Source organism: Alligator mississippiensis, chromosome 2 (genome assembly GCF_030867095.1).
Source record: "Alligator mississippiensis isolate rAllMis1 chromosome 2, rAllMis1, whole genome shotgun sequence".
NCBI classification, from domain to species: Eukaryota; Metazoa; Chordata; order Crocodylia; family Alligatoridae; genus Alligator; species Alligator mississippiensis.
Window position 1 is genome coordinate 300,301,924 of NC_081825.1, and position 136,767 is coordinate 300,438,690.

At 46.5% G+C, this 136,767-nt stretch overlaps 1 protein-coding gene across 2 annotated transcripts; it reads left to right on the plus strand.

Moving 5' to 3' along the window:
• The first annotated feature begins 18,155 nt into the window (after positions 1–18,155).
• DDHD1 (DDHD domain containing 1) lies at positions 18,156–110,789 on the plus strand. 2 transcript variants are annotated; one of them, XM_019495773.2, is made up of 13 exons: positions 18,156–18,721; positions 37,655–37,828; positions 45,098–45,199; positions 48,581–48,709; positions 50,845–50,992; positions 72,521–72,627; positions 72,942–73,048; positions 89,676–89,941; positions 93,239–93,320; positions 100,333–100,482; positions 104,967–105,219; positions 106,768–106,950; positions 109,768–110,789. In XM_019495773.2, the coding sequence occupies exons 1-13, from the start codon at positions 18,208–18,210 to the stop codon at positions 109,938–109,940; spliced, it is 2,388 nt and encodes a 795-aa protein (XP_019351318.2). In that variant the 5' UTR covers positions 18,156–18,207; the 3' UTR covers positions 109,941–110,789. The 2 variants fall into 2 exon arrangements, with proteins under 2 accessions (XP_019351318.2, XP_059579388.1); XM_059723405.1 differs by lacking the exon at positions 45,098–45,199.
• The last annotated feature ends 25,978 nt before the right edge of the window (positions 110,790–136,767 follow it).

Here is a 136,767-nt window from a genome sequence, read left to right on the forward strand (position 1 = left end):
GGGCGGGGTTAAGATTTTTGTTGAGGACTGTTTAGTGGTGGGGATCTGGGTTTCTTTATAAGCTGTAATCACCAGAGGCCCAGGAAAAGTGTGAGAGATGGTTAGGAGGCCACATTGCAGAGTGCCCTGCGTGCTGCCATTTTTTTCTGTTTTGTGGTTGTTGTTTTTTTCTGCAAGAAACGAACCTGAATGGAGAGGGTCTGAAGCTGCAGGCCTGAGGCCCAGATACAAGGGGGAGGCTAGAGAGCTATGGCCCAAGGAGGTGTGGCTGAAGCCAGGGCCAGTGTCAGGGACCCAAGGACTGAAGCAAGGATGGTCAGGAGATCCAGTAAACAGACACTAAGACTGACCCGCGATGCATGGGGGTGGCTGGAGGCCACAATTATTGCCCTTAGGTTGACTAGGGCCTGTAGGACAACAATTAGATACAGCAAGTCAGAGGGAGGTAGAGGAAGCACCAGAGCCTGTGCCTGGTCTGGGGACAGTACCACCAGGCTCGCTTTCAGACACCACGCAATTTTCTCAGATACTTTTTTACACCAAGGTGTGGCAGGCAAGTACTGAAGAGGAGAAAGCCATGAGAGGACTGGACAGTGCAGGACTAGCCTGATGCAAGGCCCCCGAGGCCAGCCTCCGGGTGGGTCCTATCCTACTAGGTCCCACCGCGAATGACTCCACCACTCTCAGTATTACTTGCTTTCTTCCTGTTCATGGCACACGTGCCGTCCATTCTGCAGACCCACTTTCCTCTAGCGCTGTGCTGAGACAGACCTAATGTGAGGACAGGCTGGTACAACCCACGTCGAATGCAGCATTTCTTCTGAGTGCTGGTTAGAGTCAACTTCTCATGCTTGTCAAACATTGTATTGTTTGCTGTTTAAGGCTGGCTCTTCACGTACATTTGTGCAGCATCCAGCCCACGGGGGTCTCTCGGAGTGATTATGCAATAAATAATAGGAACAAAGCTTGTGTAAGAGGAGAAAGGGCTTTGGAGAGAAACACATACCTTTACATCCAGCTTGGCTGGCTCGTTCTATAAAAAAGGTGTTAATGCAGCCACAGATTATTACCCCGGGTGACAAATTTTATCTGGGGATGCCTGCTTCAGAGCTGTGCAGAGGTCAGATTTTATTCTTATAATGGCACTCTCTAAAAAGAAAAAACCTAGGAATCTCAGCTCTATCAGTTTCTGTAGGGGTGGCAAAAAAAATGTCCTGCATGCAAAACAGGCAGTGGCATATATGATTGCTGAAGTGCTCCCATTCTTTGACCGTGTTGTTGTAAACTTTATTGCGTCCCAGGAAAAATAAAATCAGGTAGAACATTCATTTCCCCAGCTTTCCAGCAGGTGAACAAGGGCAGTGACCTGCATCATGCTGTTTCAAATCATCATCATCATCATCCCTTAATGTAAGTCCTTGATTTCAGAGATGGGCTGCACACCTACAAATCACAGCTTTCTGCTGGTGTTTTGGTGGCTCGGTGATGCTAAAAATCAGGCCCTACTTGTATGTAGGAAAAGATAAGCCTTGCCTTTAGCTGTGCAATCCTGGCTGATGCTGGGATGAATAAGGCAAGGAAGAGGGGAGGGAGGATGACTAGCAGTGATATGAGGATGATTTCACATCAGTGAGCTGTGCAAGTACAGTAGCTCCTCACACAACTAGCTGTTAACTGAAAATGTTTGGCAAGTGCCTGTATTTTTCAAACATCACTGGCTGCATCTATACCAACAGCTGAATGGGGTTAAGAAGCAGGTAGACTAACACCCACTGGCTAATGTACTTTAAACCCCTCCGGTCCCAGTTCAGGCAAGTCCACAGAATTCAGCATCAAATGCAGCACTCTTCTGCTGACTTATCCTAGCAGCTGGATATTTTCTCCAGCCTGTGACTGTAAATGGCTGAGAGCATCTCTAAAGCAAGAAATAGGACCTGGATCAGTCACTTTGGGGACAGCGCATACAGAGTTCTCTGAATCTTGGTACCTGATGCCAGATTTTCAAAAAGGTCCAGCTCCCACATACACAGCAAAGGCCAGATCCAAAGCTCTTTGTCATCAAAGGAGTGATTACTCTGGCTTAATGATTCCCATAGCAGGTTGAGCACTGAGCTCCCATGAAAATCCAGCCACCAGTATTATTAGGGAAGCTGTTGTGGGGTTGGGGGCTTTTGAAAGCAGGTCCTTTTCAATGCCTCAATGGGAAGTTCTTCAAGTCAGGGTTAGGGGTGCCCCCGAAAGTCTGGCCTGGAGATGATCTTGGCTACACCCATACATACATTGTACACATTGATTTCAGTGGAACTACTCTGTATTCCCATGTGCACAAAGGAGATCGGAGTCTCTGAGAAAGATCCGAGCTTAGGTCATGCCTAGTGTTAGGAGCAAAGTGGGATCAACACTGGTTTATACTGACATGCAGTGCAACCCGGAGCAGTACCCCATCGCTGCTGGTCTGTTATAACAGGGCTGTATCCCCGTATCATTGGTTACTCTCAACAAATCTGAGACATGGGAATAAAGAATTCTGCCTCTTGTATCTCACGGTACTGGCCAAATGTTTCTCTGTCCCCTAAGGTTTCACTTCATTCCCCTCTTTCCTCAGCTCAGATCAGAGACCAGATTCACCAGTCCGTCGTGCACTACCTCGGTGATGAAAGGCAGTCACCACAAAGGTCAGAACTAACCAGCTAATCTGTGTTTGCAACAGCTTTGCATTGGAGGAACTACACAAAGAGGCCAGGACGGTTTGCTGAATCCGGCTCATGGAAGATTTTCTGAAAGGAGAGGAAGGGCCTCAAAGGTGATCCTGCCCAACCTCTTCGCAAGTGCCTTTCTACTAAAGCTCCCTGCTAAGGAAAAGGAGCAGAAACAAGTTCAGGTATGTGTACAAGGCACAGTGCAGTGCTGACAGACACGCGCTGCCTTGGAAATAACTAGTGGGTATTATTGGCAGCAATCTAGCCATGTTAGCGGGGTTCTCCACCCCGGCTAATTGGCCCTGCTGTGAAGCCAGAGTGGAGCACTGCACTAATGAGGCTGAACTAATGAGGCTGCTATTACCTGAGAGCTCAGGTATTGCTTCACAGCGCTGCACCCTGCCTGGCAGGCCTGCCCCAGCGAGACTATAGCAGGGCTTTGCTCTGCGATTGGTTTTGTTCTGTGTATGTACAGTAGCTGGTAGCCGGGCATCCAGGGTCATGATTGGAGCTGCTGGATGCGACCACGATACAGTTAATAACTACCAGTGCTGCTCGGTGGCAGGGAAGGTGTTGTGCCCGTTTGTGAAGAACCCTGAGGGTGGAAACAGACGTCGCCTTTGTGCCACCATAGAAGTGCTTATATGGCAACACAAAGACCAAGCGAACAGGTGCCTGGGCTCCTTGTCAGGCCACAAATGGCCAAAATCTGTGGTTGCAGCAAAGGTGATTATAGCTTCTGCTGCTTTATTTGCTGTATGGTACAAAAGCGTGGGCAGTGTGGAGCTGGCCGTGCTCTCCAACTGCCCAAGGCAGGTGCTCCTGATCCTGTCTGCCCTGGGAACTCCTACAAAAGAAGCCATGGGCAGCATAGCCCATCTGCTCATAATTTTCCAGCAATTAGGCCTAATTTTCTGCATGCCAGTGTTATACCATTTATTTATACCTGTGATCAGGCCCCTCAAACCCCAGAAGTACCTCCCTGGCTTTCCCCTATTATAGAAACATACCTCAGCGATTCCCCAGGGCATCTCCCCTAAGTGGGGAAGGCCAGGGTGCTTTGGGGACTCTGTAATCGGGGAACACACTGCCTGTTGTCCCACAAGACTGCGCCCCCACTTGATGTGGGACAATGGGTGATGTGCATTTCACCGACTAAAGTGAATCAGTTGTAGCAGGACACAAGTGATCTGCTTCATTTGGTGACATCTCTTTATACCTTGAAAACTGCAGCCCTGTCAAGTCAGTCCCAAGGCCACTAGGACCATGGGGGCAGTTTAGATGCTGTGCATCACTGGTGATTGTTCAGGCAGAGGGACCTGGCAGTGCCCATCTCCTCTCCAGGTATGCATGGCCATTGGGTCGCAGGGATCTCATCCATCCTTTGACAGGCCTTGTTTTTAGTCCTGCTGGGTGTCCGCACACCCTCCTCACCCAGGCTAGCCCAGGTGGGGGTAGCAATTTAGTCGCCCACAACCCAACCATGGAACAGGCTGTACTAGTTGACATGATACCAAATAACAGACCAAAAGAGGCCTGGCCTGCCAGTGGGGCAGCCCTGACCCTGCCTTTTTAATGGCACTCCCAGGTGAAGCTAGAGAAACAACTCTGCCTTCCTTAGAGTGTGTTAGATTTGACTGTTTAGCTGAGTTAGCTTCCCCTGTAGCATACGAGAGCCCTGTGATTATTTGTGTTTCACAATCGATGTTCGGTTGAGTTTTCCCCAGGTGACCAAGTAGTCTCCTCTAGCCTGAGGTCAGGCCAGGCTGGAGAAAAGACCACGGAAAACCACTTCTCGCTGATAGAGGTCTTGGAAACAAAGATACGCCAGAGGCATCAAAGGTATTAAACACGAGGGGCATGGGTAAGTTGTGTAACTTGCATTGATGGCCTTGCTCTGCCACTGGCCTGCATTAAATGCATTGGGTGAAAGGCAAAGTAAGAGCTCAATGTGGTGCTTGTCCTTTGCTGAATATTGGGGCCATCAGTATTGATAATTTTCCAAGGGACAATTGGAAGGAAGAAGTAAGCAATCTGGCTGTCTACCTGCAAACTCCCCCAAGTGGTCCTGGCAACAAGCTAGAAGAAGAAGGCCTTTGCTCCAGGTGTGGGCATGCCAGCCACATCCTTGCCAGCCAGTATTTTTAATGCGCCTGCTCTTGCAAGGAGCCAAGTGCTCCCTCTTCCTGTTGATTCTGCAGAAAGCACTCAGCAATTTGCAGCATTTGGCTCTTACAACATGAGGAAAGAATCTATCAGCGTCCGTGACGTTTGGATAACTAATAGACAGCATGGTCTTACAAAGCATCCAGCTGATCCAAGCAAATAAGATCCTAACACTTTTGATTAAAATAGCTTGGATATGTTCGACCTTAGGGAAATTAGCTGCCTGAGTAATGCAATTCTCTTCCCAAAAAGAAGCGTTGTTCTGTTTATAGAGCCAGGGTTACAAGGTGGTTCCAGTTCCTCAATATTTATGTATGAAGCCCATTCATTCACATTGCAGATGAAGTGTTTGGACCATTGTTGGCAGTAGGAAAAAAAATCCCAGGGTTGCAAGCATTATAATTACTTAGTTACATTGTTTTGTACTTTTTTGAACTCCAATACATAAAAAACCTGAATCATAGCCTAGAAATAAGAGCTCTGCGTGAGACCCTGGTAAATTTTGGTTTGCTGTCACTAGACATATTAACAAAACTACTGTCTGGACTTTACCTCCTATAATCCAGTCACTAAATAATTGATCAGGGTGTCCTCACTCCATAGAAGCTAAATGAAATGAATAATGCAATGGCTGGCAAGCATTCATGGAGATGCAGTCCCACAGGTAATTTTATCTCCGGTGTGCGCTCTGGGAACATGAAGTTGGTGGGATGGGACAGGATTGTTTAGAATTGCTCTGAAACCCCATTGCTGTTACCATCTCCATATGCTCTGATGGCCCTGGGCACAGGCAAGATCGATGCTGACATTGGGCTCACGGTCGAGCGGGGAAATCTGGACTGACCTTCATGGTAGAGATGAATTACGAATGCTTGGGACGCTCTTGCTCTGGAAAGCAGGCATATTCCAGAAGAAGGCTCACGTGCCAGCTATTTAAACCCTTGGCAGCCTTTTATTAGTTGACGCTCAGTGGGCACAATCTAGCATTGTAACACAGCCAGTTTTGCAATACTTGAGTGTGTGTCAACTTACCCAATGCTCTGTAGGTCCAGGCATGCCGCCTGATCTAGGTGAAGGGTCTGCTCCACTTCATTTCCCTGCTCCTTGTCTAGGTGAAGGGTGGCATGGGAAAGGAGGAGCAGGCAGGGTAGGGGAACGGCTTGGGGGGGACATGCACCCCGCTTTCCATTTGTTCCCACATAATCCCTCAGTCTCTTTCTTGTGCAGCCACACTCATGGTGCAGGCCTTGTTCTTTAAATGGGACTCCAAGGACAGGTGCTGGCTGAAGAAGCCCTTTTACCATAACTTCATAGGTTGCCAACAAAAGGGATGGCTACTTTCAGAGCAAGGTTCATTTCCAGACCTCATCACAGACACCCTTTTGTGCCCTGGAGCCGGTCACTTATTATTCTGTGCCATAGAATCACAGAAAAAAAGGGGGTGGGAAGGGAGCTCAGGAGGTGACATCGAGTCCAACCCCCTGCTCCAAGCAGGACCAGCCCCAACATCATCCCAGCCTGGCTTCCACTCTGTAAAATGGGGTTGTTAATACTGCCATTCTCTTACCCTTTGATCTATTGAGCTTGTCTTTTCTTTAGTGACTGTGTCCTACTATATGTTTGCATGGCAGATTGCACGTGGTGGAATAATAGTGACGATGGTATCTCACCCATTATCCTACAGATGCGCAAAGGAGCTCTGCATTTTCTGATTTTTCTCAGTTATTTCCAGTATAGCCAACTGTGCAATTCCCAAAGAGGAAAAAAAAAAGCCTGCTTGAAGTAAATGAATACTGTCACGTGCGAATCAGGTTGTACGAGAGCAGTTTCATAGCTTAAAAAACACAATTAAATGCTATTAGCCTGTCACCTGTTACACTGACATCAATGCAGAATGAAATGTCAGTGAGATCCGACTCCCAAGACATGCTATATATAGCCGACTGTCTAAATACACTAAAGTAGGCGCTTTTGCTCATTCGCATCACCGTGAGATTAGAGAAGGAACAGGCCGCGTGTGAATAAACGTCATCTTCCTTTCATGACCGGGATCAAATCTGTAGAGGTGCTTCAGAAAAATAATATCAAGACAAGGGAAGCAAGCCAAATTATTCCCTGAACTAACAAAAAGCCCAAACTGATTTTTCTGATTGGCGTTAGCCCAAGGACCTCAAAATGCACGTTGTAGCCACAGCTGTCTCTCTCCTGTGAGATGAGGCTTGCTGGCAGCTAAGGTCACGGCTCTGACAGCTCTTTAGTCTCATGGAAGTTAATTTACCCCCTCACCACACGTGCTGTATATTGGGATGGGATCGTACTGTGCCGGTTTCCGACAAGACAGGCAGGTGCGAAAGGGTATTAAAACGGAGAGTGAAAGATGGAGGAAGGCCTGTCGTCGATGCTCTCAGAAGCTGAAGCATTTGACCACTCCCAAAGAAATGCTGGGGCTGGTGAGATGGCTTTGGACCACAGTTCATTTCCCTCGTCATGTCCCATCATTGAGCTGCTCTGGTCTCATTTCGCTGGGCTCTCATCACTCTCAGGCTGGCAGAACCATACGGACTCCGATCAGGTGAAAAGCCGACAGTGAGAAGGAGGAGGATGGTGGGGGGCAGAAAGAAACGCCAGCAAAGCAGGATCTCTTGATGATCAGACTGAGGTCCCTGCTGATCTTTTGTGGGTGGTGGTGTGGGAATGCAAGCATCCTCTCCAAAGTGCTGATGTTTGCAAGAAAAGTCAGTCTCTGGAGTGAAGCAGAGAAGCCTGTGGGCCTTTCCCCGGGAAATCCCTGGGGTCTATTGCAGAGAGGAAGAAGAGCAAAAATAGAAAATGCTGCATATGTTTCTGCTGCTGACTCTTATTTCCAGCCCGCTGCTTGTGAAATCTTCTGCCTTCTCAGCTCCCCCAAGGCAGGGCAAATGGGCAAACTTATGCTGTTCAGAGGCTGCTTCGAGGAGCCTCTGGCCATGGGCCACCAGCAATGTTGCTGGCTAAGCCAGACTTTTTTTCCCCCTCGTCTTTTAAACACAGGGGGCAAAAACAGAGATGGGAGAGAGATGGGCAAAGAGTAACAGGAGGGACCCCAGCCTCATCTTCTGAGTGGCTGCCAAAGCCAACAGAGGAAGCAGTCTCTTTCCTCTGGTCTACACAAGACATTGCTCCACGTAAGGACAATGGAAGTCCAGGGGTGTCAGGGAGGAAGCCAGAGATAACAGCCATAATAGTGAAGCTCATTCCTTTCTGTCCACATGTGCCCACCCATGGAAATGATCCTTCCTACCCAAAGTCTTTTCTTTTAAAGACTTCCAAAAAGAAGCCATGGGCAGCATAGCCCATCTGCTCATAATTTTCCAGCAATTAGGCCTAATTTTCTGCATGCCAGTGTTAGACCATTTATTTACAGTCCCATTCCTGTTTTCCTTATCAGTGGCAGTCCCAAATATTGGCCTGCCACATGTCTATCAGAGTAACAGCACAGAATGTGGTTCTGATTTTCACTTGCACCAAGGGAAGCTATTGGAAACCCCGGGTCTTAAGCTGATTTAAAATCGTTATAAAAAAAAAAAGGAGGAGGAGTGGGGAATGAGGCCTGTCATTTTACCATGCAAGTACATATGTTCATGTCATTAATCTTCACATTATTCACAGCATTACAACGCTGATGCTGACTTTAGATACATGTGTCTTAAAACTGAAATCTCCTTCCTAAGGTATAAATACTTTGTGAAATTCTGACTTATAAAACCCTTAAGAAGCACAAATTAGAAGAATCCTTTCAAAGGGAAAGACAGGGGGTCAAACCACAAAAATCTGCAGGCATTCATCACATCCATAAAATCTTGCACATATATTTACCCAACTTGAAAGGGCAGGAACCCATTTCCAAGGGCAGTAGATGTTTTGGGGACCATAACAAATACCTATGTATTTACAAATCCACCTGTGAAATCCTCCTTTAAAAAAATGGCTGTAAGATTGGATAATAAGCTTCTAAACTCGCATGAAGTTCACTTGGCATGAGAGGAAGCTAGCAACCCGGGATTTAAGTCATCCATAAGCTTTTGTCCGGACCTCTACACAGGGGCATATTTCAAGTGAGTGAATAATGGAAAATTTTAGCAGAGGTTTCCACCCCTTGCGAATGGAGGATGTGGCGCAGAAGCAGACCTGGGTTGGTTCTAGGCATAGCTGCAGGAAGTCATGTTCGGGGGAAAAGATATCATTGTGTCTTACCGCTCACACACATCCTATAAATGGTCCCTGCTTGGAAGGTACTTTGCATTTAATCCTCCATATAAAATGGAAAGGCCATGCTTCAAAATCAGAAGACTACACGCTGCTCCAGGGAGTGGGGAAGAAACCCATATGAGGGCTTTTAAAATATTCTTGGTGCTCAGATTTTCATTGCATCAGAGAGGGGAAGGAATTGGACCCGCAGGTTTCCAGTCAGCTGTCCACCTCTCTTAGCCTGTTCTGTATCTTATTAGTTAGAACTGCTTTACCTCCCAACCAACCTGTAAGACGGTGAATATTCTGGGCGCTGTGAGAGTTAATTAGTTTAACTGGCAGCAGCTTAAACTCTGCGACCCTTTCCTTGAGTTTTATTGCCACACACTTTATTACTTGGTGTAACAGCTCTCTGTCCTAAGGACAAAGGAGGATTCCCGCCTGACGCATACCCCATGCTGCACTTATGGACCAGAAGGCTTTTGGTCCCCTTTAGCCTTGCAAAACTAAAGTTCAATCCACTAACTAGACACAGCAGTACACGGAAGACATTTTAAAGGTAAGTTAGAGGAGAATTAAATAAATTCAGCAAGAAAGATAGGCTAAAGGAACCAGGGGTCTCAACAGAGAACAGAAGCTGTGTGCTCTGAAGCTCACAGGAATGGGAAGCTTTTGGAGGAAGTGTTTATAAGTTATTAACACGATGCGTTATATTTATAGCTGTGGTCGAATCTCGGTCCCTGGTGTCACCTGACCTACGGAGCAGCTCCAGGTAGACAAGAGAGCGGCGTGACCTTGTGCTGAATGCTATCACAGCATCTTGCAGACAAGGTTCCTTGGGTGAATTTGATATCTTTTATTAGACCAACCCAAATGATTGGAGAATAGTTATTAAGCAAGCTTTTGGGTTCAAAAACCCTTTGTCAGGCTAAGGAGGCTTCAGCAGTTGCTGTGTGCTCTTCCTGGATGGAATGAAATGAGACCAACACAGCTACAACCCAAACCCCTGCAATCACAGCATCTTTGCATTCACCCCCCTTGGCATTTTGAAATCTGCTGTAGGTACTCGGGAGATGCTCCGTTTTACCTAGTGAAAGCTTCTGATTGTCCCGTCACCTATAAAACTCTCCTGATATGCCAATGCCCGATAAAAACAATTAATCCCAATGTCACTGAAATACCGTTAACTCTTTCTAAGACATGGGTCTGAAAAAAAAGAAGTTAAAGTCTGACAGATTTATTGCTGTCAGAAATTTCCTCTAATTTCTAATCGAATTTCTTTTGCCTTTTCTCAATGCTTTGGACGCCCCACTCATCTGTGTATTTTGGCAGTGTAAAGCAGTGAGCAATCATAAAAAAAAGTAGGCTAGGATAGAGATAGCTTTATATATTTCACTTTGTTTCTTACTTCATTTTAATTGTTGGTTCTTTTTTACTTTCTTCATCCACCAAACTTTTAACTAGGAGGCCTGCTTTTACCAAGCCTATTTTTTATGTTTCTGAATTCAGGTCCTAATAAGGTCTGCCTAGGGCAGTGGTTTTCAATCTGAGGTCTGCGGATCTGGGAGGGTCTGCAGACTATGTCTAAGGGGTCCGTGAAAAATGATTATGATCAATTAAAAGTATGTGAATATACCCACTTACAATTCAAAGGGGTCTGGCACCTCCATTCAAAATTTCCAAAGGGGTCCACACCTCCATTTGAATTTTTTTAGGGGTTTACAAATGGAAAAAGGTTGAAAACCACTGGCTCAGGAGGTTGAATAAATCCTGCTCTGAATTTTGTTTTCTCTTTCTGAAGCAACTGTCCCTCCCTGATGATTAACAGCCATAAAAATGCAGCACCAAGCATTGCTTTGATTCATAGATTCATAGATGTTAGGGTCGGAAGTGACCTCAATAGATCATCGAGTCCGACCCCCTGCATAGGCAGGAAAGAGTGCTGGGTCTAGATGACCCCAGCTAGATGCCTATCTAACCTCCTCTTGAAGACCCCCAGGGTAGGGGAGAGCACCACCTCCCTTGGGAGCCCGTTCCACACCTTGGCTACTCGAACTGTGAAGAAGTTCTTCCTAATGTCCAGTCTAAATCTGCTCTCTGCTAGCTTGTGGCCATTTCTTGTAACCCCCGGGGGCGCCTTGGTGAATAAAACCTCACCAATTCCCTTCTGTGCCCCCGTGATGAACTTATAGACAGCCACAAGGTCGCCTCTCAACCTTCTCTTGCGGAGCCTGAAAAGGTCCAGGTGCCCCAGTCTCTCCTCGTAGGGCTTGGTCTGCAGGCCCTTAACCATACGAGTGGCCCTTCTCTGGACCCTCTCCAGGTTATCCACATCCCTCTTGAAGTGCGGCGCCCAGAATTGCACGCAGTACTCCAACTGCGGTCTGACCAGCACCCGATAGAGGGGAAGTATCACCTCCTTGGACCTATTCGTCATGCATCTGCTGATGCACGATAAAGTGCCATTGGCTTTTCTGATGGCTTTGTCATCCTCCCTTCGAGGAGGAGGGGAGGAGGTACTCCATCTCCAGATTACATCTACAAAGGAACAGAGGACTTGAAAGGGCCTATCAGGCTATTGAGGCCTGTCACCTGTATTTTCAGGAAGCCATTTCTCCAATGAGTCCTGGAAAGTGTGCACCCCAAACCCTCTCACACACCACAGCTACAAATCACCTTCTGGGAGCAAAAGAACCTACAATGTGCTGCAAGTAAAAACAGGAACACAAAGGCATCGTCCACATCCTGGCACTGCAGTGGGAGAGAGGTTAATATATGCCCAGATTGACATGTGCCCATATCTGCATGTCTCTCAGCAGTTCACCACTGTCAGGGATTCTTTCATCACTCAATGCTATAGAATCACAGAAAATGCAGGTAGGACGGGACCTCAGGAGGTCACATCTACTCCAACCACCTACTCAAAGCAGGACCAGCCCCAACTAGAGCATCCCCGCCAAGGCTTTGTCTAGCCAGGTCTTAAAAACCTCCAAGGATGGACTTTCCACCACCTCTTTGAGTAACCTATTCCAGTGTTTCACTGCCCTCCTGGTGAGAAAATTCTTCCTAATATCTAACCTAAACTTCCCTTGCTGCAACTGGAGCCCATTGCACCTTGTTCTATCATCTGCCACCACTGAGAACAGCCCAGCTCCATCCTCTTTCAAAACGCCCTTTGGATAGCTGAAGACTGCTATTAAGTCCCCTCTCAGTCTCCTCTTCTCTAAACTAAATAAGCCCAGTTCTTCAGTCTTTCCTCATAAGTCATGTCCCGCAGCCCCCAAACCATTTTTGTTGCTCTCCGCCGGACTCTCCAATTTGTTCACATCCTTTCTGTAGTGGGGGGCCCCAAACCAAACACATTACTCCAGATGTGGCCTCACCAGTGCTGAATACAGGGAAGAATCACTTCCCTTGACTTGCTGGCAGCACAAATACCAATGCAACCCAGGATGCCGTTAGCCTTCTTGGCACCAGGGGCACGCTCCTGGCTCCTATTCGGCTTCTTGTCCGCTGTCACTCCCAGGTCCTTTTCTGCAGAGCTGCTGGCCAGCCAGCCAGCCCCCAACCTGTACCGGTGCATGGGATTGTACCATCACAAGTGCAGGACTTTGCACTTGTCCTTGTTGAACCTCATGAGATTTCTTTTGGCCCAATCCTCCAATTGGTCTAGGTCTCTCTGAATCCTAGCCCTAGCATATCTATTACTTCCCCCAGCTTGGTGTCATCTGCAAACTTGCTGAGGGTGCACTCCATCCCATCTTCCAGGTTGCTGATGAAGAGATCAAACAAAGCCAGCCCCAGGATCGACCCCTGGGGCACTCCACTTGATACCGGTTGCCAACTAAACATCAAGCCATTGCCTACTACCCTCTGAGCCTGATGCTCCAGTCAGTTTCCTATCCAGCTTACTGTCTAGTCATTCAGCCCGTACTTCCTTAGCTTTCCTGGGACAATGTTGTGGGAGATTGTATCAAAAGCCTTGCTAAAATCAAGGTACACCACATCCACCAGTCTCCCCACATCCACAGAGTCAGTCATCTCACCGTAGAAGGCAATCTGGTTGGTCAGGCATGATTTGCCCTTGGTGAATCCATGCTGGCTGTTCCTAATCACCTTCTTCTCCAAGTGCTTAGAAATGGATTCCTTGAGGATCTGCTCCATGATTTTCCCAGGGACTGAGGTAAGGCTGACTGGTCTGTAGTTCCCTGGATCTTCCTTTTTCTTTTTATTGAATATGGGCATTATGTTGGCCCTTTCCCAATTGTCTGGGGCCTCTCCTGATCACCATTAGTTTTCAAAGACAATGGCCAATTGCTCTGCAATTACGTCAGGCAACTCCCTCCGCACCCTTGGGTGCATCCTATCCAGCCCCATGGACTTCTACACGTACAGCTTTTCTAAGTAGTCCCTAACCTGTTCTTTCACCACTGAGGACTGCCCTCCTCCTCCCCAAACTGTGCTGCCCGGTCCAGTAGTCTGGGAGCTGACCTTGCCTGTGAAGATCGAGGTAAAAAAGGCCTTGAGCACTTCAGCCTTTTCTGCATCCTCTGTCACTAGGTTGCCTCCCCCATTCAGTAGGGAACCCACCCTTTCCCTGACACTCCTCTTGCAGCGACATACTTGTAGAAACCCTTCTTGTTACCCTTCACATCCCTTGCTAGCTACAACTCCAACTGCGCTTTAGCCGTCCTGACTTCATCCCTGCATGCCCAAGCAATACTTTTATACTCCTCCCTAATCATTTGTCCAAGTTTCCACTTCTTGCAAGGTTCCTTTTTGTGATTTGGTTTACTGAAGAGTTTCCTGTTAAGGCAAGCTGGTCTTCTGCTACACTTCTAATCTTCCTGTGCATCTGGATGGTTTGTTCCTGCACTCTCAGTAAGGCTTCCTTAAAGTACATCCAGCTCTCCTGGACTCCTCTCCCGCTCAAACTGGCTTCCCAGGGGATCCTGCCCATGAGTTCCCTGAGTGAGTCAGTCTGCTTTTCTGAAGTCCAAGATCCTTACTCTGCTGCTCTTCATCCTTCCTTCCCTCAGGATCTTGAACTCTGTCATCTTGTGGTCACTGCTGCCCAAATTCCCATAAATATTTTAGGTAAATATTTACCTAAAAGGGTAAATATTTCTGTCAGGATTTATGACAATTTTTCCTTCTATATCTGTTCTGGGACAATAGCAAAACAGCACATACAAGCCCAACAAAACACTACATTGATGTACTGTGTATGAAATTATACTCATGACCCTTGATCGGCCCCTTTAGTATTTGTCCTTTAAATGATGAGAGAACCTGCGAACTACTCTGCTTTTTCTGCTTGCTCCAAGGAGGAAAAGAATTGCAGCCCCTATCTTTGAAAGAACATCTTTCCTCTAACAAAGGCCACACATGGCCTTGAAATCACTGTACCAAATGAATGAGAGCTCTGACAAAAAAAAAAATGCTAAGCTTCTCATATTTGCATGAGACTTTCTCAAGTGGGATAATTGTTAGCCCAATAAACCAGAATATGCAACCATCCCTTCTAAAACAGCTAAGCAGGTTAAAATTCCCCCTGCAGGGAATTTGTTCCGGTAAGCACAGATCTTGAAGCCCTTTTGGAGCTCTGCTTAATTTGATGAACAGTATTTGAGTGGTTTCCAATTAATAATACCCTCAATGCCTAAAAATGTATTTGGATGGCTGTGAAGTCCAAAAGAGAAGATTTGTTTGATAAATGCTTTCCATCACCTCTATTTGGAACAGAGTTGGATGATGCAGCCACGTCACATGAGGATGATGAAATACTTTCTTTTCAAACAGTGATGGAGGACGCTTAACAGTGTCCCTAACATCAAACATTTGCAAGCAGGCAGGTCTAGGCAACTCGCACTCAGTACTTTTAAGTGTTGGCTGTCAAGGCCAGTCATTTTATAAAACCTTGAAAACTCAGGGAAGTTTTACAGAGCAGAAAGCAAGCCAGGGTTGTGCCAGTATTTAAGAAGGGTAAATGATGTGACCCAAATAAGTACAGGCTGATATGTCTGACATCAGTTCATGGTTAGATATAATGGAATGGGTTCCATCAATTAATAGCAAATTAGAGAACAGAAATATAATTGCCAGGTGTGGTTTCTTGGGAAGAAGTCGTGTCAAACAAACTTGACATCGCTTTTTGACAAAATTACAGTTGTGGTTGATAAAAGTAACATGGCGTTGCAAACATTATGATTAAAAAAACCCAGCACTATACAAAATCAATAAGGCATGTGGCAAATAGATTAAAAAGAGCTAATAGATTTTGAAATGTTGTTTTAAGGGGAATCAGCAATGAATAAAGCATGTTTCTAACTGAGTCTTGCCAGTACTGGTTCCGGGCCCAATCCTATTTATTATCTGGAAAAAAAAAATGATTGTGTCCTGTACAAACTTTGGTTGAGACTTTCAAATCTAAGATTTAAAATTAAATTAATGGAAGCTGCATCTGTAAAACTCTGAGCTGAATCAGAAAGCAAAAGTTGTTGGGGTAGGAAATAATGATGAGGACAGACTGACGTAAAGCAACACAGAGGTTAAATGGGCTCACACAACAGGTAGCTAGCTGATTTTGCACGCTTAGTGCCATGGCACAAAGGCATCCTTGGATAAATAAATGGGGGAATGAGATGACAATTCCCTCTGCGTATTCCTTGGGGAATTGCTGGAATTCTGAATCCAGTTCTTAAGTCCAAATGGGGTGTTAAAAATTGGAGAAATGACTTGAGATCCTGCCATCTTTCATTATGCTTTTCCCCACTCTCTGATTCGTGATGCCTTCCAAGCTGTTTCTGGCATTTGAAAGAGTTTCCAATTTAGTTCCCAAGCTCGTGATCTCTTTTAAAAAGTCTCCCCAGTGCTTTCCTAAATGGACTTCCTCACCATCCATGTCTATACACCGACCCTTCTTCACCTGACCTCTAACCTTTTGTTTTGTCTTGATTATACCTTTTTGGAGCAGTGACTGTTTTCTTATTCTAAATGGCTCTGAGTAAATTTACAGCACAGTATCAGTGATATTGGTAATCACTACGTCTTTGTTTAAAAATGCAAGTGTATTTGTATGTTTATTGCTAAATAGGAATCTAAAAAGTCGCACGTTGTAGGTCCATTGTAGGTGCTTTGTTTCCTTTAATGAAGTGTTCATTTGGTTTCCCCAACCCAGCGACTAAGCATGGGTGCATCAAGTGGTCATGGCACCACTGTTTGATCTCACAGGTTTTCAGAAACTCGGATGTTTTAAGTGGGAAATCTTTTCTTTGTGGTCATGTTTTTAGCTCATAGACCAAGCTCTGGACTGGACTGTGCCCCTTGCACCAGAAGACACAAGGATAAAGGAAGTTATGCAGCATCACGTGAGCTTTGCCTGCAAGGGGCTGTCAGGGCTTCAACCTTGATGATGCAAGGATTGATCCTCTTCTTAATAGTCTTCCCATTTCCTGCCTGTTTTTTCCCCAGCAAGGCTCCCCTCCAATCCGCTCGAAGAAAACCATCTTTGTCTTGGAGTCCATGCAAGTCTTTGTTCTTGGGAAACTTGTCCCTGGACAAGCTAGTCTCTGAAATGAGCACAGCTGAAAGTCAGTGAAATCACTGCCCTCACTTCTATGGCCCAGCTGAATCACTAGCACGCAAAGGCTTTTCGTGTGGCATCTTTGTACAAATGAAGAAATAGCCATGAAAAGAAGTCAGAAAATAAAACTAACTTCATGAAAAAAATCAGCTTTATAGGATGCATGTAATTGTTTTTGTTGGTTTGAAATACCTAAAGACAAGAGAAGAGAGGGGAGTTTGCCTGGGGCTGGAGTAAAGAAGGATGAAACACTTGCCGAGTGAGACTTAAGAGTGAGCATCCTTGCGACTGAGGTCCTCAAAACAAAGCCTTCTCCCTCCATGCCCTGGCTCGGCAAAACCGACGACAGAACCGGGGCCAGCCTGTTGACTGGAAATGAAACAGAAATAACAACGAGGCCGCGGTCTTGTTGCTACTGCAATGGACTGGTAAAACAGTCTCGTGTCCTATTCCAGCCTTTTTGGCACTGGCTTCTTGCATGTAAAATGCTATAAAATGAGAATAATCCCATACTGTGTGGTACATAATTTCCAGGCATTATTCAATGAATTAGAGGACTTGTGTGCGGTGCGTTTTGGTATTATTTGTACAGTGACCCGGTTGAATTCATCTGGACACCTTAGAGGCCTGTAAAGAGCTCAGCCCCTTTCGGTGTTACACAAACACATCGTATCAGTAATAGCAATAATGCGACAATGCGAGGCTGGACTTTTGCCTCTTGGTGGGAAACAGCGTTCAACACCTCACGGCTGGAAATCGGAAGGGCGAGGGAGGAAGGCTGCATATTTCATTAACTCTTAATGGACTCTCCCTCGTTAAAACCCTTCTGCTGCAGGGTCCGGAGGGGAGCAGCTGGGGCACGGCCGGCTGGGCGTCACGCCGCGGGCAGGAGGAGGGGGACAGCACCCCCGCTCCGTGCGTCCCGACACGGCTCCCTGCTACAAGGCCCTCGCTGGGGGTCGCCCAGGTGCACCAGCACCCGCCCCAGGTGGGGAGGGGCCGCGGGCACTGGTGGCACCGGGTCTGGCTACCGGGGGGGCTCGCACCCCACTTGGGCTCTAGGGTGTGGGGGGCACGCACCGAGCCGGCCCACCTGTCAGGGCAGGGGAGGTCACACACTGCAGGTGCTGGGGAAACCTACCCCCCCCCCGAGATAGGACACACACACACACACACTCTCTCTGTCTCTCAGTAGAGGGGACACACACACACACGCACCCCGCTCCTCAGCGGAGTCACGCTGACCCCCCCCCCGCTGCAGTGAACGCACACACACACACACACACACACGCACGGACAGACCCCCCTCAGCAGTCACACGGACACCCCCCCCACGGCGCGCGTGGCCGGCACGCTCGGCTCCCCGCCCCGCCCCTCCCCCCGGCGCGGGGCGGGGCGGGGCTGGCTGCGGGCTGTGGGCGGGGCTGGCTGTGGGCGGGGCGGGGCGGGGCGGGGAGCCGGTGCGGTGCGGTGCCGTGAGGCGGGGCGGTGCCGGGCCGGGCCGGCCGGGCCGCATGTGTGTGCGGCGGGATGGAGGACCCGGAGCGGGAGCAGGCGCGGGCGCGGGTGGCCGGGCGCGGTGCGTGGGCGCTGGGCTACGAGCTGCTGTCGCCCGAGGAGCCGCCCGGCCTGGGCCTGGGCCTGAGCCTGGGCCCCGGCGGCTACGAGCGGAGCGCGGCGGCGGTGGAGGACGAGGCGGAGGCGGAGGAGCAGGCGGCGGCGGCGGGCGGCGGTCGCGGGTCGCGGGCGGAGCGGCGGCGGGCGCGGGGCGCGGCGGGCGGCGGCGGCGGCGAGGTGGTGCGGGAGCTGGGCCCCGAGGAGGTGCGCTGGTTCTTCCGCGAGGAGCGCAAGTGGAAACCCTTCATCGGCTACGACTCGCTGCGCCTCGAGCGGGCCTACCGCGCCCTGCCCGCCGCCAACGCCCCCGAGCCCGAGGCCGAGCCCGACCCCGACCCCGAGCCCGAGCCCGAGCCCGTCTGCGTGCGCGGCGGCCTCTACGAGGTGGACGTGCTCCGCGCCGACTGCTACCCGGTCTACTGGCACCGTGAGTCCGCCCGGCCTCCCCCACCGCCTGTGTGCACGGGGCGCATCCCCTCCCCTCCCCTCCCCTCCCCAGCGCAGGTCCCAGCTGCTTCCTCCCCTGGCCCAGGGAAGAGGAGGAGCGGGGTGGAGATGCCCCCTCGGCTGTGCTTCTTCCCCCCGGGGACTATCTGCCGAGCCGCAGGGCACAGGCGGGGGTCGCAGGGAGGAGGCTGTGGAAATGCCCCGACGCTTCCTTGCGCTAGGCCGCAAAGCAGGTCCCCCTTCCCCCTCCCTCCCTGGCCACCTTGACACAAGTGGGAGCAGGTCCCCCCCCCTCCCTCCCCGGCCGCCTTGAGAGCGGTGGGAGCAACTAGCCCCGCTCCGGGGAGCGCTGCCTGAGAGATGGGGCGCGGGACGGAGGTGCTCTCGTCTCTCCCGGGACCGAGGCCGCAAGGCCGGAGGAAGAGCTTCGGGCGGGCAGGGCTGTCCGGTGCGGCGGCGTGGCTCCTGGGTAGGGGGCACTTCAAGTCAGCAGCTTAAAGGTTTAATTTCTTGACCCGGCGCTTGGTCCATTTGGGAAGCTGCTTCGGACTCGTTAAGCCTGCGCGGCAGATGTTTCAAATAATGCCATATGCTGCTCAGAGAGAGAGGGATTTTTTTGAGGTCTGGGGAGAGAAATCCCCAGAGCCCTGCACCTAATGTAGCACTGTACGAGGGAGAAAATGAACTCCCGGCGATGAGAAGATTAAGGACAGGGATGCATTTCCATCTGCAGAAAGCAAACACGTAGTAATGGTGCTGCACCTCTTGGGCGATGGTACATTTGCCAGACGAGAATGGGAAGTGGCTTATGGGCAAATGAAGCTTTTGCTGCTTCTCTCCAAGCACCTCCTGATCTAGCTTCCCTCTGTTTTCTGACGTGTATCCTTCCCCTTTTGGCCCAGTGCAGATTCTTCTCTTCCTGATTTCCATCCTCCCCCAAGCCAGGCAGTCTGTTACCCCCCAGCATCACCTGGCTGTGTGCTGCCCACTGGCTGTTCATCGCTGTGCTGAGACCTGCTAGTAATACAAGTCATGTCGTGAGGGTTTTGTGCCCTCACCTGTCCTCTTTGCAGCACCCGTTTGTTACCGCATCTTCTGAACTTGGGAACCCAAGAGCAGCTCCTCCCGTGGGGTTATAGCACACGGAGTAGGAACAGCAGGGTTCACTTTAGGTGCCCGTTGTTGAGGGAGAAAGGTTTAGGTTTTCATTTGCAGACATCCGAGGTATTCGTAAAACTGACAGCTGGATTCAGGATTACTTAGGAATATGGACTGAGGTAGAAATGGTACCTTGGGACACTTATTCCTTTATGCTGACTCACGGTTTCCGTTCAAAACACAGCTTAATATTTTATTTTAATTATTTTGTCTGCCTTTCCTTCTTGTTCTGGTTGCTGCCTGCCTCCCACGTGGTGTACAGCGCTCAGGTGTTGGTTAAGACTGCTCCCTCGAAGCTGTCGTAACAAATGTCTCCACTGTTGGCTGTTACATGAAATGCGCGCCTGGAGTGACGGGATCTTGCTAAAAGATTTCATTATTAAAAGCCTTTAGAAGACCTGTCACAGGAGTAAGTTATGCCATCAGGACCACTTAGCCAAGTTCCAATGGGAGCACATTAGTTGAAGGGAATTTTATCTTTACCATGTAAGAAGGGATTTATTTAATTTAGTGTAGCAAAACTACTGACGCTGGCACAGGAGTAGTAGCGTTATCAGGCCAGTTTGCAGTGCTCCCAGCAGTGGTGGTACAGATGTGCATGGCCAAAGAACCATTAAAAAAATCAACCCTTGAAGAAAGGAACCTCCAGTGGTCTTCCAGCGTCTGGTAGCTCTCTGCTTGCAATCACACCCTCCCCAACAGGGGTGGAGAGAGGAAGACAGCCAGTAAGAGCTCACCTGTGCGCTCCAGTGTCCTCAGGAAGCTCTGGAGGCAGAGGATTCCTGCTCTCCAGCCCCCTGGCAGAGCAGTGCCACCTGCAGCCTGCCTTCCTGGCCATTTTGGAGAGCTCCAGGGCTGAGGATGGGACCGCACATCTGCAGAGGGCTGAAGGGTTCTGGATCTGCAGTGCTTCAGTATTTGGAGTGCTTCAAATGCATCTCTCTCCAAACTAGGTGAGCTCACACATGATGCCAGACTCTTGTGTGTCTTTTGCTGACATAGCAATGAGCGTATATATATTAAACAATAGGAGTAGTTCATCTGTTTGCTGTGATTCCATTAGCTGCTCTGCCTCTTGGCCAGTGCAGGACTCTTCCTGCAGCGTAGCCTTGTTCAGTCTAGTTTCAGAGTCGCAAGCAATGTGGTTTCCCTTTCTTTTCTGTACCTTAAGCTTTTTGATACCAAGAAGCTTTTTCATGATTCTCAGCCTAACTTTCCCTGTCACTTCATTTACTATTCATACCTACCATGTCATCTTTACCTCATCTTTCTTTCCCTGTGGGTGGTAACTTTTCTTATAAATCAAACCATTTACCCTTATTTTATACATACATACATACATGCATACATATTTGGTTTAAGAATGTCTTTCAGCTTGGATACTAACTACATGTCAGAAGTATCTATTACCTAAGCCGATGTCTACCTAGCAAGAGGTATTTTTAAATGGTGTTAAGATTTTTGTTGAGTCAGGAGAGCAGCAAAATGTATTTCCCCAGCCCTCTGGAGACAGCCTACCTGAGCATCAGAATACTGTTTATTTTTAGCGAGAGAGAGAGAGTCCTTGCTTTCCACTTAAGTTGACCTGCAGGGAAGGGAATGATTGGCAGTGCTCCCTTTTTTTTATATATAAAGGAGCTAGCTTGTTTTATAGAGAGCTTCTCTTCTGTTTTTTTGTTTTGTTTTTGAGAACCTATTTTATGTTTCTCTCTGTACTAGAAATTCAGTCTTACATACCCTGGCTTGAAAAGATGAAGATCTAGTAAGGTTGTGTTGCCACAAGTCCTAGTGAAGAGGAGTCTCTGCAACTGAGAAGGGAAGTGTTCCCTTAACCAGCGTTCACTTGTTAATCTGTGAGGGGGGGGGTTCGATTTTGATTTGTTAATACTTGTTTTAAACAAGTGCCTGACCAAACAATTGGGAGAAAAGAGCTGTGTTAAGGTTCACATTCTGCCTCTTCCTTTAAGAGCCTTGAAAGTTCAATACTCATTTTTCTCTAGAGTCCTAAGAAGATTGCCAACAAAAACAGGGAAGAGAAAACTTGATATTCATATGTCAAGTAGGAAAAATCTTTAGGCAAGCTGTTGTATAGCATGCAGAAGGCAGGGTAGGGTGGTACGTTACACACTAACTGGTTTTAATGTGCCACCCTGCCCTACCTTCTGCCTGTCTTCAGACTAACATGGCTAACCGCTGCTGCACCGTGATATATCATGTGAGCAGAAAGGCTGGAAACCCATTTCCTTCTTTTGTAGATCACCGTTTCACACATTAATGCTTTTTAGTTCTTGTTAAAGGCTTATTTGGATGGATTTCCAGTAAATAGCATGCTCTTTGGTGAAAATATAACCATAGAAAAACGGTAGTTTTGCGAGTAATAATACCATTCTTACGTACTTGTATAGTTCTTTCCTTTTTGCAGCAGTTGTGGTTGGTGTGCTAACAAGAATAAAGTATGTGTATTCTTCAGAGACTTCCTTAATATTAGTAGTTACAACTTGCTAATGGTGTTGTCAGATCCTAAAAGTGAAGGACAGATATACTGGGGCTTGTATGGATTGCTAAAATGCAGGATTTTAACCAGGTACAGTACAGAAGCCATTGCACTTGCATGTATCCTCTGTTGCAATAATTCAAAGCTGCCAGCCTTGTTTTCTGTTTGAGCTAATTTCCAAAGAAGTAGAAAGGTGTGTGTTCAAACTGAGGTTGAAAGTTTTGACGTATTATCAAAACATAATAGTGGACTTATGAGGGGTAAGTGCTTTCCAGATGCTTATAGTGGTGTACAATGCTTTGAGCAGAGGTGCTTGCAACTATCCTAACTTCATAATAGCACAATGGTTTAAGCTGGCAGCATAGCTGCAGTCAAAACTAACATTTAGTCCTTTCAGGACTGTTGATTGTAACTCTTTTTTTCATTATTTTTCTTGCATGTCACTTATTTTTGTACTGTGTACAGAATGTGTTAACCAAAAAAAGTTAAATTACAGGCAGATAGTCGGGCTTAAATTCTCTTTCATTCTTTCTTTTTCCTAATAACACTCCCAATTCATTTTTAAAAAGAGCTTGTAAAAGTCTGACCTATATCTCACCATTACTGTCGCTCACATTTTGCATTTTGTTTTCCTTGCTCAGTGAAAATAGACTGTTCACCTTTTCTTTTTCTGCTTTCCATTTAGGAAGCTCATATTATTAACAGAACTCTACATTGTTTGGACAGAAAGCATTGCAGAAAAATCGCATTTTAAAAAATTGCTGCTTTTTTTTTTTTTCTTTGAAAGGCTAACATGAAACAAATACTTTTCTAGTTGTAACAAGCTTTGTAAAAGCTTGGTTTTTTACAGTCTAGATTCTGGGCCTAAACTGGTTTGAAATGTCCGTTTATAAAATGTCACTTTCAATAGAAGAAAATTGGCTCAGTAAGAATACTACAGACTCTGAATTATGCGTTGATGACTTTTGCTGCATTCATTTAGAAAGGGGGTTCTAATTATTTTAATCTGAAAAACTGTGAACACGGAGGCATTAGCCGTAACTTTAAAATTTGCATGTCCAAAGTGGAATTTGGCAGCTCAGAACTATTTGAACTGTGTCTTTCAGCACAGGCTTAAAGAAACAAAGTCCCTATACATTCTTTGTAAGCTCTCTCTGTGAACTGTTTTCTAGATGGGAGGAGGCAGTCATTAGCATGTTGCAAAAGGCCTCTGCCAGATAAGTTTTCTGGGAAGTGAGACTTGAATACTAGGGAAGTGTGGTCAATTCTTTGATCTTGGAGAACTGGTCAGGATTATTGAAAAACCCCACTGGTATTTTCGTCCATGCTGCAAAAAATATGATTGCAAAGGGGCTTTTTGTTTGAGGCTTCCTTGTGTATCACGTTCATTTTAATTGGCGTGTGGAACTTCTTTGCATTTCGGCCACTGGTTCTTATGTGGAGTAGACTGATAGGAGAGTGAAGGTCAGTGAATAGGTTTTGCATACGAGAAATGAACTTGTGATCTTGCTAGTGTGACTGGGGCTGGGTAGTTGCACTATAAAATCACCATCAGGTGGAGGGCTTCCTTGACAACTGGGCTGAAATGGCAAAACTGTCCTCATCCTTGGAAGCTGTCCAGAGATGTAACGAGACAGCTCTGCACCATGGACAGCAGCAGTTCACAGGTCAACCGTGGCTCCTGCCTGATGGTGACATGGCCAGACTTCACAACAGTGGCAGCTGTTATTTTTCCTCCCTCCTCCATAATCCAGTGCCTAGGTCTGCTGCCTCCACCTCTCCTTAGTTACACTGCTGAGGTTGTCTGCTCAAGGCAGGGTCGATGCATGTCAGCAGTACAGTGTAAGTGAGCTTATCCGGGCATGCTGTGACAGAGCCTGTGGGCTGCATGTTGCCTACCAGGGCCATCCCCTGTGGCCTGCTGTAATTCTTCATTTAAAGCCAAGCAGTCCTGTGTCCTCACTGTGCATTGGTTCATTAATCTGTTCAGGTTCCTGCTTACAAACCTGCTGAGCAGAGTAGATCCCACTGATGGTGCCCTACCAATGGAAAAAAGGGTAACTTGCATGTGGCTATTGATCAAGTTTGAGTTGTGCATCTCTGCTGGACCTGGTCTGGGGACATGCTCTATCAATATTGACCTGTCATGTCAGAAAGTTCTTTTATTCGCTTCAGACAGCTCTTTTATCCTCTACCCATCCAAAAGACCTGTCACAAAGACAAGGGATGGGGTAGGTACCAACTGATCATTCCTGTTTATTCTTCTAAAGAAGTGAAACCTCTTCATTAACATCTGTATTTGATAGCACTTATTGCCTTGGTCTGAACCCAGGGCCCCACTGTGCCAGGTGCTGTGCAAACAGAGGAGAATCATGGTCCCTCCCCTAATCAGTGTTAAGTATTAGGTCAGAAAACAGGTGACAGGGAAACAAAGGATTCCTTTGATACAGGGCAGAACAATAGGTGGGGATCTTGGCACATCAGTCACTGAATGGTTAAGATTTGGTAGGCAAAGGAGAGTTTTAAGGAGAGATTTGAGAGAGGAAAGCAAGGTGTTTGCTGATGTCTGGGGGGTGGATTCCCAACAGATGAAAGGCTACTTGGGACATAGCACTCAAGTGCTTCGTAATTTAGTAAGCAAGTGGCATAAACTTGTCACCGGCTGATCACAGACAGGTGTTCACATTGTGAAAGATTATAGGTAACATGGGAATGTAGTGTGAAAGGCCTAGCAAGTGAAAACAGCTGGCTGTGTTTGTTGTAATGGAAAAAGGGAGCCAGAGGAAAGATGCACAGGGTGAGGGGAGCAGTCAAAGTGACAACCTAAAAATATGATTTTTGCAACCAGACAAGGTTCCTTGGGTGAATCTGATATCTTTTATTAGACCAACCCAAATAGTTGGAAAATAATTATTAAGCAAGCTTTTGGGTTCAAAAACCCTTCATCAGGCTAAGAAAGTTTCAGCAGTTGGTGTGTGCTCTTCCTGGATGGAATGAAAAGTAAAGAAGGCAGGGGGCTGGGCTGGTATGCATACAAGACAGGTAGTCAGTGAAAATGTAGATTGAGGAGTCAGTGGGTGAGAGACAGGCGGGGCTGGGGGGGGGGGATGAAAGTGGAGAGATACCTGGGGAGTCAGATGTCAGGCAGGTTATAATAAATCCAATGTCTATGTTTAGTCCCTGATCTCTAGTATCCAGGAGGTTGATGAAATGGAGCTCATAGGCTTGTCTCTGGGAAGTGTTGTGTAAGTTTCCCTTGAGGATCAGGACTGAGAGACTGGAGAGAGAGTGACCCTCCTGTGAGAAATGTGCCCCCACCGGTAATTGGGTATTTCTGTCTTTGATAGGTTTCCGGTGTGTGTTCATTCTGCTGCACAGTTGTTGTTTGGTCTCTCTTGCGTATTTTCCATCTGGTGCATTGGATGAGATGCATTACATTTCTGGAGGTGCAGGTGTAAGATGCAGGGATGCTGATGGCTCTGTTGTGGGGTGTAGTAATAGTGGAGGTGGTGGAGATGTGTTGGCAGGTTTTGCATTTCTTGTCCTGGCACGGTCTGGATCCTTTTGGTGTGTTCTGGGCTTGAGGAAGTTTGCTTCTGGTGATGAGGTTGGCGAGGTTCAGTGCTACACACCTTATTTTTGCAACAGCATTTTTAATCAATTGGAGCAGGGCAAAATTGTACTCATCAAGACCAAAGAAGAGGATGTTGCTGGACACAAGCTGAGTGACGCTCCAATGAGAGTTTTAGCTGAGTGGGTGGGTGGGAAACCCCGTGTCTTGCAGAAGTTACATGGAAAGAATGAGCTGTTTGAGTGAGAAGCAGGTTGATGATGGTGGTCACGATGGGTGAGGAAGGAGGGAGGACTTGGATGGTAGGGGAAAATGAGGCATTCTGTTTTAACGGCATAGAATTCAAGCTAAGGCTTGACATACTGGGGAATACGTCAGAGAGATGCTGGGATTTTAATTTGGACGGGGTAGGTCCGAATTAGAGATGTGATAGTTGAATTTGCCATCTGTTCACTGAGACAGTGTAGCATGAGAAGAGAAGGGGTGGAGGGCAGAGCCTGGTTGGAGAGAGTATAAGGAGAAGTTTATGAAAGAGATGCTTAAGGGGTGGTAAGGTAGGGGATCCAGGTGAAAACTGAGTCATGTAAAAAATGGAGATGAGATATTAAGAGGAAGAGAAAGAAAGCCAACAGATAGTGAGGGAGGCAAGCGTGTTGGGGGAGAGGGGTCAGGCAGGGTGATGAAGGGAAGGAACTAGGGTGAGAGCTGAAGGAGAGCAGTAAACATGAAGATGAGCGTGGGCCTCAGAGGAGGGATCCGATCTCTGGAAAAAATGGAGAGATCAGACAAGACGCTTGAATCCTTGCCAAGGGACAAGGAGAGATGTAGGGAGCAAGGGAAAGCAAGCACAGGGGAGAGGAGGCTACAGCCTCTCGCACGCATCCTCTCGCTGATGTTACATACAGTTTTGCGGTCTGTGCAGAGGAAATCCCAGGGTTTCTTAATGGAGCTAAAAAGGCTTTCACAAGTAAGAAACTTGCTTGCCTGAACTCTGCGTCTACTCTGTTCCTGCTCTGCCTTGGCGTGTGATTTGCTGGAAACTTCCAACTGTATGTCCCCAGTCCAGAAAGCATCCATTAATGGGTGGGTCTGCGTTCAAGTCCCGCTGGCTTTCACTGGATTTTAAATATATACTTAAAGGATATGCTTTATACTTTTATTGCATCAGCGCTATCGGGATTTTGCTGGTTTAATTAGCTTCTATCTATTTTTCTGTAAGGATGTAGGTTTTACATTGATTTGAAGAAAGTGCCAACAGTGAAAGTAGGGGTTTAGGTTGTAGCGGTGTTGGTCTAAGGACATAGGCAGACAAGATTCCTTGGGTGAATTTGATATCTTTTATTAGACCAACCCAAATAGTTGGAGAAAAGTTATTAAGCAAGCTTTCGGGTTCAAAAACCCTTTGTCAGGCTAAGGAAGTGTCAGCAGGTGGTGTGTGCTCTTCCTGGATGGACAGTGAAAGTAATTTGTCAAATTTGCAACCAGTACATTTCTTATTTATTGTACCAAAACATATATATAACACGTTGAATACTTCTGTGCTCTTCCAGGTCTGCATTATAGTTCTGTTTGACATTACAGAAACCTGCACATGGAGATTCTGGACTGGATAGGATAGCAAAACTTTCCCTACATGACCTCAATGAAATGTTACTAAGCACTATTGGACTAGGTGCTTATTTTACTGAAATGTCAGAAGTTTTCTGTTTGTATAATAATTTCTGGTACTGTGCTGTTTTCTTCTGGCACAGCCAGAAGACACTTGAACAGCAACTGAAAATTATCTGCTCTTGTTTAGAACCCCTCACAAGTAGTGTGTGCAGATAAGAAAATAATTATTTCCCCATTTCTTCTGCACACCAAACATTCAATTTGTAAGCACTTGAAAACCAAGACTCTGAGCCTGGTATTGCTGTCAATAGATGCTGAAAAGTCTCCTGTGAATTTATATTTGGGCTTAATGAGTCACTCTGCAGGGCATAATGTCTTTGAATTGCAGGCTATGGTAGCTAGTTTCCAAATAGGTGATAGGAGATTCAGGTTTTATGTATCTGGTTTAAATTTTGGTAATCTTAAATTTGGAGCAAGCTTTTATTAACTGATGTATTTCTATTTTTAAATTTCATTTCCTAAAAAATGGACTTTTACAGTGAGGTCATGTTTTGACATGTATACTGTTATGCCACATCTGATAGAAAACTGACACAATTGTTAATGAAACTGAAGATTTTTGTCTTAAAGACGCTAGATCTGATCAGTCTTGGACTCTCTTTTTTCCCTAATGATTTAAGAAAGAACAGTTTTCAGAAAAGGACTTTCCTCGAGCAGCGGTGTTGTCTGCAGAATGATTTCTTAGTGTATGAAGATAAGTTTTCTTTCTGGTCACTTGGATCAGCTCCTTTAGTTTGGTATGATATACAATATACACAGATCTGGAGACTTGTGGTTTTGAAGCCTCCTGTAATTGAAAAACACTGTAATTGATTAAACATGCTTGATAGGAATGTACTTGCAGGTTGCCACACATCACGTAATAGGGCTCTTTTATGATAGGCAGCACACTTTTCCTTTGCACAGGCGGATCAGAAAGTGTGTACCTTCCTCTTGTAGCCAGTGGTTGGAGAGTAGGATGAATGTAACTGGTGCTTATTCTGATATATAATTGCTTTCAGGGTTAGGGTCTGTATTTGAGAAGAAGTAAATCCCTTCATATTGGACCGATTGCATTATATGTTTTTAGTTACCACAGAATTCCTAAATATTTCCCCCATTAATAACATTGCAGTTCCTCAGTAACTTGTTTAGAAGAATTTGAGGGGGGAACAGAGGGGGATTCCTTACCACTCAAAAAATGAAATTACTCCCCAGGCTTGGGACACAAAGTCTAGTCCCAGCTCTGTAAATGAGAGATTGCCGTAGAGTTCGGTGGGGTCAGGATTTTGCTCTTAATCTCCTCTTTAGGTTACGTTGTCACTCGTAAAAGAACCCAATGGATTGCATATGTTTGCCCTTAAAGAAAGCAAGGTCACTGTGGCTGTGATTTAGATGAATTGGAACCGTTCATTTAGGTATCAGTAACAAACTATATTCTGCAATTTCTTGATAAATGGCTAGAAATCTAGACAGCATTGAGCTGTAAGAGAAATCCTGGTTGTGGCATAGATAATATTAAACATTGACATTTTACTCCATGTGGCTTTTACTGTAAGACCTGCTCACTCGAGCATTATGTGCAAGATCGTGTCATGCAGAGACGAATAAGTAATTTGTAGTAATCTTCATTTCGCCGTAACTATTTAAACTAGCCATGCTTGGAATAAAATGTCCGACGATTAACATTTTCCTCAATATAGCTCGCTAACCCATACCCAAAAGTGTTGCATAGAGCAAGTCAAACAGCATAGTTCTAGCCAAAATGGACTGAACTCTAATCGTGGCTGGGCATTGACAAAAACGGTACCGGTCAGCATGGGTGGATCCAGAACTTTGTAAAGTGGGGTGTGGGAGCAGCAACTAGTGCTGCGGCTCCACTCCCAGCTTCCTCCCACCCCCGTACAGGGGCAGGCAGACCACACCATGGGAACAGCAGCTGGGGAAGTTCCCAAAGTGGGTAATTATTCCCCACTCCCTTCACCTCCGTGTTACACTGGCATGTTCCTTCCACTTGTATTACTCCTGCCCGCCCGCCCGCCCACCACTGCTGCTGTCCCCTGCTCACCCTGGGGCGGGGGGAGCTCTTGCATTGCTCCAGCGGGGCTGCACAGGGAGTGGATCTCAGCAGTGGTTGGTGCGTTTCCTCCTCCTTGTGCCTGCTGTCAGGCTGGTAGGAGCACCTGGGGGAATTGGGGAGGGGGAGAGAACCCATCTGCTGCTGCTGTCCCCTGCTGAGCCTGCCTCCCTGTGCAGCCCAGCTACAGCAGGGCGGGAGCAGCTGTGGGGCAGCAGCAGTGGTCAGTGGAGATGAATGGGTGGGCAGGGGAGGGGATGTGCTACTGTGGACAGAAGGGAAGGGGAACAATCCTTATACGCTCAGGGGGCAGCAGGGCAGGCCCTATGAGGAGAGGCTGCGGGACCTGAATCTATTCAGCCTCCACAAGAGGAGGCTGAGAGGAGATCTGGTGGCTGTCTGTAAACTGGCAATGGGAGAGTCCCTGTTCCCCCGAGCACTACCAGGAGTAACAAGGAATAATGGCCATAAGTTGACAGAGAGTAGATTCAGACTAGACATCAGGAGGCGCTAGTTCACTGTCAGGGCGGCTAGGAGCTGGAACCAACTTGCAAGGGAAGTGGTGCTGGCTCCTGCCCTGGGGGTCTTTAAAAGGAGGCTGGATAGACACCTTGCCAGGATCGTTTGACCCCAGTGCTCTTTCCTGCCATGGCAGGGGGTCGGACTTGATGATCTGCTCAGGTCCCTTCTGACCCTACCAGCTATGAAACTGTGACTTTAAAAATGAAAAAGTCCCTGGCTGCAGCTCCTGGAGCATAGTTTGCAACAGGTGTGCAGCAACGGACACACCACTGCACTGGATCCACCCTGCTTGGCTCCCATCCCTGCTGTCTACTGGTCTGCCACTTCTCACGGTGGTAATGCTGCTGCAGCTGTAGTGTGGCCAAGGCTAAGACCATGGTGCCATGTTCCAAAGGTTTAAATAGATTTGGAATTGGTTTATAGACCCATTACAAAGATGATGCTTTTGAAAGGGAGAGGCTGATTAACACTGATTAACTTTTGCTAATGGCAAAAGCCTCTCTCTTAACTTTTAACTTTTGCTAATGGTACTCAAAAAAGCCTGGATGGCAGACTCAGATTGTTTTCCCTAGTGACTTTTTGGCTCAAGTGTACCTCTCAAATACCGCTTATTTTCAGACACCATTGATTATGTTCCCTGATTTATTTGGCTCTTAAATTGATATCCTCTTTTTTTTTTTTCTTGTGACATGCATTAGACCTGTAATAATAATGAAACCAAATTTCACAGGAAGTTATTTACAGTAAAGGAAAGAGTACCACAGATTTGTTGTGTGTGAGAAAAAGCCTTTTTTTTTTTGTGGATCTTGCTTTGGTTCTTTGAGAACTGTGTTTTGTCATACACTTGGATCTTGGTGAGTTGAGTGTTTTGGACCCCCCACCATCAGTTTCAGCAAGTGGATGGGTCGGTCTCGACCTGGAAGGGTGTGGGCAGTGGGGTCCCGCAGGGCTCGGTCCTTGGACCGATACTCTTCAATGTCTTCATCAGCGACTTGGACGAGGGAGTGAAGTGTACTCTGTCCAAGTTTGCGGGTGACACACAACTGTGGGGAGAAGCGGACACGCTGGAAGGCAGGGAACAACTACAAGCAGACCTGGACAGGTTGGACAAGTGGGCGGAAAACAACAGGATGCAGTTCAACAAGGAGAAATGCAAAGTGCTGCACCTAGGGAGGAAAAATGTCCAGCACACCTACAGCCTAGGGAATGACCTGCTGGGGGGCACAGAGGTGGAAAGGGATCTTGGAGTCCTAGTGGACTCCAAGATGAACATGAGCCGGCAGTGTGACGAAGCCATCAGAAAAGCCAATGGCACTTTATCGTGCATCAGCAGATGCATGACAAATAGGTCCAAGGAGGTGATACTTCCCCTCTATCGGGCGCTGGTCAGACCGCAGTTGGAGTACTGCATGCAGTTTTGGGCACCGCACTTCAAGAGGGATGTGGATAACCTGGAGAGGGTCTGGAGAAGGGCCACTCGTATGGTTAAGGGCTTGCAGGCCAAGCCCTATGAGGAGAGACTAGGGCACCTGGACCTTTTCAGCCTCTGCAAGAGAAGGTTGAGAGGCGACCTTGTGGCTGCCTATAAGTTCATCATGGGGGCACAGAAGGGAATTGGTGAGGCTTTACTCACCAAAGTGTCCCCGGGGTCACAAGAAACAATGGCCACAAGCTAGCAGAGAGCAGATTTAGACTGGACATTAGGAAGAACTTCTTCACAGTTCGAGTAGCCAAGGTGTGGACCGGGCTCCCAAGGGAGGTGGTGCTCTCCCCTACCCTGGGGGTCTTCAAGAGGAGGTTAGATAGGCATCTAGCTGGGGTCATTTAGACCCAGCACTCTTTCCTGCCTGTGCAGGGGGTCGGACTCGATGATCTATTGCGGTCCCTTCCAACCCTAACATCTATGAATCTATGAGTGAGAGTTCATTTAAGTCTAGATACACTTGGATGCAGCTAAGTTAAAAAACTTTATATAATACTGTAATTGGTATCTGGTCGCGGAGTGCGGGGAGCAGTCTAGTGAAGGGGTATTGCAACTGAGTTGGAGTTGGCCATCCAGGTCCCTGTCGTTCAAGGCATAATGGGATCTAAACCCCAGTCCTCACAATCGTGCTTCGTGCCAGGTTTTACACTTTGTGGGTAAGTCTACTCAGTCCAAATGGCTGCAGATGTCTGGTCTAATAGCAGCTTCATCTCCTTGGGTTTGGTTTATAGCTGTGTGACTTAAAAATTGATCTTTGTTCAGTGATTAAAAACTGCTCTATATCAAAACCGTAGGGATTCTAGTGTTAAAGTGAACAAAATTCAGTCTTGCTGTGAGGGGTGAAAAAGGCTTACTGGCTATGAACGAAATGAAAGAATATATTTTTGTATTCTGTTTTTAAATAAAATTTGTATTGCAATCAATTTAAGTTTTATTGCTTAAACCCTTTTCCTTAGACTGGCAAAAAAAAGTTACGCAAATAATTAAAGCAAAGTACTTTGGTACTTGGCTATGTCACCTTTTCATCTACTTGTCTACCTGTGACATTCAGATGTATTTTTAATGATCTTGTGTGAACATACCATGCAGATGCATACCCAACCATACTATACACACATTCACACTAGAGGCATTACAAACAGCAGACTATTATTTTAAAATTGAGAAAATTAAGACGTGAGGCCTTCCCTAGGAATTGGGTTTGGGAACAAAAAAAAAAAAGTGAAACAAAGCAAAAACAACTGGTAGCATTTCACCAATGGCAGGCAAATGAAAAATAGTAGGGAGCATATAATTCATGAAGATTTTGGGTTCCAGGAGTGAGAATTTCTGCCAGAATTATTTCATCTTATTTTAACAGTGTAAGTATACCTCACTGCATTATTATTTAAATTTACAGAGTAAATCAGGACTAAAGTATCAGTCAAATATGCCTCTGACTTAGATGGACAGATCGTACTGTCAGTGTGGGTTGTGCTGAGTCAGTCAGGTGCTTTCCAAATTGTTATCCTTACTCCTCAAAATCTTTGGTAATTTTTCATCCATAGTTAATGTGTCAACTTTTAATGTTGGTTTTTTAATTCAGCCTTAGTTTCCTCGTATAATATGGGTATAAAGGAAGGAGATCAGAAACAATTTTGGGAGGCTGCAAGGGGAAACAAACAAATACATTATATGAATTAAGCTGCTTTTAAAAAGATTGTTTTTGCAACTGTTTTTTTTTTTTAAACTGAGTACTACCAAATAAATCATAAAGCATCATAAAATATCTGCTGGTTTTTGAGTTATGCTTTGGCAGAAATTTCAATTAAATGGGTACAGAAAGTGTGAAGGGGTTGCACATACATAACTCAAAAATGAATTTTCCAAAACATTCACAACCTTCAGTTATGAAATGAAAACTGAAATGAAATTTTGGGGGCTTTACGATTTTTGCCAGATGGCAAAAAGTGTATTTCATTTCTGATGCCTGTCTTCATAGATCTTTAAGCGTGAGGCTTGTGAAATATTAGCAGTTCAAGCTAGTATAGTTGCAGCCATGTTTCACAGCAGTTTACGGGAAGAAAGGAAGAACATTGCTTTCAGTTGTAATTTCACTGAGATTTTAGGGAGGGGAAATGTAGTTGCTTGATCAGAATTAATACTCCTGCCATCCCAAAGAGCATCTTTCAATCTGTAAGTGGTTAAGAACATAAGAGCAGTTACTTAACACTACACTCTCTCACACATGCTTGTTCCACACCTGGAACCCGAAATATGTTTTGTTTCGTCCAAAATTAAGCCCACCTAAACTTGACTCAGCTTCCTTGTTTTGGGATGATTCTGTCTTGAGCAGGGGTTTGGACAGGATAACCTCCTGAGGTCCCTTCCAGCCCTACTTTTCCATTTTTCTGTGATCCTGTCCTGGGGTGACGTCTGTCCAAGACAGACTGTTTTGCAGATGTGAGAGCCCCGTTATTGTATGTTCCAATCTACACCAGCAAAGTGCCAACTAAGGGCAGCCTTGTGTGAGGCCCGGAGTCTGAAACCATTTAGTTTTGACTTTGTCACTGGGGTTTGAGAAATCTATGGGTAGGAAAATTCTAATCATTAAAAATGTGCAATTTTGAAGGACTCCAACAAAGGTACTGTTAATTTGCTCGGTATCGTACAGCTGGAAATCTCTTACAAGGCGGCAGCTCCGAATGGTGCCATTTTTAAAAAGCTGTGTACCTAGTGAGAACTGGTCTGACTTAAGGAGCAATTTAGTTCTTCCCTGTAAAGGCTGAGTAATAGTTACATTTGGGCTTCTGGCGAGAGCATATTTGTTCCCTTGTGTGCGCACATGCATTATGTGGATTTAGCTTTAGCGCATGCATTCTTGGTTCCATCTTCCTTTGTAATAGTGAAGCCCAACTCTTTCTTCTCAGCAAGATGAAGGAGCCTGCGCAGAGGTACTGTATAACAGGGGTTTCCATCTGGGCTGCTGCGAGACTCTTTCAGGGGTGCCACAGTTCAGCGGCTGCCAGATTCGGGTGAAATTCCCCTGCTTCGTGCAGAGCCAGATTGAGAAGGGGCTCCATTCAAGCACCCATTCTTGCCTTCACCCTTCCCAGTTGTTCCTGGCATGCTCTTTCTTAAAATATGTTTCTGGAAATTTTGGGTGTTTGTACCTGAAAGCTTGCAAAGAACAATTTTTCCAGCTATTGATCTGAGCTATTGTATCTACCCAAAGAGCCATGTCTGCCTTCTGGAAATAGAGGCGCATGGAGCAGTAGCACCTGGCAGCGGTGCAGCAGCCTGGGAAAACCCAAGAAATGCACAGATAATTTCCAGGGAGCCCTGTTTGGAACTGCCCCGTGTACCTCTGTTTCTGGGATGAGCGTGTGGGGCCAGAGCAGGCACTCATACCTCCGTTAGGTTCATCAGAGGCGTGGGGCAGGTCACTTGGTGACAGCAGCAGCACCCCCGTTGAGAACCGGTGCAGTAAGCTGAGACAGCACAGCAGCAGTTCCCAGTCGGGGTGCCACGACGTTCAGAAACGTTATGGAAAGTGCTTGGAATCGAAAAAGGTTGAGAATCACCTTGCTCAGTAAGTGGTGCTCAACCTGTCCAGCCCCCCAGGCTGGATCTTGTGCCCAGGGTCGGTCTGTGGGCCAGGTGTGACCGTGTGCCAGCCCAACCCTGCATGTCAGATGTGGCTGCAGGGTTACTCCCTGTGCTGGCATGATCTACCATGCAGAGCCACACCATCCAGCCCACGGGGCTCCCCACAGGTCCAGAAGTTTGTCAGCAGGGAAGCAGAAATTAACGCTTTGCCAAATTTCTGGATCTGCAGGGAGACCCCCAGGGTGGATGACATGGCTCTGCAAGCTGGATCTGTCCTGTGGGCTGGAGGCTGAGTGCCACTGGTCTATAATGTACTGTCGTGTGCAATGTAGACTTACCCACATCTCTTTTTTTGAAGAACCCTCCTTGTGCTTTCAATGTGGTCAGAGCCTAAGAACATCAATGTCCAGATTTGTTCAGCTGTAGCTACACAATGCAATGCTGTGGCTTGTTTTCCTAGCTCCCTTTGCTGGAGGCTGCATGTAGGAAATCGGTAGCCTGCCTGGTTTCTCTGGGAGACTCCCAGTGAGGCTGTTGCCATTTGGGACTTGTAGCCTTGCATTATACAAGTGAAAGCAGCGGGAGGAGGCCTGCATGCATCAAGGAATCACAGGTTTCTCTGACAGTCCTTCAGCCCTCCGGAAGCAAAATATGTTCTTAGCAACTTCTGCTCTTGCTTTTCCAGATCCTGCTATAATTAGGAGGGAGCTGAGGGAGGCTGGTGTCAGCCTGGTCCTGTGGGATGACTGGGGAAAGGGGAAGAATTCTGTCTGGTGGATAGCGTTGTCTTTTCTGAGCTGGGAGCAGCGTGAATGTACGAGAGAGACCATAGTGGGGATGATAAAAGCCTGAACTAAGATGGAGGGTCGGGGAGTTGGAGAGAATAGTAAAGTAACCACAAAGGCATAAATGCTGGGCTCTGCCTACCCTGCCCTTTCCTGTGAATTGTCCCAGTATTTTATTCTATAAAGGAAAGAGGATGAGTGTTTTACCATCCACCCGTCTCCCTTGACCCAGACCAAATCGATTCCCAATGATGTTTCAGCCACAGTCCCAATTTTTGCCATGGCAATATTACCAACTTGCAGGTGGAGAAAGGTTGCGGCCTGCTTCCTGCAGGCCTCCTCTTTGTTTTGAGCAACGACCACCCCTGGATGCAGGGCGCAAGGATATGTTTCATCCCCAACCTTTGGTGGAGACCTCTAACATTTTGCATGCAGATATTCATTTTGAATATTAAAAATACTTTTATACTGCTTTAGAGGTTGGAATGAAACAGACTTGATGACCCTTAGTGAGAGCCCAGTCTTACATTACCAAAAAAAAAAAGTTCCTGACTTCAGTATTTAGGAAACCTCCAAAATCGCCTCCTTCCTGACGATTGCTGTGTAAATTTCATAGATTTCATAGACGTTAGGGCTGGAAGGGACCTCGGGCTGGAAGATCTTCGAGTCCAGCCCCTTGCCCCAGGGGCAGGAAGTCAGCTGGGGTCATAGGATCCCAGCAAGATAAAATGAATCGTTGTTGTTTGGTTGGGTTTTTTAGTATCGTGTATGCTAAGGGAAAGGTGGTTGTTTAGTAAAGACAGAAGACGGGGTAGATTTGCACCTGATAGACCAGGGATGGGCAATATTTTGGGCCTGCAGGCCACATAGGAAGTTTTGGGGAGTTGTTGCAGGCCAGGTCAGCATCTCCATCCCTTCTGCCCCTGGCAACAGCTCACCAGACCTCCCACAGGGCAGCCCTGGCGCAGGCTCTGGGCGGTGGCAGCAAGAAGGGCCTGGCAGCGGCGAGGGAGAGGCCATATCCGTTGCCAGATCTCACCTTTTCCCCACACCCAGCAGCAGCTTCTCCCCCACCACCGCTGCCACTGTTCATCCTGGCCGGGCAGGCGTGTCCAGAGCAGGCACTGCAGGGACCCCAGCCCCTGAGCAGGGCAGGCTGGGGCTTGGACCCTGCCCGCAGGGGTCCCAGCTGGTCTCCATGGGGCCAGGGCTGGTAGCAGCAGTAGCTGGAAGGAGCCACCAGGGCTGCCGGGAAATGGAGTCTGTCCGTGGAGCTGCCCCAACCCTGCCGCACTGGGGTAGCAGGATACACCATGGGCCATGTGGCAGCTGGGCCAGGCAGGACCTGCCACGGGCCAGACGAAGTCTCCCTGTGGGCCAGATCCAGCGCACGGGCTGGAGTTTGCCCACTCCATTATAGCCTAACTAAAGAATCAGCTGCGGTTACTTTAATTAAGATTCCAGAAGTCATATTCTAACTTTTCCTAAAACTCCTATTTTATCCTAAAATATATATATATTTTATTTTACTCGCTATCAGTTCTTGCTGTGCTGAATTCGATCTCTCTCATTTAATGTTTTTTAGAAACGGAAAAAATCCCTGTAATGCGTGGACAGTGGTTTATTGACGGGACCTGGCAGCCTCTAGAAGAGGAAGAAAGTAATCTAATAGAACAGGAACATCTCACCTGTTTCAAAGGCCAACAAGTGCAAGAGAACTTTGATATGGAAATATCTAAACCTGTAGATGGGAAAGAGGGTAAGATTGCCTGGACCATTGTTTATATCAAGGGAAGGTGTTTTATGTTAAGTAAGATGAATGTTTGGTGTATTCTTCCATTCTCTTTTTAATTCTGCATGAATAGGCATTATTTGCTCCAATCTGCATTCACAAATTTTAGGCTATCCAGATAGTTAGTTAGTTTTTAGGATTTACGGAATCACAGTACTTGTTAGCATCACTCAGTTAAAGCTGAACTTACAGGTGTGTTTCTGGTCTTGTCCCCGTTTTGTCTCAGATGCTAATTTGTGACTTTTTATTATTGTATTAAAAGCTTTAAGTGAAACTGCAATTTTCTTTTCATGGGCTAAGAAAAGTGTTGATGATCTCAGTATAAACTCCCTCTAATTGACTTTAATTATGCCTTGCTGGGTACATCATTTTCACAAGTCACATATTTCATTTTCCATTCTGGCTCAATCTGGGAGTTTAGTGGCTTAGTTCTACCAAACTCTATTGTTTCTGTTATGAAAATCTCCATATCTGAACGGCCAGACTGAGACCATTGAACTGGGGTTCATGGGGTCTTGAGTCAAACTTGTTTCATGTTTTTAAGAATACCCTTCTGAAATTACGATTGAATTATTTATGACAGGCAGTAGAGTGAATTGTTCTGGGTAAGCACAGCACAACAAAAGCTCAATATTTTTAACTTTTCAGTTTCACTTATCCTTGTGTACCATTTTATAGGTTCCCCAAACACTACAGTTGCCAAGTCCTCAAAATACAAATTAGCCAGCCTTTGGGCAGTGTTTTTGTGAAAATAAATGCATCTTAGAAGAATATTACAATAAGTGGAATATATATTCTAAAGGTTATGGAAAGTGGGGGTGCCTAAAAAAGTGGGAGTGGCCCTGGGCATGGTAGCTGCCTTCATCATAAGCTAAACACTGCAGGTTGGGACTTGTTAATAAATGGAAGTAAGATACAATAGGAAGAGGCAGTCAGTGGTTGAATCTGATAAAGTAGAGCGTCTATACACATGCTGCAGGGTGGGGGGGGGGGGGGTGCTTTAATTAGAGCGGCTCTGAGAACTGTTCTAATTTAAAGCACCTGCAGTATCACGTGTATTCAGCGTCCTGTGCTTCCAAATGGCAGTGGGAGTGCTTTAACTAAAGCTCATTTGACAAACTTTAGTTAAAGCACCCCTGCCACCATTTTGAAATGAGAGGATACTGAATACGCATGACACGGGGCTGCTGGAGCACACTAATTAACATGCTCCAGTAGACTCAGTTAATCGAGTCTGCTCTGATGCATGCCAATTAGCACGTCAGAGCACAGAACTGTTGTGTGTATAGGTGCTTATAGAGAAATAGTAGAATAGATTCTTTTTTGAGGAAAATGCAATGGTGAACATAATATCCTGAATCGTCTTGTTGGTAGATCTTGTACTGCTATAAGGAAGACTAAATTGTGCCATTTGCTGACTTGAAAAGGATTTTCAAAGGTGCAAGGAAGGGTTTAGTGCCTGACTCCACTGAATGCAGATTGGATGGCTGACTTCCCTCTGTGCCCCTTGAAAAACCTCCTGGGGCTGGGCCTACTCTACGGTGCCCTGCTGGCACAGTTGTGGTCAGGGGTGTGAAGAGAGAATACCTGGCTGACGTAGCTGTGTGAACAGACCCCTTCTAACGCATAGATTCAGTTATGGTGGCAGAGCTGCCTCTTTGCCAGAATAGCGTATTTCAGTTTTAGGGATTGATTTTACTATAGTGGTACAAAGCATGGCCTTGCCACTATACTTTGCTAGTGCACACAGGTTGTAGATAAAGTACTTTTCATGTAGCAGGAGCCTTATGCAATTGCTGCTTGGACTGTCTAGGGGGTAGGAGTGCTTGGAAAGAAGGGAGTGTATTGTGTTCAGATCTCCAACCCACCTGAGGAATGGAGTTCAAATTCTTTTCAAAAAGAGTCAACCCCTTGGACAGAAGGATGGCTTCATTGTTGGGGTAGGAGAAGGGAGGGCAAAGGGAACAGGGGAAGACAATGAGGCAGTTTGGATGTATAAAGGAGGCTGAAATCAAAGCACTGTTATCCTTATATTAAAATTTATCGTCACAAGTACAATAAACCGTACTCTATTTTCCTTGTCACTTTTTCTTTATATAATATAACCTTAATATAGAGAATGCTGATTTTTAAGGCAGGTTAACAGCACTGCCCAAAAGGGAGATCTGACATCATTATAATGAACAGTAAGCAATAGAAAGTAGTTCTGTTATTGAAACATGCCACTTAGTATGTGACCAATCAGGTGCATCCATAATTACTGTGTCCAGAAACAGCACTGGGGGAAAAAAAGGTTTGGAAACTGTTAACTCGTTTTGTTTGATCTAAAAGTAGTTAAATAGAAAGAGGTACATTGTGCATAAATTCTTTAAATGTTTTGTGTATGTCTGCTACAATTTTCTGTAATTGCCTACTACACTAAGTGGTCTTTATTCTTTCAAGGCTCATATGTAGCTGTCATTAGCACTAACTGAGAGTAGAATAGGCGTCTAATTATCTCTCTCAGCAGTACTGCTATTGAGAATACTGTAGAACTTGGCTAATGCCGAGACTACGTGGAACTAGACATCTTATGCCAACTTCACAGTAAAGTTTTAATGGCATATTACTGTAGGGAAGTCTTACCAATAAGATGTCCTTACTTCCTTAAAATACTGCATGGAATATTAGCGTAAAAACCCAGTCCCTGCCTGGCCCAGTCTGTCCGTGGAGCTGCCCCAACGCTGCTGCACTGGGTTGTGAAAGAAGCACTTCGCTCACGCACCAGATACCAGCCATCTGAATAATACAGCTGGGTCTGATCCCAAGGCTGTTTTGGATGGCAACAGCTGCCTGAAGAATTTGATGGCAGACATCCACCTCACTTCCTATAGACAGGATGTGGCTTCGTTCTCTGTTTCTACTTCCATTTCAGGAGCAGGCCTTTTTTTCCCCCTTCTAATTCAGTCTAAAACTTCAGGGCGTCCTGTTGTGTCCTTTATTTTAGTGACCGAGATGCATCTGTTTACCATTTCTTAGGCTTTTGTGTCAGTCTCCACCAAATTCTGTGCGGAAAATGAACTAACAGGGAGCCAGTGTTCTCCTCTTCTGTAACTCTACAGGGCGGTGCGTACAGTAAATTAGTACTGCTGGGGTATTGGCCAGGTGATGCTGCTCCCCCTTTCTAAATGGAAAAGCATGCATATCAATAGATGCTAGCTCCAAAAAGTGCCAATGGAAGATGCTGCTGAGTTAATTTTTGCTGCATTTTTAGAAAAGCAGAAAATTGTTACAGTGGACTCCACAGACATCAGTTTTGAAAGGCTGTCCTCCCCAGAGCCATAGCATAAATGCCACTTTCCTAATCAGTGTCTTCCTTAGTCTGCAAAGCATCCTGCTGCCTAGGAGAGAGGAACCCGAGTCCAATTCCTTTACCCTGTTTCTGCACTTGGATTCTAGTCCTGCAGCAAGGAAATGTCTATGATTGATGTAGGGCCTTTTTAAATGGACTGGTAGTACATCTTGGACGAGTTAGAATTGCTTTGCTTGATCCAGCCTACGAGCCTGTCTAATGCTCCAATAGATACAACCGCTTAATAATCGCACTTCAGAAGGGAGGGTAGGATGTTTGACTGCATTCATCTGACTGCCTAATTGTAGAAAAGCACTCCCACGGTCTAGCTGTTAGTTAATGCAAGTCATGAAAATAAATTAGCAGATTTAGGGAAAAATTTGCTGCCAGGAGCTATTTTTATATTAGATTTTAACATTAGGCTACAATTGAAGCACATGTTTAGACTTGGTATATTAAAAATGGTGCTTGACATTTTGGCTACTTTGCCTTTTTTTAAGTGACTGACCTCCGGATGACTGATGAAGACCCCAAACAATATGCTTCACTTCTGTTATAAATAAAAACACAGATGTGTTCTTCTGACATTTCATGGCATACATATTAACACAGTTAGGCTTGCTTGTTGGTCCCCAAATCCACTGTTTCAGTATTTGCAGTAGAATTCATATCATTGTGCTCTTCCCTCCATATCAGATTTGTTCATCCTTTTTTTTCTAAAAGATGAATCACTTTCTAACTTAGCGTCCATTAATTCAACATTTTGACTAGCTTGAATATAGGATGGAAGACGAAGTTGCTTTGAAACAAGGAAGTGGTTTAGTTTCAAGTATCCACATATATGTAATTGGTGAATACAAACCATATGAAAAATGCCTTTTGTTATTTCTTTATTCAGGTCTACAGTGTCTTTGTAACTCTTTTTTTCCCAGAAAATACTGGCTTTTCTTGTACTGTATATACCCAGTAACTATATTTATAGGATCCCAGTATAAAGAGTCATTAGTACACGGAGAAATTGTTGAGGGAGGCTGAAATGGCACATTTGTGTCCTGTGCAGCAGTATTTTAGCTGAATATGGTTTTGAAGTCAGCACAAGAACTGTAAGTTCTTACATCATTGACTGTACTCAGGTAGATGTACAATATTAAAATACATTTTAAAACTGCATTCAGAAATTATCTTCTTTTTCTTACTAGGCTTGATGTGAGCTAAGAGTTTAGAGGGGGGGGTTTTAACAATAGTTTATCTAAAACCACCCCGGGAGCTTCGTTATTTTGTGGCTTAGATGTGCTGTCTGCAGGTCTTGTAGGAGAGCTGTGGTCCAGCAGGTATTTAAAATGTCTTTAAGCTAAATGCACTACTAACTTCAAGTGTTTGTTTTAACAGGATAAAGAAGGTCTCTCTCTCTCTTTTGTTTTTAGAGCAGTGATGTCCAAACTGAGGGCCTGACTTGATATTTTCAAAAGCAAATGGTCACAGTACCCTGGAGCGGTTTCTGTGCCCTGCAGAGCACAAAGAGATCTAAAACCTACCAAGAGTCACAGGGATGCAGAAACCCCTAGTGTCCACTGAGCAGGTTTCTCACAATGCTTGGTACCTGGAACAAGAATTGGGAAGGCTTTGGGGGAATGGCCCATAGCACAGTGTACTGTGCTTTCAAGGTGCTCTTGGGGTGGCAGCAGCTGGAGTGGGAGGGAGGCATTTGAAGAGTCTGTGTTCCCAGTCTGCTCCATGGAGCAACCGGGCCAATTCAGACACCTCCGTTCAAAACCAGGGGGAAAGCATTTTACATTTGTAATCCAAATATAGGGCCATATGATTGGGCACCACTGTCCTGAACGCACTGCAGTCGACTGTTGCATGTTAATCACGTTATATGTCAGTGTCTGTGACCTTTGATCTGTGATTTTTTTTTTTCCATGTATATTCGTATTTAATTAGAAGGGAGTGAGGCTGGTAGTTAAATTTACTTGGAAACAAGCAAAGAATACAAATTAATTCCATTGTACTTGATCAGAAATGGAGAAAATAACTCTATGAGACTACCACTTAAAATGAATTTTGGAAAACATTGTTTTGGAAATTGAACAAGTTGCATGTAAGGAACCTTCTTTAATGTGTTTTTTGGTATTGTTTTTGCAACTTTAAATGTGGCTATACTCCAAAAAACTGACTCTGTAAAAATTGCATTGAGGGGGATACTTGGTTTGTTTTGCCATAGTGATTTCAGATAAAATTTTCTCAGTTCATAAATACATTTATAAAGGTCGAGTCTTTTGGCATGTATCTGCCAGCCTAGCAAATTCAACCTTGGAAAGTAAAGAGATGTCCTTCTTTAGAGCTGTATAATCATTAGGTAGTAACATACTGTACAGACCAGTTTATCCACTCAGTACACAAGTGCAGCCTCAAAGGGCTTATTTTTCCTCTTTCATACACTGGATTTTTCTACTAGTAACTGTAACTCTAATGCAAGTGAGATCTAGGGTGCAGACTTCTGTTAGCACAGTTGTTCGTTCAGGACCTAGGGGGGTGTGGTGCCTGACCAGCACAGCTGGGTGATGATAAATGCCCCTGGTGTAGACATGATTATGCTGGCAAAACACCACTTTTACCAAGATAGCTGGTTTTGCTCATGAGGAATGGTTTTACTACACAGGTACAAAGTTCAGGTTTTTGGTATGGTTGCATCCACAGTAGGAACACCTTGCCAGTATAGTGCACCGGGCTTCCTGTGTATGGAGTGTTACTAATCGACGCGAGGTGTATGAAAGATGAAATAAGGCAGACCTCCTTCAATGGTCTTGTAGAAGTGTTACTGTTAATGTAATTTGAACTTAATAGATCTGGTTTCTGAATCAAGAAAAGAGAGAGAATCCGTCTCACTTTGTCACAAAATTTGATCACACATTTTAGCTATGTTGGCTGTCAGACACTAAAAAGTTTTGTAAAAAGTAAAAACTTTCCCTTTTTACTAAAGACTTTGGATGAGACTGAATAGCAAAGAGCAGTTTTATTGAATAAGAAAATGCCATTTTTACAGGGTTGCTTTTTGGGGTAAAACCTCACTTTTAAGCTAGCCTCCAGGACCATAAAAAATACAACAGGCAGTTTATCAAAACTGGGTTTAATAGTACCTGTTGTTCTCCTGTTTCGTAGGTGTCTGAGAGCAGCTTCTTCCAGATACTGCAGCTTTCCCTTACCTTGTGGTGTCCCCTTCCATAGCTGACTAGCATTGATGCTTCCCCTAGATGGTAAGGTAAGTCCATCAAATATTGCACAGTAGTTCAAAGGAAATTTGTTTCCATATTCTTATTTTATATCCTCTAAGGAATAAAATGAGAGTATTGAAAATGTAACAGAAATAACGGACTTGCTTTACCATCAAGGGGATGTTCTTGTGCTTTTCAGGAATGGAAGGGATATCCTAATCAGAGTGTGCATTAGTCTGCCTCACTTTGTGGAAGGCAGCTGCCTACAGACCTACAAAATGGGGCAACAAGATATGTCGGCTATTCTAACTCGGTGTCCCCATATTTTGGGGAGGAGGAATCCACTAGCTGTCCATGAAGTTGCAAAATGTAAAAAATAAAAATAAAAGGTTCTTGCATTCTTTACAGTTGCACAAATGGAAAGGGCAAGAGAGACTGGATTGCTTTGTGGTGTGCTTGTAGTCTTCTAATGTTTTTTGGAAGTGCCATGTTCATGAAAAGATAAATATTTTATGAAAAGTAAAGAAAATTTGACTCGCATCAATTGACATTTTTGCTACAAACCCCTTTTTTTAAGCATAAATAAAAATTGCCGTGTGCCACTTCATTTTAGAAACAGTAATCCTAATGAAAAAAGAAATGATACCCTTTTAAAAATTTTACTTTGAAGCTCAGTGTTTTTGCTTTTAGTTATCTACTACCTCCCTCCCTTCTCCCTCCCTTCTCTGTTCAAATGGAGAGGATATAAGGAGAATACAGAGGCTGCATGTCTTAAACGAAAGCGTTCCCAAGGTACAGTAATTGTAGAATTTTTTTTCTTGTTTTCTGCCTGGCCTAGGAAGCTTTAAACTGTAGTTTGCCTGTCAGAAGGATGCATTAGATCCATGCGCTTCCACTTCTTGCACAGTAGTTATGCCATTTTCTTTCAAAAGAGTAGAAAAAGCATTTTAATTCTTAAAGGAAAAGTAGCACCGTAGTGTCTCTTAAAAAAGTAGAAGCTAATAATATTTTATAACACTAATATTTTGCTATAAGGTTTGTGACAATCATGAAAGATGTAAACACTTATTTTTACAGCAGCATTGTTGCATATGGTGTCTATCAAATCAAATGGGACCAGAGCTTTTGATCACAAGTAGATGCAAACTATGGTAAATTATGTCAGCTGAGGGAAAGAGGCTTACATGATATATTGTTGGGTAGTCACTCGTATAACACATGCATTGTGTTTAAAGTATTTAAAATGATACTTTAAATTGTTTTTATAAATTGTTCTCATTTAGATTTTTAAACTTAATTGCATTATATGTATTTTTCCCTTTTTATGTATTATCTTGGTATTTTAGAAGGAGAGTCAGCACTGGAACAAAGCAAGGCATTAGGCATTTGAAAGAGATGGGGGAAGTTGTGTGGAATACAGGATCAGGGCAATTATGCCACAGTAAAAGAACCTTTGTTTTTTAAATAATTGAATTTGCATGATATAAATTGATGCGCTTCAGAAGCAAGACAAAATCTTAGCAGAACTGTTAATGTTTGGAGGGAGGAAGAGGGTTTTCAAAGGCACTTGGCTGGGTTCTAAAGACTGCTCCCTTTTGAAACCCGTAATAATAAACTGTTAACTTCAACAGGAGCAGAGTTAGGTCTACAGCAAGTGCTTTGAAATTCCACACTAGCAGTTCAGTTTGCTCTAAATTTAACCCAAGTTTTCCTGTCTTCTCCTGTAGGTGACAAAAGCATAAATATATTTAAGTATAAGCAAAAGAAAAGTCTCATGTTTTCTTCCTGTGTTGAAGAGCAGAATTTTGTGTTAGATTTCAAAATGCATCTGCAGTTCCTTTCCCTCGTTGATGGTAGTGAGCCTACCTGACTATCATCTGGGCGTTCCACAATGAAATGTTTAAAAGTTAAATGCATTTCAGGTCCGTGTGTAGAATTAAAAAGTTTGCCAGAGGATTTATAACAGCAGGCATGACTGCTTTGGTTGCTAACTCTGTCCTCAGTAACAGTTCTCTTCATGCAGGAGTTGATAGCAATATCTGTTCTATCATTTAAGTAATTGCAGGTCTCTGGATTGATTTTTTGATATGAGAAATGTCAGCAATTATGGGGGAGGTATGGGGCTTGGAAGCAGTTACTATTCAGCTATAAGTTTTTGGAGAATAACACACCAGTGAATATCAAATGCCCTGTTCTTCCCAGGTAGGGATGGATTGTGTCTGAGTAATCTTGTTGATTTCCTATGAAATCCATCAGTTTGGAGGGAAGGTTTTATTGTGGCAAGAGACCAAGGCCTCCACTAACCCACATCACTGGCCTTAAGACAAAAGGCATCCTCCCCCTATGCCCCTCTCCATGCACACACCCCTTGCCTCTGCCTGACCCCTTATCTTCGAGCCTTTGCTTCACCTCTGAATGAAGTGGTTTTTGCAGGGGTCATGCTTTCATGTCAGTCCCTGGATTTCCAGTTTGCTCAGGGACTTTCTTCATCCCACAGCATAGGCCTAGAGCCCACGTGTGTGTGATTTGGGTTTTTGTTTCGTTTGGAAGAAATAATTTCTCACACACGTACAGGGATTTGTCTCTGCCCCCAGTCCTCCTATCCCCTTACCACCTTTGTCGCAGTCCATATGGAGGGGATTCATGATGTCGATAGAGCCTAGAGCCCCCTTTCCTTTCTGACACCTCATGCTAAGATTCCCTGAAACAATAGCAGCCATCCATAAAATGAGACTGCCATGTTTCTAAATCAGTGAATGCCTTGGGTTCTTTGCCGAATATCACCCTAAACTTACACGGCTCTTCTTCTATTTTTGTATGTATTTCTGTTATCAGAGTAAACATCCTTTTTTTGTTCTTTGGAGCCACCAATGCAGAACGATTGCATAGTTTCACTCACTTCTGCATGAAGTGGTTTTTTACTGTGTGTTTTGAAATTACCTTCTACTTCATTCCTCCCTGGTGTCCTGACTTAAATTTATTGTCTGATAGCACTAGCCTTCTACAGTTTGGCAGTGAAACAAAGTCATGAAACAGGAAAGGTTATGAATGACCATGGTTTTATGTAATAGATTTAGACTCTGTAGTATAACTGTCCAAGGCACGTTCAAACTTTCACAGAATAGATTTATGAAAGCAGAAAGGAATCTTCCAATAAGGAGCAGAAACCACGACTTCTGTCATGCTCCATACCCCTGCTTCTGCTTTGAATGAGTGCGGGCTCTCCATCCAGACCTGGTGACACTGCTAAATCATACTGTTTTTAGTGCAGGGCTATTGGCACTGCCTCTTCTTAAAGTACAGCTTCAATACAGTCGAGACATAGATGCTATCAGAGTTAATTCCATCAGTGCAGCTGCTCTCCTATAGCTTCAGTAGTGCAAATCCTAAATGTAAGTTATCTGGGATTTGCACTTGTAATGAGCCGGCAGTTATAATGAGTACCTCTGCAAACCTCATGCAAGTTCAGGGGCCTTAAGCGGGCTGCAGTCAGGTACCTGTGTATGGAAACTGTTAGCTGAAGTGTCGGCCAGCTGCATGCAAAGTACTGGTGATCCTCTTTCAAAAATCACCATTCTGTCCTGGGGAAAGAATTTCTGGTTCAGAAACATTTATCCATGAAGCTTAGAGCTGTGTTTCGCCCACTTGGAGGGACTCTAGCTGTTAGTTCTTCACATTTAACCCCAAATGCAGGTGTGTTTATCATAGCACCTTCAATCTACAGTCATGGGTAAGGACTCCAGTGTGTTAAGTGCTGTACACACAGGACACAGAGATGGCATGAGTGTACCTGCTCATTCAGGCTTGAGTTGACATCAAGGGCACAGGTGTACATCTGACTGCACCAGCTGAGTCAAATAATTTGCAAGCACTAGGTCCCCCACGAGTTGCCTTCTTAGCTAAGAGTACCTTTCACCAGGGAGTCTCCATTCCTAAAAGGAAGGACCATGTGGGAAGGGAGTAAAGCAGAATTGTTCTGATGTTTCCAAAAGGAATTTCCCAACTGCTCTAGCCAGGCAAGTCCAACATTTATAAATATTTTAAGGTCAAAGCAATACAGACTTCAAATTTAAATACTAGAACGTCACTGTATTTTTTGTGTGTCCCTCTTCCCCTCTCTGTCTGGATTTTCACTTAGTCATTTAAATTAAAAGTTGTTCCTTTTTACTACAGCTGTTCATAGTTTAAAGTTGAGTCGCAATCACGTGGACTGGCACAGTGTGGATGAAGTGTATCTTTACAGTGATGCAACAACATCTAAAATTGCAAGAACTGTTACTCAAAAATTGGGGTTTTCCAAAGGTAATGTTTCTGAGCATTTGTAAAGAATATTGTAAAGACTGTTGTTTTAATAGCTTCTGTTATGCTGATATTACGAGAAGAAAATTCTAGAGCCCATCTGATTGTCAAGTTTGAAGTTCTTTGGTTCATTGGTAGATAGCTTTTGCTGTTGTACTTTTGTGGGTGAATGACTCAGAGAAGTGCTGTTAAGTTGTTGCATACATTTGTAATTAAAAACAAAATAGACTAACAATTTAATTGTACTAAATAGTTTAAATAGAAGCTTTTGTGTTGCTTAAAACCCTGCATTCGGAGAATGTTAAGGTTGTGAAGTCAGGCACTCCAGAGCTACAAAATACCAACATAAAAGTTACTTGTGCAGCTTTAAATTGTCCCTCTTGTGCATATGCTTTAACTACTTGATCACACACATTTTTTCCACAGGATTCCTGACTCATTCAGTGCATAATATAGATTTGACATGGGGCTGGATCGATCTTGTGTAGTTAGAGAGACTATTTTCTATCGGGCCTCTGCCTCATTTGTTGCAGAAGTTGGAAGGTGTGTAGAAAATGAGGCAGGGGTGTGCAAAATAGACAGGATAGCTTCACAGATAAGTTAAGTGAATCCTAGTGTTCCTATGTGGTGCTGGACAGGTCACATAAATCAAAATGCACACCGGCTCCCTTCAACATATGTTCCTCATTTTCTGCGCAGTCTGGTTGAGAGAGCTGGCGTTAAACAGAACGGGTGAGCACGGACAATAGAGATCAAGAGAGGACCTGCGCTGGGAACCTAGGAATGGAAATTTCTCTGAAAGAATAAAGACGGAAGAGGTTTCTGACATGGGGCACCCAAATGAGTTGACTACTGGTTTTAATATCAGTGCCTCCGTTTTCACAGTGTAAAATGAGAATGATAACCCCTCTCATCTCACAGGGATGTTGTGAGGGTAGTTCCTTTATGTTCATAAAGAATTAAAATGTTATGTTGAGATCACCATAGATAAGCCTTGAGGAAGCTAATCACCGTATTCAGAGCAGGGTATGGACTGTTTTCAATGAATAATACAAAGGGCCAAACACTGAATGAGAAGGGGGTGGGGGTTGAATAGCTGCCCATTCAGTGAGCGTAAGTCATTCTGCACATTGAGTGAGGCACCGAAAACTGCAGTTATAGTCTATTCAAAATGGGGCAAAATGAATGTTCCACAAACTACCCTTTAATCTGGTATTTCCTAACTTTCAAGTGCTTGACTTTGCAATCTAAACATTTTTTCAAATATAAGGGCTTTATTTTATGGTACTTTGGTTGCTTTCGAAAAAAAGGTTTCTATTTTTATCATTGAATGCCATTGAACCCCCACATAGCGACCATGGGGGTTGCTATCATTCACAGCACAATACTTGATCTAACTGGTGCTATTGTAAGACACTTCTCTTCTATTTGTATATGCCCTTGGGGGTGGGATGGAGGTGCACTTTGCCAGAGGATTTCACAGCTGTCTACAAGGCAGTATACAAATGTTGAGGCTAGGGCTGCATGAATAGCTGATTTAGACGTTCAGCTACTGAACTGAAAAAATGTGTGAAGAAAAAAATCAATTTGGATCAACCTAAAATGAAGGTCTTGGGTTTTGTCACTGAAATGAAAAGTAAAAATTTCCCCCCAGCTCAATTCATTGAATGTGAGGGAGTTGCATATCAATCATGCTGATGATGCTTTTTGTATCCATAGGTTAGAAACATAGCTTCCAAGAAGCTTTGTATATACACTAATCTCTGTGGGAGTATTTTCAACATTTGAGAAAATTAAATGTTTGATATTTGAAATGTACAGAGGCATGTCATTTGTTATAAACACGAATTGTCCATCATTCAGCTGTTTGAAAATTCATTTTTTTCAAAACAGCCTTTAAATTATAAAATCCGCACTGAAAATGACATTGGCTGGTAAGTTGAATGAGAATTGAGTATCCAAGGTCTCTTGGACAACTTTGAACATCTGAGACATTGTGTGCGCTCATTTTTCAAAATGTATTATATTTTGCAAAATCGTTTGTGTGTTTATGTAATGTAGATGCGTTGTCTACCAGAATATATGATGATATCAGGCATCAAGGAATACAGTTGATTGAGGGTGTTTTTTTTCTGCAGCGTCCAGTAGCGGGACAAGACTTCATAGAGGCTATGTAGAAGAAGCCACATTAGAAGACAAGCCGCCACAAACTGGTCACATAGTGTTTGTCGTGCATGGTATTGGGCAGAAAATGGACCAAGGAAGGATCATCAAAAACACAGCTATGTGAGTGTTTCATCATATATTCAGTAATGACTCAGGAGTGAATAAAAACCAACACATCGAGACTCTGCTAGCATCATTCAGATACTTAATGATCTGAATGATGACATTAGAGCCTTCATTAGAAGGTGTCTTTTCTCTAGGGTCATTTATGCTGACATTATGGATGCACAACTATTTGTAGCTTGCACCTTAAATTCCAGCTTGAATTTCTGGGCCTAGCAAGAGCAGTGCCAAGCCAGAAGACCTAAGCCTTCGTTTGATTCCCTGGCCAGCACCTTTGGCTCTACTGAGGCAAGATATTGCATTTCTAGGCCTTGTGATGAGTGACCTACAGAGCCATCAAAGGAGAAGAGTTCACTTGATTAAAAACAAAGGGAATCTCATCTGTCTCTCCTTGGTTGGCATATTAGTCAGTGAGCTAAAAGCACACAAGTGTGGGAAGGGCGAAGCGGGAGTTAGGGTACATGGTGCTGCTCCTGACAGCAGGCATTGCTTGGTTATAAGTAGAGTAGCCACTCTCCCAAGTCTGATTAATTTATTTTACATTTGAGTTCTGCTGAGGGAAAAAATAAACATCCTAAATCTTTAAGTTGACCACCAGCCTTGTATCTTAATGATCTCTTACAAGGCTAATATGTGAATGGCTTGATTCAAGCCATTGAGCTGACTGAATTTTTAAGATTCTCCACCTTTTTATAGACTAAAACAGAAGGCAGCGGGGAAAACAATTCAGTGACCTTTCTTTTTCACTGCATCCAGTTTCAAGGGGAAGCTGTGGGGATGTCATACTATGTATGTAATGTCTGCAGGGGACACACCTCTTAACCTGACATGTGGGGGTGAGATCCCCTTCCTGTACTAAATGGTGAGTTCATCTGTCCCATCACATGAATCCACCCTCAGACTGGGTAGCAGCCTTTCTGTAGTTCGGGGTACAACTGGGATTAAGACCAGACAGACTACAAGGAGAAGTGGATTGGTTAACAGCCAGGCTTTAAAAGGGTCTGAACCCACATGTGGATATCTCCCTCCAACCTAGAGATACTAAGGTAGCCTCACTGGTGTATACTTTCCCATCTCTTCTCCAAGGGCATCAGGAGGTTGCTGTAGTCGCAGAGGGTCTGTTGGCTTTATTCCACTGGGGCTGTGGAGGAGTGGTTCCTGGGGTCTGCCCCGAACCGTATGGCTCCCCACAGTGTGTTTTGCTGGGCAAAGGAATGTGCCTCTCCCAAACAGTCCCCTATTGTAATGGGGTGATGTTGGGAGTCCTGTTGCTGAGATTTTCTTCCTCAGGATACCTTTGATTTGGGCTTAAGCGTAAGAAACAGTTACTGCATATATCTGGTATGTCCCTTCCATCTATCTTGTTTATTCTGAGATCAGGTACAATTTGTATTTCTGCTCGCAGCAGAAAAACCCAAACCCTGCTGTACAAGTATTACTTTGAATTCTGTAAAAACTGTTCAAAGTCTTAGTGCAGTCAGCATGCGAGAACATTTTAATGGTGGTCTAAGGATGGGCTACTGACCTTGCCAAAGGTCCCTGTAGCATGCTCTCTCTTTAGGGGATGGACTCTTTGAAAAGTCAGTGAAACATCAGTGACTTACCATTAGTCAGATGTTACTAATTGCAAAGGTCAAAACTCCTCCGAGTCTGGTTTTAAATGTTATTAATTGCATTAAGAAGGAGTTCGGTCTAATGTTTGTGAGGTGTTGACCTATCGTGCTGTTAGTGTCAGGACCAGGACGTGGGCAGCCAGATCTGGGGGTTGATCAGGAATGTGGGTTACTGGATTAGAGGCAGCCAGAGTTGGAGTGGGCAAGCAGAGTCTGGATGTGATCCAGGTCACGAACCAAGAGGTTGAGAAGGGAGCGCAATCAAGAGCCAGGAAATCAAGAACTACCTAGAGTCAGGCCTGCATCCTCCCTGTCAGTGAGGTACCAGACTTTCCCCAGTCTCCACCTTGCAGGATTTTGTGGTGGTCAGGTCCAGTGTGGGAAGGAATTCTCTATATTGGCTTTAAGAGGGATATATGAAACACTAGGTGGACTTGTAGGGCTCCAGATAGTTGTAATTTTTATGCCACAGGGTTGATCTGCAGGGTTGGCCTATATAGGAGGCTCCTAGGAAACTGTAGCCCAATTTTCATGAAGATGTTGGGCAACAGAATAGGCAGGACCTGACCAGCTGTCTTGGTCAGCCTTCTTGAAAATCCAAGGAAAATTTATAGTGTCATTTCACTTGCTTGTGAACCTCACAGATGTGCTGTACCAGTCTGCAGTTGTGGGGTAGGTGGATTCTGTATGCAGTGCCATATGAAACTGGGGCTGGACCCTGTTGTTTGCAAACGAAGGATTTTGCCTCGTGAAGGAGTTGTTCAGAGTTGTTGCATGCAAACTATGAGCGTCGGCAAGGAAGACCAGCTATTCTGCTGAAAATTAAGGTAGCAATGGAGGGACTGCTCCAAGATCCTGTTTGTCCTTTCAGCTTGGCCATTGATCTGCAGATGGTAGGCAGATGAGTAGTGGTTGCAGACTCCCACCAGCTGTAAGGATGTGGACCAGAACTGGAAGACAAATTAGGGTCCTCAGTCAGATACGATGCGTTCTGGAAGTCTTTGAAGTTGTACCCATTGTTGCCTCAACATCTTGGATTGAGGAACCAGTGGATGGTTGAGAGAGAAAATACTAGAGGGACTGGAGTTTCCACTCCACTATTATGGGTTTATTTAATGGATAGCGCACACTTTTGAACTAAGAAAAGTACTAGTTACCTTTCAAGTTAGTTCTTGTTGATCAGACCATTTAGTCTCACTGGGACCTTTGGGGTCACAGTCCAGTAGCGCAGCAATCTAGTAGTCCAGTGACTTTGTTCCCAATTTTTTAATACCTTTGTTACTTGTATGTTCGTTATTTCTACTATGACTACTGCTGCTGACTGTTTCCAGGCTCTTTGCATAATGAATTTTTCACCATTGGGCATTTTTCTAAAACCTTATATACATAAACATATCCATATTTGCCTACTTTTCTTATCACACTTTCTCTCTTTCTGCACATCTTCCCACTGTCCTTGACGCAGGTTTTTTTTAATGCTATGACAGAATTTGCAGCTGCTTGCTCAACTTTAACTAGACAGTAGCCTTTTGCAAGCTCAGTTGCTAGGCAACGTTTGCAGGAGTAGCCATTCACATTTTTATGGGTATAGTCCTTTCCTTGGTGGCCAGTGTTCACATTGGCCATTATCCATGTCATTATGCTAAATCGTCTGCTTAGCATGCTTCACGCTGCTGCAGCCTACGGGGCTGTAACCAATAGCCAGGTTTATACTCTAAATAAAGAGTTGTGGCTGCACACTGCAAAACCCTGAGTGCCATCGCCCACGGGTTGCCTCATCAATTCACAAATGCTTTAGCAGCTGTTGGACATTTTGAGAGCATTGTATATGTCAACAGAGGTGCTTTATACAGCAGGACATCACACTCGTGCTTACAAACATCACAACCCACAAACACAACAACAAAACAACCAGGCACAGTAGCAGGTAAAAAAAGTCCCGTAGCAAAGGGGCAACCATCCAAAAATATTTCCCACCAGTGATGTTCTCCGGCCTCTTGCTTTTTTTTAATCTGGTCTAAAACTTGCTGGTCAGTATTTCCATCGTGATGTACTGTAACTAGGAATTTTTTAGCTTGTGTTTTGACTTTTTCTATCAAAGCCTGCAATTTCCTGTGAAATGGCATTTCTGTAGCCATTGTTAGATGTATGCCTATAAGAGGGGGCGTTACTTCATACGATGTTAATCAGGAATTATACAACTGACTAGTGAAAATGGGGTTATAAAGTAAAAATCACATCCCTTAATGACGGTAACGTTACCTGCACGCATTTGAATAATTAAACACACTGGCATTATACTTCATCAGGAGCAATAATCAGGCATGTGGTGTGAAGACATATGCATGCTTATCCCATGTCTGCTATTGCAGTTGATCCCACAAGGGTCAGTTGCAAAATGACGCTGTTCTTCAGTTGTTGGAGAGCAGGTGCCTTGGCTTCACAAATCAATCCAGTCCCTATTCATGTATGCATGGGTCCAAATCAACACTTATTTGTGTCCATCTTCTGAACCCAGTTCTGGTGATCTGGTTGCAATTTTTGAAGAGGCCCAGTCCTTTGGGGTAGGCACACAGGGACTGGGCCTTCACATGTAGACTGCAACAGCTTGCAATTGCTTCTCCCTTTTGCTTGCTGCATCCCACAGTCTGCCTTATTTCTGTGGGTAAGGTTCCATTGTCTCCATCTCTTAAGACTTCTGAAGTGACAATCTGTACTCAAGGTTGGGCTTGGATGCAGCTTAAAGCTAGTGAAACGCTTGCATGCTGTACTCCCAGGACTTGCAAGCAAGTCAGATTGTTCCCAAGCAGGGAACAGATCAGCTTGCAACCACTGTTCCATTCCCATCTGTACTAAAGCTAAGTTAAGAGGCTTTCCCAAATGTTGCAGTTACTTTTAGCTTGTTGGCCAGAATCTCAACATCTATGTTCTTGAGGGTTCCTGGGCTTGTGCCTGCTCCTCCTAGAGCTGTTCCCAACCAATCTCATTTTCCCTGTGCAACCAGGCCAGGCAGCCTGTATGCAGTGAGGTGATAAATGGAGAACACAAGGGGTTCACTTGGGATATGTTAGAACTTGAGAGGGACAGAATAATCTTTTTGAGGAACTGTAATGTAGAAGCCAGCAACTCTTGGATGTGGCCTCATTTTGTCGCATAGGGGCCAGCCTGAGATACCTTTGGTGTATATTCTTCAGCATACTTCTTGGGCTCCTGTACAGTCCACATACCTTCTAATTCAGGGCATCATGATTACTTGTATTTCCTTAACACCATGCTGTTAAGCTAATAGGTGGTGGTGGACATGACCTGTGGTCCTGACTGTCATGTTCCTGCTGACTGCGGTTGACTCTCTTGTTGTATTTTCTTGACTCCCTGAAGCAGTTCAGCAAGAAATGAAACGGTGCCTTCTGGGTGGAACCATTCAAATTAGTGTAGTTGAATATGCAAGTTTATTACTCCAAATTAACCAATTGTCCTGCTTTTCCAAGCTTAGGCGTCTGCCACTCTACAAAATGACAAGGAGGATGATGGGTAACTTCTTGTGCAGTGGTATTTTTAATAGGTACCTTTCCCTGGCACCAGTATGGCATGTATGTACTCATGAGGGTCATAGAGTCGATTACTGGATTTCCACATGCTTGAGTATTAGAATATATTCGCCGCTTGTAACCCGCCAGTTCTACCTTTGGTAGGAGTGTGGAATCATTACTATGACAATCCAGTCGATGGTTTCGCGAAGAGGGCATGTCGATGCAACCTCTCCAGAACTATATGGATAATGTCACGTGTTGTTTGGGGTCCTCTGAGAAGATCAAGATGTCGACCAGGTAGGCAATGACAAACTGGTCTCATAGGTGCTACAGCATGTTCTTGATTAAAGTACTGAAATGTGGCTGGTGCACGGGTTAACCCAGATGGTATGATTAGGGATCTAAATGCCTGTCCTGGGTCTGGAATGCATTTTCCCATTCATCACCAGACCATGTTTGACCTGTGGAGATCAAGTTTAGTGAGAGCACAAGTAGTCTTTCGACAGTCCAACAACTCTGGGATCAGAGGTGGGGGTATTGATCCCAGACTGTGATCTGGTTCACAGTCCAGTAGTTTGCACAGAGGCATAGGCTTCCATCTTTCTTCATGACAAATAGGATTGGAGCCCCAGCAGGGGAGATGGATTCCCATATAAACCCCCCATCCAGGTTCTTATTAAAGTACTCGCAGAGGGCAGCCATCTCGGTTTCAGACATGGTGTAGGTAGGCCCCACTGGGATTTATGCCCCAGGCTATAAGTCGGGGGTGGGGGGGGCAGCTGCAGTCCTCATGTGGCCCTTTTATTTCTTTTTTCGAAAACGCCAGCCCTAGTCTTTGTATTTCCAGGGTAGGCTAGGCTTTGCTCCAGGAGATGGAGCCCTCTGTAGACAGTACCTGCTTGGATTCCCACCTGAATCATAGGACAGGCAGCCCCCCAGGGCTTCCAACAGTGTCACTTGCAATAGGAGTCCTTGTGGGTTTTCCATTGGACCAGGGGATCATGATGGGCAAGCCAGGGGAAACTTAAATTCTCAGGGTAATGCAGGAACCAGGTTGCCCCAAAGTGAAGTTTTTCCCTGTGCCCCTGGATTTCCACAAGTGTGCTGGTTTCCCAGACCAGGGGGCCACATGGTAGGGGCAAGCTATCAACGTTTTCAGTTACTCCTGGCATGGGTTATTGCTGCAGGGGCATTTGTAAGGCTCAGAGCAACAGTTTTTCATCAATGGAACGGCCTGCTGCTCCAGTGTCTGGCAGAACAGATAATACTGGGAGTGCACAAGTCTGGCCTGGGGCCTGCAGTTGGGCACATAGTTGTATTTGATGGTTCAGGTCAGGACCAGTTTGGATTTTAGTCACTGGGGGATTGTGCTAACCCCAAGCTGACCCAGCCCCTCTTCCTGTGTTCTCTCTCATGGGGCAGCAGTCAAGCACATGTCCAGGCGTCCCACGTTAGAAGCACGGGTTGTGCTGGTGGCAGTGTTCCCACGCTATCAGGGTGAGATGATGGTGGTTCCTCATCTGTTTGCATGGGTTCCACCACAGTTTTGGGAGCAGAGGTACTCAAACCAGGCCCTCTTCATGAACGAGCTGGTATGGACAAGCTGTCAGCACTGAGGTGTTGGCAACCAGACCTGGGGGCTGATCAGGGATCAGGATTACCAGATTGGAAGCAAAACCGTTTAACCCAGAGATGGAGCAGGTGAGCAGAGTCCAGGGGCAAGCTGGGTCAGGAACCAGAAGCCAACAAATCTATATAGGGATCAGCAGCTTGGCCTAAGACCAGGAAAAAACATGTTGCCCAGCCACTTCTTGCTGTTTTTCCTTGTCTTAAATGGAGGAAATGGCTGGTCAGGTATTATGAACCAGCTACTTTGGTCACATGGAGTGGATGAAGTTTGGGGCATGAAGCATTCTCCATCTAGCCTTTGGGAGGAGCAGAAATAGTGGCAAGCTGTGATGGGCTGCTGGTGGCTCAGCAAAGGTCCTGAGTTTGAGGCTAAAGACCTGACACCTATGGAGTCACGATAGTAGATAAACAGGATACATCTGTTAGCAGCGCATAGTTTCAAATTAAAGTCTTTTGAAAGATGTGGCACAACATGTGTTAACTTCTGCTTCCTCACTGTAGTATTTAAGCACATTTATTATCCAAATGTAGCATGGCAGCTGGCATAACAATCTGTTCCTGTCAAAGTTGATGTCAACTAAAAGCTAATTTTAATAAGGGACAGTGCTTTTGCACATCTAGAGCAGTCATTTGGGTGGCTTAAAAATAAATTTTTGCACTGGATTTTAGCTGATTAACATAACATGTTTGTGGAGAAGAATGTCACAGGGTGCCTAACTCTCAGGTAGGTGGCTATTGGCATTGTGTGTTTAAGAGAAGGTTTTGATTTGCCGTCTCAGGAAGCACTCCAGAGTTCAAGCAGAAAGGTGCTCTTCAGTCCTCTTCTGGAAAATGCAGTTGCCTTAATTTTGGATCTCCTGCAGTTTCCTGTGACTCGACTCTACTTTTGGTTTCTGATCCTGAACAATGAGGAGGGGAAGAGAACTGTTCACTCAGTGGGTGATTTAACTAATACATGTTCCCTGCAGGCAGTGTTGCTTTTCTAGAACACATCATCACCTTTCTTTGTCCATATTACTTCAAATTTTAAGCTGAAATGTGTTTTTTTTTCATATTTCTGACCTCTCCTGCTACATTAACTTTCTTCTTTGATCCAGTTTTCTTAGCTTTGTTCACATTACTTTTCTACGCTTGGAAATTTTATTGGAATTGTTATTCTGGAGTGGTTATTTTGGTAAAAGCCCTTATGTGGAACACTCTTTTTTCTGGAACTGGAGCATCCACTTTAGGAAGCTTATATCTTGTGTGTTTCTATAAATCTTATGCGTTTCAAAGTCATATACCATAGTTACCTGAATCCAAGACAGTCCTCCACTACTTAGGTTCTTTAAGTGGAAAACTGTAAATTTGTTATAATTTTTAGAGGTGCACCGATGCATCGGTCTGATATCAGATCAGCACCAATATAAAGAAAATTGGCTGTATTAGAAATCGGCCTGATGTGGCCGATAATTTGGCCGATAAATGCCACAGCACAGCATGCAGGCAGCAAGGAGTACAGCCCGGCAGTTTGGAGAGCTGCATGTAGCTAGTAAGTGTTGTAGGAAGGGGAGGGAGGGGGTGTGGGGGGCAGATTAATGCCCCACTTGGGGAAGGAGGGAGGGGGCAGGGTCTGGGGAAGGCACTGCCCAGTTGGGGTGGGGCACAGGATGGAGCTGCAGCTCATCCGGGTGGGAGGTGGGGCATGTGCCCCGCAGATCTGCTTGGGTCGGGCAGGCTGCAGCTGTGGGCTGGAGCCAGGGCTGCACCAGGATCTTCTCAGCAGGGGCTGGGCTCTGGGTGGGCAGCGGCAGCTATGGGAGGGGGCTACAGGGGGGTCTGTAGCCCCCCCCTCCCAGCACAGCTCTGGCTCAACCCCCACCTCCACCCCATGCCAGAAAGAACTGGGGCTGTGCCAGGTGGGCAATGGCAGCCCTGGGAGAGGGGGTTGGGGGGGGCTGCAGCCCCCCTCCATAGCCCCCTCCCAGCACCACTGCCACTGCCAATCCCAGCTCCTGCTGACTGAGCCCGGCCCAGTCCTGGCTCCAGCCCTCAGCTGCAGCCCACTTGCCCCACCCCACACAGATCTGGGGGGCACATGACCCCTCCCCCCATGCCCTCCCGGGGTGCATGCAGTGGCAGGAGCTGCCCCACACCCCCCGGACAAGCAGTGGCTCCGTCTCGCACCCTGTTCTGCCCAGTTAGGCAGCATCTGCCCCGGCCCCGTTCCCCCCCCTTACCACAGGGGGTATTGATCTCTTCCCCCCGCTTCACTCCCCCCTCCCCTTCCACCACAACAGACTTACCAGCTGAATGCAACTGTATCGGAAATCAGATCGATATCAACTGATATGCCCTCTTAAAAATCGGCTATCGGTATCGCCCACCAAAATCTCTATCGGTGCACTCCTAATAATTTCCTAGATTAATTATCGAACAGTTACCTTAAATTTGTCCTCAACCCTCCCTGCCATTTGCCTCCCTGCCTGTGGCCCCGCTGCTTGTTCCACCACCCAACCCTCCCTGCTGCCTGGTTTTCCTCCCCTTATTTGCGCCATTGCCCTATCCCCCTGGCATCCTGCTGCCAAATTTCCGAACCTGTACTTCTGATCAGCAGCAGTGCAGGTCAGCACTGGGTAGCAACATGTGCTGCTGCCTGGTATTTGTGTCTCCCCCCCACTCACACTGCCACATTTGCTGACCTCTGCTGCTACCTGATCAACAGAATGGGGCAGGAGATGGGGCAGCAGCGCACTACTGTACCCCTCGCCTATGGTACTGCCACCCCTGCCGAATCCCCCATCCAAGCTCCAATCTGTGCTGCTGCCCCATCCCCTGCATATCCCCAACCCAGATTGCCACCCTTCCTGCTGTCTGACCCACACTCACCAAACTGGTGCTGGGTCCAAGCAGCAGTCTCAAAAGCTGCAGCTCTGGCCCTGGGCTGAAACTGAGATTGGGGCTGGGCCAGAGCTGGAGCACTGGCACTCAAATCCAAGATGAGCCTTGTTTTTCACTGTCGTTTACTCGTCTTGGATTTCAGTAAATATGGTATTTCTGCTTATGGCACAAAAACATAATCTTGCTCTGCAGGGTCTTCTTTAGGAAGTCCATTAAAAAGTTCAGAATCCTAATATAGGCCACATTAGAGATTATTTTGACTGTAGGTTATAGTCATGAGGTAACTAATATAGGCATGGGGGGGTGTGCACGTGTGTGCATGTGTACACGTGTTTGTATGTATATATTATTTGTATCATAAATAATTCCAGAATAGCTATTTTAGTAAATCCTAAGTGTACGGAAGCCCTTCATTACGTGTTAGACCAGAAGGCCTTTTTGCTGGTCCGTCAGTGCATTTGGCTGTTGGAAGATTTCCTCTTGCTGTTTTCAATGGTAAAACTCTTCTCAGTTACAGGAGAGTTTGATAAGGACAGAGCTACCTGTTTATTTTCTATTTTTAATTGGTGGCTGTGTTTCTCTCTCCAACCAAGGTAACCAGTCAGCATCTGACAAAGTGAGACTGGGTTAACGAAAGCTTGTGCTCTATATAAAATTAAATAAGCTTGTGTATATATACAATTCCAATCTGGTTTAATTTGTATATAAAGGCACATATTTCTACCCTGCCTTCTGACTGACTTGTAATACTGTCTTAACTTTCTCAGATGGATCTGGCAGGCAAGGTTCTTTGGGTAGACGTGATATCTTTTATTAGACCAACTAAGTAGTTGGAAAAAAAGCTCTTTGCAGACTTTCGAGTGCTATCACCCTTCTTCAGGCACAGGGAGTCTCTGCTGTTCTGAGACTCCAAGGAACCAAAGAAACTACAAGTGTGACCAGATGTCAGCGAGAATGTAAATAGGTGGAAATTAGGAAAACAAGAGGTAGAGCAGGGAAGGGATGGGGAGAAATTGAGAGGGACTGTTTGGCACTGGTGGGACGGCATCTGGAGTCCTGTGTCCAGTTTTGGGCCCCCCACTGCAGAAAGGATGTGGACACATTGGAGAGGCTCCAGTGGAGGGCAGTGCAAATGGTTTTGGGGCTGGGGGAACTGGATTTATTTAGTCTGCAGAAGAGAAGACCAAGGGGGATTGAATAGCAGCCTTCAATTCCCTGCAGAGGGGTTGCAAAGAGGATGGAGCTGGGCTGTTCTCAGTGGGGGCAGATGGCAGGACAAGGAGCAATGGGCTCAAGTTGCAGCAAGGGAAGTTTAGGTTGGATATTAGGAAAAAGTTTCTCATAAGGAGAGTAGCGAAGCACTGGAACAAGTTACCCAGAGAAATGCAGCCCAAAACAACAGCTCCAAAGGACCGGGACTACTCTTTGCATCTCATGAGATGTCTTCCTCCATCCAGTGGTTTCCATGCAGGCAGGCCAGTGACATGTTCTGCATATACCTCGTGATCTCATCTAATCCCATCCCAGTACCATGTACTTGGTACATGTTCCAGGCATATGTGTTCTTGACTTCCAGCTGCAATCTCAGCTCTGCGCTGTGCCTTGCACTAAGCACGTCCATTCCCAGCTCTTCACCCAACAGTGTGCGCCTTTGCCTGTGCCATGCACAAAATATAATCATATCATAGAAATGAAGGGCTGGAAGGGACCTCGAAAGATCATTGAGTCCAATCCCCCTGCTCTGGACAGGAGCACTGCTGGGATCAGATGATCCCAGCAAGGTGTCTGTGCAGTCTCCTCTCGAAGACTTCCAAGGTTGGGGACTGCACCATCTCCTTAGAAAGTCTAGTCCAGGTTCTGGTCACCCTTACCATAAATACATTCTTCCTTACCTCCAACCTGAAACCATCCTCTAACAGTTTATGGCCATTGCTCCTTGTCCTCCCCTGGGGCGCCCTAGTGAGCAGTTTTTCTCCCAGCTCCTGATATTCACCCCGTACATACTTATAGACGGCCACCAAGTACCCCCTCAGTCTTCTTTTCCCCAGGCTGAACAGTCCCAGATCCCTTAGTCTTCCCTCATAAGGTTTGTCCTTCAGGCCCTTGATCATTCTCGCAGCCCTTCTCTGCACCCTTTCAAGATTCTCCGCGTCTTTTTTGAAGTGTGTGGCAGGCACCCAGGGCAGAGCCAGGAGAATACAGGCAGGAATGCTGTCTATGTTTTGTTGACCTCTCCTCCGGCTGCCGCTTTCCCAAGGGCCTGGCTGGGCCATCCTGCCTGCAACACCTTCCCCCATGCCTGCTTCTCCCTGGACCCTGCCCCAAGTGCCTGGCCCCAGCGCTTGGCACCCCAGTGCTGCCCCACCCAGATGGGATGGGGCATCGGTTTGCCTGAGCCGCAGCCGAGCCCTCCCTCCCAGCCCTGGGCCTGGGCTCCCCCTGCTCCAGGACCTTCAGGGAGGCCTGAGCACCTCGGCCCTAGTGGTTGGTACTGCGGTGTCGCTGCCTCCCTCCACCGGACGCTGCCCTGGACCAGTGGGCCCGAGCCACAGCCAGTAGCAGTGGGGGACATGGGCAGTGGGGGACACACCTTGTTTCTCTCTTCCCTTTTTTTCCCTCTTTCCCTCTTCTCGTCTTTTTTCTTTCTCCTTTTTTCTATTTCTTCTCTTTCCTCTCCTTTTTCTCTTTCTCTTCTTTTTCTCTCCCCTTTTTTCTTTCTTTACCTTTCTTTTTCTCTCTTTCTCTTCTTTATCTCTTTTTCTCTGTCATCACAACATGCTTAACAAAAAAAGAATACACAAGAACAAAGGTAGCATATGAAGTTTTATTTATTGTCACCAGGTTTAGACTTTTTACAAAACTTGGTATTTACTCTTTTAAAAAAAAGGCAACATTTATGACTATTACATTTATTCATATGCAGTGTGTCCTGCCATGCACCCACACCCCGGTTTTGTTTTTCTGATATTCTGGCACCTTACAAGGTAGACGTTTTGGGTTTTTTGGCACTCCGGCCAAAAACGTTGTTGTACCCCTGTGCGTGGAGTGTAGTGGAAAGAAAAGGAGACCTGAAGCCCTCTCTTTGGCATCTAGAATAATCACAGGAAAAGTTCGGGGGAATAGTTGTAGGGGGATAGTATATCACCATAGGGGATGGTGCTGAATGTCTTCTTTATGGTTCTGCTCTGTCAGCACTTCTGAGCTCTCAGTGAACAAAGATGCCTCTAAGGACAGTCCTTTGTTTAAGGATCATGGGAAAAAACCACTTATGAAAACCAGTCCTTCTCAGCCCTAGTCATAAAACTAGGTTTTAAAAAAATGTTTGAATGATCGCTTTCACTAACAAGTTCCCTGTCCGGGGGTGCTGCATTTCCCCAGTAACTGTACCAGACCACACAGCCTAAAGGGGCAAAGCAACAACCCCCTGACCTCTGGCACTCTTCCAGCATATCCCTTCCCTGCCCTTTCACTGTTCCTACCATCCTTGTTCTGTGCCAGATCATCTTAGGAATAGCTGATGTTTGAGGAGCTGCGTACTGTAACCCTCTTGACTGAATAACCGAGCAACTTGCTTTCCTTTGATCACCTTGTGCCCATTGTTCAGGCAGCAGGTTATGAGCATGAGTCAGGATTACACTACTCTTGGCCAGGGTGCACAACTCAGATTTTATCGAGACCCACTTGCAAGTGACATTTTTCCAAAAGGAGTGGGATCTGTTCTGTTGGATAGAAACCCTCAGCATGTTTGCAAGTGGAAGCTGTACTGCACAAGCGGGTAAGTGTGCTGACAAATGAATCTCCAGGCAGTGGTGACACCGACTCATTATGTTGCCTTTCAGACTTCTTTTATCATTCCATGAAGTGTTTAATACAAAATCCTAGTAGGCCACTTGGGATTCCCCTGGCACTTCATGGAGCCTGTATTTTTTGCACTGCTTCTAGAATTACTTAGTAGCTCTTTTTTGTCTTCTCCCTGTATATTTAAAAGTATTATCAAGAAAATTAGATGAGAACCTGCCTGCGGATTTCAAAGCATTCTCAAATAGTCTTAAACAGGAAATGTTGGTAGGCGGCAGGGTGGGAACACTTCCAAAAGGAGCCCCTGCAGAGTGCTAGCAAAAATCTTCTATGAGCACAATGCTCATTCTTTGTCAGCTTTCAAGGTTAAGACTTAAAATCACCATTCTTGGGTGCAGCTCGGTTTTTGACAGTAAGCTGCCTACAAACTCCCTGCTTCAGCACAGATCTGAAATGAAGATGTATAGTTTGCTAGAAACATCAGCTCACCTCCAGGTTGGTCTAATAAAAGATATCAGCTCGAACCAAAAGGCTCTGTCTTGGGCATAGCAGTTTAGCTCATGCCAGGCCGAGTTTGTTACTCTCAATGGCTTTTCCAGTATTTGTATGATTCTCTCCTTAAAGAACTTGGAGATAATAAAACTAGTTTTTCTCTTTAGCTCTTACTCTGGACTGAGTACCAGTGATGCTGACACCAGACCCTTAGAGAGCTGCAGTCCAGATTGTCCTTAAGCTGGCCAACAGAACATTTTAGGGTGCCTTGGAAGGCTACTTGAAGAGAGTTTGGACTAAGCTCTCTACATCAGGCAAACCATGCCCGTTAAGGCCTAGGTAGGGCAAGGTCACACCTTAGAAACTGACTGGTTCAGAGAGGCATGAGTTTTCATGGGCTACAGCCTGCTTCATCAAATGCTAAGTAGGTTGTTGCCTGTGCAAACTCATGCCTTTCTGAACCAGTTTGTCTCTAAGGGCATTGACAGACGTGCAGGCCTTCACTAACTCATGGCGCTTTACATAAAGTGCCATGAGTTAAAGCACTTCCCCCCCCCCCCCCCCCGGCCCACATTCACCTGTTGAGTTGGGTGGGGGGAAATCTAGCCTTCTAGCCTAGCCCTGCCCCCCCTTCCAGCTCTGCTGCTGCTTGCAGGAAGGGGGTGGAGAGAGGGGAATGGAAGCAAGCTGCAGGCTGGGGGTTGCCCAGGGGGAGGGGGGATGTAAGGCGGTGGGGCCCAGCCCTAAGGTTCTCCAAAGTGGAGCACCTTCATCTGATCCCTCGTTTGATAAGGGTTCATTTGTCGCATAATCGGCACTTTAAAAGCGCTCTGCAGCCCCGCACGTGTGTCACAGCACAGCCGTAGAACGCTTTCAGGGGGCCAGTCTCGCAACAAATATAACTTCTGTCTGCATCCTGAGGTGCCACCTTGTCCTACCTTCTGCCTGACTTCTGACTAACCAGCTAACCACCTCTCTTTTAAGGCCTAGTCAGTATAAGCTTCCCGGAAGCAATAGGGAGGTTGGCGTCAGTCTCCTAGAATCCCTGTGGTGAGCGTCTTTGCCGTTGAGGTCCAGCCTTCCTTTGCTGCGAGCTGAGATGTTCTAGTAGCCCTTGGCAAAGGATTTTTTTTTAAGACCGATAGAATCAAAAGATACATACGTTGCCTTTTTCATCATTCTGATGACTGCTTCTGGTTTCCAGGCAGCCTATCCCTCCAGCAAAGTAAATGCTTATTGACAAGTCAGCTAAAGAGGCTTTTGTACTCCCTTCCATTAAAGAGTAATTGAAAACGGCAGCTGGCAACCAGTAAAGGATTCTTCAGGTGGCAGTGGAACAAGCGCTGTAAAAGACACCCCTCCCCCACAAGTGTTTGCACCACGTTTTTTCTCTTTCTGGTGGTCATACTCATTGCTTCTAGTATTATAGCACCTAAAATACCAACCCTGTTTATGCTAGCTACTAGGGCTGTGCCAAGCTTCAGTCACTGATTCGATTTGGCGGAGATACGGCCCGATTCGGTGGCCGAATCTCTGAATCCGAATTGAATCAGCAGGCCCCTTAAACCCTCTGAACTGATTCAGAAAGATTCGGAAAGATTTGACGATTCGGATGTAGACACAGCTTTAAATGTTTTTTCTACGTACCTCCAGGTAGCAGGCAGCTCATGAACACTGCGATGCTGGGGTGCATGGAGCGTCCCACAAGAGCATCGGGGGTGTCCCCAGCACGCTTGGCAGCAGACCCGGAAGTGGACCAGAAGCAGTTCTGATCCACTTCTGAGTGCACTGGGCCCCCTGCACTCCTCTGGCTCAGTGACTGGTTCCTCCTGGGTCTGGTGGGGGGGCACCCGGTGTCCCCCTGTGGCCGATTGCCGAGCCAGCAAGGGTGCAGGGTGGTCCCCCGGCATGCTCCCCAGCAGATCCAGAAGTGCTTCTGGTCCACTCTGGGTCTGCTGCCCCGCGCTCCTGTGGGACACTCCACGTGCCTCATCATCACAGCGTTCGCAAGCCGTGCTCGTAACTCAAGGTTTAAACATTTAAAGCTGTGTCTATGGCTGAATTGCCAATTGTCCAAATCGGCATTGAATCTTCAGACTTGAATTTGGCTGAATCAAAATGGGGACAGCGCTCCGAATCAGCAAATCGAATCACTGTCCCCGACTCAGGCCAAATCCAAATTGAATACAGCCCATTTCACACACCCCTGCCAGCTACTGTGCAAGCATAATAGCTGGGCATCTCCTGCCCCAAAGAGATCACAGGCTGTAAAAGATAGGACAACCAGTTGATGGAACAGAGAGAGAAAGGGAGCACAAGGCCGTGTAGGCTGCTGTGCTCAGCAAGTTGTCCTCTTTTTCTTTAATTTTCTTGGATCTGGTTTAATTTAACAAACAAACAAGCCCCTGTGGCTGAGATTTTTGGACTTTCTGAAGTTGAAAAATGGGTTAAGTGCCTGTTTCTTTACCTATAATCTGAAGTCATTCAAACCTGAAACTTTTGCAGACAGGAGTAGGCAGTAAATGATTCTGGGTAATATTTTCAGCTCTTTAGGAACTGTATTTTTCCTCTGCCAGGTCTGTAGATTCAACTCGATATCATAATAATAAAGCTCTTTGTTTATAGACTTTCTGATTTTTATTTTTTGTTCTTGTGCTGAACACCCCTTAAAGTGGAGGGAGCTAAGCTTAGTAACGTAAGAGAAAATCAGAGTGATAACAGACTCACTAATGTTCATTGCCAGGGCACACTTTCAAAGAACTGAGATATGCAGCAGCAAAATTAAAGGAATTATAATTTAATTGCTTTAGTCACAAAATAGATTGCAGAATTTTAGAGCATTTCATCCACAGTGAGTCGCAAAACAAACCTTTATTTTCCAGCCCATTGTTCCATGTGCATAACATCTGTGGAATAAAATGCCCATAAAGGTCCGTCCACGTTGCATCCATCGCCTGTGATTCTGTTCTTTTTATTTGAATCCTAAACTAAAAGGGCTGTGGTCGCTGTCAATTTTAAATATTGTTTTTCTTCTGAACAAAGATTTCAGTAGCCAGATCATTTGCATCTGGGCGAAGAACTATTTCCACTTGTTTCTTGGATCAGGTTTCAGCTCATCTGTCAAATATTAATTGAATCGTGACTAAAGAGTTGCCATCTATGAAATAGTGCAAGTACTAAATTAAAAGTGAACCAGAAGGAGCAGAAAGAAATGTAGTGATAGCATCCCGAAAAGCTACACTGATAATAATACACATAAAGACGTACTTCCTACATGGGTTGTAAGGATAACTTGAACAAATTTTTCTTTCGGCCAAAAGGTATGAAATTGGTCATAAGTGGAAGACGCCATATGAAAATCTTTGTACCAAATAAGCTGTAGCTCACCTGGACCTTGTGTTGACGATATAAAATGTTTTGCTAGTCTGCTTTAATATGTGAGAAAACTGAGCATCCTTGGCATGGTTTGGCTGCTAGAGTAGAATGAGGGCTTGTCTTGATCTTGTGTGCACTGACAACATTAACATGGCTAGTACAGCAATTCCTAACAGAGGGGACAAAAAAAGGTTAACAGTTCCATGTGTAGTTGTAATGTGTCGTCTTTTTCTTTTTTATTGGTCAGTAGCCTATATACATATATTACTGTAGTTGCTGTGCAGTTATCTGACGCATCAAAGTAACTAAGAAATATACTTGCACCCATTTTGAAGAACTTGGTTGCGATATATTTAACTCAAAATGAGATGGTAGAAATTAAAACCGATAGAAATTTAGGAGACTAGTGCTAGTATATTTATAATCTGAGATCCCAGGAAGACCCATACAGACAAAGGGATTGTAGTTTTGTTATCTCTGTGTTTTTTCATGTGTCTTCATTGCATACATAGCCTTAACACAGAGAAAATACTGTTACGCTATATATATCTCTATCTATATATACTTATCCCTATCTATATAGATATAGATATAACATGCAACTCCTTTGCAGTGGCTGAGGGACCAGCTGCATTTCCCATGAAGTGAGTATTCTGGGCTTCTAACTTATGTTAAAGTTTTTGAACATGTCTTAGGATCTGTAGTTGTAATGAGACTTAGGTTTAAAAATGCCCGAGTCTGGCTTCCAAAAAAACCCCGAAAACCAAGGTCATAGGCTATGTCTGTATGGCCTCTCGAGTGAGTCCTGGAGCACCGCTGAAATAAGATGAACCCACGAAGTAGGCAGCTTGGGTGCATTTGAACAGCCCTGTCCTATGGGCCACGTCCTGTTTCTCCAGATGTGGAGAGCCAGGGAACATGTGCTGGGGTGTATGCCTGAGCCGCTGCTTCTGGCTAATTCGCAGGTGCAGATGTGTGCAGATTTGGGCCAGCCTTGGCAGTTTTCTTGGGCTTGCTCCAGAGGCTGTCTCCAACAGCGTTTTTAGGCTTCTAAATCACCCAGGAGCTGTTGAAAAGGTTGCCTTTCATTACAACAGAAAGTCTGGACCTGTTCCAGGAGACTGGACAACATGAAGTGGAATCGAGAGAGCTAGCAACAGAGATGAAACTGGAATGGTGCTTGGCTGGTGCCCTGGTGGAAAACGTAAAGGGGCACACTGTGGGGACACGGGGTGCTCTGCTAACGGGTTGAGAGAGCTCCTAGTAGGACTGCTTCTCCAAATGCAGCTGCTTTGTATTTGAAATGGAGACTGTTAGGAAGTCCTCATCATCAACTTGCCCAAGGGTGGTTGTAGTAATATGCCAAACCCTTCCAAACAGGACTAGAACCCCGCGCACCTCTGGAAACTCAGTATTCCATGATGGGAAGGTCCAATTTGCCTAGTCTATACCCCATTGCTTCTGAAAAGAAAGAAGAGATCCACGGATACGTGAGATGAGATTGGCTTTTGTGGTCCCATAACCTTCCAAGCTTTTGGGGGAATTTTATCTGACAACTAGACATCTTTAAAAACCCAACAAAGGTTAGTAATTTAATTAATAAAAAAAAAAAAAAGGCCGCAGTATTTGAAGATGTTTCATCCCACTCTTAAAGGGCTCTGATATACTGTTTCAGTTAAGTCAGCTTTATACCTGTTTATAATTTGTGTTGTCGTGCTGTTTTGCTGTTTAAAACTGTGTGAAGCTCTTACCTTCTTCCTCTTCTGTTAGGACTCGGTTCTTTTCTGAAGGTGCGACTCTGCTTTCCCAGCTTGTTGTTTTTATTGTGTAGAAATCCTGTGTATTATGCATGCGTACAGCTTCTGCGCTTCAACCAGTTTGAATTGAGGAGCGGACTGCTTCCCGTCTGGTTGTTATCGGTCCTGGTATTAGTGGGCCACTGCCCGGTTTGTTTCCCAGTGGTAATGGAAACCTGTCTCTGCCTAACGAGTGTTGGTGTTTCCTAGTGTGCCTCCTTTAGCTTTTAAGAGCTTACATTTCCTGTCTTGTGCTGTACAATCACTTTTTTATTCAGTCAGGCATTTTTTTCTTTTGTCTTGGTTACTTGGGGGAAGCTCTTTAAAGGGGGGGGTGTTTATATGGATATAGGTATATGCAAATGTATATAAATTGGTTTTTAATTATATACACACATGCCCTACCCTTAATTTATAGAGATAAATTAATTTTTATTTTAAATTTTATTTTAAAATAAAAATTAAGGGTAGGACATGTGTGTGTGTGTGTGTGTATATAATTAAAAACCAATTTATATACATTCACAGATACGTATATACGCACACACGCACCCTTTAAAGAGCTCCCCCTGGGTATATAGTAAATTCAGTGTGTATATATCTGTATACAGAGAGAATTTCCCGCTGTCGTCTTGAACTGTAAAATGGAGATTCGTTGGGGGAGAAGTTAGGCTCATGTGAGTTTCTTCTAAAATATCTTTTGAGACATGAGAGAGGGTTTGGGGGGTTTTCCCCTGATTGCCAGCGTACGGTCAGTTTGCATGTAAGGGCATGGTGTGTATTGTCGCTGTCTCTGTATCTCTTTGCTTGTCCTCCCCTTCATGACGTCCCTAAGAAATCTGAGGATTCCCTTCTCTTCCCTTCCCTTCCCTTGCCTTTCCTCCATATTGACCCAGTCTCGTTGCTGTTTTGGCCTTGCGCAGGGTGGATGGGGGGTTGGAGGGGACCGTCCATCTGAGAATTGATGGCGCTTCCTTTGGGGCCCGTCAAGAAGACTCCTTACATGTCCATGAGCCCTTTTGCCTGTTACTCATCTGTTTCCTTCTCTTGCATACCGAGCGCTCTGCTTTACCTTGCAAGCACTTGCCCCTCAGCCCAAGCTTTAAAAATGGCAGTGCAGGTTGTTTAGCCAGCGCAGCAGTAATCGTTTTAAATGCGGGTGGGAAAGTTACTCTGTTTCCCCTCCATCTCTCAAAAAATCCTTTCAGTCAAATGGCCTAAACTTCAGTCAGCTGCTGTTGAAGTCAAAAGCTTTCTCATTTTGGAGAAGTATATAATGATCATTTTGGGAAAGGTGTGCTCTTTTAAAAACAATTGGCAAGCATTCATTCACAAAGAGTCCTTTTTTTCCCAAGCACTGTTGTCATCTGCTAGTCTCTCCTGGCATCCCCAGCGAATTGGGTAGATATTCGTACATGCAATACAAGCAGGGAGGTGGGAGTGATTTGACCAGAGTTTCCCCGTGGCCTTCAGGGACCTGCTAGTGGTAGAGCTAAGGTACAACTGGGCTTGGAGGACCTGGTTTCCTGATCTGTGGCAGCTGGTCCTGACTTCCCACATGCAACATAAAATTCCTCCAGACCCACCTGTAAAGCAGGAATCACTAAAATCATGGCGCAGCGTTGTCAGGGGTAGGCAACATTCGTAATAGGGAACTTGCCTAAGGAAGTATCTCATGGATATTCCTATATTCCTTTCAAGTTAAGTATTTGTGTGCCTTTTAAAAGTTATGTTTAAACATGTTTTAAAAAAGGAAAAGAAGTTGAAAAGCTTAGTGAGCCTTTTGTTCTGCTGTAACTAATAAATGTTCCTGTTGCTTGCTTTATGAACTGTCAAGCTTCTGACCGCTCTAGGAGTCACCTTCCTGTTAGAAGAAGCTAACTCCTCTGTTTTCATACTCCATTCAGTCATGTTGTAATTGTTAGATACTCTAAAAAGCTATATTAGCTGGCTGCTTTATGTACTGGATTACTACATACTTGGGGCAAAATCCTGAACCACTGAAGATGATGGCAAAACTTTCATGAATCAGTGAGACCAGGATTTAGCGCTTAAAACGTAATTCCCAGTCCATTTACCTTAATGGAAAGACTTTCTTTGGCATGAATGTGTTTTATATCAGCCCCATACTGTAACACAAGAGAAGTTCCTAAAACTCAGTCTCTTGCACAGTTGATACAAAAGGTTTTTCATTACATGACAATTTAGTCCAGTAGAAATGTTCAGGTGACATTGTGTTTAGATGTAAAAATAAACATGTATATTAATAATGATGCATATCATAAGAGTTGAAAAAGTAATATGAGCAAGTTATTGTGCCTGTACATAAGGCCACTTTTAATCTGACGCGTGTTAACTTTTATTTTATGTAATGCATACAATTCAGTTAAAATACACTTTTTAATTTTTCAGGATGCGTGATACTGCAAGAAAAATAGAAGAAAAGTACTTTTCCAATCTTGCAACACATGTTGAGTTCCTACCCGTTGAATGGAGATCTAAACTTGCTCTTGATGGAGGTAGAGTCACTGAAAATATAATTTTCTAGACTTCTACAAGTACTAATAAAATAATGACTTACATTGAAATGTTCTTCTGTTTAGGTCAAGCCAAATATATATTTGTCTTCTTTTTGAGGATAGCTGATGCATTTATTTGAAGCATTAATATCAGCACTTAACTCCTTTGGATTTTCCATTACTTAAATTTGCAAAAGTGGTTACCAGACATACCTTCTCATGTTTTCATTTATCCACATTGTCTTTATCTATATTTATCATAGGGTTTTATCTTGATTTTGAATATAACACTTGGGCTTCTTTCTTTTTTTTAGACACCGTTGACTCCATTACTCCTGATAAAGTACGTGGTTTAAGAGATATGCTGAACAGCAGTGCAATGGATATAATGTATTATACAAGTCCTCTTTATAGAGATGAAGTAAGTGCATTTTATGTATTTTGCGCTAGAACATAGTATAAGATAGCTGAAATGAAACGCCCACTTTCCACTCTTTTCTAAATAAATAAATAAGTAAGGAAAAGTCCATCTGAGTTGTATTTAACCAGAGATAATTGACTATATATTTGTCAAACAGTCTCGTAGAAATGTATTTATGGATGTAGACACCCTGTCATGGTCTCCCTTCTGCTTTAGGCCTCTCTCCTAAAGGACGAAGTGTCATCTTGTTTCGTAGCTCCTTTTTGGGTATGTCTTGCACAACCCTTTAATAGAGGGACAGCTCTATTTTTAGATTGGTTGGAAATAAGGCACCTGACTTGAACGTGGATTTTTTTTTTTTTTTTTTTGAGTTATGCCCTGCCCTTTCAAAAACATCCCTAATGCAGACCACACTGTAGGTTAGGAGTTTTGGCTTCCTGATATGCTTGAGTAAATATAATTTTTTGTATGTGGGTGTGTGTCTCTTGTAGGTGTTGTAGGGCTTCGGGCCCTTCTTGATAGGTGCCTTGCCCCCAAGCAACGTCAGGGTGAGATCGGGCTCTGGTGCCACCTAGATGGTTCAGGTGCTGCTCCTGCTCGCCTGCCACGTCTTTGATGTTAGTTATTGCGGAGGCAGTTCCCTGTAGGTGGCCCCAAGGCAAAGGGGTCTCGACCCTGGTCTTAGTGGGGCTCCAGAACCTCCCTTTAACCCCACCCTTACCACATCCACGGCCTGGGTGAACGCTGTACCCTGCAGGTCTTCTGGATGATCGTCTCATCCACACCGCCTGTCTCGAAACGGGTCTGGTCTTCCCAGCCAGAAAAATCTTCCCCATGGTCGGTCCCTCAAGTTCGGACTGTCTTGGGCAACTAAACCTGTCCCAGCTTGGGGCTAACTGTAACTAAGAAAGCTCAACTGAAAGTGTCCGGCATCCACCAACAGATTCCTGGGATTCTGTCTCCCAGTGTCCACTTGGCCACTGGGGTGGGGGTAGGGGAACTCGTCAGTCCCTTCCCTCCTAGTAGTTGTGAGGATGGGCAGCCGCCCCATGCCCCACCCTGGTCAGTCTTTCCAGTGTGACCGCCTCTGGGTCCCAGCTGACCTGTAGTCGGTTTCTTGTTCCTCCCAAACTGGTGGGGCTCGTAGTTCCCATGCAGGACTGCGCAACCAGCTGCATCTTCCTCCTCACTGAGCTGCCAGAGAGGGCTAGCAGTTCCCTGCTGCCATTCCCAGCCACGGTACCTGGGCTCCCTAATGGGGCTGCAGTGTTGCTCCCAGGCTTTCCTCGGTTCCCGAGGCTGGCGTTTCTTGTCCCGTCTCCTGGAGTCCTCCGGCAGACACTTAGCTCCGCTCCCCTGCATTTGGTGCTTGGGCTTCCCAGCTCCGCAGGCGGCATGTCCCGGCTGGCATCCCGTTTTTCTCCCACCGGCCTCCCAACTATGTTCCCGGCTGGTTTTTGAGCAGCCCTTGTCTCTCCGGAGTTCTGCCCCTGCCATTCACTGATTCGCAGACTCAGGCAGCTCTAGAACTGTGGAGCCTGCGTCAGCATTTCACGGCTGCTGCTCATCTGGACCCCTGCGGTAAGTATTGGGGTCCATGAGGCAGGGGTCTGGGATGTGCTAGACGGGCTTTTACTTCCCCTCTCACAGTGTGGATCTCATGCCATCTTGGGATGTGAATATTCTACAAGAAACGGGAGGTATCAGACATCTATTTAAGATCTATAACAGAATATTTTAAAATCTGTTCCATCCTTTAAAAAAAAAAAATGTCAACCATTTCCTACAAGGGAACTGAAGTTCTGCATTCTCCCCTAATGTATTGCCAAACAAGATGACTCTGGTGTGGGTGAGAGTGCTGCCATGCTGGCCACACCGAATACTTTTTGGATGTAAAGTAAAACTATACATTAATTACCACCAGCAGATTCTACAAGTTTAACTTTTGATTCCCATAAGCACATTCAACTAGTGCATTCATGCGTCTTACACAAAGCAAACATCATTGTCTTTTGTTTTTTAGTTGGCTTTTTTTTTTTTTTTTTTGCTCCTTTACAATGTAACCTGAATCAAATTCTTCAAAAAAAATTCTTCCCACCTTCTTAAAGATCATACTAATGGGTTCTCTCCCTCTCCCAAACTTTGTAATATCATTAGAGGATGTGGAGCTGTGTGTCCTCACAATTAAGGTCATCTTAAGGCCTTCAGGGGTGCAGAGAGAGAAAAAAATGTATTTATTTACTTGATTTGTATGCTGCCCTTCCTGATGAAGGCTTAGGACAGTATGCAGAAGAGTGCGAAATAATTTAAAAAGCAAGCAAAGAAGAAAACAAAGTAGGCTCATGCAGTCTGTATTGAAGCCCTGTGCTGTTGAGGCTTCCCTACTGTCCGTACTCGAGCTAGCTGGTTTATAGTCTGATCGGGTATCCACACAAACTGCAGTCATGCTTCCAGAACGCTGTGTAAGCTTAGCTTTAGATCAGGAAAGGCAACAAATCTCTGGGGGATGGTTTTTAAGCATAAAGTAGCCTATTTTTTAACTAGTGTGAGTGTAGAAATGCCATATCACTCAACAGTGGCACAGTGCTGCACTACTTAACAAAATTACTAGTAAAACCCTTTGAGAGCAACATACCAACAATAGCCTTTGTTTGCCCTATTTTATGGAAAACTATTTGTTTTAGAAATGTTTAGGCCTTTAAAAAAAATCAATACCTGTCATGCTGTCTAAGGGATAATGGTAATATTTCTTTGATTTTTCTCCAGCTGTGATGTCATGTACTTAATCATGAATCTAGCAATGCATAGCTATACGAAAATAGAAAACATGGACTGAGATTTCAAAGCCGTCCAGTGGATTTGATGCTACCTTCCAAATTCCTTGGACAGCCTGTTTAACTAATATAATTTTAAAAATGTCATCTACTTCTTCTGTTGCTAATAAAACTGTGGCTGTAAATTATGCTCAGGGGCCTTCTAAGAGTAGTAAATAAGTGCACAGAAAGCTCTGACTCTCACTCCTTAAATAAATGTGAATTTAAAGCAGTGTGAACTCCCTCTGGAACGTAAGACAAAAATTCTCTTGCAATTTTATTTAAGTATTATTTTAAGACGCTTAGAAGTTTGGCATGTCAGTATTAGCCCTGTGGGAGATTAGAGAATACAGTTGCAGGTGTGATACCAAATATAGATGAAAAATGTAATTTATTACAATATTTGGTGATGCATCACTCTCTCACGTCTGTGTGGTGCTCTGTAAATAAAACGAGCGTGCCATGGCCATGCTCAAGCCTAAATCTATCTGTTCACTGCCTGTAAGGGCATTTCCTTGATTTATGGTTTGTAACAAGACTTGTTACTTGTGATAATTACCTGGACCTAGCTTGGACAGATGTAGTAACTCCCCCCTATCTTCGGAAAGCAAACTTTACAGTGATTAGGTAGCAAATACTTGTGCGCGCACACAAAAAAAAAAAAGGAAAATGTGTTTTCTCTGTACATGAAATTGCCGAATATTTGAGAACACGCTTCTAACTTACCTTTTTTTTTAACCTCTGTTAGCAAAAACATTTGGGAGGGAGAAGTTTCCTCTGTCATGCTTTCTGATATTTGCTAGAAAGGAGGCTTCTTGCTGGATATTTTTGTCATCCACAAGTATTTTTTTTTTTTAAACCAATTAATGTAGTGTTCTTAGGCGTGAGGAAGTTTTGGAATATCTTTTCATGTTGCATGACAGAGAGAGGTCCACACCTCCTTTTTCATCCTTTCCCCTCTTTATTTTCAGTAGGTTTGTATTTGCATAAACTCAATAGTAGCAAGTGAGCAGAGCATCCTACTGAGCGAGAACTGTCTTTTATGAGCATTGTAGTAGGATGTCTTGTTCAGAATGCTTCATCTACTTCTAAATGAGTCTCCTGGCTGCAGATGTCTGGGTTGATTGTGGTAATGTGGGCATAAGTTGCTTGAAATTAGTATTCCTGCTTACCACTTCCTAACACTGAGCCATTTTTCTGAAAGCAGTTTGTATTTCTAATGCTTTTCATCCAGAGATTTCAGAGTAATTCACAAACGACTAATTGAACCTTGCTGTCCCTCTGCTAACAGATGACACTATACGTTGGGATTCATTTAGTGACAGCTAAGGAAAAATGCAGAAGCCATTCACGCAGCAACCCTTTCGGATGCTTTAGGATATGAATTCATCGGCCATTGTAAGGGCTTTACGACCTAACAGACCTAGTGTGACGACTGCTTTAAAACTTTTAACCGTTCTTTAAATAATCTCATGCAGGGATTTGTAAATTGGCAACCAACATTTTATTCCCACCCCCCCGCGTGGCTTCTTGAAGTGAGAGCCTTGTCATTTAGTCTCGGACTTGATGTAATGTGCTAATACGGGCTACTCGGCAAGTATTATGAAAGTGAGGCAGATCACTCCCATCTCCCACACCAGCAACCATTGTTCTGCAGCAAGTGCTGGATCAGAGGACTCCAAAAATGGCCCCTGGCTTGGATGTATTTTTATTTTACAAAGTAGCACAATATGCTGCCTTCAGCCTGGCATGAAAAACCCCCATAAAAAAACTCCTGTAATATGTTAAACTCTCTAAATTACATAGAAATGAGTGGGGAACCGTGTAATTAAATATTCATGCCCATATAGAGATATCTCCTCTGTCTGTGTGAACAGTCATTTAATTCTGACAAAGGAGGTAGTGATTATGGTAACATAACCTTAGGTAACGCTGATTTCAATGGGCTCCTTGGTTTCACAGCAGCGTTACTGTAGCTTAGTGTTTAATAATAAATGGCTTTGACATAGATTAAAAAGACTAATTGATGCATAGCATTTTATCACCTTTGTTCTCTTGTTAAATGCTCATTTCACTGACCTTCACTGTATTTAAACTTACCAATTGTACAGAACTACAATTAGGAAGTTCAATTACATTATATGCATCTTGGCAGAAAATGTCCTCTGATCACAGCATGGATTCTGTCTTTCATCTGTGGATGTCTAGCAGCTTCCATAGATTAAGCCTTCCAAAGTCCCGGTGAGGTTAGCAGGAAGTACATGTGGTCACTTCACCCATGACCGAAATGCCGTAAATCCATAAGCTATTTAACAGGGCCAAGCACTAGTTCTCAACAGCTTAGAAGAGGAAATGAAAAACACCAGACCTAGTTAAAATGACAGTGGAACTGAGTGCTGAAAACGTGGCCAGGACATCGCATTTAATAATTGTTTTGCTGCAGAATAGCCCGTGGGACTGTATACGACTGCAGGGTTTCAGAGCTCTCCCTTATGTCTCGAAGACTGTGCTTTCCAGAGCGCTGTACTTAAGGAAGTATGCCATCTACCGGCAGTCTGTCACCGAGCCTCTGTTCCTTCAGGGTATCCCATCTGGCCATTTTTAGCTGGTCCTTAATGAGATCTGAGGAGCAAGAACTGCAGGCTTGTTAGGGTAGATAAAATACTTTTCTAGGCCAGTTAACGCACTGTAATGCACAATCTGCCTAATGAAGGGATGCCTTGAGCAGGAATTAGTCGTCTTGCTTGAAATGACTCGATTTGTCCATCATCTCTAAATATTATTAATAGGGTTTACCAGTTGTATGCTTCATTTGGAAGTAAAACAAGTTACAAACAACTTACTGTTTCTATATCTCGCAAGTGCTAAAACTCTCTTTACAAAGATTCATAGGCTTGGCATAAATTTTGACGGACATCATTATAGCCTTTTATTTAAAGAAAAAAACAACAAAGTTGAAGCAATTGTTCAGATGAAGTTTAAGTGCTCTCCATGTTTCAGTGTATGCAGCTAAATAACAAAAGCTTCTCTGTTATAATGGGGAGCTGTATGCCTCGCATAAAGGACATATTCCCAACCTTTGTAAACCTCTCACTGAATTGCCCTTTACAAGGAGGAGAGGCTGAAAAAGAATAGACTTGGTTTCTCATATTTCACTGTCCAGGCTATATCTTCTCTGTAGTAAATTGCCATCAAGAGGGCACTCTGGAAATGGGCTGATACTGCACGCAGCCTTGGCAGCAAGAGGCGATTGTTTGTTACCCTTTTATATGTTTGAAGGTAAGAGGGTTGTGAAGTGAGAATCTTTTAGCTTTGACAGATGCAATATGATTTTTGCTTAGTTTCTTGAAGCTAGTAGCTGGAGAGCTACTTGATAGAGTTTTCTTTCCCACTTATCCTACTCAATTCATTTATTTAATCGTTCTTGAATATATTCCCAGCTTGATGAAGTGCCAGTGTGCTGAATATGCTTCTATTAAAATTCTTACTTAATCTTAGTCGCACGTGACATTAGTGGTCAGCTGAATTCTGAAAACCAGTTTTCATTTGGCCAGACTTAGCACTTGAGCAGGAACAGGTGAACTCGGGCTAGGAAGGGCTCCAGGCCCCTGCGTCTAGGCTTGCGTCTCAGTCTTGCACGTTCTTTCTCCATAGCGTCTCTGATGTGTACTGCCTTTCCTGTCCATTCACACAATTCATATTCTTGTCCAGACTCTCATCTTGGTTACTATAACATTCCACTCTCTGGCGTGGACAGATGGTTCGTCCCACTCTCTTCCATTCAGAACGCTGCTACAAAAATGCTGCTACCTTCTTAGCCAATTGTCTTAATCATGCAAGCATTTTCTTTGCTATGCGTTAGGGAGAAGCTCCCTGTAAATATCTGCAAAGCTAAATCTTTGTGCTCTTTCAGTACCTTCTATAAAACTCTTTCCTGATGCCTCTGAAAACTTGATGCTGGTTAGGCGGCTGAAGTGTTAAGACCACTACCTGTCATGCCGACAGTACTGTCCTTTTTCTTTGTACTCCTCCATACATGGTATTCATCTCTTAGTGCTTGTCTTAGATTACAGCCTCTTTGGGAAAGGTTTATTAATGAAATGACATGGTGTTAAAGTACAGAGGGAGGAGAGAAGGGGTAAAGAGAGGCCTCTGGAAGAAAGATGGATGAGAGGTGCAGAGAGTCCTCTGTCCTGACCTGTTCCTCCTCTCACCTGTCTCATTGTTCTCGCAGAATCATGGACGACGAGGGAGGCTGAGGTGTTCAGAGAAGCAGGGTTAGTTCGCTGTGTCAGAGGCAGCTGGGAGGCCACAGAGAGTAAGGATGTAAAACAGGTTCTGGGCTTTGGCCAAGAGCAGGTCATTAAAGACCTTGGCAAGAGCCTTTGGTTTGAGGACAAGGGGCTGTTGGCCTCAGCAGTATTCACGATGCTCATAGTTCACCTCCAGAGATTTAGGATGGTCCATTCTTTCAATGCGTGATGCACTAAGGGCTTGCCGACCCTGTCCCAGCATGCCCTGTCCACTTTCACCCACCGGTTTGTTCAAAGTCCTGTCAGAGAGCAAGATCTCGAGAGCAGGTACAGAGGGATGAGCTTGGAAAAGGCCTCACTTGCACATTTCTGCCTTTGGAGCCTGCCACCAGCCCAGGTGACTGCGTTGTGCATGAATCACTGCCACCCTGTCGATAAGCCCCAAGGACTCAAAAGTTGCTGAGCAGCCAAAGAGAACAGAACTTGGAAAAAAGGTTGAAATTTGTTTCAGCCGATCTTGTGAGCACAGACCCTCTCAAAACGTACTGAAGAGCCTGCTTGGATCCAAGCATGTTGGCCCCTGTGTTTAATATCCGCAAGCAGGAAAGTTGGGATCTCTCACCTGGCCTGGAAGGGGACTAGGAACTGTCACTTAAGGTTGCCACTTATGTGATAGAAAGGAAAATGCCAGAGCAGACAAGCTCACCCAGTTGGTAATGCCTCCCACCCCCTACAAGTACACAAGCACTCACTACCTACAAAATGATTTGGATCATAAAATCCAGGTGTCTGCATGGGATGCTGTGAGTTTGTGGACTTGTTTTCCTTTCCCTGCGCAGGGAGAGACCAAGGTGTTTTTACTGGATACATAATTATTGCCCTTCCTCCCCTTTATTCTTGGGCATCTCGGGCGTAAGCCCTCACATCAAAGGGGAGGTGGTTATATCATCTTCATATGTTTACACCACATCCTGACCGTCACTGTGCGTCTTGTCTGGCTGGAGGTCCCACTAGGCTTGTTCACAAAAAAGTTTATCCTCCCCTTGGTGATTGGGATTCCTTAGCGGTTAGAGAAATGGGGCTGTTTCTTCTTGCTGCTTAAAAATGATATAGCAGGCAAATGAACAAGAGGCGGATAGCAATGTTAGCCTGAAATCATGAAGAAGATAGGACAGAGTAACATCTGAGAGATTACCTGGTTCACAGAGACGAGTGTTTGTGGGCAGCACCGTACTTCATCCGATGGTATGAATGGGCAAGCAAGCATGTCATTTTAAGTGGAATAGACTGATCTGATCTGATCTGAACAGACCCTCCTGACCCTCTTAAACGGCTTGATATTATCAGTCTGGTTTTACAGATGTTTCTCTCAAATTCTGTGCTTGTCATTCTGGCTTCTCATGAGCCTGCAGAAGGCAGTTCCCTGCCCAGCCTATAGTCAGGTCCATGAAGGGTACGGTGTATTTAACCGCTGCCTTGTGGAATATAAACTGATGACTTCTGAGCAACTTGATCCTGTGGCCTCACGTTTCTTACATGGAAGACTTGCTTCTCATGGCAAAGATTTCAACTTGCAGCATGAGCCTTGGGCATCTGTACCAGATCTGCTCTTCATGCGGCTAAAATGTAGAAGATGCCTCCAAGGGCAGCAGTACACCTCATTGTCTGCTCATTCTGCCTGCTGATATTTTTCTTCCATTTATCATTCCTGATCTGCTGACATTGTTGAACACCAGCTGGGTATTAAAAGTCTGCTTGCATTTTGAAGTCAGCATCAAACCCTTAGGCAAATCTGTTTGCTACTTTAATGCAAACAACTTCTCCCACTTGCACCAGAGGCTTGCTTCCTGACTTCTGTCCGTCCTCAGACCTGCTACTTGCAAATCTTTGTAACTTATGAGGTTAAAAAAAAGTACCTGCTGCCCTGCCTAGAAAACAGGTATGCCAGGGATCCTTGCTTACCAAACGTCCCCCCCCCCCCCCCCCCCCCAAAAGATGCAGCTTTACCATGGGCACTGTTTGTGTTGTAGTGCCCACATGGCCCCCAAACAAAACGGGCCTTTTTATGCTGGATGTTGTTTAAATAGGTAGAAACGCAGGGTCTCTACCCTGAAGAGTGTACAGTCCAGCTTGAAGTAGACCTGGTTTTAAAATTTTTAAAGAAGCATCAGTCTGAGTTTTTCATGCCACTAAAGTTAATTGGTGAACTACTTTCAGTGAAGAGGATGAGAAAGAAACTTCCAAAATATAATGCTGTGTTAAATAAGCATAATAGGGAGAAAATAAAAAAAAAAAGGATTATTCTTTTAAAGCGCTTTTTTCTCTTGTACCTTTTTCTCTTTTGTAGTGTTTATCATCTATTGTATAAATACAAGAGTGATTGCAATGCGCGGTAGATGTAAAGATCTGCACGCTGAGTAGCATTCAGGTCTGTGTGTATTTTCGTGGGGACTCTTATCTCACAGTGGAAACACGGAGTTTGAACAATCCAGTTCTTTCAGAAGTTGCTGTTTTTGAAGCGCAGTGTGGAGGCTCCTCCTGGCGTCCCCCCAATACAATGGCAGGTGGTTGCAACAGCCACTCACGTTGCCTGTGCTGCCGGACTGCAACACCTTCATTGTCCAGGCTTCAATACAGCTTACAAATTTGTAGGGCCCCCGTCCCTTTCATTTCAGATTTTGGCCGAAGATTCTTCTTACAGGCAGAAATGACGGTTTCAATAGTTAACGCACAAAGAACCCAAGCCTGAATTTACATCTCTGCCCAGCCTTTCTCCACTTGACGGCCTGGATGCTGGGCAGGTGACCCTTCTCAGAGACGCTGTTCAGCTGAGAGTGTGGAGTATCTGTCTGCAAAGCAGAAGGTTATTTTATATGGTAAAGGAGGAGAGAGACTGGGTGGCTCGGTGACTCTTCTGGTCTCTCCCGTGGTTGTAACCGTGCCAGTCTGTCGGTACTCTAAAGAAATCTGGACTTGCTTTGAATTCAGGTCAGGTGCATTTAGCAACCATCCCTCCATCACCCGTTGATTGTCTGCACGCCCCATTGTGGCAAAATTCCTTAAAGCCCATCTTATATTTATTTCCATGAATGAAGGAGCCTTTCACCGCCTAAGACCTTGCAAAAATTCTCCCTTTTTTTTCTTTCTTTCCATAAAGAACCCATGGCAATTTGTGTTTTTTGGTGACTGTCACTTCAGTTGAGAAGATTCAGCAAGACATAAGCCCTGAGACATGGTGTCTGCACACTCTTTATCGTGCAGATAAGATCATGATAAACTCCACTGTGCGTCCTTGTGTAATGTGTTCCCAGGCTTGCAAATCAAACTGTTCGTCTTCAGGTCTTCTTCCCAAAGCCCCTGCTGACCTGAAGCCTGGCTCATGGGCTTCTGTTTATTGAAGGAACAGAGTAGTCGTTGCAGTGACTCCTGTCCCTTATGTCGTCCTAAGCTGCCAAAGCCTGGAAATTGTGAGGGGTACAAGCAGAGTTAGAGCAGGTAGTGCTGGGTGCAGCGAATCTACTCGCTCACATGGGTGTTGCAAAGAGCAAAATCTATGTGGGTAACACAGCTAGAAAAATTAAGAGTCGCTGTAGGACAAATAACTGCTCTTGGAAGAAAACACAGCTTGTTCTGTTCACTTGGTTCCTTGGCCGGGAAAAGCATGTTTTGAAGTAAGCCACTGAAATTTTTCGCTATTAAATATTGATACTGGAACTGGTTGGAGCACAGGAAAAAAAGCAATCTAGTAGAGGAAGGCCAACAGAGAATTCAAGTAGTGCTTTTGATCTCAGATACGGACATAGAAAACCATTGATGTAGCGAGCATAAAGGAGTTTGAAACCTACTGATGCATTTTTATAGAGTGGAGAAGAGGTGTACATAACAGCGTGTCATGATAAAACAGATCTGGAGGAGGTATAAAACGCATTGAATGGCACCATTCTTTTTCCAACTGAAGTGTTCTGTTGCGAGACGGTATCGTGCATCTCTGATGGCTGGAGAGCATTTGAGGGCTAAACAGCATTCTTGTGACACATACTGATTAATGAATTGTTTCTTAGCTGCAGCTTAAACTGTAAGCTATGTTGTTTTTCTTTTTACCTTACTAGATGCCAAAAGATTTGGTAGTCCTAACGCTGATGTAGACCTGTGTGGTAAGAGCAGAGTAGCTGGTGCTTACAGATTATGGGGTGGCTTTCTTCTTTGTTTTGCCACAGCTGCAAAGTATTTGACTATACCCTTCATTTGGGACACTATAACGATGGCGATTGAAAATGTTACTGTACAAGCTGGTTTGGTGTACAGTGATTTAAGGTTGAGAAGGAATCTCTATTAGATGATCTGGTTTAATTACAGAGTTGTAATCTGGTCCTCGAGCTTTCTTCTGAGTACACAGCTTCTTCCTGCCATGCATATGCTTTAGTGCTTAGTCTAACGCTCCAAATAACAGTATTTTTTTTTTCCAAAGAGCAGAACAATAACTTCCTTTGCAGCTTAAATAACAAGTTAAATGGTAAGGAGTTTCAACACAGTCTAATTAAATGGTAAGCTTTCAATGAGTCTTTCATGACATTCTCATACATAAACTTGGAAAAATGTGGCATAGGTAGAAAGAGGTACCTCCAAGTAACAGTATTTGCATAGGTAGATTTATTTCCAGGTTATTTGGAAATAACCAAATATGAAATATTTCCAAATCTACCTATTTGCACAGGTAGATTTGCAATTAAGCGGTGTAACAGGGCACCCCATCCATGTTCTAAAAGGGCTGAAGAGTAAAACTTGCAAGGTCCCTTTAAGAACAGGATTTTTGTGACTCGAGGGGCAAGGACTTGGGCGACTTGGGTGAACTTGGCTCCAGAGGAGGACGAGGGGCTCAGCTTCCCAAGACCAGCAGAGAAGCCTCTGATCAGCAGGGATCCTGGTCTTCTCTGGCAAAAAAACCCAAAATTCTCTGATTTTAAAGGGTGGGGACACACGATTTTCTCTGATTTAAAAACAAAAAACCCAAATCCATGTTTTTCCACAATTAAAATGAAACACCACTCTCTCTCTCTCTCTCTCTCTCTCTCTCTATATATATATATATATATATATATATATATATATATATATATATATATATATATATATATATAAGCATCAGTTGAAAACAGTGTTTTATTGATTGTATTTACAATTTCAAAGCAGTTTGGAAGCCTACCTGTGCCTCAATCATTATAATAAAATAAATTCTAAATACCTGTATATTTCAGTGTTTGATTTTGGGTTTTTTATCATTGAAAATCAGAGCTCCCCCTTTGCTCACCAGGACATGGATCCAGGTGCAGCTGTCCTTCCCCCCGCCCCATTGCGCGTACTGTGGGTGCAGAAATCTGCCCCTCCTATGCATCACAAGCTGCCTAGCAAGAGGCTTCACAGAAGGCGAGCTCCAGGCCAGCAGCGAGCTGAGGGCTGCAGAGAGGTACAGAGGCTGCTTAATGAGGAGCGACTGACCCAGGACTGTGGATTGGCCTCTTGCAGAGCATAAATGAAGCTGTAGATGGGATAGCAGGAAACCTGCACCGGGACTGAGCGTCAGGGGTCAGCTAACCAGTAGGGCCAGGGTTGGCCTGTGTTTGGCTTGCCTCCTGGGCGGAGGGTGTCACTCAGTCCCTGACCGTCAGGGAGAGGGGAACTGTCCTGCAGGATGTAGGGGACTCGGGTCCAGAAGGAGAGGAGGAGCCACTAGTGGGGCAGGAGAGCCTCTCCCGCTTGGTGAGTGTGCCCAGCTGGGTTAGCGTTCAGTTGATGCCTGTTTCTGTTCACCCTGTGGGGTGGTTTCCAGTAAGGATTTGTTCATAGTAAACGGGCCCTTCAGAGTGGCTTTAAGGGGTGGTTTGGAGAGCACAGGATGGTGCTTGGAGCGCACAGCAGTTTTAAGCTGTGTAAGGGCTGGAGGATTTATAGAGGCAAAAGCTGGGGTCTGAAGCCCCGACAGGTAGGCTGAAGCTAGAGCAGAGGGGCTGAGGTTAAGGGGCTGAAGCCAGAACCAGACTAAATAGGGGCCTACCCAACTCAAGGAGGCGCCCACCCAATTTTGCAGGGAGCTGGCGGGGCCAGGTGCCATTTTCATGGGCGGAGCACGGTGCCGCCCCACACGCACACACCTCTTGCCAAGGGGCCCCGGTGGCCCTACTCCTCCCCGCAGATTGCCAGATGATCCAAAACTGGGGCTTAATTACCCTGAGTAAACCCAGGGAAGCTGTTAATCCATGTTTAGTGATGTATGGATTAATTGCTTCCCTGCTTAATCAGGATAATTAAGCCATGGTTTGAGGCCATCCCCAAGCAAATGGCTGCACAGGACTCCACCAAGCCCCAGCCCAGCTCCTTGCTGGTAGTGAGTGCACACACTCCTCGGGGCCACTGGTGGGGAAGAGGCTCGGGGCAGCTGCACCGCCATCATCCCCGAGGTACCTGTGCACCCGCTGCCGGCCAAGCCAGGGCTTTGTGGAGCCCGGTGCGGTTGCTTGCAGCTTCCTGGCTGCCTGCCACAACTGGCCCGGGCCCAGGCGAGCCCCCATGGGCTGCTTGTAGCCTCCCCGCTGCCGCTTCCCCCCACCCTTCACTCCACGAAGCTCCAGGGCTTCCCCCCACTTTCTGGTAAGGTGTTTTTTTTGCGAGCTCACAACATTTTGTGGAGCCCACCATTTTTTGCTGAAAATGCCCGATTCTCAAATTTTCCGCAGAAATCGCACAATTGTGCTTTCGGTAGGTCCCTACCAATAGACTAACGCCAGAGCAGGGTCAGGCCCCAAGTGAACCGAGGTTGAGATTCGGAGCTGGAGGCCTGAGTGAGCAGAAGCCAAGGCAAGGCCAAGGGCCCAGGGGACCAGGAGCTAGAAGAGCCTGCGGGCCCAATGAAAAGGACTGAGCAAGACCTGGGAGGCATGGACATTGCCACAGGTCCATGGTTGGAGGCCACGATTAGGGCCGGAGAGAGAGCAGAGAGGAAGCACCAGAGGCTGAGACTGGTCTGAGACGAGCACCTCCAGACTCCCTTTTAAGACTCAAGGGCAGCTTCCCCTAAAGTAGACGTGCTGACAGTTTACAGGGAGCAGGCGGGGTAGAATAGTGTCACGCTTAAGTACCTAATCAAATTAGGCGCCTAATAAGAGGAATAGGCTCTGACCCCAGGCTTAGTCTACGACATGCATACATATTGCCGTACGTGTCTGTAAATTATACTTGATTATAAAACTCGCTCTTCCTGAACGTTATTGCGATCTACATTTTGAATCCTGCTGTAGAATTGGAATCTACTATAATGTGTGCTTTTCTTCCAGAACTGATTCTTTGTGCCTGTTGTGTGGCTTCTTACTCTTTTAAGACATCATTTACAGTTAATTCTCTAGGAAAATTATTCTATTTACCATGCTTCCTTCAGCAATATAGCAGAAGAAACAAGATGGAGCAGTCTCTCGAACTGTTGTTCGTTTGTATTGTAATCAAGCAGCGAGCTGAATAGTAGAGGTGCACTGATAGATCAGTTGGATATTGGATCGGCACTGATAAAACAGAAATGACATTATTGACCATCAGGTTTTTTTGCCTGTTGTAGCCAGTAATCTTCACTGATTAACTATGCTGTATAACCAGGGCCCCAGATGCCTGGGTTCACTCCTGTGAGCTGGGGTGACCTTGAGTGCAGAGGTCACCCCAGTCTGCATGCAGGGTCCCAAGCCATTTCCCATCCCTACCCCATCCCCTCACTGGGGGCCAGGCCAGGCTGGAGCAGAGCAGCTGGCATGGTGTGGGCTGGGGCCAGGGTGGGCACTGTAAAAGGTGGCAAGTGCTGCAGAGACATGATGGGCAGGCAGAGCTGCCTGGCCCAACCCAGCCTGGCGTGATTCAGCCCACAGTGCGCAGGCATTCAGGCCCCAGGGGCCAGGACAGAGCTTGGCAGGGGCCGCAGCAGCCACTACCCACTGCTCTGCAGCAGGGTCCTCCCATATCCCCGCCAGATTTTTAAGCATGGGGATGCTGGTACATGAGACACAGGAGGCTGCAAGAGTGCCTAAAAAAAAAAAAATATATTTATGTCAGTAGTTTAAAATGTCTTGCATTATTACACATATCAGTTATCAGATCAGCATTGGCTGATACGGTTGGTTAATCATCAGCTGCCGATATCGACCAAGAAAATCTTTATCGGTGCACCTCTTCTTGATCGGGTCAAGGAAAACTGAATGACTAAAAAGTACGTGGAAGGAAATTCTTGTATACCTCTTGGGGTACAGCATGGCAAGAACTTTAAATAATGTATAACAGTCTCTTATATGTGCATGAGGGTAACAACGGTACTCAGTCTCCACCTCGAGTATGAGTAACAGCAAAAGAGCCAGCAAGCTCTTCACACTTCCCAGCAAGGACAGATGGCAAAATTCTCACTTCCACCAAAAGGACAAAAAGTGGGAACTTGCCTCTTGCTAGTGGCACAGTCAGTCCCAGCGGCAAAGGGTAATGAAGAGAGAATCGAGAGTTTTGTGAATTCCTAAAGCACTTGGAAAATTATCTTCATGCTGTACATGCTCAGCATAGGGTGTTCTGGGAATTTACAATGCAAGAAAAGTATACGGGTGAATACTGGGAGGTGACAGCCACCAGCCTGAGCCCATCATGAGCTCGCTGAAGATAACTAGACTTATTGAACATGATGACTTGTGTGCGGTCTTACGGAGCTCCTAAAGCAGAAGTTTTCAACCAGCGTACCATGGCACCCTGGGGTGCCTTGAGATCCTTTCAAGGGCGCATTGCAGTGCCACAAATTGTTAGGTGTACAATTGTGATTTGCGAAATAAACCCAGAGATTGGCAACAGAAATCCCTAGTTGTGGTCTTTCTGAGCTCTGCAACAGATGAACTGCTGTACTAGTTCTCACTTTTATTCTTCTGTAGTCAAAAAAGAAAAAAGCTGACATTGTCTTAGGGGGAGCAGAGCCTCTCGAGGAGTGCCTCGAGCCTAAAAAAGATTGAGAACCGCTGTCCTGAAAGAAGCAGGATATGTTCTGTTGCCTGCACAGCTCCCGGTACTAAATGGGATCCTTCTCTCACCCTGGCTCCTGAGCTTGGCCTGCTCCCACGGATTGCATGCATACCTGTCAAAAGCTCATCTCTTTGCTGACTCTTACATTTCTGAGGCCAAGGTTTGGATTTTAATGGATCCTAAGTAGCCATGCTGAAAGGGCAAAAAGCAGTCCAGTGATGGAGCTCTTTTAAATTGCAGCCAGGAAATTTAAAATCTAGGTTAATTTGCCCTTCTTCGATAAAAGAGAATTTTTGGGGCTGGTTTTGAGAGAGTAGAAAACAGGAACTATGCTAAAGTTTAAGTTACTCAGCGATAAGTACATTTCTCAAGGCGTGAGTACCACTCTCAGACTCCGCATATGCTTGAGGATGCACTCCTCGTCACCAACAGAGTTTCATCTAGCCTGAAGTCATTTCAGGAAACGCAGGGAAAGACTAAATTAGTTCATAATATCTCAACCTGGTTTTGTTTTGTTTTTCTCTTTTCAAACAGCTAGTTAAAGGTCTTCAGCAGGAGCTGAACCGCCTGTACACTCTCTTCTGTTCTCGGAACCCAGAATTTGAAGAAAAAGGAGGGAAGGTCTCAATTGTGTCCCATTCCCTAGGATGTGTAATCACTTATGACATAATGACTGGCTGGAATCCAGTTAGACTTTATGAACAGTTACTACAGAGGGAGGAGGAAGAGGAGCTCGAAGACCGTTGGATGAGCTACGAGGAGCAACATTTGATTGAAGAACTTTACATAACTAAGCAACGGTAAAGTATGCACATTCTCATGATTAAGGAGCAATCTCCATCTCTCAGTGAAACTCTTTAGGAGTTTCCCACATCCACTGTTGCTGGTGCCAGTCATGCCCAGTGACTGCTGCTGTTCTGCTGGCATTGAATGGCAGTGGTAAGTGCTAACTTTATAACTACAGGGCCTGATAGATGAGGGAAGCCGGGAGCAGGGACCGGAGCTCCCAGCCCATGCTGGGCTTGCTGCTGCTGGCCAGCTCTGGCTTCGGTTTCATTGCTGGACTGAAGGAGAGATCACTTCCAGAATGCAAGACTGAGTCTTAACTGTCTTGGGTTAGGGGTGATTCTGTACTTGCATTCAGCAAAGTAGTTTTTCAGTTTCCAGGGAGGCCACACACTGCCCATCTCTGAGGTGGGAGCAGGGATTCAATAGTTGGAACTGGGAGCTGAGCTGTAAGTGTCCCCTGTATCCAGCATTTAGCTGCTTGCTTTCTAAAGGAGTGTCAGTTTTCTGAGCATATCCAGGACTCGGATGGAAGTTATCCACCTTTCTCTCCTGCCTTTGTTCAGCCAGAAACGTTAGCGTTGTGTTGCTTACAAATTCTGGGCATGGCAGTAAGTGAGGGTTACAGATGTTGGTCAAGGTCTTCAGTGGCAGGGAGATCCTCCAGGTCTGATGAGGACAGCTCAGGAGGGTCAATTGACCCTCCTTCCCAATAACCTAGGGGGCTGTAAGGCAAGTGATGAGGGCACTATCAGATTGCCAGATACTCCATTACCAGTGTCCGGACTTCTGCAAAGATTTGAGGCAGAAGCTACATAGGATGAAGCCTTTTACTGTGTAAGGTGTGTAATTGTGTTAGTGACTGGGTGCAGTCTGACTCTATCAGCTGCAAGGCACTATAACCTGATCTCTTAATAATGTGACCCACCTGAGGGAATGTAAAATGGGAAGAACACCAAACTTTGCAGCCCTGATGCCCCTTTTCATCTGTTGTTAGGGTTTGACGGGTGAAACCTCAAATCCTAACGTTGCTCCAGTAGCCCAGGCAGGAGCAAACATGCTGCAGGGTTTCGCAGGTCAATCCAAGTGATAAATCTGACGTATGCATTGGTGAATAAAGAGAAGAGTCTTTCTCTTGCTTTCTGAGGTGTGCAGTTCGGTTTGACGCTATTGTGAACGCTCATCTGAAATACGCAATTGCATTCTGTAACTTTTGAATTTCAAAGATTGTAGTCTTACTAAAGTTATTGCTGGGCTTTTGAAAATGCTTGTGTCTGGAGTAGTTTGTTTGATTCTGTTCTTAAATGTTCGAAATTGTACCGGAGTCTTTAGCTTTCCATTTGTAGTATACATGCTTACAATATTGGATATCTCTCATTATGAAACGAGCTATCTTGAGCAGAGGGAGAAATCATAGATTCGTAGATGTTAGGGCCGGAAGGGACCTCAATAGATCATCGAGTCCGACCCCCTGCATAGGCAGGAAAGAGTGCTGGGTCTAGATGACCCCAGCTAGATACTCATCTAACCCCCTCTTGAAGACCCCCAGGGTAGGGGAGAGCACCAGCTCCCTTGGGAGCCCATTCCAGATTTTGGCCACTTGAACTGTGAAGAAGTTCCTCCTAACGTCCAGTCTAAATCTGCTCTCTGCTAGCTTGTGGCCATTATTTCTTGTGACCCCCACGGGCTCCTTGGTGAGTAGAGCCTCACCAATTCCCTTCTGTGCCCCCGTGATGAACTTATAGGCAGGCACAAGGTTGCCTCTCAGCCTTCTCTTGCAGAGGCCAAAGAGGTCCAGGTGCCCCAGTCTCTCCTCATAGGGCTTGGCCTGCAAGCCCTTAACCATACGAGTGGCCCTTCTCTGGACCCTCTCCAGGTTATCCACATCAGTCCATATCATTGTGTCTCTATCACCATATGGTGCACAGGGCTCTCTCAGGAGTCTTGCTTATAGAAAGTGCCCAATCTAATACCATATTTACCCAAATCCAAGACCACTCTGAATTGAAGACAGCCCTTCAGTAATCATGTTCTAGACTTGGAAAAAGTATGTTGGTTATAACTTTCCATGTCTAGAATCTAATCAACAAAGAGTCTTCTTAAATTCAGCTCCCCCACCCCCACCTCTCCCAGCCCTGCTACAGTCGAGGGGGCAGGTGAGGGTGAGTGAAGTGACTGACCCCTACCCCTTGTTTTCCTTCCTCCCACGCTTTGCCCACTGCCGCCTGCCTCCTTCCAGCCACAGGTCAGAGCTGGACCCATGGCCAGAGTTGCCATTACCACTGTCACTGCTGCTTGGCTGGGCAGGGGCTGGAGCCGCCATGTGCTCCACAGCCCGGGTCAGAGCAGGGCCAGAGCCAGAGGTGAGACTGAGGCTAAGCAGCAATGGAGAGGCAAAGGGCAGAGGAGGCTGTACTGGGCACATGACGGGGGGGGGGACAACAGCTACGGCTCTGACTCCAAGCCGCTCCGACTCCCCCACCCCATTTAAATCCAAAAATGAGGGGCTTTTTTCCCTATATTCAATGGGGGAGGGGGGTGCAACCTCATCTTGGATTTGAGTAAATACGGTGCATGTTTTTCTTGGATGACACAAAGCACAGTAGGTCTGTTGTACCTCTTATTTGTTCCAAAATAGTTGGAAATAAAATCAGTTAAATTAATTATAGAACACGTAATAGTGTTGTGCTTCGAGGGTTAACAATAACGGAGCAGTCTTTACTGATGCTGTGGGGTGTGAGGGCCACCTTTCATTCAAGATAATGAGAGAACGCGATCTCTACTTAGCGATAGTTGAAATCATGGAAAACCTCCTTTCAAGGGTTAGACGAGCATCCCTGCATAGTGTCAGGGCCATACAGTCCAAAGGGTTTCTCCAGGATCTGCTTCCAATGGGGTGGGGAATTGGCTTGAGTGCATCTGTCTGCAGTGTGGGGGGAGCAGAAAAACACCATAGAAGGCAGCCAGAAAACCAAGATAGAGAGAAGCACACTTGTAGCATGACCCCAGGAGAAGCTGAGAGTGAGCACTTCTGCATAAAGTGGTATCTGGAAAGAGGCTTGGGACTGTGGAAAGGATACTGTCTCCTGCTGTGTGATCACTGATCATTCCTGTCTTCAGGGAAACTGGACGTTATGCACATTCTTCCTAAATAAACAGGCTTGCAAAAAAGAAATCCTCGACTCCAGCATCAATTTCTCCTGCTAACACAACCACAAAGACCCCCCAATTGCCTAACAGACTGGCTCAAAAGGGGCAACCCTCCACTCTTGTACAGACTATACCTAAGAAAGAAACCCCTTTTTTTCTAGATTGAGAGAGATAGAAGAGAGGTTACATGGATTGAAAGCATCGAGCATATCCATTTCAAAAGTACCTGCCTTAAAATTTAAGGTATGTATGCCCAAGAAAGATGTTTATTGAATGAATGTATGTTGTAGTTTCTGTAAAGGTTTGCTTTCGATGCCATATTCCACTTGGACTTTGGTTTTCCTCCTTCCAGAAAGGTAATTTTAGTGCAATTTGTTTAATATTTTGTTATGTAAGAGTATTATTAGATATTTGCCCGTGTAATTTCTGTGCATTAGTGCAAAATTTATAACATATATATATATATATATATATATATATATATATATGAATATATGTAACTTGTGCATTATGTTAATACTGCATGCATATTTCACCCACATGTGGTGGTGGCATTCATTTCTTAAACTACATGCATCATGCACCTTTGATAGTTCAACCTTTACTCTGCCATTTAATCCACCTCTGAACAACTTCAGGCCAGGTTGAATTTCCTCTGAAGTGGCATTTTTCTCCCAAATTACGCTGACCTAAAATACACAGAGCAAAGATTTTGGTCTCAAGCAGTGGCCAGCCATTGTCTGATATTTCGGACAGGGCTGGTAACGAGCTGTATATCATTGGAAAGAGGAGAGTTTCAGTTTTCCAACGAGATGCACTTGTTAATAGTTGTTCAATGTTTTGGGATACTGGACCTTTTAAAATGTGACCCACTTCCCTCCCCTCCCCCCAAATAAACAACATGTCATTTCTTAAATCTCCAAACTTACTTATTCATTTGTAATTTGTATCCTTAATAACTAGGTGGCTGGGGTCCCTTTTTGTATCTCGCCCTTAAAGTGCAACTCGAGATGGAATTTAGATGCTGTATGAATTTGGCTGACCACATCAGTTGTTCAGATAAAATGCTTATACAAAGTCCAGCGGCCTGTAGCAGTTATACAGTTAAGTGAACAGGCCAGGCTTCTGTAATGGAAGTGAACTGTATATTAGGTTGTGCTGTTACCGCATGTATTAATGACTTCACCCAGTGAGTAGTTACAATTACAAGCCTTTGATCAGGATACATGTGGTTGGGCTACCTAGGGAGAAATCGTAGCTGTCCCGCGCTGGCCGGTTTCAGCAGAACCAGCTGACGCTGACAAAGAAGCTCTCTCCTGCTTCTTTATCCCCCTAGATTTCTTATGACCTCATCTTTAATCTGAAGCATCTTTTTGCCAGAAACGGATCAAATCTAACCCCAAATCCTCAAGCATGCCTAGCTTATTTTTCACAAAACACAAGAACATCATCTACTTTCCTTGCTTGCCTTCACTCCATTCATTCCTGATCTGTTTTCCTAGACATACTGGAGCCAAGCAGTTAGCATCTCAGTCTTCTTGTCATTCTCTTCCTGTGCTGACATGCCTATAACATCTCCCTTCCTTTATCTACCTAGCACCTTACAATAGGAGCTTCCTACCAGACTTTCTCTGTCTGTCTTTAAACAATGGATTCCTGGTAGTTTGATCCATGCTTATACATAAGAATATAATTTAAATATGCCATCCCCTAGCATGGTCTGTAAGGTGCTTTTGTCATTGTAAGGCAGCATTGGCTGGCTAACTCTTCACTGGTGACTCGCGCAGCTGAAGTCTAGCTGCTGCCCACGGACAACGGTGCCACCATCGCTGAGCAGAGTATTTCGGTGCCTATCTTATGCCTAAAGCCAATCGTGATTCACAAATCGTGATTGGAGTCGATGTGATTACGTTCTCATGGGTCCAGTTCAGTACGTGTGTTCTGAGTGTGCCTGATGCACATTGATAGCATTAGGTTCGGTGCAAAGCTCACTGCATTTAAAAACATGGGGGAATAGAGATTTGATTGCAACTGATGCAGTAGCCTAGTGGTTAGGGAGCAGAAGGATGAACTCTCTCCACATTGCACTTGGGCATGCTCCTTCTGGCCCTATGCATCTTGCATTCCTTCTTGCATAGGGATTCAGCTTCCACAGGAGGGGATGAAGAATGCCATCAACCCAGCCTCGCCTCTCACCTGGTGAGCAGGGCACTCTCTTGAGTGGAGGGAGCTGTAAGCCTGAATGCTTTCAGGTGGAGGAAGGGATAGAACTGAAGTCTTTTACTTCCTGGGCTTCTGCTCTAACCACTAAGCTTTTGTGTGGCTGCTGTCACCAGGTGTCTTAGAGTGTACAGTTGCCTGTACGTGAAGGGGCACTTAGGCACCTTACATGTGGAAGTTGAGCTGTGAATCCCATTCTTACCCAGGTACCCACCTCAGGGTTGCAGAAAGGGACCAAGCCTAGGAGAGAGGTGAGCTTTGGGGCAGCTCCCTCTGATATGTCCTGTTAGCTGATTTAGATCCCCCCCCCAACATGCTAACATCCCAGTCCTAGGAATTTGACAATCCCCATCTCAAATCTAGAGAACTCACCTGGGTTTGCAAATCGTACACTGAACTTTTAGGTACAGAAATGCTCTGTGCTTCCACCCCTTCTCTTCCTTATCAGACAAACAATGGCATCATGCTGTTATCCCTAGCAGCAAGGAAACAGGAGTCCTTCAGGTGTGCTCGCAGACCATTTGCGTTGTTTCAATGTTTTAACACGGCCGCTGCTCTAAAAAACGGGCAAGAAGGAAGGAAGTGGGACGGGCAGTGAAACGAGGACAATGACAGTGAAAAACGACTTAGTAAGTAATTTTTCACTGTCTTGCGTCTTCTTTTTTTTCCTCGCCCTAAAAGAAAGCTGAATAAGCTGTCTAAGGGGTTTGTACTTATTTTACCTACCACATCAGTTTCTGAACACCTTTTATTCTGACGGTGACCAGTCCAAGAGGAAGAGACGGCCTACAATGAAAGCAAGTCCTCTTTTATTGAACTATGATTTCCCAGCAGTAGATCAGTCCAGCTCGGTGCATGACTAATATGTGATGGCAGCCAAGTAACTGCTTTGTACTTTGATACGAATATAGTCCTGTTCAACCGCAAGTTGCTGGGTGAAGTTCTCCGCCCTGTGCTACGCAGAGATCTTCTGGCCTTAAATCAAGACTGAGCAAGCCTGTGCTTTGATGGAAAAAGTGTGGCCACTGCTACTTCATTGCCCTTTGGGTCTAATCAGTTTGATATGGAAGGAAGTGGCACGTGCAGCTGCTCCTCCTTGAGGAGGAATATCTGAAGGCTTGGCAGGTTTTTGGGTGATGCACCCAACTTTACCTAGCCAAGGTGTTGGCCGCCAATGTAGGCTCTTCAGGAGTAAGCACCTTGTACTCGTTCCCTGCTCCCCCTCCCCCAAGAGCCAAAATGATGAAACCGCTAAGGCCCTGTTGTCGAGGGGTTCGTCTCTGTGGGATCAGAACAGGAGTGCATTAATGTTTCGTCTCTCATTGCACCTCCCCAGTATCTCGTGGAGGTGCAGCCTAGTACTGGCTTTGTCTGCGTGACCCCAGTAATGGAAGAGAAGGAAGCATACTCTGTGCTTCTCATCTGAGGTATATATGCAACTGTGGGAAGGGTGTAGCGCTGCCTTCTGTATGGCACTGGAGCATGCCTGCTGTCTTCCGACTTGGTGGTTGGTGAAGACAGCAGCATGATGACAGACTAAGCGAAGAAGAGAAGGGCAAGTCTTTTGCTCCTGACCCTACAGTTGGTAATTGGCTTATTTTATTTCACTTGTCAACATGATGCAAGCGTTTCCAAGATTCCCTGGCACTTTGCAAAAGAGAGACGGGCAAGCTGACTCCAGCTTCTTGGATAGATTCCAGTTGGTATTTGAACTCTTGACTCGTACACGGCACCTTCTGTCCAGAGATGTCGGTGCCGCTGGCAGACTTCACAGCCAGTTTACAAGACATTGAGGAATTACTGCATGGACCATTGAAATGCAGCCATATCTGAGAAAAGCAGAGTCTTTTTAAACTGCTGACATCAGGACTCCACCGTGATTCAAAACAGACCTACTCAATTAAATCCCTCTTGATGATGAGTTTCATCTTGCCCTCCAGGGTTGCATGGTGTTCATAGCACAGTTAAAAGGTTATGGGTCGTGCTTTGTTGGAAGCTGAAGCATTTCCTGAGAGTATTAAGACCTTCAGGATCCCTTTGCATGAAAGGCCATATAAGAATATAATCTGTAGTGATCTGCATCTTCCCCTCTTAACCTCACCCCTTTAGCATGTCTCTCTGCCCCCTCACCTGTACGCATTCACGCACTGAGAGGTGTGTAATCACCCGCTCACTTCCTTATTTACCTCTTCGTTCAATGTGGAAGGACTGCATAAAGCCTCAGGTAGAAATGTCAGTGATTTGGTATTTGTTGCCAAAGTACCTGATGTTCTTGTGTTGTTCCTTACCAATAATTCAGGTTATCATCTTCTTCATAGATGTCTTAAGAATCGATCTTTGGGGAGAAAGCGATTTGGTTTTTATTGTTGCCCTTTATCTAAACTTCCACGCTAAAAACTCAGTGCTGCACCCAAATAGGTAATAGTACTTGTTTCTGCTTCAGCAAAAAGCATATCAAAATTAATCAGTGGTTTTAAAAATACTTTAGCCTTTGGACTTCATGGGACTTCATCGTGCAGCAATTTTCAAAATAAACGACCTGCTTCTTCCATTTAACGGACTTAACTTCTGAAAGGATCGGTCTTGATTCTTTGGAGACTTGCCGTTTTGATATGGATCATGACTGTTTGTGTTGAATACCACATCTTGAACCTGCATTAACTAGGCTGGAGAACCACATCAAAAGGCTTGGGCACACAGGAAAATAGAGCCGACACTGCGATGCAGGTTGGCAAGAAAAAAGCATTTGTTTGTGAGGGCATCTCTATAAACAGAAAAGGAACCGAGAAACCTCACATCTTGGTGCTGGACCTGTTCGCCTTCTGAAATCATTGCCTAGTTTGTACTTCATGTCAGCTGAATTTACTGAAAACTTCTTCTGAGTACTAGCTATCATGCATTACCTGCCAGTCGTAGCAGTTTCTTTCTGAGCAATTTTGTATTCAGGGCTTGGAATACAGGTATATCCGATTAGCAGGGCTCGAGATGACTTAATAGTTCAAAGAATTATTTACTGACATTTTTTCCTGTATTCCAAGGTCACAGCATTTTAGCATTATATTTGAAGACAAAAAAAAGCTTGTGTCCAAATTGGAAAGTATAGGAGTGCATGCAGAGCTTTATTCTGCAAGAGAAGAGCGCTTTGTGCTCTGCAAGATGGCTAGCTTTACTACAAAAATCAAGTTCTTTGTTAAAATGGATCTTGGAAAGAACATTCTTGTTGAAGGAGAAGTCTTGTTCTGAAGCGTGATACCCGTGCCAAGTTAAAGGAGGGAGAATGTCTTGGGCCATGCTGGAGTCTGTGTGAACCGGAGCATTATTCCAGTCTCGCCTGACACAGCTGAGCTGACACGTAGCAAAGCCCCTTCGAGAATCCAAGTGTTAAACAGAAGCACTCAACAAAAACGCTGCAGTTTCTCTTGTCTGCTAAATGGTGTTGCGCTTGTAATTGTTCTGCTGTGCTGTCCTGTCGGCTTATCACGAACGTTACGGTGACGTTCTCATAATAACTTAACAAAGTTTTCTCTTAAGGGTAAAAATGACTCGACTTGAGTTTTCCATTTGATGTTTCATTCCTTAGACTGAATGTCTAAGGACCTGTAATGCTCTACAAAGCCATTCAGCAGCGACCTAGCTGCAAATCCCAAAACAAGCTGTTAACGATCAAAAGTCACGATCGGTGATGACTGTGCGGTGACCTATTTCAGACAAGTTGATTGTCTCCGTCCAGTTTTCGGTGAACGGGTTTACAAGTTTGAATCGCCGCGGAGCCTCAACAGTCCCCTCCATGCCAAAGCCAGTCCCTTTTACATCAATATAGGCCAAGGGCAGCGAAATGCAGTCCACAAGCTGAATCCAGCCTGCAGAGACTAAATCTGGTGTGTGGAGCCGGTGGGGCAGCTGGCGAGGTGGGGGGGTCTGTCACAGCCTCATCGCTCCCATAGGAGATGTGGCTGCTGCAGAGAAGAAGCATCAGTGTGGCCAACAGCCATGAGCTGTTGTCCCCCTTACTGTGGCCACTGCCTTTCTCCCTTCCTCTTTACCTCTGTCCTTTGCTCTTGGCCATGAGGTTCAGCTGCATTTGCCTCTGGGAGATGAACGGTGGGAGATGCAGTGGAAAGGTGCCAAAAGTCCCTATGCTTGGCAGCTGCTGCATTTAACCACCATGTGCCTGGCAGTGCTGACACCCCCACCCCCAAGGCAGCATCTTTTAGGGGGCAAGGAGGGGGTGCGAGGCTGGCGAGGGGACCAAGACTGTTGAGCGGGCTGTTGGGAGCAAACCGGGTGGCATGGAGGGGAGGAAATCAGCAGCCCTTGTAGCAAGCCTTGCCTCTGTTAAAAGGTTCCTGATCCCTGTTATAGCCCGTCCCTGCAGGAGCTCTGATCCATATGATGGCAGTTTGCAAACTCACTACTTGTGCTAAACCTGCTCTGTCCTATGGAGGATGGTCCCTGGTGTTTTTCTCCAACTATCAAATGTGTTTATTTCCTGCAACGTGCTTTGAAGAGGTTGTGAGTAACGCTGGTGTACACGCGGGGTTACTCCAAATACGATAGAGGTAGCTCATTCATTCGTTCTTTATTTTTAATGCAGCTTGGTTTTTTTGCTTCCTTGATAGTCTGTGCAATGTATGCTTAGAGAGGAGTTAAGTAATTGTAGTAAGCTTCCAGCAGTTCTGTGAGAAAATCAAACTTTGGTTTTATCGAACCCATCCTTTTTCTTTAGTATTCTCAAAAAGCATCGTCCTCACTCCACCCCCATTAGCGTTCACGTTTCTTTCATTTGATGCATCGTACCGACCTGAGATACCGTGCAGCTCTCCAAAATGTTTATGACATTTATTACATTGTACAATACCATAACATGTAATTTTTTTTATCATAATTGAGGGAAGTGGAAGTTTTACCTGTATTGCAGTGTGGTCTTCCTCACTTTGATGGATACATAAGTACCACTGAGATATTGCGATACTCGGTATATGTGGAAAAAGTTACGTTTGCTCCATCTGTTAATACACATGAAATATTTCCTTAGGTTGAGAATTTCTTCTGTATGGGATCTCCATTAGCAGTGTTTTTGGCATTGCGTGGCATCCGCCCAGGGAACAGTGGAAGTCAAGATCACATTCTGCCCAAAACTATTTGTAACCGGTTGCTAAACATTTTTCATCCAACAGATCCAGTGGTGAGTCTTATTTGTAGTTACACACTTTAACCTCAGGAGTACTTTTAAATAAAGCAGCTTTAGGGCCAAGCAAGCAATATATGTAAGGAGTGGTTTTCAGAGTACTTACATCGACATAGGTATGTTTCTGAACGCAAACAGTTTTGCAGAACAGGTTTCCAACAATCCTCTACCAATTTTTTAGCGGTTGTAATTGTAAAATGAGTTAGCAACATAGAATAAAGTGTGTGGCCTGTGCAACACACAGTCTTCTCCTGGCAAGATTTAGTGAGGAGCAGACTGAGTTCAGATCCGTAGGTTGAACACCACTAAATGTACTGATTATGTAATGCTGCACGAAAGAAGCTGCTTTTTCCACTTAAAACTTTGAAACTTCTGTGACAGAACTGCTGCGTTAGGCTTTCTACATTATTATAGTGCATGGCTGGCATTTCTTTTTTTAAACCTTTTCTTGGTGCTGAATATCTTCTGACTTCATCTGTACCAATTTAATTCATCTGAGGAGTTGGTGCAACATCTCCAACCTGCATGACAGCTCAAATTCTGCCAGATGTTACAGTGCTAAGGGATGTTAGGCTGGAAGAGTCAGGTAGTAATGCTGTGTCTAGAAACAAATAGGGCAAAGAAGGTGCAGAATACATTTCTGTCTGTGAAAACAAAGACAAATGAAAGGCTTGAGCTGGAAGTAACTCTGTAATGAAAATCCAGATGCCCACAGAGCAGTAGGTAATGGTCCTTGAAAGACTGCTTTTGATCTGGAATTCCACTGTAACAGGATATTTAAAAAGCAGCTATTAAGGCATTCTCAAAAAATACCCTTTGGCATGCAAAAAGAAAATCTGTATGACATTCTTAATAGGAAGCATACGAGAGACAAGTGTTGTCGACATGCTAATACACATCTACCTAAGACAGACTGGTTTTTAATTGAATTGCTGTGTTGAACTCTTGCCTGAACTCCAGCCTGTCCTCTAGCCCTAGCCCAGTGCACATCCCCAAGGTTGAGGCTGTGGCCTCCACTCCGTGGAACAAAACTGAGGATATTGGAGTTGCCCATTTGTAAGAAGGGTTGTGGAGCTCTGCCTTGCTCCTCCCTACCAGTCATCTGTTGTTAAATCCCTAGAGGCTAAAATTCAACCAAGTCCTTAAACGCTTGAATTATGTCATTGAAGTGTAGATGGACTGCACATACTTAAGTGCTTTGCTGACTTGAAGCCATAGTTGTCACATTTCTACCCCAACACAAACCATAGGATGGCTTCTCATACCCTGAATGGTGTGTCTACACTCGATTTTCTTCTCAGGTTGATTGCTAATTAACTCCACATACGTAAGCACTATTAAAAGCTAATTGGGACGTGTCCCACACATCTAACTCAGGCTGCAAATTTTCATACTTTCAGGATTATAACGTGATAAAGATGGAAGGCCACTTATTCCAAACCTAGGATTTATTCTTCTTAAACCATCCTAGATAGATACCTATTCATCTTCTCCTTGAATGCATCCAATGAAGGAGATTACACCAATGTGTAAACACCTGGAGGAGAAGGAGATTGCTAGCAGTCAACATGGATTCATTGAGAAGAAATCACACTAAACTAATTTGATTTCCTTCTTTGACAGGGCAACTAGTGTGGTGTATGAAGGGAATGCAGTGGACCTGGTGCACCTGGCCTTTAGTAAAACTTTCAACGTAGTCCCACAAGGCATTCTTACAAGTAAACCTAACGAGATGTTAGATAATTAGCATTAGGTGGATACAAACTTGGTGAATAAACACAAGCAAAAAGTAGCTTTAAATGGATTGATGTCAGACGGGTGGGGGGGGTCTTGTGAAATGTTACAGGGGTCTGGTGCTGTTTAATGCTTTTATTAATGGCTTAGGTGCACAAGTAGAGAGCTTCCTGATCCATTTGCAGATGAAACAACACTGCCTGCAAGCACTTTGGATGCAAGGATTTGAATTCAAAAGCATCTTGATAAATTGAAGGACTCGGCTCTAGACAACGAGATGAAATTCAGCAGTGACAAGCATAAGTTGCTAGACCTAAGGAGAAAAAAAACAAATGCAGAAATGCAGAATGGGGCATCACTGGTTACACGATTGTATTGCTGAGGGAGCTTGCAGTAGATCAACTCAAGTTGAGCTGGCAATATGATGCTGCCCCCCTCCCCCCCCCCCCACCCCCCAAAAAAGCAAATGCAGTTTTGGACTGCGTTGGAAATACAGTATGCAAGGCATGAGAGATGATAATACTCTTCTGCTTGGTACTGGTGAGATTCAGGTGGAGTATTATGCCCAATTCTGGATTCTGTATGCACTGTTGTTAATATGTGGAGAAACTGCAGATCATCCAGAAGCAAAGGGAAAAGATCACAAAGGGGTTGAAATCAGGCAGCTCTAAGAACAGTTGAGACAACTAAGTAGCTTTAATTTGGGGAGAAGGAAATTACAGTGGGGAAATGATGGCAATTTTCAAATATTTGAGAGGCTGGTTAAAAAAGAGGGAGAATAACTATTCTTGCCATAGAGGGCAAGCATGAAGCAATGGGTTTATGCTGCGGCATAAATTAAATTTCAGAGAAAGCTTGCTACCTGTCAGAATAGTAAGGCATTGAAACAAGCTGACGAGGGAAGTTGGCAGATGTTCAAAAATAGATGGATATCTAGTTTTGGGGCAGAGCATCCTGCACTGGATGACCCTTGAGACCCCTGCCAGACCCCTCTATAGGCTTGTTTGGCACTCTGTTGATCGCGAGTCCCAGCAGCCCGGGGCTTTAGCACTCCCTGCCTACCTGACCGTACAGACACGCTCCTACCCAGAAGCACACAGTTGGCTGGTCTGGGCCTGTCTCTGCCCACTCACAAGCCCACACTTTCTGGCATGCCCGAGAGCATTCCCTGGAGACGAGCCTGGAGCAACCTCACTGGTTCCAGATTTGCAGCAGGTCAGTAGACATTGGCGGGTGAGGGCCAGGTCTTTCAATGCCAGCCCTGCTGCTGAAACAGCGTGAACAAGCCCCGAGACCCCTTTTAATCTTAGTCCTTTCCTGCAAAATGTTTGCAGCCCCCTCAGAGCTTTGTCACCTGCAGATTTAATCGGTATATTCCTACTTCCTGCATCCAAGTTGCTAATCAAAATGCTAAACATTTGGCCCAGGACAGACCCGCAACCAGCTGAGATCTCCTGGCAGAGTGACAGTGATCCATCAACACCGTGCTTCCTCACGTACCACGCACCCTTTCCCCCCCCAAAATTGGAGTGCACGTATTAGGCGGGGAGGCTGATTTCTGCATCCGAGCAGAAGCATGAGGATGCTGTAATGACTGCCAGGGGCTGTGCTTCTCTCTGCCCTCAGGGCCAGCATGCAGCTGGGGCAGAGTCCACTCTTCAGCATCAGAGCCAGAAGCTGCTGCCAATTCTGCAGTCCTGGTGAAACAGTTATGTCTCTAACTTTGCTGAGCCTCCAGGGGAGGGCAAGTGAGCTGGCAAGTAGGCTCTCACCCTGTGCCATGCAGACAGCTTTCAGCCATGACTCTGGAAAAAAAAATCTCTTTTCTTTATTTTGCCTGCCCAAAATAAGATGCATGTCTTATTTGGGGTGTGCGGTATGCAAGGAAATGCAGCAGCTACTCTTTGTCCTGATTAAAGCAATTATGTATCCACCTAAGGTTAATTCTAGCTAGCCCAGATTTCTCCAGCTCGCTTGTGGTCACCTAAGACTGTAGTCCTCGTTCAGCAGTGAATTGCGAGGGACTGCCAGTAAGTTGGTAAAACTTACTGTCGCCTCTGCTGCAGCTCCTGGTTTTGAATCTCGGTGTTAATACGACCTGTTTGTAAAGCTCATTGTCTAAACAGCATCAACAACATCTGCGTGTGCTGACATAGGTGGTGTGTGAAAGCCTGTAAAGGCAGGATTTTCACAGCGATCGCTGAACAATGCACGTTCAGATTTGTGCAAGCAGTTGCCGGTTTTTTTGCCAATTTGATTTGAAATGTAGCAGTAGTTTATCTGTATAGAAAGGATTAGTATTCTGCAGGATTGCAACGGCCTTCTACTAATGTTTGAATATATTGAGCAGAGCTGCAGCTAAATGCACAAATGTATGGACACCATAATCTTCCAGGCATTAAAAATGAACCTAGGCCAGAGCATGTTGCCAGTGTTGGCCACTTTCTGGAGATTGGTTTGACACACATTTGACGGCCACATGTTATTTCTTAACTGAGAGATGGGAGCAAGGAACTTGAGGAGATCTCCTTCTGACCTCTGCTGCCTCAGCCTGTTGCCTTGGGCCAGCCACGTAACCCTGTAAAATTGGGCTGCTACTATTATACATTCATCCAGAGAAGTCTGAGGATGTATCGAGTGAGCTGTAACACCATTTTGAGGATGAAGAGCACTCCATGCTAGCGAGTGAATTGAATCTTCGGTCTTTGTCGCTGCTCAAGATTTTCTTCTCTGAATTTGCTTTATAGGCCTATAGACTAGAACCTTTAATTCTGAAGCACTACAGCAACATTTCGCCAGTCCAGATTCATTGGTATAACACTGCAAATCCACTACCTTACGAGCATATGAAGCCAAGTTTTCTCAACCCAACGAAAGAACCTACCTCAGTCGCCGAGAATGAAAGCGCATCGACCGCATCGAGCCCGACCACTTCGCCAGTCATGGTTCGACGCCATTATGGGGAATCTATAACAAATATAGGCAAAGCAAGTATATTAGGTAGGTGCTCATTAAGTCTCTGTATGCATACACAGCACTTCTCTGTTGAACTTCATTCAATAGCAATTTGATTTATTTTTAAGGGGGCCATGTCTTCATACAAAGCTTTATTTTTCTCCCTGCTGATGTTAAAGGCATGAGCGCATACTCTTGCATATGTATATGTGTACTGTTAATGCAGGGGTGGGCGAAATGCGGCCCGTGGGCCAGATGCGGCCCACCAGGCCATTCTATCCGGCTCACAGGGCCCCTAAAAAATTTAGTAAATTTATATTTATCTGCCCCTAGCTGCCCGTCACGCAGCCCTTACTGGCTTGCCAAAACTCGGTAAGCAGCCCCTTGCCCGAAATAATTGCCTGCCTCTGTGCTAATGTAAATCCAAGTTCATATTTAAGGGGAAGGAAAGTTTATAGACATTGCAGTCAAGAGTTGTGGAGATTTTCTTTTTACTCACTCTTGTCTTATTTGTTGCATACCTAACAGAAATGCTTCGTTCTGGTGCTTTAATGCTATTCAGGTTGCAAATCATGAATTCAGATACTTGCTCTGGAGTCACATCGTATAGTATTTGCAAGTATCTGCAACGTTCCTGATTAATAACAAGAAGTGTTGATACCATTTAACGTGAGATAACAGCCTACATTTCTGTCTGCAAAACACTGATAGGAAGTCTGTAAGCCCTTTCTTTTAGGCATCCCAATCCAGCTTAAACACAACTTTAACTTTAAAATGTGCACAGTCTCTTTTAGTTTCACTGGGGTTTCTCACGTGCCAAAATGTTTTGCTGAACTGTGGCCTGTAAAATTTGTATTTTTATATAATAACTTGGAACGAGATTCAGCAAAGTAGCCTGCTGTCGATGTTTGCCCTAACACGTCATTAAAACGCACGTTCCTGCTTAAGGAATAAATGCATGTGTTATGCAATATATGAATCTAACACAGGTCGATTATGTTGCTCGTCTCGGGGAACAGTGATGTTTGAACTTTGATTTTTATTGAATATGATTTTCGTGTATTATCCACAAGATGGCAGCAAAGGCAGGAGAAAAATGTCCCGTCTGTAAAGTGGTCTTTAAATGTTGGCACATCCTCCCGAGCAGCAGTCCTCCCCTTCCAAGCATAGCGCACACTGAGGAAGACATGTTCTCACGTTATAGGTAAAAATTAGGACTTTCTCCTAGAGGTGGTACCACAAGTCCTCCTGAACGTACTGCAGAAGAGATGGGTTTTTAAAAGGCTCTGACTTTGTACACCAAGCATTTAAAGTATGACCTCTTCAAGATTGGACTCTTTGTCCAAAACTGCTCTAGTCTATTTTTGTTTCCATTACTGCACTTCCCGACCTAACCTTTGATCATACGCTAGAGCGGAGTGTCATGACGGCAAGTGTCCGCTTCATTTAAGTCAGCTGTTCCTACCCTGGAAAACCCTGACTAGTGTCTGTCTTCCTCTGTCGCTCGGCTGTAATTGTCGGGTGTTGCGTTGGCTGTAGTTGGAGGTTTGATATAACTGGCACGATGCCTGTTGTGTTTTATGCTGAACGCAGGAGCTGCTAGCATCGGGAAGGGCCTTGGGGGGATGCTGTTTTCAAGGTTTGGACGATCTGCTGTACCCACATCGCAAACATCTGAGACGGGCAAAGAAGTGACGGAGGGAGAAGACAAGAAGTGTGCTACCGTTGGAACCCTGACCTTCCCACACAGCAGCTCTGGCTTCCTCGATGCCACATGTTAGTACACAGCGCGGCACCCGTACCAACCAAGCCTCCCCTTGGAAGTGGAAACTTGGTTGGCTGGGTGTGGGTGATGGGGAAGGGTGGAAATGTGTATGTAATAACAGCAGACATATGCCCCTGGTTAAATTGTGTCTTGGGTAACTTTAAGATGCTGAGCATTGGATCTATTCCCACACTTCAAATCCGTTGGAATTATTTCCAGCACTTTCACTGGTTTGTATGGTTCGGAGAATTTTCGATGCTGAGGTCTGTACTATAACAGTCTCTCGAATCTCGCTGGGGGAAAAGTCAGTAGAATTTGCCTCAAAGAAAACCAGCTTGTCACTTTTGAAAGGTCTCTGCTAGGTGTGCAAGCCTGAGACGGTCTTCTTGGAAGCATCTAAAATGCAAATCAAGACCCAGTCCTGCCTCAAGCAGAGATGGTTGAGATGCAAGACAAAATGCTAGCAAGTTTTCAGGAGGAAGTCGGCATCTCCTCTGCTGAAGTTCATGATCCTGACATCATTTCAGAAGGTTTTCAGTCCGTGTTGTTGCAGAGGTTTTCGCGGTCCAGAAATCTGATTTTACCTAATATGACATTTCAGCCAGAGCTTCTCAGTGGCCGCGTCTACACAAGGTGCTTACTGCGCAGTAGCGTCACCAGGCATGAACCGTGATGCCATGCCACTGCACCATAGTAACGAGCCACTGCACTGTAGTAACGAGCTACTGCGCAGTAGGCATCACTAGGCAACCATGCCAGGACGGTACTGCACAGCGATGCTGATTACAGCACAGTCACTACTTCTGCAAGCACTAAATAACTGCACCGTAACCACTATGCCGTCAGCATCTCGTGTAGACGCGGCCAGCGATGCCTTATGTCAGCAGCAGATGGTTGTTTCACTCTATTTCAGCATTTAAAATTAACCCGAGGTCGAGGTTTTTCCTTTTCTGAATAATGCAGGTGTCAGGGTCAGCCTGGACTTTGAATCAGACTGCTGTAGCTGCAGTCTGGTCCCAAGTGTTATCAGGGCTGCATCTTGTGATAGCGTCCACATGATGCATCACACACTTCCCTAGCTGAGAGTAACCCTCAACAGATAACTTAAGTGAATCATCATTTCGGGCAGTCTCGACTTTATTTATTTATTTATTCATAGTAGCGTAACGATGAACGTTATCGTTCTGGAGGGGCTTTTTTCAGGGAGCTCAGCCCCTCGAGCCTTGCTGCCCGTTCTCCTTCTCGTGATCTGTCGAAGCTGATCCCGTAGCCTAGGCCAAGCACGCTGCAAAGGGGCGATGCAATTCGTGGCTGAAGTATTAACTTTTGAAAGGTCGTGCGCTTGGATTGTATTTAAATCTGGCAAGAAGCCTACGGGTCTGAGATGGAAAGAGAAATGTTTCAGCCCTCTTCTTGCAGAAGGACTAGAGGAATTTGACTGAATTCTCACTTCTGCACGGGTGGAAATGATTGCGGTTATGCTCTTGCTCTCTGGTTAGGAGTTGGGAGGCTCTGTCTTTCCCCTTCCCTGTTCTTGGAAACAAGTTAGATGTTAACATGACGGCTGCTCGTGTCTCAGTTGTGCAGACGTCAGTTTTGAAAAATCTTTTGAGTGACATTGAAGGTTTGTGCCCTTTAAGCCAAGATGGACATCTGAGAGAGACCCTGAGAGAGGGAGAGCGTGGGGGGGGGGAGAGGGACTTCTTAGAGCTAATTAGGATTTTAGCTTGTTTTTTCAGGGGGAAAGGAAGATCTCTGCCAATGTGTTGATCTCAATATGCTAACAATTAAGACGGTTCAGTGCCCAGTAAGGATGGGTGTGGCTTGCTGTGTATGGGATTGCAGTGCCCTCAAAAGAAAAGGAAAGTCTTGAAATATTTTGAACGAATCAGGGAAACTAAGGCCTGGGGACACCCATTGCTTTTGCAGTGCTGCTGTATATGCCCAGATGGTGCTATGAAAAGCAAGTGTCTGCATGTTCAGGCTGTTTGTAGTGTTTTGGGGATGGCCAGCCTGCCTCTCTCAAGTTCCCATTTCAGGCAGGGGCTTCGTAGCGCTGCGGGGGGGTCTCCGAGCCCGGACGTCCTCAAGGGCTCTGCTTTCCAGCACCCTCTGGGATGCAGGGAGGGAGAGCGACTGGCTCAGAGACCTGGGTTGATGTGTAGGGACAGATTTTAGCAGGGCCTTGGGATGTGGGATCCATTGTATTTTTACGCCTAATTGAGGATGCCTTAAAGAGACCCGAAGAAAAGACACTTTGTGCCTGAAAAGTTTTTGAACATCTCTCCGTAGATGTTCAGAGATTTACAGATCGTAACAAAGAAGGAACCAACTGCACAGTTGGTCAAAAAGGAAGAAAAACAGCAAACCTTTGCTTCTCCTGTGTTTCCCGGACTATATAACACCTTTCCAACCCCACTTAGAGACCTGGTGGAGGGGTTTTCCAGACCACTTCCTAAAATTCAGGCCACTTCTAGATGACTCCGCTTGGAGCCCTGAAGAGCAAGATGGCCAACTCCACTCCAGCCATTTCTGCAAATCTTGGCCTCGCACCTTTTTAAGACACTAGTGGCTATTGATTTATGCATACAAGGGAAAAAGAGGCTGTTCTAAAACTTTTCTCCCCAGATTCAGCATTTTCTGCATGAGCGACTCGCCAATATTGGATAGCGTGTCTTCATTGCGTGTGCGCGCACGCAGCTAGATAACAGTAGTAGATTCTAGGGTTAAGGAGTTGTGCAAACTGGCAATGAGGGGAAAATGTGGGTGGGTTTGTTGAAATGTGATTGTCTGAACGCTGACTCTCTTTTTGTGTTTTTCGTTTCTAGTGGAACTGGAGCACAGGATTGATTTTGAACTCAGGGAAGGTCTCGTGGAGAGCAGATACTGGTCTGCAGTAACATCACACACTGCCTATTGGTCCTCTCTGGATATCGCCCTCTTCCTGTTAACCTTCATGTACAAACAAGACCAAGAAGATAACGACACAAATCAAATTTAGGCCCTATTTGACTCCTTTTTTTTGTTTTTGATCGGGGGAAATTTTGCAAAAAATGGCACAAAACTGACGTTTTACTGTTTAAAACACAGTATTCGAGGCATGGAGGTTTCAGGTTTAAGTGCATGTTTGGATTTTCCCCTGTTTCTGAAGAGCAAAAGTGATCTGTATTTAAAAGCACTTTATACTTTCAAACAGTGCTAAATTAGACCCTAAAATGACTCCAGGCTCTTGTCATTTTGATTGTACAAAACGTCACTACAGTCTGTAGCATCACACGAGCACTGTTGGTGCAATGTGCTTGGGTAACATACTTGCAAATGACCATAATTGCTGTTTAGTTCATTGAAGTATAAAGATTACTTGACTAAAATTAAATTAACTTCCATTAACAAAATATATGTTGGATACAAACCTAAAACTGCCATGTGCCCTCTGTTTTATGTCTCAGTAAATAACAACCAGTGGTGTCATTTTTCTAGGACTTGCTCAGATCCACATGTTACTCACAGTTTCATTGAAAGACCATTTTGACTGCTGACTTCAAGGGTATGTTACACATAACTTGTTTAGAAACTAATGCTGAAAAAGCATGAAACAAATATTTGAGATACTGTAATTATAATTTATTATTACCTCTGACTAATTGTTTCGTTTTATTCCAGTGTATAAAACATTGCTTTTTTTACTGGTTTCTTTTGACATAATTTAAGAACCACATTTATTTTCTACAGTGTTAAGACTTTTTTCTCAGAAATACATATCTTTGTACTATTCAGATGAATATATGGACACTGTGGCACACTTTCAGTATTTTTTCATTAAAAATAAATATTTGTGGTTTCACAGAAATGACACTAGTTACATTCTTCTCGCAGGCGAGTAACTGCTTGACCCGGCTCCTGCCATTACACGTTTCTCAGGCAAGTGAAGGCCTTTCTGGCCTCAGGTTACACTTCAGTAGAAGTGACCCAACTGCGTTACCTTTCCCACTGCTGAGTAAGGGTGCGATCGCTGTATTGAGAGGAAAGATGGGAACTGAAAATCGAGCTCAGAGACTTACAGAAGGGACAACACAAGCAAGCCGCGCAGTGCATTTTATTAAAAAGAGGTCTTGTGCCAATATTTTCTTTTATGAAAATCAGACCTCTTCATGGGACTTGAGTTTAAAGGATTGCAGCTGCGGCTGGGTCTCATTCACAAGACACCGGGAGAGGAATGGTACAATGGAAGGAAACGATCTTCAAATGAAATGTGGAAAGGTCACTTCTAGGATGATGAAATGTTTCAGGGCCTGGAGCAGAAGCATCAAATTCATGGCCTATGAGCTGGACTCTGCGTTTTAATATGCGGGGGGGGAAGCAGGGAGCCTCTAGCTTTATTGGCTATGAATAGCTGTGAGCCCAGTATCGACTCTAAGCCACGTCTGCTTGAGTCTCCTAATCTCCTGAAACAGGCTGTGAGATGTTAAAAGTTTGTGCCCCTCCCCTCCTCCTTTAAAGATGTTGGGAATGTCGGCTCGGAAGCCAGCTGATTGCACTTCAGTGTGAACGTGAGCTGTGTCTAATGTGTTGCATTAGAGGTAGGAGAGAGTAGGGACCAAGAGTGATCCCCGTTGCAGGGGAGGATGGCTGTAGAGAAGAAAGAAGGGTATGGACAGACCAGCTAGTCACCACGAGGTAAAAGGGGCTGGTGATTTACCACGCGTCAGTGAAAGAAAGCCAAGCCATGCTACTATAATTTAGCTTTTTATCTACCTCTGGATAAAATTTGTCTTACTGCACCCAAAGAAAAGAGGGGGAAAAAGCCAAAGCAGCAGTAGTCTTGAAGACGGCCTATTCTCCTGTTGGGTGATGCTGGGTGCTGTGACAAGGTGCTTCATAAAGGCACTAGATAAAGCTTAGCTGCTACACCCGACTATGTTTTAACCCTGTTCTTCTGGAGAAACTCCCATTGACCTCAGCAGGTTGATAATGATGGACCCAGAGACCTTAAAAACGGAGTTAGGCCGTCTGTGAGAACTGCATTTGACACGCCTGCGTTGGTTAAAACATTACTTTCCTTTTCATCAGAGGTATTTCTGATGTCCAGATGCTTTCTTCCCCTTTTGTTTCCGAGATGCGTAAGACAGCTCATTGAGAAGGTTCAGAAAATACCTTCAACCCCAACTTGTGCCTCGCTTGTTTTTCAGCACTTCTAGGCTGGCCGTTTTGTCACTTCCAGCCAGTGACACTACTGAAGCTGTTTAAATGTTACCAAATGTATGGGTTTGAGCTTCCTTTCTTTATGATCCAGCTGAAATGAACCGCTCTCCAAGAACGCCTCTTCAGATTTGGAAATGATTTATATAGACACGTGTGAGAAGGTGTCAGTATGCGAGAGCCTGGACCCTTCTCGTTGGGGTGAGTCGCCACCCACCAAAATTTGGTAGCTGCTGCTGAATGAAGGACTAGCAGCTCAGCTACTGCGGGGTTTTTCTTCAAAGGGTGCTGCTGCTCCACTGGCTGGAGGTCACTTGTGTCCCCACACGGATGAACAGAGGAGCCGTGTCCTTTTTAAATAGAAGCTGCAGCCAACAGCTGGAGCCATCCTAGCGGTGACATAGCTCATCTCTGCGGTTCGCTCAGTCCCTGGTTGCTTTGCAAATCCTCCGCCCTCTGCGGGGTAAGGAGCCCTGACCCTGCGAAGTATCTGCCCCTGACCCACTGCCATGGCTGGTGGCTGGGCATGATTCTGCTCTCATTCACACCGCTGAAAATCAGGAAAAGCTCAAAGGTAGAACGTGCGACAGAAAAGAAGCCAACCCAATGACTATATCACAACATGCTTATTTTTTTCTGGTTTTGTAGGGTTTATTACTCTGTCCTAATTTGTAGCTTCATTTATAAAATAACTTGGTAATAGAGAGAACATGCTTCTGCCTGGAAATTGTTTCTAAGTGTGCAAATGTGGGAAGCATATTGTGCGGGTAAACTTGTATACTCTTCACCCTCCAAACAGGGATCCCTTTCTCCCCACTGGAGATGAAATGGTCTCGCAGTGTTATTCAGATGTGTGGCACAGAGACAAGCAGATTCCAGCAGGTTTGCGCCTCTGTGTATTAATCTGAACGTGGCGGTATGAGTCCTTGTGTCTGAGGCCACGCGATGGGAATACATAGCTGGAATTGCCAGGGCCTCCAGGGGCGAGCTCGTCTCCTTGCCTGGGAGTGGACTTGAGCTTTGCAAGGTACGTTTTTAAGGCGGTTTTCATAAGCAACAGAGATGGGGAGAGCAGACGGGCCTGCTGTCCACCTCCCTGCCAACACGGGGCTGTTCCCTGCCATTGCCCTTGAGTACTTTGTCCAGATGTCATTGTTTCGGGTCACTGGCGTTTCACTGGTAGGTCAGTCTTGCAGATGTGCACCATAATCATTTTGCTTGAATGCCATCCTTTGCTCCAAGTTGCACCTTGGCCCACACTTAAGCATTCGTCTTCTTTTGTTCTTATCTGCCTTTATTGCCTGCTTTTCTAACCTCATGGTCCCCTTTAGTTCCTAGTTCTGTTACTTGCACAAGCATTCCTACACTGGTGGTTGTTAAAGTGGTTAAACAAGCATGGACAGCTGTGGCATCCTCATCATTGTGTTTAAACTCTTGGCATCCGCCCTGTCCTTTCTCACAAGTGGCTGATCTCCTTTGGCTTGTTCCCTCTGCCAGTCCCAGTCAGTGCGATAGTGCTGAATTTACTCCGGGTAAGGAGAGGGAGGTGTTGCAGAGGGGATGGATGGCATGGTGCAGCCCCAGCACATGGGCTGTAGGTTGCAAACCCCTGCCATAGACTTTAGTGGACTTTGACTCAGGCCCTAAGTTACTTTTCTGCTTGGGCTGATAGTAAGTGTGTGTGATGCAAACTGCTATATAATGCAGTAAAAGTGCTTTGGCATTCAGGTCATTGAACTTTATGGTCTCAAACTCAGACATCCACGAGACACCTGCTGCCATTTGTGTCCAGCCACCCTCACTATCAGGCATTTGGTTTTATGCCAAAGATTTTACAGAAGAGTTTAGCATTTAGTGTAAAGTCTCGGAACTATTTTTCATCTCTCTCTGCCTGTACAGCCAGACCTTCCTCCTAAAGAACATGAGTCTAGCGGTACAAGTGTTAGGATAAAACATACCGTCTCAGTTGGCCAAGGTGCTCTCAGTTTAATGCTCAGCACTGGGCTCCGTGCCTAGCTAGAAATCAAAATGAGTGTTGGGGGGGGAGCTGTATTCCCAAACTTCACTGCTGAAAGCGACTTTGCCTATTTAGTAATATAAGACATCAAATCAATCACTTGTCTACAACAGTAGCATCATTCTTGGACTTTGACTAACAGACTTTGACAGGAGAAGGTCCCATATGGGCTGGGGGAAGAAGAGCATTGCCTCGCCATGTTCTTTGGCAGAACAAAATAGCAGCTGGTCGAGCATTGCCCTGTGCTGTCCTGGTACGACTTGGCTACAGCATGAAAAGATCACACCCCTTAGCCAATGCAGCCGGTACACGCCACGTCTCCTCCGGGACCCAGGTGACAGCTCTGCTGGCAAAGCCGCGGTGGTAGCAGCTCACGAACCGAACAAACCCCGAGGTCTGCAGCGGTGGGCTGGAGGCTGCGCTGAACTACAGAGTTCTGCTCATTTACCCCAACTTCAGAAACTGGCTTGCGGTGCGGAAGATGGGTCTGTGCAGCACAGATAGGATTCGGAGCCAAACTCCACGGAAGCAGGGGTAGGGTATTTTAATCCAGCGCTGCAGCGTGTCGTCCACCTGGGCTTGGCAGCAGGGCTGGCTGGGGAGCAGATTTCTTGTCCCTCGGGAATTGCAGACTTGAACTCTTCCCTTCCCGCCAACACACCCTGATCCTGGCTCAGGATGAGAAGTTGGTATCTCAAATCTTTGCAAATAACAAACTGGAAAAAAACCACAAACCAGTTTGTCTCCATTTAAATACCCAACCACCCTCTTCTGAATCTTTTTTGGTCTAAATTTCCCAACTTTTCTCATTGAAAATTCAGTTTAACTCAGCTCAAACTTTTCATTTGATGAACTATCCTTGATTGACAGACTTGGAAACTTTTTCCACAATGTCTGAGTTGAGTCACCAAAACTGACTGTCCCAGTCATGAAAACATTTCAGGGTATTCCTGCGCAGCGCTAGTCTGAGTGTCAGCTGGAGAGAAATGGAGCAGCCATCGTGTAAGCAAGGAAGTCGCACATAAGATCAATATTGCTTTCTCCCAAAGCTGCAGAATTCAAGAAATGTATTGCAGAGATATCATGCCCCGCATGGCTCGAGTGATGAGCAGGTAAGACGTTTGCATACCGGACTGGGAAGGGTCCCTTTAGCTTTCTCTTTAGCTGGAAGGAAGAAAAAAAAAAATCTCCAGTTATCTCAGCAGTTTGTACACAGCTTTATCTAATGGGCAGAGTAGGAATCTTCTCTGAAGAGCTCTGCGACTGTGTTTCGCTCTAGTAGTGATGCCTCAAGTTGAAGGCTTAGGCTGTTTCTTTTGATCGGAAGTCACCGCTGAATTTGTGACCCGACTTAGCAGGACAGGAGAGTTGGTGCTCTGGGGAGCTGTAACGAGTGCACCAGCTCACACTTGTGCCCAGGTCTAAGTGCTGGCTTTCTTAAGGTATATTTTTATTTTTGCAAGCTCTGACCATTGGATGCTGTACTGGATGCTGCGTGTGCGTCCAATTGCAATGCAGAAGCAACAGGGGAAAAAAAGGATGTAAATAATTGTGTGTCAGAAGAGGTGTGGTGTTGGTATGCTGCACAGGATCCTGCCCTGGGGTAGAGGCATTAGGCCAGTGTGAGCTCTGCTTTGCAACAGCGCAGCTCATTTGCAGCCAGTAACATGTTGGGGACTGTGCTGTCTGCACCGGTGCGGAGGAAGTTACAGCGTGTAGCACTGCACGGCATCTGTAGCAAGGGACTTGGAGCCAGCTGGTGTAGCTACAGCCCTCCAGTACACCAGGCTCTAGCCTTAAATAAAGGAGAAGTGATCAAACGTGCATCCAGGGGAGGGCAGGGGAGTAGCGGCACAGCAACGAGAGTCTGGGCTTGAGGTATTTGCTTTTAATTTAATGAAACGATATGGAAAAATCTTAAGAAACAAGGGCCAAGCACTACCTGGGGGGACAGGCCGGCACTTGTTCCAAGCAGTTATTAATCCTCACAAAAAACAAAATCGGGTGTCGAGGGGTGCGATGGGCTGCAGCGACCGCCTCCTCAGCCCGTGCCCCGTCCTGCTAAGTGCCTGGATGGGATACGAAGGGGGCTGCTGAGCTTCCATCCCAAAGCAGGGCTGAGCTGGGGGCTAATTTCATAGTGAAATGTGGTTTGCTGCAAGTGAGGGCTCAGTTCTGCTGCCATGCCATGCACCCAGTTCTTTCTGAAAGCCCTGGCCCTGGCCCTGGGAGGTTTCTAGTTTGGGGGGGAAAGGGGCATCTGACACTGGAGCTTAGGTCCCAAACATTTTGGGTCAGATCACAGGGACAGTGCCTTGCCTGGCAGGACGTGGTGCTGGTCTTGTTCCTCTTTCAGACCCCGTGGAAGAAGCGTCGGGCCCAGTGTGGAAGCAGCCGTGGGGACCGCAGCCATTGTCTGTGGGTTGCAGCTTCCAGAGAATCGCCGAGAGCCCCATCCTGCCCCCCTGGATTCGGTGCTGCTCACTACACAGATATGCTCATGGAGGGGCTGGTGCTCAGCCAGAGCACAGCCTGCACGAGACCATAACTGATCTGCTTCACTGAGCACCCCATCCCTGGGGGTCCCAGGACAATGCAGAGCACGGGGACCTCTGGCAGCCTTGCTCGGGCGGGATCTGATGAACCTGAGGGGTTCAGAGTCCAGAGCCTGCCCTCCGCGGGGGACCAACCCCTCTCTGGAGCTGGACAGAAAATGCTAACACCCACCCGAATGGGCCTTCTGCTCCAGGCGTTCTCTAGTCCAGTGTCTGTTGGTTTGCAAATATCTAGTTGGTCTAATAAAAGAGATCACCTCTTCCACAAGTTTTGATTTCTTTTTCCTCTAGACCAATACGGCTACAACCTGCCTACCTGACCTATAGGTCGTTACTGCACCTCCAGCCTTTCTCGTCCGGCTTGCTCTGCAGCGGCTGGACGGACGTCCCATGTCACGACAACATGAACCCTGATGTTCATAGACTTGAAAGCTGGAAGGAACTGTAGTGATCTCATCTGACCTTCTGCGTAACACAGCCCGTAGCATCCAGCCAGGATTGCTGAGCTGCTTTCGAGGTATGTGCTAGTCTTTTTTCCCCGGTCGCTGCGCCAAGGCTGCATTCTGTTTGGGGGCTTTCATTTTTTTTCAGGCTTTGTGCCTGCTCATGTTGTGACTGCGTATCACTGAGCGGTTCTTCTGCATTTTGATCCTGGCTAGTCATAGCACGCTGTGGTGTATGGGAACTTCTGCCGATGTAGTTCTACTGTTACCCAGATGCTACAGTATTCCCTGCGGCTGTCCGTCATGTTCAGATTTTAAGCCAGTTTCCAGCTACACAGAGAAATGCAAGGGGTTTTTAATAACTATTGTCAAGCTTTGGGCACAATTATTGCATAATTATGCAGTTGTGTTGTCAGTAGGTCGGACACAGTTTTTACACTTCACTTTTTATGATAGCACTTCCTGCGGAGACGAATTCTGAGTCTGGTGCATGTTTCTGGACAATAACATGTTAATTCTCCCTTCACTGCTTTACTCTGCAACATCTGGCAAGAGCAGCTGTGTGTGTGAGCATGTATATGCTATCCTTTACTGTATTTTCCATCATTTTACGAAGCAAGGGTATTTTACGCTAAGCCGAAAACATCTGTGCAATACACAACACGCATCCTTTCCGGTTTATTGTAGCAATAACCTGTTTAAACAATTCTCACTGATTGATTTCAGAGAGACCCATCCTAACCAAGATTTTCCTTTAGCTTTGGAGCGAGTATCATGGGCGAGGCCTGAGTTCTCGCTCTGGCTCTATTTTTGGAAGGGGGAGTGTTGTTCAAAGCATTGTCTGTTACCTTCTGCTTTTTTCATTAAGTAAGAGGGTGCAACTTTCTCTTCCCACTCCTATCCACTGACTCACTCTCCAAGTATGTTTCTGGTCAGGATGTCTTGGGACTCTGTTTTTCCAACATACGGTTTTTGTGTTTCCAGCGGTTCGTGGCAAAGGCTGGGAATTTGCTGCTGCCCTTCAAATGCTTTCAATCTCCGGGGAGCAGGCTAAAAGCTTGGGGAAGAGGCAGTAACTGACCTGTTTTATAAACGTGCTGTGGCAGAGAACCAGCTCCACGCCTGGGGTTATGTCCAGCCTTGGCACTAGGCGGTCTCGGACTTGCTCCAGGACACTTTGCATTACACCTGGACACTATCTTCCATGCGGCCCAGGGTCCCACCACTACTACGTGTGAGCCTGAAGTCCTGTGCATTCGCTTCCCATCCACATTGTGAGATGTTTTGTGAGCCAAAGTAGTACAGGAGTGGCTGGATGAGAAACTTTGGCAAGGAGTCAGTCATCCTTTTTCAGGGCTATTTTATTCAGAGATGAATGGCATCTTTCTGCCGGAGCTGGTGTGAGCCAGGAGCACTGGGCTCTGTCGTGCTACACCAAACCAGTCACTTGCCTAGCTTTGGCATCCTACCTTCAGCCAGGTGGATCTTGCTGGTGTTGGGGAGACAGAAGGAAACAGCTCCCCAGAAAACAAGCTATGAGCTGCCCAACCTGTACTTCCTGGTGCTGCCCTCCAGAAGCAGTGGGCTCCCACTTGCACGAGAGACCGAATAGCCAACCTTACCACTTCGAAGAGGCAGCCAAAGCCTTTGGTTCTGGCTCTGTTGTTCTCTCTGCATTACAGCAACACGCGGAGGCCCTGTACTGCCATGGAGCTGCGTATCCGTGCCGCTAGATTCGTAGATCGTAAGGGGCTGGAAGAGACCTTGGAAGATCATCGGGTCCAGCCCCCTGCACCAAGCAGGAAAGACAGCTGGGGGCCAGATGACCCCAGCAAGGTGACTGTCCAGTCTCCTCTTGAAGATTTCCAGGGTAGGAAAGAGACTACCCGTCCCCAAGTTTATAAACCAAGAGATCAGACCAAGTCCGACAGGAAAGATGTGGGATTAACCCTGGTCCTATGGACCACGTAACAAGACTCCGCTCTCTATGCACATTTGATGGTGACATTGCAGAGATGCATTGCCTTTTCTCAAGAGCATTAGACTGGTTAATTAACCTTAAACTGGACTTATGGTTGTTGCTGCAAGTTGGGCATGAGAAAGAAGATGGCAGACAGGAAGTGGGGCTCCAAGCTGGAGAAGTGCCTGGCCCCAGGTCACAGTGCGAGTGTGTCAGAGTTTGGCACTGAACCCAAATCCAAGTCTTGGGCATATGCTTTCACTGCGGGGTCCCCGACACCACCTGGGAGCTCTGATCAGCCCACTGCCGGAGGAGCATGGGGCCTTTGCTTCTGTTGTAAGCACACTGCCTTCTCATGCTAGCTTCCAGCTGCTCGCTCTTGCAGTATATGGATGCAAAAGAAACTAGAGGTTTCTCTTTGCCCTTTCTGATTTTTCTGCTCTTCCCTTTTCCTCTCACTTTTTCTCAGGCTCTCTGCATGCTGGAAGCTATCACCAGCCGGAGGCCTGCCCATGCTGTGCCGCGGGTGAAGCTCAGCAGAGTGTGGTCGCGTCTGGGTGATGCAGCGCATCCACGCAGCACCGAGCTGCATAAGCAGAAGCTGAGCCTGTGCGCTTGGAAGAGGCATCGTGGCGCCCCATGCCACGGTCTGGCATGCTGCCTCGTGGGAAAGTTTTGCGGTGGACAGCAGAGCTGCCTTTGGGGAATTGGAGGGCTTGGGGGTCGCATTCCCCAGCTGTGCTCCCGCTCTCAGGATCTGCTTCCTCTTGTCTTGTTCATTCTCACAGCCAGAAACGTGGGGAATGTGGCTGCCGTAAGGAGCCGCAGGCAGTGAAGCCGGCCAGCTGCTGCAGACGCTCCCTGAATGAGTGCGCGTGGCGGAAGTTTTTGCCTCTTGCACGCGCACTGGGCGCGGGGACCAGACAGCAAGGCCCACTTAGGGTTACCAGCAGTGGCTTCTGGATAGTAGAAGTCATTGGAGTCGCGTGCTGAGGAGCTGCCTGGATGCTTGCCACTCGCATGCGTGCCAGGCAGGTTGGTGAGGCATTGAGGGTGGAACGATGCTTTGCTTGTGGAAGGAAAAGTTGCATCCTCAGGCATTTGTCCTGGAAGAAAAGGGTTAGATTAGAAATCCAAGGTCCTTCTGCTCTTCCCGCCTGGAGGGGCCAACAGGCCCCAGTGCCTTCTCTAATGCAGAGCAGGGATTTGAGCAGAAGGCTCCTGTCACCTGGGGAAGCATCCTAATTACTGCCTGATCTGGGCTTGGCCTCTCGTTGTGAAATAGAGCAGCTTTGTGCAGAATGGAAACACTCATCGAGTCGGAAGGAGGGTGACGGGAACTTCCTGGCCCAACAGTTATGGGGGTCTCTGCTCCAGTGACCAGTGTGTCTAATGGAAAGACAGCCGGTCTTAATGTGTAGGTTTAAAGAGCCAGGGAATACACGAGAGCAAGTGGTCCAGCTGTGAGCGGAGGGTGTGATATGTGCCAAGTCACTGCCATAAAATCATAGAGAAGACGGGCTGGAAGAGATCTCTGAGGTCGCAACTAGTCCAACCCCCTTCCTGAGACAGGATCAGCCCCATCCAAACCATCCTATACGATCCACTATCTCTAACCTCTACAAGACACTGCTGTCCATCCTGACACAACACTCACTTAACGCTAACCTGCCACAGGGAAAGCAGGGGAACCGCGGCAGCCAACGTCCTGCTTCTATAAAGCGTTGTCAATATATGCTCAAGAGGTCCTGGGCCCCCGCTACAAAGAGAGGCGAAAACCCCCACAGTCCATCCGAATCTGACCATGGGGTAAAATCCCTTCCTGACCCCAAATATGACATTGGTCCGACCCTGAGCAGAGGGGTAAGACCCTCTAGCCAGGAACCTCCAGCGTTGATCCCAGCAGGAGCATTGGCACAGCCCAAACAAACTCCTCAGCCTTGGCTATAGCCAGCACCCAGTGCTTCTGAGCGGGGCTTAAAAGCCTGTTACCCTGAAACACGTAGCGGGAAAGGGGTAAGCAGCAAAGCCCAGAGGCGTGGGAAATACCCATGGTAGAAGATAGGCATCGCTACACCTAGATCATCTCCCACCGGCGCCTGTTACCATCTTGAACGCTCCCAGGGATGGAGAGTCCGCAACTTCCCTAGACGTCTGTTCCACCATCTCTCTGATCTAACAGCGAAGAAGTCTTCCCAGATATCCCATCTAAACTTAGGTTGCTGCGATTTCCAGCCATTGGGCTGTGTCCTCCTTTCTGCAGCAAGAAAAAAGCTGCTTTTGCTCTTCTCTATGGCAGCCCTTCAGGAATCTGCAGACTGCTATCACCTCCCCTCTTAAACACCTTCTCTACAAGCTGAACATGCCCAGCTGCTTCAGCCTCTCCTCGCATGACTTGCTTTCCAAGCCCTTAATCATCTTCATTGCCACCTCTGGACTCTCTCTAACTTTTCCACGTTAAATGTGGAGCCCAGAACTGGACAGAGGATCCAGAGAAGGCCTGACCAGTGCCAAGTAGGGAGGCACTATCGCCTCCTGGGTCTTGCAACTGGTGATGCAGCCCAAAACTGCATTTGCCTTTCATGCGGTTGCATCACACTCCAGACTCACGTTGAGTCTGATCTACCAAGACTCCCAAGTCCTTCTCCAGCCAGCTGCATCCAGCCAGGTGTCACATGTTATACCTGTGTTTTGATTATTCCTCCCAAGGTGCAGCACCTTGCATTTGAACTGGATCCTGTGGACTCTAGCCCAGCTCTCCAACCTGTTGAGATCCTTCTGAATTGTGTTCACATCCTCCAACATGTTCTCAGTCCTTCCCAGTTTTATGTCATCCACAAACTTACTCAAGAACAGGGGTGAGCAATCTGCAGCTCCGGAGCCATGTGTGGCTCCTCAGAAATTAATATGCGACTCCTCTAATCTTTGCACCCGCACACGGTGACCAGCATTTGGAAGCTGGTCACTGTTTGCTTGTGCAAAGATTCAAGGAGATGCATATTAATTTCTGAAGAGCCACACGTGGCTCCAGAGACACGGGTTGGCCACCTCTGCTCAAGAAGCTTTCTGTCCCAGCATCTAAATCCTTAATAAACATCTTGAACAGCACCCGGCCCAGGACAGGCCCCTGTGGGACTCCACTCAAAACCTCATGCCATTCTGACGTGGGCCCATTCATAATTACCTGTTGCTATCATCCACCGTGTAGTAGCTTTATCCAGCCCATGTTTCTCCAGCATTTTATGAGAAGGTTGTGTGGGAGCTTGCCAGAAGCTTACTGACGTCCAGGTACATGATATCCACAGCATCCACCCGAGCAGTTACTTTGTCAGAGAAGGAGAGCGGGTTTGTTTGACACAGCTTGTTTTTCACAAATCCATGCTGGTTGCTTTCCTTTCTCCTCCGGATGCTTGTGAATGGGATACGCTCCAGTAACTTCCCACGTATTGAGGTGAGGCTAACCTGTCTGTAGTTCCCTCGGTCTTCCTGGCCGTCTTTAAAGAGGGGCACTACGTTGGCCCTTCTCCAGTCATAGAATTAGAGACAATGAGGGTGGGAAGGGACCTGGGGAGGTCAAATCTAGTCCAACCCCCTGCTCCAAGCAGGACCAGCCCCAACTACATCATCCCAGACAGGGCTCTGTCCACAACCTCTCTGGGTAACCTGTTCCAGTGCTTCACCACCCTCCCTGTGAGAGAGTTTTAGCTAATATCCAACCTCAACTTCCCTTCCTGCAGCTTGAGCCCATTGCTCCTTGTCCTGTCATCTGCCCCCACTGAGAACAGCCCAGCTCCATCCTCTTTGCAGCCCCCCTGCAGGGAGGTGAAGGCTGCTATTCAGTCCCTTCTTGATCTTCTTTTCTCCAAACTAAATAAACCCAGTTCCCTCAGTCTTTCCTCACAAGTCAAGTGCCCCAGCCCCTGAAACATTTTTCTTCCCTTTCACTGGACTCCCTCCAACTTGTCCACATCCTTTCTGTAATGGGGGGCCCATAACCGGACACAGGACTCCAGATGTGGCCTCCCCAGTGCTGAATAGAGGGGAAGAATCAGTGCCCTTGATCTACTGGCAATGGTCCTACTGATGCAGCCCAGGATGCTGTTAGCCTTCTTCACAAGGGCACACTGCTGGCTCATATCCAGCTCCTTATCCACTGTCACCCCCAGGTCCTCTTCTGCAGAGCTGCTGCCCAGCCAGTCACCCCCCCCAGGCTGCACCGGAGCCTGGGATTGCTCCGTCCTAAGTGCAGGACTTTGCACTTGTCCTTGCTGGACCTCATGAGATTGCTTTTGTCCCAATCCTCCAGTTTGTCGAGGTCACTCTGAATCCTAGCCCTACCCTGCAGTGCATCTCCTCCTCCCCCACAGCTTGGTGTCATCTGCAAACTTGCTGAGGGTGCACTGCATCCCAGCTTCCAAATTGTTAATGTTGATATTGAACAAAAGTGGCCCCAGGACCAACACCCTGCAGCACTCCACGTGATACCAGCTGCCAACTAGGCCTTGAGCCACTGATCACTACCTGGTGAGCCCGATGATCCAGCCAGCTTTCTACCCGCCTTACAGTCTAGTCATCCAACCCATACTTCCTCAGCTTGCTTGCAAGAATGCTTTGGGAGACTATCAAAAGCCTTGCTAAAATCAAGGTATATCACATCCATTGCTTTCCCTACATCCGCAGAGCCAGTCACCTCATCATAGGAGGCAATCAGGTTGGTCAGGCATGATTTGCCTTTAATGAATCCCTGCTGACTGTTCCTAATCACTTTCTTCTCCAGTTGTTTAGAAGTGGATTCCTTGAGGATCTGCTCCATGATTTTTCCAGGGACTGAGGTGAGGCCGGCTAGTCTGTAGTTCCCTGGATCCTCCTTTTTCTCTTTCTTAAATATGGGCCCTGTGTTTACCCTTTTCCAGTCATCCGGGACCTCCCCCAGTCGCCACAGGTTTTCAAAGATGATGGCCAGCGGTTCTGCAATCACATAGGCCAGCTCCCTCAGCACCATCAGGTGCATCTCATGCGGCCCCATGGACTTGTACACATCCAGCTTTTCTAGACAGTCCCTAACCTGTTCTTTCACCACTGAGGGCTCCTCACCTCCTCCCCACACTGTGCTGCCCAGTGCAGTCATCTGGGAGCTGACCTTGCCTGTGAAGATCAAGGTAAAAAAGACATCGAGCACTTCCGCCTTTTCTGCATCCTCTGCCATAAGGATGCCTCCCCCATTCAGTAGGGAACCCACACTTTCCCTGACACTCCTCTTGCAGTGACATACTTATAGAAACCCTTCTTGTTACTCTTCCCATTACTTGCTAGCTGCAACTCCAGCTGTGCTTTGGCCTTCCTGGCTTCATCCCTGCGTGTCCCAGCCATGCTCTTATACTCCTCCCTAGAGTTGTGTGTCCAAATTTCCACTTCTTATAAGTTTTTCCTTTTTGTGATTTGGTTTACTGAAGAGATCCCTGATAAGCCAAGCTGGTCTTCTGCCATACTTGCTAGCCTTCCTGCACATTGGAGAGTTCCTGCACTCACTAAGACTTCTTTAAAGTACATCCAGCTCTCCTGGACTCCTCTCTGCTTCAGTCTGGCTTCCCAGGCGATCCTGTCAGTCAATTCCCTGAGCAAGTCTAAGTCACTTTTCTGAAGTCCAGGGTCCTTACTCTGCTGCTTTCTGTCCTTCCTGTCCTGAGGATCCTGAACTCAGTCATCTCATGGTCACTGCTGCCCAAGTTGCCATCCACTACTACATCCCCCTGTTTGTGTGCACAGGTCAAGAAGAGCTTGGCCCCTAGTTGGCCACTCCAGCACTTGCATCAGGCAGTTGTCCCCAATACTCTCCAAAAACTTCCTGGATCGCCTGTGCACTGCTGTATTGCCCTCCCAGCAGATGTCAGGGTGTCTGAAGTCCCCCATGACAACCAGGGCCTCTTATAGGGGAACTTCCATAGCTGTTTGAAGAAAGCCTCACCCACCACTTCCTTCTGGTCTGGTGGTCTATAGCAGACCCCACCACAACATCACCCTTGTTGCTCTCCCCTCTGACCCAAACCCAGAGGTTCTCAACAGGCCTCTCTCCAGCTTCGTACTGGAGCTCCGAGCAATCATACAGCTCTTTTACATAAAGTGCAACTCCTCCTCCTCTCCTCCCCTGCCTGACCTTCCTGGACAGTTTGTACCCATCCATGACCTTGCTCCAGTCCTGCGAGCTCCCACCACGTCTCTGTTATTCCAGTCACGTCACAGTGCCGTGACACTGCAAGGACTTCCAGGTCCTCCTGCTTGTTTCCCAGGCTCTGTGCATTCATGTACAGGCACCTGAGGGGACCAGCCGATTTGCCCTACTTTCTCAGGAAGAATGAGGAGGCCTCCCCTGTTGCCCCGTCCTGCTTGTGCTTCCTCCAGGCCCTCTGGTACTTGGCCCATTTCCCACAACTTCATGAAGACCATTGCCAAGGGCTCCAAGATCTCTGCCAGTTCCTTCAGGGATGAAGCTCATCCAGCCCTGCTGACTTGAATTCATTCAGACCCAACAAAACCTTTTGGACCGTCTTTTATTATCTCCCCCCTTGCTTGCCCCTTTCCTTATCCAGATAATCCCTGTTAGGTGTCTGGTTGCAGCTTAATTTTTTTGTGAAGACTGAGGCAAAGTAGCTGGTGAGTAGCTCTGCCTTCTTTGCACCTGTAGTTGGGCGTTCCCCCTGACTTGTTAACAGGGGACCCACAGCTTCCTTGCTCCTTCTTTTCTGGCCACCATCGTGCCTTATAAAACCTCTCCTTGTCCTTAATCTCCTTTGCCACGTGCAGCTCATGCTTTATCTTTGCCCTCCTGCATTTGTCCCGCAGGTTCTGGCTGTTTCTTGGTACACTTCTTTGGTGACCTGCCCATGCTTGCATTGCCTCTATCTTTTCCTTTCGCATTTGTGACACTTTAGAAGCTCCTTGTGCAGCCACGTTGGTCTCTTGCTATTTTTCTTGTGCTCCCACCGTGTCGGGACAGTTTCTTGTTGGGCTTCCAACATTGTGCCCTTTAAGCTCCCAGCCTTCCTGGGCACCTGTCCCCAGCAGTGGAGATCTGGTGGCGCTCGGAGACGCTCATTTCTCTCCTCCTCTCTTTTAGGACACACTCTGATTTTTATTTTCTACCTGAGGCAGAAAGATGGATGCCTTGTTCCTGAGTTTCTCTGAGATGAGAGGTCCCTGCCTGAGGCCTACTGGGCAGTTTTGCACCCTGAGCAGCAGTGGAGCATGGGGCAGCGGCCAGGAGAGCAGGGGCAGCGGCTGCTGTTTGTGCTCCCCCCCAACTGCAGTCTGGCCTCTGAGGCTGACAGCCCAATTGCCCCCCCTTATAGATTCATAGATTCATAGATGTTAGGGTCGGAAGGGACCTCAATAGATCATCGAGTCCGACCCCCTGCATAAGCAGGAAAGAGTGCTGGGTCTACATGACCCCAGCTAGATACTCATCTAACCTCCTCTTGAAGACCCCCAGGGTAGGGGAGAGCACCACCTCCCTTGGGAGCCCGTTCCACACCTTGGCCACTCGAACTGTGAAGAAGTTCTTCCTAATGTCCAGTCTAAATCTGCTCTCTGCTAGCTTGTGGCCATTGTTTCTTGTAACCCCCGGGGGCGCCTTGGTGAATAAATCCTCACCAATTCCCTTCTGTGCCCCCGTGATGAACTTATAGGCAGCCACAAGGTCGCCTCTCAACTTTCTCTTGCGGAGGCTGAAGAGGTCCAGTTTCTCTAGTCTCTCCTCGTAGGGCTTGGTCTGCAGGCCCTTGACCATACGAGTTGCCCTTCGCTGAACCCTCTCCAGGTTATCCACATCCTTCTTGAAGTGCGGCGCCCAGAATTGCACGCAGTACTCCAACTGCGGTCTGACCAGCGCCCGATAGAGGGGAAGTATCACCTCCCTGGACCTATTCGTCATGCATCTGCTGATGCACGATAAAGTGCCATTGGCTTTTCTGATGGCTTCGTCACACTGCCGGCTCATGTTCATCTTGGAGTCCACTAGGACTCCAAGATCCCTTTCCACCTCTGTGCCACCCAGCAGGTCATTCCCTAGGCTGTAGGTGTGCTGGACATTTTTCCGCCCTAGGTGCAGCACTTTGCATTTCTCCTTGTTGAACTGCATCCTGTTGTTTTCTGCCCACTTGTGCAACCTATCCAGGTCTGCTTGCAGCTGTTCCCTGCCCTCCGGCGTGTCCACTTCTCCCCATAGCTTTGTGTCATCTGCAAACTTGGACAGAGTACATTTGACTCCCTCGTCCAAGTCACTGATGAAGACATTAAAGAGTATCGGTCCAAGGACCGAGCCCTGCGGGACCCCACTGCCCACACCCTTCCAGGTCGAGACCGACCCATCCACCACGACTCTCTGGGTGTGACCCTCTAGCCAATTCGCCACCCACCGGACTGTGCAGTCATCCACGTCACAGCCTCTTAACTTGTTCACCAGTATGGGGTGGGATACCGTATCGAAGGCCTTCCTGAAGTCTAAGTATACGACATCCACCCCTCCTCCTGCGTCCAGGCGTTTCGTAACCTGGTCATAGAAAGAGACTAGATTGGTCAGGCATGATCTACCTGCCACGAACCTGTGCTGGTTTCTCCTCAGCATAATTTGCCCTGCCGGGCTCTCACAAATGTGAGCCTTGATAATTTTTTCAAAGACTTTGCCAAGGATGGAGGTGAGACTGACTGGCCTATAGTTGCCCGGGTCCTCCTTCCTCCCCTTTTTGAAAATGGGGACCACGTTGGCCCTTTTCCAGTCCTCTGGGACCTGGCCCGTGCGCCATGAGCATTCGAATATTCCCGCCAGTGGCTCTGCAATGATGTCGGCCAGTGCCTTCAGCACCCTCGGATGGAGCTCATCCGGGCCTGCTGACTTAAAGGCATCCAGTTCTTCCAAGTGACTCTGCACCACCTCAGGGTCTACGCATGGAAGTCTGGCGCCTTGCTGCTGCCTCTCTACAACCCCAGTGAGAGACTTAGTTATGCTGCTGGTTACTGTAGTCACATCAGCACGACTGAAATTACCCCAGCGGATGGACCTGTAAAAACATAATCTGCTGTGCATCCTTGTGGGCAGTCCCCCTCACGAGGAGGGGGAGAAAATCTCTGCCGTTCACACAATACTGGTGCATCTGCCTCCCTTTCTCTCTCTCTTACCCATAGGTTTTGCCTAACTCCTGTGTGCTCCACGCAACGATTCCTTTTGCCTCTGTTCATCCCCTCTCTGTTTTGCCTTAGTTTATTCCCTTTTCCTTCTGGCAGAGACTTTTCCATTGGCACGGCTGAGCTTGTACCCTGGCACCATCCCTGAAGACTCCTCCTAGAGACCTCTTGCTCAGAGTCTAGGGCGTGCAGCTCTCTTGGAGAGGATTCGCTGTTAAATAGTAGTCTTTTTTTCTTCCCCCCTCAGCTGGAACCGTTTCTAATGCAGAAAGTAAAACCCGAAGCTGCGCATGCACATCTTGGCCGTGCAGCTGCTCAGGAGGGAGGGGCACAACAATTTAAGCTTCACATTAGGGGGAAATAGTCTGGCAGAGAGATTGGCCGGACTCTTTTTAATGGCCTCCCAAAGGAAATGACAAAACCTCCTCATCACTTGGTCAGTTCTCAACAACACGCGGCGCGGAGCTGGGGCCTCGCGCTGCCTTCACAAGGCCCTGGAAGGACCCTCGAGGGAGAAGCACTGCCTCGCTGCCACTTGTCTGTCTAATCACCCAGGCAGAGCATTCCCAGGCCCTCGGCTGGCCTTCGAGGCCGCGATGCATCTCTGTGGATGGCGTCCACTTGGAGTGAGGACGGTCAAGGACCCCGGGCTGCCCCGTCCGGGTCCCTTCCATCCAAGACATGAAACAAACAGATTCTTTCCTGCCCAGGGCTCAGACCCCTTCGGTCTCATCCTGCACTCGGGTCTCCATGCCGTGTAGTGACTAAGCCCCTTCCCCTCTGTTCCCCTTGGCAGGACGGCACTCCCACCCTTGATCCCAGAGCGACCACGTGAGAAGTCCTGGGGAACGAGCCATCGGAGCGGCAGTGCCCAGAGGTGCCTTCCTCAGCTCAGTGCTCGCCTCTGCAGCCTTGCACGTCGGCTTTGAATTAGCCCTCCTCGTGGGGTGTTTTTAATAGCGCTGTGAGTGAGATGGGATTGCCACACTTGATGCCACGGCAGGCCCGTGCACTTCTGTGGGCAAGGAGGAATGGGGTTCCCAGAGCTCCAGCTCGGTCCCGACGCTGCTCAGTGCAGAAAACTGGGAATACTGGCTCTGAAAAGGCTCCCGCTGTCCAGTTACCCTGGGTCTCCAGCGCGCAGAAGCTGCATGTGCACAGGCCACAGGATAACCGCACACCTATCTGCATGCCTCTAGCCCTGGGCCTTGCTGGAGAGGGGGGCGAGGATGCGAGGATCACGCTGGGACTCTGGAAGCCTGGGTTCAAGTCCCACCTCTTCCAGATGTGCCCCATGTGAGCTGGGACAGGGTGTTAACTTCTCCCTCTGTAAAGTGGGGTAACAATCTTCTCCCCTATTCTCTGCCTTGCCTGTTTAGGCTGTGAGCTGTGGGGGGCCTGGCATGACGTACAGCACCTAGCGCAGCAGGGCTCGCATCTCTGCGGCAGCAGCACAAAGACTAAACACCTCCGGTTTTCCTCGGAGACGTCCTGTCCTCTGGAGGCCTCTCTTGTTGTATGGCATCTCTCTGCGCCCGTTCTGGTTCGGGTCGTGCTCTGTGTAACCTAACCGCACGTTTCCCCACCTCTCCAGCCGTGCTCAAACCTGTTTCCTATCCCGCTGTCTTGGGGATTGGCTTCCTCTGCTGAACTGGCTGCCCCTCCAGCCAGCTATATATAAATAAGATTCTTTGCACATTTCTCCGTGCAGTAATCCTTCTGTTGCTATCTAAGGAGCCTAAGGATTTTTCCAAGTGATTGTTGCCAAAAAAATGTTGGCGTCCCCTCCAAGGCTACCTTCCTCCTGTGCGCACTCAGGCTAGCAGGCCGCTCGGCTGCAGCATTGTGTGTAAATAACCAGCGCTCGGGGCAGACTCTCAATTGCTAAGCCTATTTTCCAGTCATTTAAGGACTGGCCGGTGAATCCGGATCTCGTTCCTGGACTCGGTTCCTGCAGAAACTCTTCGCTATCCCTGACTGCTGCAAGTCTTGTGCTCTGCTGGCTCCCTCCGGGGCTGAGGCTCTCCCCCCTTTTATCTGATTACTCCAATGCCCTTTCTCCAAATTATTGCATCACGTTTTACCAGTGGTGCCATCTACTTTATAAAGGAAGATCTGCTCATTGTGAATAAGGGGAGCAGGACTTGGCACTACATAAAGACCACAGCAGAGGTTTCATAGGAGCCCAGGGGAGGGATTTAGGTGCTCAGAGCATGGAGGGGATCTGTGTGTGGCATGTACGCTAGGGAAATGGGCACCTAATGCCCCTGAATACCTTTAAACACCCGAGCCTGAGTGCACGGAGTCATCCTGTGAGCAACAACCCTGATCCTTAATGTTGCAAATCGAAATTTATCCAGTATTTCATGCATTTCAGCCCAGCCATCGATGCCGTGCAGTGGCTGGACCGCAGGAGGGGGGACCCAGCCCCATGCGACTTCCAGCTGCCAAGGACTAACACGCCTGGGCTGTGCAGAGCAGTGGTGGTCCCTGGGCTGTGGGTGCAGAATGGCCACGTTGGTGCATTCAGTCTGAGGTGCTTTCACTTCCCTAATATATTATCAGGGAAAAACTGGCCCCTTCATTTTCATCCCCTTCTGCTATTAACGATCATCGTGACTAGGAGCCCCAGCCATGGATCAGGGCCCCTGTACAAACCAAAGAAATAGGCCCCATCTCAAAGGAGCTCACAGTCCATAACCTCCCACCTAGATGCTACCGAATGCATCTTTGCCCTGCTGCGGGGTTATTTTGTCAGTGGCTGACTCTTCCTACATTCCCATTTTCAATGCTTGGTGCCCCTTCCTGTCACTGCAAGGGATCTGGGGAGATCAGCAGCATTTTCTCTTCTTAGCTGTGGCTGGGGGTTGGTGTCCATTGCTCTCTGTGTGTGTAGACAGGTTTGGGAACCTTCCACGTGAGTGTGGCCAGCCCCCGAGCTGTTATCACCGTGCCTGCCCCCAAGTCACCAGGTTTTGGAAGGTCTTGCGAGAAACAGATTCCTGCTTCTGACTCCCCAAAGGTGGGGTCTAATGTGCTTGTCGGGTGTGATGTTTGTCCATCCTTCAAGCCCAGAAATGAGGGAGAACCGTGATGGGAACCTCTGCATGTCCCTGCTTGACAAGTCTCTCAAATCATCCCCTGCTCCTAGCACCCAGTCTCCCAGTCATTGGCCCTGCCTCATCCCAACACCCAGCTCATTGGCACTGCATCAGGGTTGTTGACTAGGTCGAGAGGAAAGCTCTTCTTGGTTCCCAACCTCCTTCCGCAGGGCATGCTCTTATCCGCAGGTCCCAGCGTTGCAGCCCAGGACCACTGGCAGTATTGGGTCCACTTCTTTGGACTTTCTGCTGCATCAAGAGCTTTTACAAAGGCGCTTTCCAGCATAGCCCCACATCTCTGGAAACAGTAGAAGGCTTGTTGCACAACCCCACCACAACCACAGACCTGTCTTGGGCCTCAGGTAAATGAGCAAACACCTCATTCTGACCCCAAATCAGTCTGGACTTTGTAAGCACCAGCTTGGATGCGGTGTCCACAAGGACCTTCCTTCCCCACGGTCGTTTTCTCACCCGGAAGAGTCTGATCCTCACCTTGGAGAAGTGTCTGAGGACCGTGGTAAGATCGTGCCTCTGCCTTCTTGGCCGCGAGGTGTGCCACCCCATGCCAGATGGCATGTTAGAGGCAGGCAAAATAGATAACAGTGGGCACGTTCCCCAGGCTGGCACCGCCTTGATGGAAGTGGCGGTTCCCTCTGTCCTGGCTTGGTGGGAGGATGCTGCAGTCGCTGGTACGTAACTTCCTTTTCAGCAAATGCTCAAGCTTGGTGCAGTTTGCAAAGCCTAGCGAGCTCATCGAGCGCTTGGGGCGCGGGCATGTGCTGACTGCTGTAGGGGTGGGAGTGAGAACTGGCACAGACGTGGGTGAGGGGAAGGGAAGACTTGCCTCCCTGGCCTGCTGCTGCTGCCGCTGCTGTAACAGTGACATTAGCCCTGTGGCTGGGCTCTCCGTCAGCCAGCCCTGGTGCCCCATTCACTCCCTGAGCCCCTCTGCATGTCTACACCCAGGGCCATGCCTGCTCTGGTAAAGGCTCCCAGGGCTGGGGGGAGCACCGTTCAGCTCGCTCCACTTACCCTCTGCCCCCAGATGCATGGCCCTGCCTGGCTCCTATGGCAAAAACTCCTGGCAGGGTGGGTTCCTGGTGCCCCTCATAGCCTGTGCTGTGCTGTGTGTGCCCCCTAGTTATGCTACTGGCAATGCACTAGGAAGCTGGAAGTGAGGAAGTGGTGGATACCTGTGTGCAGCCTTTTAATCCAGCTCTCTGCAGGGAACAAAATGGTTATTTAGGAGCCAGGAGGCAGCCCAGCCTGCCTGGAAGCCAACTCCAGTGGGCCACGAGTGGCTCTGTAGGAAAGCTGGTCAAGCGGGGAGGGCACTGGCCTGGCGTGTGAGACCTGGGCTGAATTTCCTGCTCTTCCACAGAGTCCCGTGGGACCACAGAGAGATGTTGAGGTACCCTTGAAGGGGCCTTGGTGTTGGGATGCTCCAGCCCCCTTCTCTGTCCCTGAGAGGAACCCACAGGCTGGACAAGGTGTCTGGGCTCCCTACACGGTGCATGGGGAGAAGATGCCCCAGATGAGACCTGACCCATACAGCATGCCAAGCAGTGACCAGAAACCCCACGGAGAGGTTGCAGGGAGGGATTCACGGATGACAATCCTCTCCCAGAAGCTGTGACCGAGCAGAAAGGAAAGCAGCATTCGCTGGAGGTGGAAAGCAAAAGGCAGCCTGACCCTCTAGCTTGGTGGGGCCACGAATCCTGGGTTCTCGCCTGATTCCAACCCAGGCTCCAAGGCCAATTTCTGTATTTTATCCAGCAACTGCTTAGCATGACATGCAATAGGGATTTGGCCCCTTAGAGCCTGAGCAGCTTTTGCAAATAGAGTTTGGGCTCCTAATTAGCCAGGCGCTTTCAGGGTGTTACCTCTGGAGAACACAGCCAGCAGGAGAGAGGCTCGTTTGTCTTTGCGGTGAGAATGGGGTTTTCTTCTCTGAGTAACCGTGGAGGATCCAAAGGATGGGTGCTGGGGCTGGCAGTGCAACACAAGCCTTTCTCTCTGATCCCTGAGCTTGAATTTGGCTACCTGTAACTTTGTCTTGCAGTCCAGACCTGGGTTTTCCAACTGACTGCCATGGGCCGTAGGCACACGAGATGTGTCTGACTGCATGTGGCTCGCATTAATCTTGCATGTTCTATATATATATATTTTCCCTTCCTGGGTATTTATACACTTCTTACTGGCGCCGCCTTGGGCCCGATCACGCAAGCATTGGAGTCACTCGACTCCAGTGGGTAATCCTCTGGGCTCAGCGGCACCAGACGCTTGAAGAGTTGATCCAATGCCTGCGTGTCTGCCCGATCGAGCTCTTCGGCATCCAGCTAAATCTGTATCTCGTGATATCACCCTCCCTCTGGCAGCTGCGGTGCTGGTGACATAAAGACCCTGCTGTCATTGCACAAGAGGAAATGGTCCCCGTGGCGCGAAAGGGCCCGTTCTCTGCAGCCATCGGTGCAGGCTGCTCCATGCTTGTTCTTTCAGAAGAGAGACTGTCGCTGGAAGGAAAAACACTTTCGTCCCCTCTGCAGACGGCAGGTGCGCGCCGGCACCTCCCAGAGCGCTCACCGGCCTGGCAAGCTCCAAAACCGATTCAATGATGGCAGGTTTTCCAAGAAACATTTCTGAACAGATTATTCTTAAATGGCGTTTAAAGGTTTCCTGCTGTTCTCGGGCGTATCTGTCCCATTGTGCCCTCAACCCCAGCTTGCCAAGTTCAGCCCGTGTCCCACACTTCAACTCGCATACAGCAAAAAGGTGCCTTAACCCGAGCAGGTACGAAATGCCAGCAGGAAAACTGCAGAAGGTCCAAGTTACTTCTCTGCCCACCCTGCTTTTTCAGGGACTGGGCAGCCATGCCTGGGAGGAGGGGACAGCCAGGACTGTTGTCCCACATCCTGGCATTTCTGGAGGCCCGGCCCAGCTACAGTGTGATGGGTCACAGATGACTTTGACAAATCCTTCCTAATTTTTATGTTTATGTTCAAACCCTCCTGCAGTTTTACAGCTGTTGAATACGCTGACACTTCCCGGAGAACAGGCAGGCTCCGGAAGTCATGGCGGGATGCGAACGCCGGTGAGGAGGCGTTGCTCGGGGCCTGGGTGTCTGGGCAGCGCTGGGGTCACGCAAGGGCAGAATGGGGAAGCCCTAGCAGGAAGGTCCTTTAGAGGAGTCCTGAGGCTGCTGTTGCTTGCACTGGTGGCTGGTATTCTCCACCGCCCTCTCGGCAAGCGCAAAGGGAACATGTGGTCTCTCTGCTCTCAGCTACCCACCCAGCACCTCCGCATCAGTAAGCTGTAGCCCCAAATCCTCCAGCACGTGCCATACCAGTCTCCCAACAGCCGGTCCATCTGTGTCTGGATGGCAGTGGTGTGACAGTCGTCTTGCTGTTCTCCCACAAAGCGGGGACGGCGCTATGTGACCCTGGATTGTCTGAGGAAAACGAGCCCACCCTAAGGGTCTGGCTGGTGAGAGTAAGGGAGTCGGGTTCCTCACTTAGCTAGCTGTTTGCCTCCTCATGTTTGCACGTGAAAATCAGACCGTGATGCACGTTGTTAAAGCCCACCGCAGCCTTTCAGGAGAATGCACTCGGGCTACGAGAGCTGCCTGAGTTTGCCCATGACTGCCAGGTCCTGCCAGAGCTGCTGGCAGCTACGTGCAGCAGCAGTGGCGCAGAGGTGGGTGCAGCACCCCCACGCACCAGTCCTGATACTCAGGGCAACAAGGGCAGCGTGCGGAGAGCTCTTCTCCAGAGCGGGGACGACTCGAGCAACATTATCGCGGACAGCTAAAATGACGTGAGAAACAAACATTCCTGTTTCCTTTTATAGAGCCCAAATTACAGATGGCTCCTGTGTTTCCAAGGCCGGCTGGACATGCTGGTCTAAACAAAATCCCCATACCAGCTTATTAGCGAGCTCCTGGCAGGGACGTCGGCGTGAAGCGCAGAGGGATGTGGTCAGCTAGGCCAGGCTCAAAGTGCAGGGTTGGTGTTTGCTGGGAAGTGAGAGCAAGACGGGGCGGGAGTGGGCGATGAACTCCAGAAACAAGGAGTCAGGTCTCAGCTGGGACAAATCCACGCCAGCCCACAAGCCTCGCTGGAGGACTGCTCTGCCCATGTCCTTTCACAGCATCTGATGAAGAGAAGGCAGGCATCTCTGATTTAGTTAGTCTGTAAGGAGCATCTCTACCCTGCTTATAATCCTTGATACCAGCAAAAAGACCAGCAACCCCCTGATACCTACCCAGGGAGAATAGAAATATTTGGAGGACTTTTATTCCAAAAGCAGGAAAAAATGGGTGTCTTTTGCAATTGAAATAGGCCCTTTTGTGGTGGAAATAGAAGTGCACTCCCATCATCACCCCGTCTTGGTTCTCATGTCCTAGCTATAAATACCAAGAGATCCTGTCACGTTGGGGTCTACCCTGAAAGCTAGCAGAAGTGCTGAAGACAATCACAGCACAGAGATGGGAACAGTCTCTAATCCCGTTTAGTCAACAGAGCAAGGAAAGGTTTGCTTTAGCAGCACGGGGAGGAATTTTCTGTGATGACTTTCAATGTGTCCTTTTAAAACTGCAAGGCAAAGGAAAGTCCTGCCTTAGGTAGAAGCTTGTAAAGAGGTCGAGAGGAACATAGATCAAATATCGTGTCCCAGGCATGACTCGAATATCTGTTGTACTTTTGTTAGCCACACGAAGGATTGCACAGCTGGCATCATGGAGATGGGCGGCTTCAGACAAGATGAAAATCTTTCGGAAAGAGGCAAAGGAGACAAAGTGTGAGCGGCATAGTTTTGCTTTTATGGCTCCTGTTTTCCATGCTGCATCCCGGATTCGACTCGTAAACCTGTTCACAAGCCCCAGTCAATGTGGTTAATCTGCTGGGTCGCTAACGCTCTTCATCCTTGTCTTCCAGGTGGTTTTTCACTGGGCTGGGGCCTGAAACGCAGCAGCACGGTGTCTAGCGCTTGCCAGCGCTGACTTGTCCGAGTGCTGCCGGGCCTGGTTGTAAAAGGGGGAGCAGCGTTCCCTTACATGCATGCCAGCCTCTGGTACGGTCGCTGCGGTGTAGAAAGGATCCTGCTGGGACTTCGTACGGAGACGATGGAGTCTCTGGGGTGCACGTCCTGTCTATTAAGATGCAGCACGTCAGCACAGCTCCGTCGGCTTCAGGTTATTCCCAGGAGAAAAATCAAACTGTTGTTGTTGCTAGGGCTGGATCCAGCCCTCAACAGCCCCTGCAGCTGCGAGGGGCCGGGTGAGGCTCTGCAGATGTCCCCTCTAGGAGAGGGAATATATCTTCCCCTCCACCTGGTATCTTGTGAGGCTGCCCAGGGCTGCTGGTTCAGGTCACGTGGTCC

Excerpts from the sequence above, each read along its gene's own strand:
- DDHD1 (XM_019495773.2), top strand. The coding sequence starts at position 18,208 with ATGGAGGACCCGGAGCGGGAGCAGGCGCGGGCGCGGGTGGCCGGGCGC. Across the intron at positions 18,722-37,654 it reads CTACCCGGTCTACTGGCACC|AAACGGAAAAAATCCCTGTA; the intron begins GTGAGTCCGCCC and ends AATGTTTTTTAG. Across the intron at positions 93,321-100,332 it reads TACCTGCCTTAAAATTTAAG|GTTGAGAATTTCTTCTGTAT; the intron begins GTATGTATGCCC and ends ATATTTCCTTAG.